This window comes from Hyla sarda, chromosome 2 (genome assembly GCF_029499605.1).
Source record: "Hyla sarda isolate aHylSar1 chromosome 2, aHylSar1.hap1, whole genome shotgun sequence".
Lineage (NCBI taxonomy): Eukaryota > Metazoa > Chordata > Amphibia > Anura > Hylidae > Hyla > Hyla sarda.
In genome coordinates, this window is record NC_079190.1 from 251653715 (window position 1) to 251797893 (window position 144179).

Consider the following 144179-nt stretch of genomic DNA (forward strand, 5'->3'; position numbering starts at 1 on the left):
GATAGGGATCAGGGATTGCAATTATTTGCCAGGAAAGAAGAATCACAACTAAGCGCCGGTCATAAGCTCGGGTTCATTAAGTCCCTGCCCTTTGTACACACCGCATGTCTCTAGTAACGATTGGATGGTTTAGTGAGGTCCTCGGATCGGCCCCGGCGGGGTAGGAGAAGGCCCTAGAAGAGCGCTGAGAATTTAAAGATCATTGTTGAAATTAGCATTAAGCATGTATTAGCTACTGCTAAACTTCCAAAAATTTAAGGCCCAAGGCCTGAGGCATCAGGGAGGCAATTATTTCCTGAAAGACACATAATGAGTCAGGAGCAGTCATTCGCAGTACCCAAGAGAGTTTCATAACCAACCCCTTACATTTAAAAGTCAATGTTGAAATTTGCATTAAGCATGTATTTAGCTACTGCTAAACATCCAAAAATTGAAGGGCTGAGGCATCAGGGAGGCAAGTAGTTTCCGAAAGACACAGAATGAGTCAGGAGCAGTCATTCGCAGTACCCAAGAGGGTTTCATAACCATCCCCTTACATTTAAAAGTCAATGTTGAAATTTGCATTAGGCATGTATTTAGCTACTGCTAAACATCCATAAATTAAAGGCCTAAGGCCAGAAGCATCAGTGAGGCAAGTAGTTCCTGAAAGACACAGAATGAGCCAGGAGCAGGCAATCGCAGTACCCAAGAGGGTTTCCTAACCAACCCCTTACATTTAACCCCTTAAGGACCGGAGGTTTTTCCGTTTTTGCATTTTCGTTTTTTGCTCCTTGCCTTTAAAAAATCATAACTCTTTCAAATTTACACCTAAAAATCCATATGATGGCTTATTTTTTGCGCCACCAATTCTACTTTGTAATGACGTCAGTCATTTTGCCCAAAAATCTATGGTGAAGCGGGAAAAAAAATCATTGTGCGACAAAATTTTAAAAAAAACGCTGTTTTGTAACTTTTGGGGGCTTCCGTTTCTACGTAGTACATTTTTCGGTAAAAATGACACCTGATATGTATTCTGTAGGTCCATACAATTAAAATGATACCCTACTTATATAGGTTTGATTTTGTCGGACTTCTGGAAAAAATCATAACTACATGCAGGAAAATTAATACGTTTAAAATTGTCATCTTCTGACCCCTATAACTTTTTTATTTTTCCGTGTATGGGGCGGTATGAGGGCTCATTTTTTGTGCCGTGATCTGAAGTTTTTAACGGTACCATTTTTGCATTGATAGGACTTATTGATCGCTTTTTATTCATTTTTTCATGATATAAAAAGTGACCAAAAATGCACTATTTTGGACTTTGGAATTTTTTTGCGCGCACGCCATTGACCGTGCGGTTTAATTAACGATATATTTTTATAATTCGGACATTTCCGCACGCGGCGATACCATTTATGTTTATTTTTATTTTTATTTACACTGTGTTTTTTCTTTTATGGGAAAAGGGGGGTGATTCAAACTTTTAATAGGGAAGGGGTTAAATGATGTTTATTCACTTTTTTTTTGCACTTTTTTTTTGCAGTGTTATAGGTCCCATAGGGACCTATAACACTGCACACACTGATCTTTTACATTGATCACTGGTTTCTCATAAGAAACCAGTGATCGATGATTCTGCCGCATGACTGCTCATGCCTGGATCTCAGGCACTGAGCTGTCATTCGGCGATCGGACAGCGAGGAGGCAGGTAGGGGCCCTCCCGCTGTCCTGTCAGCTGTTCGGGATGCCGCGATTTCACCGCGGCTATCCCGAACAGCCCACTGAGCTAGCCGGCATGCTTTCGGTTTCACTTTAGACGCGGCGTTCAACTTTGAACGCCGCGTCTAAAGGGTTAATAGCGCGCGGCACAGCGATCAATGCCGCGCGCTATTAGCCACGGGTCCCGGCCGTTGTTAGAGGCCGGGCCCGACCCGCTATGACGCGGGGCCACGCCGTGGCCCCGCGTTATAGATCGGGAGTGGACACATGACGTTCCAGTACGTCATGTGTCCTTAAGGGGTTAAAGATGAATGTTGAAATTTGCATTAAGCATGTATTTAGCTACTGCTAAACATCCAAAAATTAAAGGCCCAAGGCTGGAAGCATCAGTGAGGCAAGTAGTTCCTGAAAGACACAGGATGAGCCAGGAGCAGGCAATCGCAGTACCAAAGAGGGTTCCATAATCCTAATTGATAACCCAAGAGGGTTTCATTACCAACCATAATTGGGAAATGTTGGTGTAGCAGCTTGGTCAATCTACTCTGAGGCATCTGGCATTGGTGGCTGGAAATCCTGGCTGATCCATCCCTGTTTCATTTTGACAAACGTCAGTCTCTCCACATTTTTGGTGGACAGACGAGTTCGCCTACGGGTGACTATGGCCCCGGCCGCACTAAACACCTGATCTGATGGCACACTACTGGCCGGGCAGGACAGCTTTTCCAGGGCAAACTCTGCTAGTTGTTGCCATAAATCAAGTTTGGCTACCCAGAAGTCCAGCGGATCTTCAATGGTTGTTGGCATGGCCATGTCAAGGTATGCCACCACCTGCTGGTTCAGGTCCTGCTCCGTGTCTACCTGCTGCTGATGAGTTGCTTCACTATGCGGGTGAAGAAAGCTACTCATCAGCGACTGTAGACTCAGGCTGCTGCTGATTGAGCTGTTACTGCACCTCCCACCCCTCCCCTCCCCAGCAGCCATGGCAGAAGAAGGTGAGCGCAGAGGGCCCCCCGAGTCAGACCTGCGAATGGATGGACCATGTGGCCGATTGGCATCAGCCAACTGACTACATAGAATGTCTCTGTAGTAGGTCAGTTTGTCCTCCCTCTCAGTTGGTGTAAAAAAGGCCCCCATTTTGGGACGGTAGCGAGGGTCTAATAAGGTGGAGATCCAGAAGTCATCCCGCTGACGAATTTTGACAATTCGGGGGTCACTACGCAAGCAACTGAGCATGCATGGTGCCATTTGCGCCAATGACTCGGAGGGACTACCTGCCTCCATCTCCACTGCATACTGCCACGGTGTGTCTGGGTCCTCTGTCTCAACTTCCTCATAACCCTCCAGCTCCTCTGGCTGCTCCTGCTCCTCATCTCCTGTCCGAAAACTAGAAACACTGGCAATCTCATCCAACCTGAACTGTGCTCCGCTCTGCCCCTCAACATCCTCCTCCTCCATTTCAACCCACACAGGGCTCATGTAGCCTTGAGATGTAGGCGCAACGTCTCCATTGCCGTGACCAGCCATGGTTTCAATCATTTGTTGTAGGAAATGTAGCAGTGGAATTATGTCGTTCATGGTGCAATCCAGGCAACTCACAAAAAATGTGGCTTCCTCAAAGGGCCTCAGCAAACGGCAGGTGTCACGTATGAGCTGCCACTGGTGCACATTGAAGTTACACAAGGGAGTACTCCTATCTGCTTGGATCATCAAGAAATCGGTGATGGCTTTTCTTTGTTCGTATAGTCTGTCCAACATATGGAGGGTGGAATTCCAACATGTGGCAACGTCACAAATAAGACTATGTTGTGGGATACCGTTCTGACGCTGCAGCTCAAGGAAGGTGTGCTTGGCGGTGTACGAGTGCTTGACAACCAGATTCAACACGAGTGCCATGCAGGGCGCATGTTTCACACTTCCTTGTCGCAGCGGACATGATGTTCATCCCGTTGTCTGTCACCATGGTTCCCATTTCCAGATTTCGTGGAGTAAGCCATACTCGGATTTCTTTACGAATTAACTTTAGCAGTTCCTCCCCTGTGTGACTCCGTTCGCCAAGGCAAACCATGTGAAGAACAGCTTGACACCGTCGTGCCCTACACACATAGTACGATGACACGGTGGAGCACGAGGACACGGTGGAGCATTAGGAGGCAGCATCGCACACTGGCGGCATCGCACACTGTAACAGGACCAACTGTTGTTACAGTTGTCCCTGCCCGTAGTTTCAGCTCCACACGTCGGCACTGCTGTGCACTTTTGAACACATTGACAAGCTCAAGGACTGGCCCACCTTCTCTTGTACAAACTTATGCAGGGCTGGTACTGCCTTCCTCACAAAGAAATGACGGCTTGGGACTCTCCACCTCGGCTCGGCACAAGCCATCAATTCTCTGAAAGGTGCAGAGTCCACCACTTGAAAACAACACCAGCAACTTGGAAAGGAGCACATTCAACTACTGCGCCGTTGGATGAGTGGGCGCATACTGTTGTCTCTTGGACATGGCTTTGCCGATGGATTGTTGGCGGAATGGCTGACTAAAAGTGGGAGAAGCAGGAGCGACAGAAGGAGGGTTTGACACACATCTCCCTTCGGCTGAGGTGGTGGAGCCTTGGCTGAATGAAGGAGGGAGCGGATGGCCACTGGGTGATGCGGCAGGCTGGACAACTACATCGGAGCCATGGTTCTCCCAGGCCGCTTTATGGTGGCGAAGCATGTGTTGACGCAGGGCCATGGTGCTGACATTGGGACCCTGGCCACGCTTTACCTTCTGCCGACAGATCATGCATGTGGCTACGTGAACCTCCTCCGGATGCCTTATGAAAAACTTCCACGCCAAGTAGCTGATTTTCCCACTCGCAGTCCGCACTAATTGACTGCTACTGGTGCCGTCTGCAGGAACCCCTGTTCCACTACCTCCCGGAAAGGTAGGCTGCCGCGAAGCAGGTAGTCTCCCCCGGGCACTTTGGATCCTGAATTTCCACTACTGCCACCACGCTGACTGCCAACCGTGCTACCGCCTTGCTGCCTCAAGGGCAACCTGCAACTCTCTTCTCCTGATGATGAAGCCCCTTCTGCACCCGGCTCCCAATTGCGATCGGCTTCATCATCATCAACAGTTGTGTGCACGTCACTGATGTCCTCCTCAGGTTCCCCAACAGTGTCTGCTTCAGGACCCTGAACACTTGCAACACCGCCTCCCATCACTCTCCGCATCACTACTTGGCCACCTAGTGGAGCAAGCGGCGCATGTCTCCTCCCCTTATTGGCTGTCCAGTAGCTGCTGACTGTCCTCTATTGGATCGTCCTCAGTAAATAGTGGAGCTGAACCCACAGCATAAGATACTTCTTTAGGAGAGGGAACAGCATAGGACAAAGGCAATGGGAGGACATGCACTGCTCCCGGGCCATGCCAACTGAGGGTTGTGTCTGAGGAACCCACCGACTGTTGACTGAGCGTGTCAGATGTCACTTGTGATGATGTGGATGAGCGTGCTAACCAATCGACGACAGCAGATGGGTTGCTGGTGGAGACACGACCGCTGGCTGATAACGGGAGCTCAGGCCTCTCGCTGTGACTCCTGCAGTGACTCGCCCCAAGTCTGCTGCCAACTCTGCCTGAAGTATTTAGGCCTCTGCCACTACTCTGTGCACGTCCTGGCACTTCTCTGCCTGACATACTTAGTGCATTTATGAGGGTATTAGAATACGCTACACTACTCTTTAAACAGTATTTGTCTAGAACAGCAGCAAGTGATTACTTACTGCTGTCCTTGAACAGTATGTAGGCCCTTGACAGGTTAACAAGTACTAGATGGTACAATACTTGGATGTACCTATGCGGTATGCACTGATGAGGGCAGTAATATGCCTAAGTATTAGCAAAAAAAACCTCTGTATTTTTGTAAAACACCAGCCGGTGGATACTATTGTTCGGACTTTGACGGTTTGGAGCACCTTGACAGATTAACAGGTACTAAATGGTACAATACTTGGATGTACATATGCGGTATGCACTGATGAGGGCAGTAATATGCCTAACTATTAGCAGAAAAAACTCTGTATTTTTGTAATACACCAGTCGGTGGATACTATTGTTTGGACTTTGACGGTTTGGAGCACCTTAACAGATTAACAGGTACTAAATGGTACAATGCTTGGATGTAACTATGAGGTATGCACTGACGAGGGCCTATTAGCAGAAAAAACTCAGTATTTTTGTAAAACACCAGCTGGTGGATACTATTATTTGGACGTTGACAGTTTGGAGCACCTTGAGAGCTACTAAATGGTACAATACTTGGATGTACGTATGCGGTATGCACTGATGAGGGAAGTAATATGCCTAACTATTAGCAGAAAAAACTCAGTATTTTTGTAAAACACCAGCCGGTGGATACTATTGTTTGGACTTTGACGGTTTGGAGCACCTTGACAGCTACTAAATGGTACAATACTTGGATGTACGTATGCTGTATGCACTGATGAGGGAAGTAATATGCCTAACTATTAGCAGAAAAAACTCAGTATTTTTGTAATACACCAGCCGGTGGATACTATTGTTTGGACTTTGACAGTATGGAGCACCTTGACAGCTTAACAGGTACTAAATGGTACAATACTTGGATGTACGTATGCGGTATGCACTGATAAGGGCAGTAATTTGCCTATTAGCAGAAAAAACTCTGTATTTTTGTAAAACACCAGCCGGTGGATACTATTGTTTGGACTTTGACGGTATGGAGCACCTTGACAGCTTAACAGGTACTAAATGGTACAATACTTGGATGTACCTATGCGGTGTGCACTGATGAGGGCAGTAATATGCCTAACTATTAGCAGAAAAAACTCTGTATTTTTGTAATACACCAGTCGGTGGATACTATTGTTTGGACTTTGACGGTATGGAGCACCTTGACAGCTTAACAGGTACTAAATGGTACAATACTTGGATGTACCTATGCGGTACGCACTGATGAGGGCAGTTATATATGCGTAACTATAGGCAGAAAAAACTGTTTAAAAAAAACAAAAAAACAGCCGGTGAATAGTATTGTTTGGACTTGCACAGTATGTAGCCAGCCCCTTGACAGATTAACAGGTACAAAATGGTGCAAATGCACTACAGTCCACTGAACAATCACATATTTCTGAACAGCAGCATGACCCAACAGTGCAGCACCACAAAAAAAAATCCAGGAATTAAACCCTAAATTGCACTCTGTCACACAATTCTGAGCAGCAGAAGATTTGTGGAGCAAATAAAAATAAACTCAATTGGGCTGAACAATGAGGAGATAAGATGCTTCAGAAAGTTCAGGCAGCTTGGAGATCTGTATGAGGCAGCTGACAGCTATCTGCCCCTCTCTGCTGCAATGCTCAATAACATGAATAGGAGGTTTAGCTATCAATGATCCTTCTCAGTGTAACAGCACAGCACTCTGCACTCCTGCCTTTCCCTAATGCTGATGTGACTAGCAGTTGCAGTGTAACGCTGTGGTATGAGCTATTCACACACACACAGTCCCGTCCTCTCTATCTGAGTGCATAGAGGAAATGAAGAGAGGCAAGATGGCCGCCGATTATATAGGGGCTGTGACATCACAGGGGTCAGTGAACACATGTGATTCAGGGTCAGCCCGCCTACCTTCATTCCCGCCGCTGTTTCCTGCCCTCCCATAATCCCCTGCCCCATGTACTGACATGTGGATCTGCCATCTTAGGCCCCAAATAGCCTGGAACTCTGTAAAATGGAGTATAATGAAGCGATTCGCGCTATAGAATCGCGGCGATATTTGTATTCGTTGCAAATCGAATTTTTCATGAAATTCGGAACGAATTCGGGTTTGTCAAGTTCGATTCGCTCATCTCTATTTAGTCCATATGATAGAGTATAATATACCTAACTCTCTAGATCCTTTTATTAGTCCTGGAATTATATTATTCATGTAATGTTTGATTTAATTAATGGTACCAATAAATATTTCCTTTATGTTTAGGGTAATTAGGTCATACTTCAGCTTTCAATTCATCAGTATTTGGTTGCTATGCAACCTTTTTTTTAAGAACGTTATATACTGTTATCCTGATGCAGCCCTTCTGATGTGCCTTTTATGGTCCTAATGACCTTTTTGAGTTGCTATATTAATTTAACCTGATATAGCTCTTCTAATGTGCTTTTTATGGTCCCAATACTATTATTTTTCTATATAGTGCGCTTACGACAATTATTGGTCCCTTATTGTTTTCTACTTTGATTCTGGACCTCTTTTTTCTTTTTCTAGAATTTTATTATGTGTCTATGTGAGATATGTATCTTATATTATCTTCTCATACATGTTTTATTCCTTCTCATAGATATTTTCATCAATGTTTTCATCAATCCAGTTTCTCACTCCCATCCTTCAGGTGCATCATTTCTCTTTTCTTCTTCATGTGAAAGGTACTTCAGATAAGGTGAGTACAACCTGATTTTGTTCTTTTGAAATCAGGGCCGGACTGGGGATAAAAACCAGCCCTGAAAATTATTGCATACAAGCCCCACAACACATTGTGCCAGCCATCGGCCACCGTGTGCACAGGCGTATTACTTTACATGGATATATATATATTAGGGATGCACCGATATATTGGCGGCCGTGGGGGCACTCGTGGGGGGTGCAGGGGGGGCCGGCCGCACCGGGCGCAACATCTGGGGGGGGGGGGGGGGGCGCGCTCTCCGGGATAGGAATACTTCTTTTTATGTGCCCGGGCCGGCTCCCGTGTGTGGCTGCAGGCGGGGGCTGACCAGAGCATATAAAAACTAATACTGTATACTAAAAACCAGGGGGCCTCCAGCTGTTGTGAAACTACAACTCCCAGCATGCCCGGACCTGCAAAGTCTGTCCGGGCATGCTGGGAGATGTAGTTTCACAACAGCTGGAGGCCCCCTGGTTTTTAGTATACAGTATTAGGTTTTACATGCTCTGGTTGGCCCCCGCCTGCAGCCACACACGGGAGTCGGCCCAGGCACATAAAAAGAAGTATTCCTATCCCGGACATCCCTGTGTCCCGAAAAATCTTTTCGGGACATAAGGATGTCCGCCTGTCACTCACCATTCCCCGGCGTCCTTCTGCGATCCTCCTTCAGTCCCTCGCTTCTCCGCCTCCGCCTCCGTCACTGACGTCCCGTGCGTACAACCATAGAGATGCAGGAGGACTGCGGGATCGTCGCAGGAGAACGCGCACTGGCCGGGGCCTGTAAGTGACCGCGTCATCTTCTTCAGTGTTCCGATCACCGCTCCTCCGGTCCCGGCACCTACTGCTATGGTCCATAGGCCATAGCAGTAGATGTGACCCCGGGCCGGAGGAGCGGTGACCAGAACACTGTGGGGGCAGCAGTACAGACATACAGCCTCCAGCCATACACTGTATATGGCTGGAAGCTGTATGTCTGTGGGGTGGGGGGAAGCTGCCTACTATTGTGGGGGAACTGCTGACCTAATGTGGGGGGGAGCTGCCTACAAATGTGGGGGGAGCTGCCTAATATTGTGGGGGGGAGCTGCCTAATATTGTTGGGGGGGAGCTGCCTACAAATGTGGGGGGAGCTGCCTAATATTGTTGGGGTGGAGCTGCCTAATATTGTTGGGGGGAGCTGCCTAATATTGTTGGGGGGGGAGCTGCCTAATATTGTTGGGGGGAGCTGCCTAATATTGTTGGGGTAGAGCTGCCTAATATTGTTGGGGGGAGCTGCCTGATATTGTGAGGGGGAGCTGCCTAATATTGTGGGGGGGAGCTGCCTAATATTGTTGGGGGGAGCTGCCTAATATTGTTGGGGGGGGAGCTGCCTAATATTGTTGGGGGGAGCTGCCTACTATTGTGGGGGAGCTGCCTAATATTGTGTGGGAACTGCCTACTATTGTTGGGGGGAGCTGCCTACTATTGTGGGGGAAATGCTGACCTAATGTGGGGAACCTGCCTACTATTGCGGGGGAGCTGCCTACTATTGTGGGGGAGCTGCCTACTAATGTGGGGTACTCCCGACCTAATGTGGGGGAGCTGGCAATCTAATGTGAGGGAATCTAATCTAATCTAATGAGCGGAGCGCTGCATTTTACCAGAAGACGGGGAGAAGTCATTTTTGGTATCGGTTTCGGCCGGACATTTTTTTTTTATTTCGGTTTCGTTTCGGTTCTGAAATTTCCATTTCGGTGCACCTCTAAGATATATATATATATATATATATATATATACATGTACACATATATGTCACAGTATAGTATAGTATAGTATAGTTCCCCAAATTAGGTGCAGTATAGTTCTCCACATTAGGTGCAGTATATAGTCCCCCACATTAAATGCAGTACATAGTCCCCCACATTAGGTGAAGTATAGCTCCCCCACATTAGGTGCAGTATAGCTCCCTAACATTAGGTGCAGTATAGCTCCCAAACATTACGTGCAGTATAATTCCCCCCACATTAGCTGCAGTATAGTCCCCCCATTAGGTGCAGTATAGCTCCCCCACATTACGGGCAGAATAGTTCCCCCCACATTTGGTGCAGTATTGCTCCCCCACATTAGGTGCAGTATAGCTCCCCCACATTACGTGCAGTATAGTCCCCCCCTCCACATTAGGTGCAGTAGAGTTCCCCCCACATTAGGTGAAGTATAGCTCCCCCACATTATGTGCAGTATAGTTCCCCCCACATTAGGTGTAGTATAGTTCCCCCCACATTAGGTGCAGTATAGCTCCCCCACATTAGGTGCACTACAGTTCCCCCACATTAGGTGCAGTACAGTTCCCCCACATTAGGTGCAGTATAGTTCCCCACATTAGGTGCAGCATAGCTCCCCCACATTAGATGCAGTATAGTTCTCCACATTAGGTGCAGTATATAGTCCCCCACATTATGTGCGGTATAGTTCTCCACATTAGGTACAGTATATAATCCCCCACATTAGGTGCAGTATATAGTCCCCCACATTAGGTGCAGAATAGCTTCCCCACATTAGGTGCAGTATTGCTCCCCCACATTAGATGCAGTATAGCTCCCCACATTAGGTGCAGTATAGCTCCCCCACATTACGTGCAGTATAGTTCCCCCCACATTAGCTGCAGTATAGTCCCCCCATTAGGTGCAGTATAGCTCCCCCACATTACGTGCAGAATAGTTTCCCCCACATTTGGTGCAGTATAGTTCCCCCCACATTTGGTGCAGTATTGCTCCCCCACATTAGGTGCAGTATAGCTCCCCCACATTACGTGCAGTATAGTTAGCCCCCCCCACATTAGGTGCAGTAGAGTTCCCCCCACATTAGGTGAAGTATAGCTCCCCCCATTAGGTGCAGTACAGTTCCCCCCACATTAGGTGTAGTATGGTTCCCCCCACATTAGGTGCAGTATAGCTCCCCCACATTAGGTGCACTACAGTTCCCCCACATTAGGTGCAGTATAGTTCCCCCACATTAGGTGCAGTATAGTTCCCCACATTAGGTGCAGCATAGCTCCCCCACATTAGATGCAGTATAGTTCCCCACATTAGGTGCAGTATAGTTCTCCACATTAGGTGCAGTATATAGTCCCCCACATTAGGTGCAGTATATAGTCCCCCACATTAGGTGCAGAATAGCTCCCCCACATTAGGTGCAGTATAGCTCCCCCACATTAGGTGCAGTATAGCTCCCCCACATTAGGGGCAGTATAGCTCCCCCACATTACATGCAGTATAGTTCCCCCCACATTAGGTGCAGTATAGTTCCCCCCACATTAGGTGCAGTATAGCTTCCCCACATTAGGTGCAGTTTAGTTCCCCACAATAGGTACAGTATAGCTCCCCCACATTAGGTGCAGTATAGCTCCCCCACATTAGGTGCAGTATAGCTCCCCCACATTAGGTGCTGTATAGTTCCCCACATTAGGTGCAGTATAGCTCCCCCACATTAGATGCAGTATAGTTCCCCACATTAGGTGCAGTATAGTTCCCACTATAGGTTCAGTATAGCTCCCCCACATTAGGTGCAGTACAGTTCCCCCACATTAGGTGCAGTGTAGTTCCCCACATTAGGTGCAGTATAGTTCTCCATATTAGGTGCAGTATATAGTCCCCCACATTATGTGCGGTATAGTTCTCCACATTAGGTGCAGTATATAATCCCCCACATTAGTTGCAGTATATAGTCTCCCACATTAGGTGCAGATTAGCACCCCACATTAGGTGCAGTATTGCTCCCCCACATTAGATGCAGTATAGCTCCCCACATTAGGTGCAGTATAGCTCCCTCACATTACGTGCAGTATAGTTCCCCCCACATTAGCTGCAGTATAGTCCCCACCATTAGGTGCAGTATAGCTCCCCCACATTACGTGCAGAATAGTTCCCCCCACATTTGGTGCAGTATAGTTCCCCCCACATTTGGTGCAGTATTGCTCCCCCACATTAGGTGCAGTATAGCTCCCCCACATTACGTGCAGTATAGTCCCCCCCCCTACATTAGGTGCAGTAGAGTTCCCCCCACATTAGCTGCAGTATAGCTCCCCCACATTATATGCAGTATAGTTCCTCCCACATTAGGTGTAGTATAGTATAGTTCCCCCCACATTAGGTGCAGTATAGCTCCCCCACATTAGGTGCACTACAGATCCCCCACATTAGGTGCAGTACAGTTCCCCCACATTAGGTGCAGTATAGTTCCCCACATTAGGTGCAGCATAGCTCCCCCACATTAGATGCAGTATAGTTCCCCACAATAGGTGCAGTATAGCTCCCCCACATTAGGTGCAGTATATAGTCCCCCACATTAGGTGCAGAATAGCTCCCCCACATTAGGTGCAGTATAGCTCCCCCACATTAGGTGCAGTATAGCTCCCCACATTAGGGGCAGTATAGCTACCCCACATTACATGCAGTATAGTTCCCCCCACATTACGTGCAGTATAGTTCCCCCCACATTAGGTGCAGTATAGCTTCCCCACATTAGGTGCCGTATAGTTCCCCACAATAGGTGCAGTATAGCTCCTCCACATTAGGTGCAGTATAGCTCCCCCACATTAGGTGCAGTATAGCTCCCCCACATTAGGTGCAGTATAGCTCCCCCACATTATGTGCAGTATTGTTTCCCACATTAGGTGCAGCATAGTTCCCCACATTAAGTGCAGTATAGTTCCCCCACATTAGATGCAGTATAGTTCCCCACATTAGGTGCAGTATAGTTCCCACTATAGGTTCAGTATAGCTCCCCCACATTAGGTGCAGTATAGCTCCCCCACATTAGGTGCAGTACAATTCCCCCCCCATTAGGTGCAGTATAGTTGCCCACATTAGGTGCAGTATAGTTCTCCATTTTAGGTGCAGTATATAGTCCCCCACATTATATGCGATATAGTTCTCCACATTAGGTGCAGCATATAATCCCCCACATTAGGTGCAGTATATAGTCCCCCACATTACATGCAGAATAGTTCCCCCCACATTTGGTGCAGTATAGTTCCCCCCACATTTGGTGCAGTATTGCTCCCCCACATTACGTGCAGTATAGTTCCCCCCCCCACATTAGGTGCAGTAGAGTTCCCCCCACATTACGTGCAGTATATCTCCCCCACATTATATGCAGTATAGTTCCCCCCCACATTAGGTGTAGTATAGTTCCCCCCACATTAGGTGCAGTATAGCTCCCCCACATTAGGTGCACTACAGTTCCCCCACATTAGGTGCAGTACAGTTCCCCACATTAGGTGCAGTATAGTTCCCCACATTAGGTGCAGCATAGCTCCCCCAAACTAGATGCAGTATAGTTCCCCACAATAGGTGCAGTATAGCCCCCCCCCCCACATTAGGTGCAGTATGTAGTCCTCCACATTAGGTGAAGAATAGCTCCCCCACATTAGGTGCAGTATAGCTCCCCCACATTAGGTGCAGTATAGCTCCCCCACATTAGTGGCAGTATAGCTCCCCCACATTACATGCAGTATAGTTCCCCCCACATTAGGTGCAGTATAGTTCCCCCCACATTAGGTGCAGTATAGCTTCCCCACATTAGGTGCAGTATAGTTCCCCACAATAGGTGCAGTATAGCTCCCCCACATTAGGAGCAGTATAGCTCCCCCACATTAGGTGCAGTATAGTTCCTCCCACATTAGGTGCAGTACAGTTCTCCACATTAGGTGCAATATAGATCCCCCACATTAAGTGCAGTATAGATTCCCCCACATTAGGTTCAGTATAGTTCCCCCACATTAGGTGCAGTATAGTTCCCCCACATTAGGTGCAGTGCAGTTCCCCCACATTAGGTGCAGTACATAGTCCCCCCACATTAGGTGCAGTACATAGTCCCCCACATTAGGTGCAGTACAGTTCCCCCACATTAGGTGCAGTACATAGTCCCCCACATTAGGTGCAGTACATAGTCCCCCACATTAGGTGCAGTACATACTACTCCACATTAGGTACAGTATATAGTCCCCCACATTAGGTGCAGTATAGTTTCCCCCACATTAGGTGCAGTATAGTTCTCCACATTAGGTGCAGTATAGTTCCTCCCACATTAGGTGCAGTATAGTTCTCCACATTAGGTGCAGTATAGATCCCCCACATTAGGTGCAGTATAGATTCCCCCACATTAGGTTCAGTATAGTTCCCCCACATTAGGTGCAGTATAGTTCCCCCACATTAGGTGCAGTACATAGTCCCCCCACATTAGGTGCAGTACATAGTCCCCCACATTAGGTGCAGTACATACTACCCCACATTAGGTGCAGTACATAGTCCCCCCACATTAGGTGCAGTATTTAGTCCCCCATATTAGGTACAGTATATAGTCCCCCACATTAGGTGCAGTACAGTTCCCCCACATTAGGTGCAGTACAGCTCCCCCACATTAGGTGCAGTTTGTTCCCCCCACAGACATACAGCCTTCAGCCATATACAGTGTATGGCTGGAGGCTGTATGCCTGTTTACTGCCCCACTTCAGTATTCCGTCCACCGCTCCAGGGTCGCGATCTACTGCTATGGCCCATAGCCTATGATCGTGACCCCGGAGCTGAGGTCGGAATACTGAAGATGACGTGCCGCTGCCCGCTGGTCACGTACCTACCATGCTCGTGCATCCTCCTCACTGCTCCGCTCTGCTCTGTTGCTATGGGCGCACGCACGGGACGTCAGTGATGTCCCTGCGTGCGCTACTTCCCGGCGGCCCCTGCTTTTTTCAAGTTAATGCGGGGCCGGCGGCCGCACAGAGGTAATCGGGGCATCCTTGTGTCCCGAAAAGATTTTTCTGGACATGGGGATGTCCCTAATGAGCGCTCCATGAGCGCCAATGATCCAGCCGTGGCGGCCGCTGAAGGGGAAAAAGAATGCGCAGCCACATCTCAAAGTGGCCCCAGGGCCGTGGCCCACCAGGAATTTTCCCGGTATCCTGGTAGGCCAGTCCGGGCCCGTTTGTAATGGTGTGTTTTTACTGTCATTCTGTCTCCATATCCTGTGTTTACTTTAGTTTTTCTGAATATCTTCTGTCTCAAGTTAAGGAGGCAGAGTAGGAAATTCCTTCATTTAAGCCTATAGCATATCTATTATTCAACTTAAATATTCATTTAGCCTCTTCTTTTAGTAATAATTTGTCAATATTGCCCTTTCTCGGGTCTAACTCCAATTAAAATAACCCCCAGAATATTATGGTGTCAGTATTACCTCTATGGGCCATATTTACATTTTACATGTCTAGCCAATGGCGTATCTGCTTTTGTTCGTATTGTGCTTAAATGTTTCCCAATCCTCTTCCGCAGTTGTTGGGTCGTTTTCCCCACATACAGCTTAGGGCAGGGGCATTGTGCTATATAGATGACATTATGGCTACTACAGTTATTAAACTGTCTAATCTTGTACTTCCGCTTATCTGGGGGATTTTCAAACACTTTTGTCTTTGGCATCACATTACATACAGAGCAATGCCCACATGGGTATGACCCCTCCGTTGGTTTAGGGAGCCACGTTCCGGCTCTTTCCTCCTTCAAATCAGGGTCTACTCTTAAGATATTCCAGTGAGATCTCAAAATTCTCATCACTTGCGATGTATATGCATCATACGTTCCAATGCATCCGAATACTTTAGGTTCTTCTGGTTTAGTAGCTTTATCTGCTAATAATACATCCCTTTCACTCTGCCGAGCCCTGTTGTAAGCTTTCTTCATCCATTTCTTTAGATACCCTCTGTTGGTAAAATGATCCAGCAAATTCTGACTCTCTGCCAGAAAGTTTGTTTCCTCCAAGCTGTTTCTTCTAGCTCTTAAATATTGGCCTGTTGGTATACTGCGTTTTAAGGGGACTGGATGCCAACCACCGGAGGGGTCATACCCATGTGGGCATTGCTCTGTATGTAAAGTGATGCCCAAGAAAAAAGTCTTTAAAAATCCCCCAGATAAGCGGAAGTACACGATTAGACAGTTTATTAACTGCAGTAGCCGTAATGCCCCTGCCCTAAGCTGTATGTGGGGAAAATGACCCAACAACTGCGGAAGAGGATTGAGAAACATTTAAGCACAATACGAACAAAAGCAGATACGCCATTGGCTAGACATGTAAATATGGCCCATAGAGGTAATACAGACACCATAACATTCTGGGGGTTATGTCAATTGAAGTTAGGCCCGAGAAAGGGCAATATTGACAAATTATTACTAAAAGAAGAGTCTAAATGGATAATTAGGTTGAATAGTAGATATCCTATAAGCTTAAATGAAGGATTTTCCTACTCTGCCATCTTAACTTGAGACAGGAGATATTAAGAAAAACTGTAAAGTAAACACAGGATATGGAGATATGGAATGACAGTAAAAACACGACATTACAAAAGAACTAAATCCAGTCGTACTCACCTTATCTGAAGTACCTTTCACATGAAGAAAAGAGGGATGATGCGCCTGAAGGATGGGAGTGAGAAACTGGATTGATGAAAACATTGATGAAAATATCTATGAGAAGGAATAAAACATGTATGAGAAGATAATATAAGATACATATCTCACATAGACACATAATAAAAATCTAGAAAAAGAAAAAAGAGGTCCAGAATCAAAGTATAACACAATGAGGGAACTATAATGGTCATATGCGCACTATATAGAAAAATAATAGTATTGGGACCATAAAAAGCACATTAGAAGAGCTATATCAGGTTAAATTAATATAGCAACTCAAAAAGGTCATTAGGACCATAAATGGCACTGTTACGCCGAGCGCTCCGGTCCCCGCTCCTCCCCGGAGCGCTCGCAGCGTTCTCTCATTCGCAGCGCCCCGGTCAGACCTGCTGACCGGGTGCGCTGCGATATTACTCCCAGCCGGGATGCGATTCGCGATGCGGGACGCGCCCGCTCGCGATGCGCATCTCGGCTCCCGTACCTGACCCGTTCCCCGTCTGTGTTGTCCCGGCGCGCGCGCCGGGTCTCTGCCATTTAAAGGGCCGCTGCGCCACTGATTGGCGCAGCAGGCCTAATCAGTATTCTCACCTGTGCACTCCCTATTTATACCTCACTTCCCCTGCACTCCCTCGCCGGATCTTGTTGCCATTGTGCCAGTGAAAGCGTTCCCTTGTGTGTTCCTAGCCTGTGTTCCAGACCTCCTGCCGTTGCCCCTGACTACGATCCTTGCTGCCTGCCCTGACCTTCTGCTACGTCCGACTTTGCTCTTGTCTACTCCCTTGTACCGCGCCTATCTTCAGCAGTCAGAGAGGTTGAGCCGTTGCTGGTGGATACGACCTGGTTGCTACCGCCGCTGCAAGACCATCCCGCTTTGCGGCGGGCTCTGGTGAATACCAGTAGCAACTTAGAACCGGTCCACCAGCACGGTCCACGCCTATCCCTCTCTGGCACAGAGGATCCACCTCCTGCCAGCCGAATCGTGACAGTAGATCCGGCCATGGATCCCGCTGAAGTCCCACTGCCAGTTGTCGCCGACCTCACCACGGTGGTCGCCCAGCAGTCGCAACAGATAGCGCAACAAGGTCACCAGCTGTCTCAACTGACCGTGATGCTACAGCAGCTATTACCACAGCTCCAGCAACAATCTCCTCCGCCAGCTCCTGCACCTCCTCCGCAGCGAGTGGCCGCTTCCGGCTTACGATTATCCTTGCCGGATAAATTTGATGGGGACTCTAAGTTTTGCCGTGGCTTTCTTTCGCAATGTTCCCTGCACTTGGAGATGATGTCGGACCAGTTTCCAACTGAAAGGTCTAAGGTGGCTTTCGTAGTCAGCCTTCTGTCTGGGAAAGCTCTGTCATGGGCCACACCGCTCTGGGACCGCAATGACCCTGTCACTGCCTCTGTACACTCCTTCTTCACGGAGATCCGAAGTGTCTTTGAGGAACCTGCCCGAGCCTCTTCTGCTGAGACTGCCCTGCTGAACCTGGTCCAGGGTAATTCTTCTGTTGGCGAGTACGCCATCCAATTCCGTACTCTTGCCTCCGAATTATCCTGGAATAATGAGGCCCTCTGCGCGACCTTTAAAAAAGGCCTATCCAGCAACATTAAAGATGTGCTGGCCGCACGAGAAATTCCTGCTAACCTGCATGAACTTATTCATCTTGACACCCGCATTGACATGCGTTTTTCCGAAAGGCGTCAGGAGCTCCGCCAGGACATGGACTTTGTTCGCACGAGGCGGTTTCTCTCCCCGGCTCCTCTCTCCTCTGGTCCTCTGCAATCCGTTCCTGTGCCTCCCGCTGTGGAGGCTATGCAAGTTGACCGGTCTCGCTTGACACCTCAAGAGAGGACACGACGCCGCATGGAGAACCTATGCCTGTACTGTGCCGGTACCGAACACTTCTTGAAAGATTGTCCTATCCGTCCTCCCCGCCTGGAAAGACGTATGCTGACTCCGCACAAAGATGAGACAGTTCTTGATGTCTACTCTGCTTCTCCACGCCTTACTGTGCCTGTGCGGATATCTTCCTCTACCTTCTCCTTCTCTGCTACGGCCTTCTTGGATTCCGGATCTGCAGGAAATTTTATTTTGGCCTCTCTCATCAACAGGTTCAACATCCCGGTGACCAGTCTCGCCAGACCCTCTACATCAATTCTGTTAACAATGAAAGATTGGACTGTACCGTGCGTTACCGCACGGAACCTATCCTAATGTGCATCGGACCTCATCACGAAAAAATTGAATTTTTGGTCCTCTCCAACTGCACTTCTGAAATTCTTCTTGGATTACCGTGGCTTCAACGCCATTCCCCAACCCTTGATTGGTCCACAGGAGAAATCAAGAATTGGGGTACTTCTTGTCACAAGGACTGTCTTAAATCGGTGCCCAGTACTCCTTGCCGTGACCCTGTGGTTCCCCCTGTATCCGGTCTTCCTAAGGCTTTTGCAAAAAGCAAGCTGAGACTTTGCCTCCTCACAGGCCTTATGACTGTCCTATTGACCTCCTCCCGGGTACTACCCCACCCCGGGGCAGAATCTATCCTCTGTCTGCTCCAGAGACTCTTGCCATGTCGGAGTACATCCAGGAGAATTTAAAAAAGGGGTTTATCCGCAAGTCCTCCTCTCCTGCCGGAGCTGGATTTTTTTTTGTGTCCAAAAAAGATGGCTCCCTACGTCCTTGTATTGATTACCGCGGACTTAATAAAATCACGGTAAAAAAACGCTACCCCTTACCTCTTATCTCGGAACTCTTTGATCGCTTACAAGGTACCCACATCTTTACCAAACTGGACTTAAGAGGTGCTTATAATCTCATCCGCATCAGGGAGGGGGACGAATGGAAGACCGCATTTAACACAAGAGATGGACACTTTGAGTATCTGGTCATGCCCTTTGGCCTATGCAACGCCCCTGCCGTCTTCCAAGACTTTGTTAATGAAATTTTTCGTGATCTCCTATATTCCTGTGTTGTGGTTTATCTGGACGATATTCTGATTTTTTCTGCCAACTTAGAAGAACACCGCCAGCATGTCCGCATGGTTCTTCAGAGACTTCGTGACAATCAACTTTATGCCAAAATGGAGAAATGTCTCTTTGAATGTCAATCTCTTCCTTTCCTAGGATACTTGGTCTCTGGCCAGGGACTACAAATGGACCCAGATAAACTCTCTGCCGTCTTAGATTGGCCACGCCCCTCCGGACTCCGTGCTATCCAACGTTTTTTTGGGGTTCGCCAATTATTACAGACAGTTTATTCCACACTTTTCCACTATTGTGGCTCCTATCGTGGCTTTAACCAAGAAAAATGCTAATCCCAAGTCCTGGTCCCCCCAAGCGGAAGACGCATTTAAACATCTCAAGTCTGCCTTTTCTTCCGCTCCCGTGCTCTCCAGACCTGACCCATCTAAACCCTTCCTATTGGAGGTAGATGCCTCCTCAGTGGGAGCTGGAGCTGTCCTTCTACAAAAAAATTCTTCCGGGCATGCTGTGACTTGTGGTTTTTTTTCTAGGACCTTCTCCTCGGCGGAGAGAAACTATTCCATCGGGGATCGAGAACTACTGGCCATTAAATTGGCGCTTGAGGAATGGAGGCACCTGCTGGAGGGATCAAAATTTCCAGTTATCATATACACTGATCACAAGAATCTCTCCTACCTCCAGTCTGCCCAACGACTGAACCCTCGCCAGGCTAGGTGGTCGTTGTTCTTTGCCCGTTTTAACTTTGAAATCCATTTTCGCCCTGCTGACAAGAACATTAGGGCCGATGCCCTCTCTCGTTTTTCTGATGCCTCTGAAGTAGAGGTCTCTCCGCAACACATCATTCCTCCGGACTGTCTGATCTCCACTTCTCCAGCTTCCATCAGGCAAACTCCTCCAGGGAATACCTTCGTTTCTCCACGCCAGCGTCTCGGGATTCTCAAATGGGGACACTCCTCCCACCTCGCAGGCCATGTGGGCATCAAAAAATCCTTGCAACTCATCTCTCGATTTTATTGGTGGCCGACTCTGGAGACTGATGTTATTGATTTCGTGCGGGCCTGTACTGTCTGTGCCCGGGATAAGACTCCTCGCCAGAAGCCTGCTGGTCTCCTTCATCCTCTGCCTGTTCCTGAACAGCCTTGGTCACAGATTGGTATGGACTTTATTACGGACTTGCCCTCATCCCGTGGCAACACAGTTGTTTGGGTGGTCGTTGATCGATTTTCCAAGATGGCACATTTTATTCCTCTTCCTGGTCTTTTATTCCTCTTCCTTCAGCGCCTCAGTTGGCAAAGCAATTTTTTGTTCACATTTTTCGCCTTCACGGTTTGCCCACGCATATCGTCTCAGATAGAGGCGTCCAATTCGTGTCTAAATTCTGGAGAGCCCTCTGTAAACAGCTCAAGATCAAATTAAACTTCTCTTCTTCTTATCATCCCCAATCCAATGGGCAAGTAGAAAGAGTTAATCAGGTCCTGGGTGACTATTTACGGCATTTTGTTTCCTCCCGCCAGGATGACTGGGCAGATCTTCTACCATGGGCCGAATTCTCATACAACTTCAGAGTCTCCGAATCTTCTGCTAAATCCCCATTTTTCGTGGTGTACGGCCGTCACCCTCTTCCTCCCCTCCCTACTCCCTTGCCCTCTGGTTTGCCCGCTGTGGATGAAGTGACTCGTGATCTTTCCACCATATGGAAAGAGACCCAAAATTCTCTTTTACAGGCTTCATCCCGGATGAAAAGATTTGCTGATAAAAAAAAGAAGAACTCCCCCCATTTTTGCTCCCGGAGACAAGGTATGGCTCTCCGCTAAATATGTCCGCTTTCGTGTCCCCAGTTACAAACTGGGACCACGCTATCTTGGTCCTTTCAAAATCAAGTGCCAGATCAACCCTGTCTCTTACAAACTCCTTCTTCCTGCTTCTCTCCGTATTCCCAATGCCTTCCATGTCTCTCTCCTTAAACCACTCATCCTTAACCGCTTCTCTCCCAAAGTTGTTTCTCCCACTCCAGTTTCCGGATCTTCTGACGTCTTTTCTGTCAAGGAGATTCTAGCATCCAAGACGGTCAGAGGTAAAAGATTCTTCTTGGTCGACTGGGAGAATTGCGGCCCTGAGGAGAGATCCTGGGAACCTGAGGACAACATCCTGGGCAAAAGTCTTATCCTCAGGTTCTCAGGCTCCAAAAAGAGGGGGAGACCCAAGGGGGGGGGGTACTGTTACGCCGAGCGCTCCGGGTCCCCGCTCCTCCCCGGAGCGCTCGCAGCGTTCTCTCATTCGCAGCGCCCCGGTCAGACCTGCTGACCGGGTGCGCTGCGATATTACTCCCAGCCGGGATGCGATTCGCGATGCGGGACGCGCCCGCTCGCGATGCGCATCTCGGCTCCCGTACCTGACCAGTTCCCCGTCTGTGTAGTCCCGGCGCGCGCGGCCCCGCTCCTTAGGGCGCGCGCGCGCCGGGTCTCTGCCATTTAAAGGGCCGCTGCGCCACTGATTGGCGCAGCAGGCCTAATCAGTATTCTCACCTGTGCACTCCCTATTTATACCTCACTTCCCCTGCACTCCCTCACCGGATCTTGTTGCCATTGTGCCAGTGAAACCGTTCCCTTGTGTGTTCCTAGCCTGTGTTCCAGACCTCCTGCTGTTGCCCCTGACTACGATCCTTGCTGCCTGCCCTGACCTTCTGCTACGTCCGACTTTGCTCTTGTCTACTCCCTTGTACCGCGCCTATCTTCAGCAGTCAGAGAGGTTGAGCCGTTGCTGGTGGATACGACCTGGTTGCTACCGCCGCTGCAAGACGATCCCGCTTTGCGGCGGGCTCTGGTGAATACCAGTAGCAACTTAGAACCGGTCCACCAGCACGGTCCACGCCTATCCCTCTCTGGCACAGAGGATCCACCTCCTGCCAGCCGAATCGTGACAGGCACTTCAGAAGAGCTGCATCAGGATAACAGTACATAACGTTCAAAAAAAAAGTTTGCAAAGCAACCAAATACTGATGAATTGAAAGCTAAAGTATGACCTAATTACCCTAAACATAAAGGAAATATATATTGGTACCATTAATTAAATTAAACATTACATGAATAATATCATTCCACAAAGGACTAATAAAAGGACCTAGAGAGTTAGGTATATTATACTCTATCATATGGACTAAACTATATGAACAATATACGAATAATAGTACTCCATAAGGAATTAATAAAAGGACTAATAGAAGCATATAGATGTGAAGTTACATAATATTATATTGATCTTGCTCAATCCAGAACAAATTATCTATCCTTACAGCTATCCCAGAAATGCAGGAATAATAATTCCCAATCTAGAAAGGAATCCTACGATAATGTAGTGAAAAAGCATAGAGAAGAAACTAACCTAAGGTTAGAAATCCCGAGCATGTGCAAATACGGAGGATATCGGTGAGAGTTAAAGTCTGCACGCATGCGCGAATACATAGAATAGCGCAAGAATGCGCGATGAAACACGGGCCGGGATACAGGTCACATGGAACAGACGTGTGGTCATGTAATCGGCTTACCACATGATCACAACAATGGAACACGTGACAAGTAACGTGGCATTCAGTGATTGGTGTTGTAGACCGGAAGGGATGTGACGAAAGCAACAGAAGTGACAATAACAATCTATAAATAGACAAGTGTGGGAAATTTTTGCCATTAGCCTACTGCCCTTGACAAAGCCAGTTCTCTGGCGAAACGTTGGGGAGGCTGTTGAATATTTTAGACAGGGACTCTCTATAAGGAATGTAATACAAATAAAAGGATGAGCCTATATTGGACTTTATAAGAGCTCCTGACACAAGGGGTGGTTAGTAGAGGGGGCATAAAGCCAGATAGAGGGGAGGGTGTATGAGACCCCCAATTGGGATGGGAGGTCGAGATCTGAGGTCAAGATAGGAGGTCGAGATAGGAGGACGGGATATGAGGACGGGATAGGAGGTCGAGATAGGAGGTCGAGATAGGAAGTTGATATAGGAGGTGAAGATAGGAGGATGGGATAAGAGGACAGGATAGGAGGTCAGGATAGGAGGACGGGATAGGAGATCAGGATAGGAGGTCGGGATAGGAGGTCGAGATAGGAGGACGAGATAGGAGGACGGGATATGAGGTTGGGATGTAAGGACGGGATAGGAGGTCAAAATAGGAGAACAGGAAAGGAGGACGGGATAGGAGGTCAGGATAGAAGGTCGGGATAGGAGGTCGAGATAGGAGGATGGGATAGGAGGTCGGGATAGGAGGTCGAGAAGATAGGAGATATGGATAGAGGGATGGGATAGGAGGAAGGGATTCCTAGGTCGGGATAGGAGGACGGGATAGGAGGTCGAGATAGGAGGATGGGATATGAGGAAGGGATATGAGGACAGAATAGGAAGTTGAGATAGGACGGGATATGAGGAAGGGATAGGAGGACGGGATAGGAGGTCAGGCTAGGACATCAGGATATGGGGTTGGGATATGACAACAATATATGAGGACGGAATATGAAGTCAAAAGCTTCCTCCTTTGTTGAATTTCCTCCCCAACAAGGATTAGGAAGGAAAAACCGGGTGCGGTGATCAAAGTTGAAAGAATTTGGGTTGTTTGGATGCCCGTAGACTTTACCCAGAGTGGCCTCATTACTATAGGATCCTAAAAAATAGATCTATGTTACCCCAAATTTAAAGAGAGCAAAGCCGCAGGCAAAAGCAATTAAAAAATATAGCCAAAAATGCTACTCTTGGTCATTTATTTATTGAGCAAAATGATCCATTATCACATATCTGTGAGTGTGAAGACTATGTGAACCTTTACTTTCATCTGCTATGACCTTGCTTGTGCAGCAATAACTGCATCTAAACATCTTCGGTAATTATTGATAAGTCCTGTACATTGGCTTGTGGGGATTTTCAAAGCAGCCTCAATTCCCTTATATTGGTGGGCTTTCACCCATCATCTGCTTACTTCAGGTCCTTCCACAACATTTCTGTTGGACTAAGGTCCAGACTTTGACTTGGCAATCTAACTTTACTTTTCTATAACCATTCTTTGATAGAAGATGATATATATTTAGGACTAGGAATGAGTGAATTGAATCTGACGAATCTGAATACGTTCCGAATTTCAGGAAAAATTTGATTCGCAACAAATGCGAATATGGCGGTGAATATGAAATCGCTTCATTAAACTCCATTTAGTGCAGTCCTGGCTCCAGGGCATCTAAAATGACAATTCCACATGTGAGGACATGAGGCAAGTAATCCTGGGAAGGCGGGAACAAGGGTAGGCGGGATGACCCTGAATCACATGCATCATGCAGCCTATTACCAGCCAGTCACCCCTGTGATGTCACAACCCTATATAATCGGCAGCCACATTGCGGCCAGTCACTTCATCCTTTCATTGCAGAGATATCGATAGGGACATACAAAGCTGTGTGTTGGGCAGAAAAGCTTTTTTCCAGCAGCGATTCACCTCCTAGTCTCATCAGCGTTCTGTTGCTCAGACGGACAGAGAGTAGTGTGTTGCACAGAACAGCAGCGATTCACCTCAAGCTCAAATCCTGCCTAAAAACACTGATAGGAAAGGGAGTGAGATTGAGAGAGAAAGTGCATTTATGGGTGTAGTACACAGCGACTGTGTTCTGCAGCACTGGTGTGTACTGCTGGTGTTGTACACAAATACTTTTTTTAAGCGTACTGGAGCGCATTGTACTCCCCTCATAAGTGCATACCCCATACGTACATATAAGTGGTGTACTATTTTGTTCCTGTTAAAGTCTTAAGGGCCTAGATACTGTGAAATGCCAGCCAAAAGAACACACCTGCTGGTGTTGTAGACAAATACTGTTTTAAGCTTACTGAGCGCATTGTCATCAGAGTTCCCCTCACTCAGGTTTATGGAACAGACTAGAAATTTCTACAACTTACACTGCCCCCCTTTTAAATCTACCCTTTTGATAGCACTTTTGTGGTGAGCCACGGGGTGTGAGGTGAGGTGTAAGGGGCAGATAGTGTTTCCCAGGGGTAGATGGTATTAACCCCTTTGTGTTTGTGATGCCAGGGCATGGTTTGCCTATGTAACCACCCGAAGGTAGTACCGCTAGTCCTAGGTTAGGCAGTGGCAATAAAGAGTCCAAGGCCAGGTTAAGGGTAACTGTAGCTTTTACTGTGGTTAGACAGGTGGTACAGTCTATACAGTTCAGGCAGTATCCCGGAGAAGTGGCCAGTGACACAGAGAGACCTCACAGGCTTGCTTGGACTTGCTGTAGGTAGACTGACTATAATGCAGGCCACGGTGACTAGACAGTAGATTTGACTTTACTCACTTGATGACTGACAATAAGATGACTTTAGCTTACTTGCAATTGACAGGTGGCTTCAGTTTTAAAGGCTTGAGGCACCTGTGAGTCACAGGCATGCAGGCCAGGCAGTAGTGAAGTCTGTGTGCAGTGCCAGGACGGGTGATGCTGCAGTTCCAATTCTCCTGTATCTCCTGTGGAGCCTCTCTGGACTCTGGATTCTCCCTGGTCCCTCAGCAGAATGGTGTGGATGAAGGGAAGGAGCAGGGGCAGAGCTGACAAAGGACTACTCAGCTTCAGGTAGTACACCCCCACCCTTCTTTCACTCCTCTCTGTCACCCCTCTTAACCTATCTGTCACCCCTCAACACCCCTCTGTCACCCCTGTATGCCCCACTACACCCCTCTCTCCCATGTACACCCCTCTGTCACTGTGTGGGGTAATGCAGGAGGCATTTGAGTGAGGCTGGAAACATTGGGGGAGATTTATCAAAACCTGTACAAAGGAAAAGTTGCCCAGTTGCCCATAGCAACCAATCAGATTTCTTGTTTCATTTTGCAAAGGCCTTGTTAAAAATGAAAGAAGCGAGCTCCTATGGGCAGCTAGACAACTTTTCTCTGCACATATTTTGATAAATCACCCGCCTTGTGTGTTGTGGGAAAGCTGGAGTCGTTTGTAGGGAAAAGGGGAGGATAATGCTGAAAAAGTGCAGAGCCTAATACTAATTTGTTTGTGTTGCAGGTTCCATGATGTCCTGGGCCAGATGGAGCAAAACCAGCTAGCTACAGCTGGCTGGAATGTGCATGTAACAATGTTTAGCACTTATCTGATCGCCTTGTAGTTTGTAGACTTTGTTTAAAGACATTTTATAATTTATGAATAGGGACTTGTACATTTTTTTTTATAAAATGTAATACATTTAAATAAATAATTTTGATCCATAAAAGCCAGGTAAGAAGTCAGGAATGGAATTTCACTAACCCAGTACACACCCTATGCGTATTACAGCAAGGTAAAGTGTTCTACACCCCTATTGAGGCTCTCTGTAGTCCGAAAATAGCCGTTTTTAAGAGCCATTTGCCGCAGATAAATTCAGATCAAACCAATTTTTTCTGAAAATTCGGCCAAATCTAATTTTTCTAAAATTCGCTCATCTCTATTTAGGACCATTGTCTTGCTGCATGACTCATATCTGACATTTTGCTGGTATAATTTAGAATTCATTGTTCCCTCAATGATGACAAGCTGTCCTGGCCAAGGCCCAAACCATGACTCTACCACCACCATGTTTCACAGATTTTATTATGGAGTTTTATGTTTTTTTTTTTTCTTTCTTTAACCCGTACAGGACCTAGGGCATATCGATACGCCTTCTGTACCTGGGTCTTAAGGGAATTTCGGTCCCCGCCGCGCGCCGGGCTGGGACCAGGCCAGGGTGACTGCTGATATCGATCAGCAGGAACCCCGTGCAAATTCCCAGGGGGGTCATCAGACCCCCCCATGTCGGCAATCAGCGCGAATCGCAAGTGAATTCACACTTGCGATTTGCGCCGATTCTGGGTCATACGGATCTATGGTGACCCGGAATATAAGGGGGATCGCGGTTGTCTAAGACACCCACGATCCCCCCTCTAGCAATAGGAGTGAGGTGGCAGAGGTGCCACCCCTCCTATCTCTGCTATTGGTGGTCTAGACGCAACCACCAATAGCAGATCAGGGGCGGGGGGGTTTACTTTAGTTTCCCCGTTCTGCCCACCCACAATAGGCGGGGTAGAACGGGGAAACGACGGGGACCGAACGCCAAAGATCCACTTACCCGTCGGGGGAAGCTGCGGGACGGGATCGGCGGCGGTGATCGGCGCAGGCGGCGATGTCGTGCAGCAGAAAAGGACGGCTACCTGGATCCAATGGAAGCCGGTAAGTTGCCTAGCAACATCTAGAGGGCTACAGACTGAGACTGTGGCCCTCCAGATGTTGCAAAACTACAACTCCCAGCATGCCCAGACAGCTGCTGGGCATGGTGGGAGATGCAGTTTTGCAACAGCTGGAGGTCTACAGTTTAGAGACCACTGCACAGTGATCTCTATACTGTAGCACTCTAGATCTTGCAAAACTACAATTCCTAGCATGCCCACATAGCTGTTTGCTGTCGGTGCATGCCGGGATTTGTAGTTTTGCAACATCTGGAGGTCCACAGTTTGGAGATCACAGTGCAGTGGTCTCTATCTGTAGCCCTCCAGATGTTGCAAAACTGCAAATCCCAGCATGCCGAAACAGCTGTCTCGGCATGCTGGGAGTTGTAGTTGCGATCCCTCCAGCTGTTGCATAACTAGATCTCCCAGCATGCCCTTCGGCGATCAGTACATGCTGGGAGTAGTAGTTTTGCAACAGCTATAGGCACACTGGTTGGAACATACTGAGTTAGGTAACAGAACCTAACTGAAGGTTTTCCAACCAGTGTGCCTCCAGCTGTTGCAAAACTACAACTCCCAGCATGCACGGTCTGTCAGTACATGCTGGGAGTTGTAGTTTTGAAACAGCTGGAGGTTCCCCCCCCCCCCCCCATGTGAACCTACAGGTTACATTCACACAGACATGTTTACAGTAAGTTTCCTGCTTCAAGTATGAGCTGTGGCAAATTTTTCGCCGCAGCGCAAATTTCTAGCGCCAAGCTCACTGTAAACCTGCGCCCGTGTGAATGTACCCTAAAAACACTACACTACACTAACACATAATAAAGGGTAAAACACTACATAAACACCCCCTTACACTGTCCCCCCAATAAAAATGAAAAATGTATTGTACGGCAGTGTTTCCAAAACAGAGCCTCCAGCTGTTGCAAAACAAGAACTCTCAGCATTTCCGCACAGCCACTGACTGTCCATGCATGCTGGGAGTTTAGCAACAGCTGGAGACACCCTGTTTGGGAATCACTGGCGTAGAATACCCCTATGTTCACCCCTATGCAATCCCTAATTTAGTCCTCAAATGCGCATGGCGCTCTCTCACTTCAGAGCCCTGTCGTATTTCAAGGAAACAGTTTAGGGCCAGATATGGGGTATCTCCGTAATCGGGAGAAATTGCGTTACAAATTTGGGGGGCTTTTTCTTCTTTTACCCCTTATGAAAAGGAAAAGTTGGGGGCTACACCAGCCTGTCAGTGTAAAAATGTTTTACATTTTACACTAACATGCTGGTGTTGTCCTTTACTTTTTATTTTCACAAGTGTTAAAAGGAAAAAAAGACCCACAAAATTTGTAACGCAATTTCTCCTGAGTACGGAAATACCCCATATGTGGGTGCAAAATGCTCTGCGGGTGCAAAACAAGGCTCAAGAGTGAGAGCGCACTATGTTCATTTGAGGCCTAAATTGGTGATTTGCACAGGGGTGGCTGATTTTACAGCGGTTCTGACATAAACGCAAAAAAATAAATACCCACATGTGAACCCATTTTGGAAACTACACCCCTCACGGAAAGTAACAAGGGGTATAGTGAACCACAGGTGTTTGACGAATTTTCATTAAAGTTGGATGGAAAAATGAAAAAAATAAATTTCACAAAAATGCTGGTGTTACCCAAAATTTTTCATTTTCACAAGCAAACATAGGAAAAAAGCCCCCCAAAATTTGTAGCCCTATTTTTTCTGAGTAAGAACATACCCCATATGTGGATGTAAAGTGCTCGGCGGGCGAACTACAATGCTCAGAAGAGAAGGAGCACCATTGCGATTTTGAAGATAAAATTTGTCCGGAATTGAAGGCTACATGTGTTTACAAAGCCCCCATAGAGCCAGAACGATGGACCCCCCCCCACATATGACCCAATTTTGGAAACTACACCCCTCACGTAATGTAATAAGGGGTACAGTGAGCATTTACGCCCCACAGGTGTCTGACAGATTTTTGGAACAGTGGTCCGTGAAAATGAAAAATGTAATTTTTCATTTGCACAGCCCACTGTTCCAAAGATGTCAAACGCCAGTGAGGTGTAAATACTCACTGCACCCCTTATTAAATTCTGTGAGGGGTGTAGTTTCCAAAATTGGGTCATATGTGGGGGGGGGGGTCCATTGTTCCGGCTCTATGGGGGCTTTGTAAACACACGTAGCCTTCAATTCCGGACAAATTTTATCTTCAAAATCCCAATGGTGCTCCTTCTCTTTTTCATTTACACATCCAAATTTAGCAAAAAGTCGTCAAACACCTGTGAGGTTTTAAGGCTCACTGTACCCCTTTGTGTGTTCCTTGAGGGGTGTAGTTTCTAAAATAGTATTCCACGCAAAGCGCAAATTTCTAGCGCCAAGCTCACTGTAAACCTGCGCCCGTGTGAATGTACCCTAAAAACACTACACTACACTAACACATAATAAAGGGTAAAACACTACATAAACACCCCCTTACACTGTCCCCCCAATAAAAATGAAAAATGTATTGTACGGCAGTGTTTCCAAAACAGAGCCTCCAGCTGTTGCAAAACAAGAACTCTCAGCATTTCCGCACAGCCACTGACTGTCCATGCATGCTGGGAGTTTAGCAACAGCTGGAGACACCCTGTTTGGGAATCACTGGCGTAGAATACCCCTATGTTCACCCCTATGCAATCCCTAATTTAGTCCTCAAATGCGCATGGCGCTCTCTCACTTCAGAGCCCTGTCGTATTTCAAGGAAACAGTTTAGGGCCAGATATGGGGTATCTCCGTAATCGGGAGAAATTGCGTTACAAATTTGGGGGGCTTTTTCTTCTTTTACCCCTTATGAAAAGGAAAAGTTGGGGGCTACACCAGCCTGTCAGTGTAAAAATGTTTTACATTTTACACTAACATGCTGGTGTTGTCCTTTACTTTTTATTTTCACAAGTGTTAAAAGGAAAAAAAGACCCACAAAATTTGTAACGCAATTTCTCCTGAGTACGGAAATACCCCATATGTGGGTGCAAAATGCTCTGCGGGTGCAAAACAAGGCTCAAGAGTGAGAGCGCACTATGTTCATTTGAGGCCTAAATTGGTGATTTGCACAGGGGTGGCTGATTTTACAGCGGTTCTGACATAAACGCAAAAAAATAAATACCCACATGTGAACCCATTTTGGAAACTACACCCCTCACGGAAAGTAACAAGGGGTATAGTGAACCACAGGTGTTTGACGAATTTTCATTAAAGTTGGATGGAAAAATGAAAAAAATAAATTTCACAAAAATGCTGGTGTTACCCAAAATTTTTCATTTTCACAAGCAAACATAGGAAAAAAGCCCCCCAAAATTTGTAGCCCTATTTTTTCTGAGTAAGAACATACCCCATATGTGGATGTAAAGTGCTCGGCGGGCGAACTACAATGCTCAGAAGAGAAGGAGCACCATTGCGATTTTGAAGATAAAATTTGTCCGGAATTGAAGGCTACATGTGTTTACAAAGCCCCCATAGAGCCAGAACGATGGACCCCCCCCCACATATGACCCAATTTTGGAAACTACACCCCTCACGTAATGTAATAAGGGGTACAGTGAGCATTTACGCCCCACAGGTGTCTGACAGATTTTTGGAACAGTGGTCCGTGAAAATGAAAAATGTAATTTTTCATTTGCACAGCCCACTGTTCCAAAGATGTCAAACGCCAGTGAGGTGTAAATACTCACTGCACCCCTTATTAAATTCTGTGAGGGGTGTAGTTTCCAAAATTGGGTCATATGTGGGGGGGGGGGGTCCATTGTTCCGGCTCTATGGGGGCTTTGTAAACACACGTAGCCTTCAATTCCGGACAAATTTTATCTTCAAAATCCCAATGGTGCTCCTTCTCTTTTTCATTTACACATCCAAATTTAGCAAAAAGTCGTCAAACACCTGTGAGGTTTTAAGGCTCACTGTACCCCTTTGTGTGTTCCTTGAGGGGTGTAGTTTCTAAAATAGTATTCCACGTGTTTTTTTTTTTTGCTGTTCTGGCACCATAGGGGCTTCCTAAATGCAACATGCCCTCCAAAAACCTTTTCAGCAAAATTAGCTTTTCAAAAGCCAAATGTGACTCCTTCTCTTCTGAGCATTTCAGTGCGCCAGCAGAGCACTTGATGTCTACACTTGGGGTATTTCCATACTCAGAAGAGATGGGGTTAGAAATTTTGGGGGGCATTTTGTCCTATTATCCCTTGTAAAAATTTAAAATTTTGGGGAAAACTAGCATTTTAGTGGAAAAAAATAAATAATTTACACATCCAACTTTAACAAAAAGTCGTCAAACACCTGTGGGGTGTTAAGGCTCTCTGGACCCCTTGTTACGTGCCTTGAGGGGTGTAGTTTCCAAAATAGTATGCCATGTGGTCTTTTTTTTGCTGTTCCGGCACCATGGGGGCTTCCTAAATGCGGCATGCCCCACAAAAACCATTTCAGAAAAACTCACTCTCCAAAATCCCATTGTCGCTCCTTCCCTTCTGAGCCCTCTACTGCGCCCGCCGTACACTTGACATACACATATGAGGTATTTCCTTACTCAAGAGAAATTGGGCTACACATTTTAGGAAGATTTCTCTCCTTTTACTCCTTGTAAAAATTCAAAAACTGGGTCTACAAGAACATGCCAGTGTAAAAAATGAAGATTTTGAATTTTCTTTTTCAATTTGCTGCTATTCCTGTGAAACACCTAAAGGGTTAACAAACCTTTTGAATGTCATTTTGAATACTTTGGGGGGTGCAGTTTTTATAAGGGGGTCATTTGTGGGGCATTTCTAATATTAAAGCCCTTCAAATCCACTTCAAAACAGAACTGGTCCCTGAAAAATTTGAATTTTGAAAATTTTGTGAAAAATTGGAAAATTGCTGCTGAACTTTGAAGCCCTCTGATGTCTTCCAAAAGTAAAAAAATGTCAACGTTATAATGCAATCATAAAGTAGACATGTTGTACATGTGAATCAATATATAATTTATTTGGAATATTAATTTACCTTATAAGCAGAGAGCTTCTAAGTTAAAAAAAATGCAAAATTCAAATTTTTTTCATCAAATTTGGGAATTTTTCACCAAGAAACGATGCAAGTATCGACAAAGTAAAAGCATTCCAGAGTTATTAATGCTTAAAGCGACAGTGGTCAGATGTGAAAAAAATGGCCGGGTCCTATAGTGAAAATTGACTGGGTCCTTAAGGGGTTAATCATAACGCTTCTTTGATGAACCATAAAGCTCTGTTTTTGTCTCATTCATCCACAAAAGATGGTTATGGCTGGTCCATGTGATCAATTAGGTGGCAATGGTATTTTTGGGAAGCAGATGCCTTGCAGGACTGCCATGCACATCATTGTGGTTCAGTTTCTTCCTGATGGTGGACTCATTAGCATTACTGGGAATCTGTCAGCTGTATTTGCTGCTATGATATGCAGACACTGTTTGATAGCTTTTAGGGCACAAACCCAAACTGTACTGATAGCGGTTGTCAAACTCATAAATTTGCCTTTTTATTTCTCAGCCAAGTGTGAAGGGGGGGGGGGGGGGCAACTACTCAAGTGCTAAAGCCTGGCATGTCTCCTCTCAATACCACCTCTCAGCCATTGACATATATAAAAAAAAGGGGGACAAATAGTACATATCAACACGATGAATACAGTGACATCTATCATGGCATCTTAATTTGTCCCCCAGGAGACATATTTATTTACCCTTGTTTTCCATGACACATTGGTCAAAACTACCCAGTCCCACAAATTTCAGTTCCTTGGAGAATAAGTTCCTCCACAGTTTATTACCAATATAAATATATGTGGGAACAAAAGCCAGGATGGGGCCCCCCTCTCCAAAGGCCCCATAGAATCTGCATAGTCTGCCACTATGTAATATATGCCCTTGTTCCCAGACTCTCCTTGACTGGTTTCCATGTCTCCATACATCAATCAAGGAGGTTCTAGGAGTTGATTAGGAAGTTAGGAAGTGTACCATGGCACTTGAGCAGCTTGTCATCACCTCCTTGACATTTGGCTAAGACATAAACAGGCAATTTTATTTGACAACCTCCATCAGCTTCAGGAAAGGTACAGTTTGCTTTTATACGCTAACAGCTATTGTTACGCCGAGCGCTCCGGGTCCCTGCTCCTCCCCGGAGCGCTTGCGGCGTTCCTCTCTCTGCAGCACCCCGGTAAGACCCGCTGACCGGGAGCGCTGCACTGACGGCGGGGATGCGATTCCCATAGCGGGATGCGCCCGCTTGCGAATCGCATCCCAAGTCACTCACCTGTCCCGGTCCCCGGCTGTCACGTCCTGGCGCGCGCGGCTCGGCTCCTTAGGGCGCGCACGCGCCAGCTCTCTAAGATTTAAAGGGCCAGTGCACCAATGATTGCTGCCTGGCCCAATCAGTCTAATTAGCTTCCACCTGCTCCCTGTGTATATTACCTCACTTCCCCTTCACTTCCTTGCCAGATCTTGTTGCCATTGTGCCAGTGAAAGCGTTCCTTATGTATCCCTAGCCAGTGTTCCAGACCTCTTGCCGTTGCCCCTGACTACGATCCTTGCTGCCTGCCCTGACCTTCTGCTACGTCCGACCTTGCTCTTGTCTAATCCCTTGTACCGCGCCTATCTCAGCAGTCAGAGAGGTTGAGCCATTGCCGGTGGATACGACCTGGTTGCTACCGCCGCTGCAAGACCATCCCGCTTTGCGGCGGGCTCTGGTGAAAACCAGTAGCAACTTAGAACCGGTCCACCGACACGGTCCACGCCAATCCCTCTCTGACACAGAGGATCCACCTCCAGCCTGCCGAATCCTGACAGCTATCCAACAGTGTCTGCAGCTTTTTGCAGCTTGCAGCACAGTTGACAGATTTCCTTTAAAATCATAATTGTAAGAAAAGGTCTTTAGCTTCTTAGAGATTGCGTTGGGTTTCATTGTTGTGATCTCATGGATGGATCTCATCTCTGTGCGTGATCTTTGTTGGTCAACCACTCCTAGGGAAGGTGATAATGGTCTTGGAATTCCTCCACTTGTAGGGTACATTCAGACGAGCGGATTTGCAGCGTATTTTACGCTGCAGATCCGCCGCTGAAGGACCTCTATATGCTGGCTTTACGTGTGCTCGGAGTGGCAATACGGCATTACATGCAGACACACTGAAACGATGTGCGAGTCACCGCGCATGCGCGGTGTACTCGCACACGTCGCAGCCGCTTCCCCTACTCAATGTGCTGCCGCGATTTGCGAGTATACTGCGCATGCGTGCGGCGACTCGCACATCACAGTGTGTCTGCTCGTAGTGGCGTATTGGCACTCCGAGCAGGCACATGTAAAACCAGCATATAGGAGGTCCTTCAGCGGCAGATCTGCAGCGAAATGCGCTGCGAAAACCTGCTCGTCTGAACGTACCCGCATTTGATCTATCTTACTGCGGATTGGTGTAGTCCAAACTATTTAGAGATGGTTTTGCAACCTCTTCCAGCCTGATAAACACCAACAACTCTTCTTCTGAGGTCCTCAGAAATCTCCCTTAAAAAAAAAAAAAAAAACAGGTCACCCACTCACACATGATTGTCATCCCATTGATGTAAAAAACCTGACTGCTTTTGTCACTCACCAATATGTGATATTGGATAATTTCCCTCCCTAAATGAATAAAAAAATATTCTTGACAAATACTTTTGTCCCATTTATTTGAATTGGTTCTCTTTAACAGAAGTAGTTTTAGGGTACATTCCCACACGGCGTATTTGCTGCGTATTTGCTGCTGCGTATTTTATTTTCTCTGTTGAAGTCAATGGGTAGGAAAATACGCAGCACCAAATACGCAGCAAAATACGCCGTGTGGGAACGTGCCCTCAAAGAGTAACTCTCAGATGGATGAAACCCAGCTACCTGAATATACAGATGATTAGTGTGGTTGATCCCTTACCCCAGTCCGTTCAGCCATTCCAAAATATAGTACAATCTTGCATTATGAAAATTACATCTTATTTTCACTGTAGGCTATCTGCACCTCTGACACCTGTGTGCAGTTCACACTGCTCCGCGGCTCATTATTCATCTCCTTGATTAGTGGGCTGGTGTGAATGGGACCCAGGAGATGAAGTCAGAGGTGCAGATAGTCTTCAGAACCACCTCCAGTGCAGTTAAGAAATCATTTGCATGTTACAAGATTATGTTATATCTTTGGAACGGCTAAACTTATTTATTTTTTTTATTTTTTTTAAACATGTAGAGCTTTGTATTTGGATTACATTTTCTTTTTAATCGTGAATAAAGCTGAAATTATTAACAGTCTTTTCATGAGAGCAAGATATTCTTTCCAACTGACTTCTCCTGAGGAAATCCATTTACACAATATTTGTGACATGACTGGTCTGCTTAGAGTTCCATGTGCATGGGTAACATACATTACTTCCCATACATTATCATAATGGTGGACTTCACCTTAACAATTTTTCCCCTATCTACAGCAGTATATGTAGGCTTGGGGTTGTTAGAGTACAGCTATGAGAAAAGTACCACGATAAGCTGTACACACATTTTTTCATATTTTCTTACATTAAGGAAATTAAAATGTCCAGTACTTCTATCCATCCATTTATTATCTTGCAAGTGTTAAACAGACAGAAATATAAGGAAAAACAATATTCTGTATGTGCCGATTTCAGTTGTGCCTGCATGACATGTAATTTTGATCTTGATTTTCTCCTTAGGATACATTTTCTGGTCGGTATTAGCTTTTCTTTTCATGTCTATTGTGTATCAGTTCCTAAAACGGATCCCTGTTTGGAGCAGTGGTCTTCATTGTAAAGAAAAGATTATATACATGTATGGTACATTGATTCAAAACATCCATCAATTCAAATACTCTTTTCACAACAGGAATGAGATAGAGGCCAGTTAGAGGCCAATGATTTCTACAGAGATTTGTTCTGTCTGTGCCATCGATTTTGGTTTATTCTAGGTTGGACATGGTAAAATGATTTCCTCTTTATCATTTGCACTCTGGTTAAGAAACAGAGTCAAACGGATACAAGTGGACTATGAGCAGTGGACTTACCTGGGTTCTTGCCATGCTGGGCAATGCCCCCTGCGCTTTTGAGACTCATTTGCATAATTACAAAAAGGCTTATACGGAGAGACTGGAAATTATTCTGGACATAAAAATAGGTATAACATTTTGATGACTGGCCCTATCTAGCCATAGGCTGATTTACACCCCTGTTTTCTGCTGACAGGTCCACTTTAAATTATTATAGAATGTGTGCTCTGGTGTCAGGGTATATAAAACCAATGCCTTCTATTTGGCTGTAAATCATTGACAGTGTGTTGCTACCTAGCACAAAGATGCCATAATGTGCCTTGCTCACTAGGCATAATAATAAACAGGGGCTTAGCATACGCATATTAGGCTTAAACATTTTATGATAGCCTTAAAATGATTGAGTAAGCTATTAAAATGTCATTATTTCTACATAGTTACCATGATTTACCTGATACTTATGATATGAAAAGTAGCCAACAGGCAATAGGGTATTGAACTTCTTAAAATAGTCTTTTTACAGTGTAAGGAAATGTTCGTGCACAGAAAAAAAAAACTGTCACAAAAAATGTCTGTTATATATCCAGATTGCACTAAATTAAATGGGCACTGTCAGATACAAAAACTTTTGATATGTTGTAAAGCATGCAAACCCAATAGGTTTTGCAATCGCTTTCATTAGAAAATGTTAAGTATTTCATACTGAAAAAGCCAGTCAAAGAACTGCCCCCCCCCCCCCCCCCGCCTGCTTGGACACATACTAGTCATGCTATGTCCATGCATCAATACCTATGTCATGGACACACTTCCTTGATTGACAGCTGTGAATGCAGGGCTCACAGCTGGAGGAAAAATCCTCCCACTGTCAGCTTGTGTCCCGCTACTTTCAGTGAGGACAAGCTGGGAGTTGTAGTTTTGCTAATGCCAGGGGAGATGTGAGCAGACCGCATACTGAGGGAGGGGGTGGAGACCTGCACAGTGAGGGCACGCCCCCTCCTTTTGAGAGGAATTCAAACTAGTGAGCTAAATTAAAAGTGTAATAAAAAAATTTAATATAGGTGCTATACACATAAAAATTTACATGGTCAGGATTAGGTACTGAGTGATATATAAAAAAAAATTGTTGGATCTGACGGGTACGCTTTAAATATGGTGGTATTTGTTTCTGTGTGTGAACATACTAAGACAATAGCTTCCTTTTTCATAGCCAATGACTTCAAATAACTTATTGTCTACAGCAAATATAACCTTTTGAAATAAAATAAGAAATTAAGGTTTATTTTTTTAAAGTTCCAATACTGTGAAACCTTATTAAACCTTAAGAATTTATCATAAATGTGGAACTGAAAATCTGAAATGAAAAAATCTGGTATAGGTAAGCTGTGGTCTTTTGGAGACGTTTCACTGTTTCTTACAGTTTTGGGATACAGTGCGTGTGTATCTTTGACACTCCCATAGAGAATGCTGGGGATAGGGGATGTCCTTTTAAACATGTCCTTTTAAAGGGGTTGCTCCACCATAACATATCATAATAAATTAACAATATTTGCTATTAAAAGGGTGTTTAAAAACAATCCAGTGAAGAGTTATGACATTAACTTATATAGTATAGTGCCATCTGGTGCTCAAAGCGTATAGAAGTGCTGGTGGACACACATGCGTGCCCTGTATCCCCACAGCCTGTTCTCTGCATAGTTATGCTCTGTTTACTAAAGAGCAGCCAATAAACATGACTTTCTACCCTGTTTCTCTCTCTAAAATACTACCCTGTAGGCCATATACATTAACTTGTGCAAGTAGGTATTCCTAAGACCTGACTCAAGATGTTATCATAGCTTTGACAAGGGGATGAGTCTTGTTTCTACAAAGCCCACTCTCAGGGACCCTTCTTTATTCCTCCCATTATCTACTGGTCCCAGTCCACTGGTCTAAGGACTGACCCAAAAAAGCCATAGTCCAGGCCCTGCTATCTAGGTCACAGTTCAGGTCTTAGCATTCAGGCCACTTTATAGGCCTGGAAGACAGCCAAAGCTAACCCCTATCTACCAACCCGCCAGAGCATAAGAATCTGCCTTACCCCCTCATATATGACCTAAAAGTGTCTCCCCTGGATTTGGGCAACATTGCTTGCAACCCAGGCTGTCTCCACAGCTAAACATTGCTAGGCCGAGAACACTAGTACCAGTCACAGTACCAGTTGTAAATGTGTGTTAAAAATGTGCGAACATTTGAGTTGCTGCTCACATTGGATTTTAAATTGTCTTTATTGAAACCCCACAAGAGCTGAAATGCACTTTACTACATTGGATGGGAGCTATTTGATGGAATAGGATCTTTGCACATGGGGTTGTTTTGGTGACATTGTTGATTTATGCTACAGTATCAGCTGTCATGTGCTTTGCTACAAGTGTCCCTTGGTTAGTAAAGTGTCTTAAAAAACATTCTACCTCAGTGACTAAACATCTTTTTTACTCACTGTAGTGGTGGAGGGCTATAGTGTCACACACCTGATCTTCCACCAGCAGTAGGCTTTTTCATTGCCCATGTCAGTGCCTGTCCCATCAAACCGGGATGAAAAAAACAAAAATTATCCCCTGCTGTTAAAGTTCCAATGCTGACCAGTTCCCACTGCTCCAAACTTCCTGGGGACATCTCAACACAAAGAAACGTCTGATCATCTATTCACTGTCCTGCAGTGGGGATATGCTGGCTGAGTGGGCATATCCAATGTGGGGGCTGGGCACTGCCACAATGGCAGCCTGTTATACTGGAAATAAAGAGGCAGAGCTCTTCATAGTGTAGTATAGCCAGTACAATCCAAGCAAAAAAAATCACAACTCACCTGATTTGGTTGTGTGTTAGAAATAATTACTAGTAGAGCATTTGGTTAGAATCGTGGTGCTGCCTTCCTGGTATCGGTGTGGGGATACCTCAGCTGAAGTAACAGCAGTGGAAATAGACAGAAATGGAAAGCCAGGCTGCAGCGCAGCCTGGCTTTCCATTTCTATCTATTTCCACAATGGCAGCCTTACTTTTTCAACCTATACTTGCCAATATTTTTTTCAATGTTACCTTTATACCAGCAGCTACACTCACCTATCTTTGTTCCTCTGGTACCACTGAGCACTTGCTTCCTCATTCAGACTAATGGAAGCTCAATGATCAATCAGTCTGAGGAGGAAGGCACTTGTTGGTCATTGTTACCATTTTATACCTTCTTTCATATGTGGAAAGCATACTCATATTGTTATGTACAATGTCAAATAGCACAATGCCAGTAAATACAGCTGAAGCATACATAGAAGTATTCTGCATATTAGATATTTCTTGACCCTTCTAAGCCACATTTGGAATGGACCTCACTTGAATCCCTCAGCGGTGCAGATTATTTTCCACTGTACTGATCGCTTTTGCTATAACTCGTCAATTGGCTCAGCATCTCCCGGTAAGTATGCCACTAGGGGACCCAGAGTGATTTCAGCATGTCTCGATTTTAACCAGTAAAATATGTATTTTTGCATACTAAACCGTTTAGCTCAGTGAATTTTCAGCTGCTTTTCACATTTTGTATCCTCTAGTTAATATTATTTTTCTCTCCTCACATACGACAGCAATAAAAGGGTAAATGTATCCGCATTGTTTAAACCCTTTTTTTGTTAGTTTCTGCTTTTGTTCACATGCTATTAGCTCCTACTGCTTTGTGTCTGACATTCAGCCTCTTCTTACCTTGAGGACCTCCTTGTGTCTTTTCCAACACAACAAAAATTCTGGCTGGCGTTATTGGAAAGCATGCCTGGATCTCTCAGGGGGTGTCTATTCAAACTGTGGAGTATCTGAGATCTGATGAAAAATTCTGTTTTATATATCCCCAATAATACTTCTGGCGATGATCAGCAACTAAGCAATCTAGCCATCATATTCTTTCTGATCCCTCACAGCTGGGTCTCTTATGGGGTAGACACAATTGCTGCTGGTAAATTACTAAGCTATTTTAGGTCAGTTTAGCTGATATATATTCCTTCCTGTTGCCGTGTATGATCTTTATTTGATTTCAAATGCAATAGAAAAGAAATGATTTAGAATATTCATCCCATCTGCTTACTATAACATTATACCCCTTCAATGTATCTATCAGCCCCTCTTCTGTATAAGTCCCTAACTGTATATAGTCAGAGTATGGAATATATGTATTTGCCATCCAGATATTTTTATACTTCTGGTCTCTGAAATGCTTTGTCCTGTTTTATTATCATCTCTCCTGACGTTCCACTCACATGAAAAAATAAAAGTTATTTTTGGCTCAGACCACGGCACTGCTAGGAAAGATTCATAACGGTAAGTTTATCCTCATGAGTTCAAGCAACCATCACAAAGATCAACCTCCGTTTACTTTTTAATCCATTGTCAAAGTCTGTAAGCTTTAAGTTCATGTTATTGTGAGCGGCCTGCCTGACCCAGTCTAGTGGTAAAATGCAGAAATTGTCTAGTGTGCTAGCCTGCATGACAAGGGATGAAGAAAAATAGCTACTGTATACTGTGGAACTGAACATCTGCAGGAAATACTGCGATACGACTGCACTGCATCATTGTAAAGAACTAGAAGGAAAAAAAGAGATAAAGGCTTTGATCTTGGATAGGAAATCGTAGTATAAACATAAAGGATTATTTCATTTTCTGACCCCCCCGTGCAGTTATTACCTGTTCACCTATTGCACTTTTGGTGCACAACATGAGATGCAGCTTTAAAACTTTAAAATGAATGTTTACCCATGATCACCAGTTGGCTTATATGTTGCTAGCGCTATCATTGTTCTGAAACAGTTCTGAATGTGTACAAAAATACTGTACAGTGAAATGATCCAGTTCTGGCTGCCTCGAGCCCCTAGAGGGAGTGTAATACATACTGAATATATGCTATATGTTTAAGATTCACTATAATACCTCAGAATTAGCAAATTTTATATGTATGTGTATACTTTATACACTATAAATATAGAAACAAGTCATAAAAACATGTTTTATAGAGACACGTTAATGACATAAAAGGGAAACAAAATATTCAAAATCATACACAATTGCCAGTGCCCCCAGCTCAACTCTATTTGGCTAAGTTTCCACTTGTTTTTTTTTTCTTGCAGTTTTTGGAAAACTGCCAGTGCAGTTTTTCAGCCCAAACCAGAAGTGTATTCAAAAGGAATAGGACATATAAAGGAAGGAATCATACTTCTTCTCCCTTATGGATCCACTTCTGGCTTTGGCTCAAAAACTGCAGGGGTAAAAAAGTGGAAACATAGCCTTACTCTATTGCCCCCAAGCTGCACCTGGAGCATTTATAGCCCAAAGTCCAATTAATGCAACTTGTCAGTAGTGTTGAGCGGCATAGGCCATATTCGAATTCGCGAATATTCGCGAATATATGGACGAATATTCGTCATATATTCGCGAATATTCGCATATTCGTTATATTCTCGTTTTATTTTCGCGTATGCGAAAATACGCGCATGCGAAAATTAACATATGTGACAATTCGCATATGCGAAAATTAGCATATGCTAATTTTCGCATATGCGAATTTTTGCACGGCAGTCTCACACAGTAGTATTACAGCCTTTTTTTACACCACACAAGCTGGAAGCAGAGAGGGGTGATCACTGTAATGTGTACTGTGAAGAAAAAAAAAAAAAAATAAAACGAATATTCGTAATTACGAATATATAGCGCTATATTCGCGAAATTCGCGAATTCGCGAATATGCGATATTCGCGAATAATATTCGAATTGCGAATATTCGCGAGCAACACTACTTGTCAGGTGGTGCATTTCTCCTCCATTGAATGTAGACATAGTGAGATGAATAATCCAAGAATAGAAAACAAGCAGCACTCACCGATTTTGCATAATGTTTATTAGGGGATATTGGATAAGGCGACAAATCTGTTTCATGCTGCCTGAGGTGCAACTAGGAAGCGGGCAGTGCAAAGTAGGTCAGTCGCCTTATCCAGTATCCTGTATGCCCTGTATGTCGTTTTAATATGGTTTCTGCAAAATCCGTGAGTATGACTCATTTATGCTATACTTGAATTAATCAAATATTCAAAATATCTTGACTGCTTCAGTATCAAGTATGAGTGTCACATGCAGAAATACACACACTTGCACACCTTGGCATGCTATTAATTAGGTTATTAATGGTTGTCTGAGGAATGTTCTGCTACGCTAAATGCACTTGGCATTCAAATAATCAAGATCTGTTCCTGGCAGCTCCCTGCTCAATTACCGACTAATGACATCCCAGATGTGCTTAATGGAAGACAAGTCCAAAAATGATGGGCCACAGTAGCACATTTGGGCCAATAATACTAGTGTAGAAGAAATTTTATCAACATACATGTTACCAGCATACAGCTACTGACCAAATCCTGTTCACGTTGACGAATATTACTATCATAATACTATATGAAATCAGTATACAAGGAGGAGTATTATCACCATACATATCACCATCATACTGTTACTGACCAAATTATGTATTGTGAGACCAATATTACCAATAGTACCAGTGTACAAGGTGGAATATTATCACCATACATATCATCATCATACTGTTACTGACCCAATTATGTATAATGAGACCAATAATACCAGTATAGAAGAAGGAATATCATCAGCATACATATTACTATCATACAGCTGCTGACTAAATCCTGGACATGTAGACCAATATTACTAATGACATCAGTATACAAGGAGGAATATTATTACCGTATATACTCGAGTATAAGCCGACCCGAGTATAAGCCGAGACCCCTAATTTCAACCCAAAATCCCAGGAAAAGTTATTGACTCGAGTATAAGCATAGGATGGGAAATTCATCATCCCCCGCTGTCATCATCCAGACCCGTCATTAACATCTTCATCATCATCACCGCCTGTCATCATCCAGACCCTCATCATCATCACCTGTCATCATCCCCTTGTCATCATCCCACACATCCCCCCTTCATCATCCCCTTGTCATCATCCCACACATCCCCCCTTCATCATCCCCTTGTCATCATCCCACACATCCCCCTTCATCATCCCCTTGTCATCATCCCCACCCCCCTTCATCATCCCCTTGTCATCATCCCACACCCCCCCTTCATCATCCCACCCCCCCTTCATCATCCTCTTGTCATCATCCCACACCCCCCCCTTCATCATCCTCTTCTCATCATCCGCCCTCAGTGGTCTTCAACCTGCGGACCTCCAGAGGTTTCAAAACTACAACTCCCCAGCAAGCCCGGGCAGCCGTCGGCTGTCCGGGCTTGCTGGGAGTTGTAGTTTTGAAACCTCCGGAGGTCCGCAGGTTGAAGACCACTGCGGCCTTCAACATCATCCAGCCCCCTCTCACCCCCTTTAGTTCTGAGTACTCACCTCCGCTCGGCGCTGGTCCGGTCCTGCAGGGCTGTCCGGAGAGGAGGTGGTCCGGTGGGATAGTGGTTCCGGGCTGCTATCTTCACCGGGGGCACCTCTTCTCCGCGCTTCCGGCCCGGAATAGAGGCGTTGCCTTGACAATGACTTAGAAGAGGCCTCCCCGGTGAAGATAGCAGCCCGGAACCACTATCCCACCGGACCACCTCCTCTCCGGACAGCCCTGCAGCACCGGACCAGCGCCGAGCGGAGGTGAGTACTGTACAGAACTAAAGGGGGGTGAGAGGGGGCTGGATGATGTCGAAGGCCGCAGTGGTCTTCAACCTGCGGACCTCCGGAGGTTTCAAAACTACAACTCCCAGCAAGCCCGGACAGCCGATGGCTGCCCGGGCTTGCTGGGAGTTGTAGTTTTGAAACCTCTGGAGGTCCGCAGGTTGAAGACCACTGCGGGTGGAGAGTTCACTCGAGTATAAGCCGAGGGGGGTGTTTTCAGCACGAAAAATCGTGCTGAAAAACTCGGCTTATACTCGAGTATATACGGTACCATACATATTATTACAATCATGCTATTACTGACCAAATCCTGTAATCCGAGACCAATATTACCAATATAACCGGTATACAGGAAAGACTATCCTGTACACGTAGACTAGTATAACCAGCAGACGAGTTGTTGTGGAGCAATGACACAGATTTGCCCTAAAAAATTATTTCTCCCTCCTGTGAAAACGTTTCTGCAGCTGAGGCAACACACAGCTCTCTTCCCCTCTCTGTAATACAATGCTGTTCAAAGTGGCTGAGGGGTTAATCACTGCAGTAATAATTTCTGTGCAAAAACACTGTGCTCTGTGTCCTACAGAAGGCTGAGGTGACTAAGAGGTGAAACGCTGCTGCAATAAGCTTTTCTGTGTAACACACACACACACATCGATGTCCATCCTTTCTCTCTGCAGTGTAATGAATGAAATGACTAGCTGAAATATGGCTGCCGAATATATAGGAGTAACTGGCTGCTGATAGGCTACATCCTGCATGTGTAGGCACAGGGGTAACTGGCTGCTGATAGGCTACATCCTGCATGTGATCATCCCACCTACCCTTGATCCCGCCTTCCCAGCATTCCTTGCCCCATGTACTGACATGTGGATCCGCCATTTTAGGTGCCCTGGACCGCAGTAAATGGAGTTTAATGAAGCGATTTGCGGCAATATTCGCATTCGTAGCTAATCAAATTTTTCATGAAATTTGTAGCGAATTCTGGTTTGTCAGCTTTGATTCGCTCATCTCTAATCATGGTATTGAATGGCATAATGTACAGAATCCGAACTCCTCTACTCTTCATTCTGGCTACAGAAACAGCTTGGCTTTAAATGATTTCTTCGTGAAACCAGTGGCGTGGTCATGTCTCCGAAGTGTCTCATGAGTAATTTTTCAACATGGCAACGCCAGGCTACATGTTGCTCATGATACTGTGAGTAGCCTCTGTGACCTAAATGTGCTACTCCATGCCATTTTTGACATTCTGGATAATTTCCTGATACACTGTGGTGGTGGGTACTGGGGTAATAATGGGGAAGGGGGAGGGTTAGCCATAACTGTTTTAAGGGTTATTGATAACCCCCCGGCTTATTGATGGATGTCATCTTTCAGACAGTTTCCGCTATTGTCCAGGTCAAAAGTTTTGTAGAAACTCAGTGACCCTTAAATTTTTGTTAAATACAATGCCAAAGTTTATGAGTAAAGGTCATACAGAGAGGAAAGAAAATTAAAACTTCTCTCTTCCATATTGTTTAATGCCACAGAACAGAAGATCCAGACTTCTCCCCTTCTCATCCCTACCAATGGCATCCCTCTCTTTTTTACAAACCTGTGGAGGTTTGTAGTGTGCATAGTGAAGAGGTATAGAACAAACCTATTCTCTAATTTGCAACCACAGGAACTGCCTTTGTGATGGGCAGTAAATAAATATACCCATAGTTGTACATACAAAGAATATAAAAACACTATAAGTGTCATGAATTACACAATATTCTATTTGCACATCAAATACCCATATGCAGGTAATTTTTCTGTTACTATAGTCAAACAAGAAACCAAGCCAGAACACTTGATCATTACACCCAGCACTGTTTCTCAGTAGATAATAAGAGCCAGAGATATATTTTCTGTAGCGTTTTACCACCTCTGGACAGGTATATTGATGAAGCTGCCATGCTGCTAACAGATGTGAATGCTAACATCCAAGAATGTAAAAAAACACATCAATCATATCTGGGTCACCGGAAAGCCACAGAGGTGAATGTAAAGGGAAAAAAAATGTCATCCAGGAGACTCATTTGCAATGTAAACACAGTAAAATATTTTCAGGGTGGATCTTAGGAGAACTGTGTTGCAGTCTTTGTTATTAATGTCACAAGTGCTTTTCTTTGCAGCAGTAATTATTTTCATTGTTGCTTCATCAAAGAAATGCAGACACATTAATTACAGCATTGAGACAGTTAATCATGTTAAATACAGGGTGTGCATGGTCAACGCAGCTGAAAGGCAACCACAAAGAAGAACATATTTACTCAGAAATTACCACTTTACACTCTATTTCCTACCCTTTTCCTTTGCATATGGACAAGCTCACTATTTCAAGGATATTTTGAAGTCAGGCGTTTTATTTCTCTCGTGGAGATAGCGGTCGAGGTCACTGACCAATGATTCAGATAGATCTTGATTACTGTCCTCGTCTTCACAGATTATCACCTCTGGCAAGGGAATCTATGGAAGATGAAAGGAGGGGGGGCAGCAGGAAAAAAGGGTTGACAGAATTCTCATCTGACTGATGAAATGGCCAAATAAGCTTTAAGTAAACACAAGGTCGTCGCTCTTTCCAGTGAACACTCCAGGTAATTTCAAGGTTCAGCAGAGGACAGCTGGGTCACTGGTAATTTCGCCTTATCAGCAGATAACACATGTGTAACAGTACATGGATATTATCCATTATTCACTCATGAGTCATGCAGCACACATTCCATAATCTATGTGCATGATGTCTTACAGCGCTTGGATAGACGTGTGCTGGGGTGAGCTATTATTCCTATTCTGCTGGGGGACAGCGAAAAAGGAATGACACTGATTTCCCGGCATAGAAGCTGCTGTAACCCAGCTCCTGCGAAATTACTCAAGTGCTACATTACAGGCCACAGCCCAAGGATACGGCTGTTGGTAAAAAAAATAAAACTCATAGGGGTAGAAGAAGGCATGAATCTTGTTCTGATAAATGGTTGATAATATCAGTTCCCAGAGGAAAGGAGCATGTGAGGGAATCTGAAAATCTTAACAAGCTTGAAGGACTGGTAGCAGAAGTCTGCAGAGGGTTCCGTCAGCTAATGAGTTCCCCATGTTCAGCTCCGGGAAACTGTCTGATGACAGCTGGCTTCAAACGGAGAAGGGGACTCGGTGCAGCTTTGCAGCAGGAGCATTACCAGATGACTTGTTGCCTGCTCATATCTAAGGAATGACAAGGCCCATGATAAAAGATGCTATTTGAATTTTACGGTTTACTAAAGAGACAAAAACTTCCAGACCGAGAATGTTTTTCTTTTTTTAAGCATAAGGCTCATATACCATTTTTTTTTACTCCAGTACCAGCCACACAATATGGTTTACAAAATCAAGAGCAAATATGGCTGCAATCAGCGATGCAGGTGATCAAGCAGCATGGCTGGGGTATGGCACACAAATTTTTGAGCCCTTATGGTAGGGAAGGTGATAGTGGACATGTGTGATCATTTTCACATTGTTCTGACTATTTATTTTATAGAAAACTATGTTTGCAGAATTACAACACAAATAGAGAAACACAGCCGCACATCTACCATTTGTATTTTGATCTATTTGCTTCTCAACATAATTTTAAAAAAACTAACAGATTGTTAGTATACATTTTGATCAAAAAGTACAAGACCACTCGCCATGTCAAGGCCACCTAGTCCGAGTGGGTCCCTAACCTAACACTGGCATAGTGCTGGGCGGCAACCACTGCTTCCGAGACACCATGCCCATAGGGGGAACAACCCAGTAGCCAGGCATCCCCCAATGCTGCCCGACCAAGCCCCTGGCTTTGGGCCGCACAATCCCACAGACAAAGCATCACAGAAACAATGACACACCAGTGTAAATACTTACCATGTGCTCCCTACCAGAGGGCTGGGAGAATGTAAGGAGGAAATCCTCATGCAGTCTCCTGCTAATATTATTCTCCTAGACCTCTGGCAGGGAGCACTTGGTAGGTATTTACATTGGTGTGGTTGCACTGCGGCGGTCATTGTTACTATGATGCTTTGTCTGTGGGGTGGTGTGGCCAGGGGCTTGGTCAGGCAGCCGTGGGACCGCCTGGCCACTGGATCGCTCCCCCTGTGAGCATGGTGTTGAGGTGGTGGTGTCCGCCACCCCGGCGCTACACCAATGTTATGTTAGAGATCCACTCTAAATAGGTGGCCTTGACATGGTGAGTGGGCTTGTAATTTTTGATCAAAATGTATACTAACATCCTGTTAGTGTTTGATTTTATGCTGAGAAGCAAGTAGATCAAAATTCAAATTGTGGATGTGCGGTTATGTTTCTGTTTCTCTATTTTTGTTTTATAATTGTAGTGTGTCCCCTCTTACATAGCCAGCACTCTGCTCCACCCATTCGGCCCAGGTGTTATTAATTAGCAGGAGACTGCATAAGGGTTTCCTCCTAGTATTCTCCCAGCCCTCTGGCAGGGAGCACTTGGTAGGTATTCACATTGGTGTGGTTTCACGGCGGCGGTCATTGTTACTGTGATGCTTTGTCTGTGGGGTGGTGTGGCCAGGGGCTTAGTCGAGCAGCAGTGGGGCTGCCTGGCCACTGGGTCGCTCCCCCTGTCGACATGGTGTATTGGTGGTGGTGGCCGCCACCCAGAGCTACGCCAGTGTTGGGTTAGGGACCCACTCTAAATAGGTGGCCTCGTTAGTGTTTGATTTTATGCTGAGGAGTAAGTAGATCAAAACACAAATTGTAGATGTGCGGCTATGTTCCTGTTTCTCTATTTAAGTTTCGAAGAAAGAGAGGGACTCCAGCTCAGCTCAGGAAGATACGGCTTTATTCACATCAACGAGGCAACAGGTAACAGGGAGGAAGTGACGCGTTTGGGCCAGGTGCTGGCCTTAGTCGTACAATAATTAGAAGTTCTTGGAACCCTTTTATATGGCCCTTTTATATGGCCGAAACGCGTCACTTCCTCCCTGTTACCTGTTGCCTCGTTGATGTGAATAAAGCCGTATCTTCCTGAGCTGAGCTGGAGTCCCTCTCTTTCTTAGTGATTTATCCGGGTGAGGTCCACACCCACTCCGTGCCCAGCATCCAGACCAGGGATTGAGCCGGGATATCTGCTTTCTGTTTGCTTTTGAATTCTGGACTTTGTTTCTTCCCGTGCTCTCCTATCTCCTATACGCACTGCTGATTGTTACGCAATATGGCGACCGGTGGCAGCCTTAAACCGGTGGAGGAGCGTCTGAACAGGTCGGCTAAGATGCAAGACATCTTTAATGCTACAACACCAGAGGCACAAGGTACAGTGGATTTAAGAATTCTTATGAATGAATTGCATGATGCATTGATCTCTGAAGCAAGAGTTTGGTGGGACTTAGCAACCCTCAAAAATTACACAAAACAAAAGATGGTTCCGAGAGGCCTCCGGTTACATAAATTCCCTACAACAATTTATTGTGAATCCTTTAAACAAGAGTGGGAAGCCCTCATGACCGACTCCTCGTTGAAATTTATGGCACTTATCATGTCATACGAGGAAAAAACCTTGGAGATATTAATAAAAAAAATCCAAGATCTACAAATACAAGCCTCCTCGTTTGAAAACCATACAGATTTTATAGCCTTAGATACTTCAATAGTTGATAATTTGGCTAAACTGGAGTCTATTATTACAGAAACAAAGCAGATTAAATTTCAAAGAGACCTCCAGGACTATAAATCTGGAACTGTGTACAAATTGCCAGCTCATGCTGGAATTGCACGCACACCTAAGTCCATTCTTAAATCTAACAGAAATAAGCAACAATACCGCAGAAATAAGAAAGACATGAAAGTGAGTTTTACTTTACAGGATACCGACTCAGTTATGTCCACCTCAGAAGCCCAGGATCGGTCCCTCAACTCGGGGATGAGTAAACCAAGTGCTGCGTCCTCGCCCCTCCCCAATCGGGAGGATACTGTTCACACTAGATCTTCAACAAAAAACGAAGGGCAGGGCGCAAACATTAATCAACCTACAAGCGCCCGAAAATATGGAAAGAGGAGGTAGAGACTTTACCGATTTTCAATTTATCAGCTAAGATCATTACTCAAGATCAATTACACCTCCTGTCTAAGGGCATGTCTTTTTCTCCCAAATGCAATTTTGACTTTTTTCGGACTCTTATGGACTTAAATAAATTCGTCCGTAATATTACTGCAAAAAAACATTTTTTTACTTCTGTGGAGTCTGAGTTAGATGTTGATGTAAATGAGTCTAATGCTAATATTACAGTAAATGAGACACTTGATTTGCATGAACATGCTAAATCTGATTCTTATTGGCAGGATGAAACCCATCTTAGGAATATCAACATGACGTTTAACGATTTATTGGTCGTATCTGATCTGCAGGATTTACAGGGTCACATGGAGCTAGATACCACGCCTACATTTAAATTGTAGAATCCCCATTTTTATCCAGTTGCATCTCGAACTCCATCTTTGGACATGTTCCAAGATGTAGTTGAACGTGAGTTTGCAGAGTTATCACATTCTGTGAAAGATATGCAATATAAAGATAATCTTGATTTAAAACAACGCAAAGCTCTGTTACAACTGGAGAAGTGGGAGGATCTGACAATTCGTCAGGCGGATAAAGGAGGGGTGTCATTCTCCTTGACAGTGGCCTGTATTGTGATCTTAATACCACCATATTATCAGATGTTTCCACATACAGGCCCCTGCCGTGTAATCCAACACCCTCCTTCAAAAAAACCTTGTGTGAATTGGTTCAGTTAGGGGTCAAGAGTGGAGTTTTTTTGCAGAAGGTTGCAGATTATTTAATTCCTGAACATCCTATAGTGGCCATATTTCACTCTTTGCCCAAAATTCATAAAAACTGTTTCCCACCTCAGATGAGACCGATTGTAGCGGGCATAGGGTCTCTCAATGAGAACCTATGTACCTGGACTGGCAATATGTTGCAGCCCTACATTTCCCACATGCCTGGTTACATTAAGGACACACAATATGTCCTAACAGCATTTGATGGTTTTGTGTGGCAAGAGTGTCACATGTGGATCACCGCAGACGTTACTGCATTATATTCTATCATACCCCATAATTTGGCAGTCATAGCTTTGCGGTGGTTCCTTTCCAGTTTTACATCTTATTCCAGTGGTCTGCGGGAGTATCTTGTCATGGTAGTTGATTTTCTTCTTTCTCATAATTATTTCATGTTTAATAACCGATACTACCTGCAGACCACTGGAACTTCGATGGGGGCGAAATTCTCTCCCTCTCTCGACAACATTTACATGTGTTGGTGGGAGAGGGAGAATCTTTTCGCTCCCCACAATCCCTATGCCAAGTGCATCTCATGGTATGGTCGCTACATTGACGACCTCTTGTTTATCTGGGGGTCGGATGTGGCGGCCATTCAGGGATTTACAAAATTCCTCAATAATAACTCCTTGGGTTTGGTCTTTACAGTCCACCATCACATAACTGAGATTGCCTTTTTGGATCTACAGTTGGTGGGTGATATTCAGTCACGTTCTATATACACCAAAACATATAGAAAAGATACTGCTGTAAACTCCATCCTTCACGCAGACTCGTGTCATCCTCCCCATGTGGTTAACAATATACCCATGGGGGAGATGACACGAGCCAGAAGGAACTGTACTAAAGTGGAACACTTCGAATATGAGGCACATAACATTCAAAATCGTTTACTACAGAGAGGGTATCCTAGGTGGAACATAGACAGAGTATATAACTCAGCCCTAAATAAAAATAGAAAAGATATGATTCTTTCCAGTGGCAAAAAATCTCCCAAATCTGAATATACAATGGGTCAAAAAGTAATTTTTTCTACATCCTATAGTATGCAATATAAATCTATTTGTAAAATTATTAGTAAATACATGCCAATCATACTTGCGGATCCGACGGTTGTACCCGCTTTAGTGGGAGGTTACGGTTGTGTGGCTCGTAGAGCACCCACTCTGGGTCAAAGATTGTCCCCCAGTCTATTTTCAGAAAAACCGCAGTCCAACCCAATATGGTTGGAATATAAAGGCACTTACAAGTGCGGCCACAGAAAATGCAGATGCTGTGAAGTGATATCGTCTTCCTCCACCTTTATGTCCTGCACCAATCAAGACTGTTTTCAAATAAAACAATATATCAATTGTAATACGAAATACGTCGTTTATTTATTCACTTGTGAGTCTTGTATGGTGCAGTACATAGGGTGCACTACGAACACACTGAAAACACGAATTAGAAAACATCTTTCGGACATTCCGCATTTTAATAGTAGGAATGTCTCTATGATTTCAAAACACATTGCAGAATGTCATGCTGGAAACTGGTCGAATGTCAAAGTACAAGGAATCGAAAGAGTGTTCTGTCCAAAAAGAGGAGGAGACCATAGAAAAAAACTTATGGATAGGGAAATATATTGGATTCTAAAATTAGACACAAGGGTCCCCAATGGTCTTAATAAAAGGTTGGATGTAATTTTACATTATTAATATAGTACAGTATCAATATTTACGGTCTGAATTTAATCTTACATACCATATATTCTTAGTGATATTGTAATGTTTTTTTCAAAAATTTGCGGTTACACTTGTTGTTGTTGTTTCTGTGTTTGTTTTGCGTGTTTTTTCATATATAACCGCTCTTGCTCATTTCAATTTATGAGAGAATAATTCTATGTATTGCATTAATTGTTGCTATATTTAATCATATTTTCTGCAATTCTTTCTATATGTCCATGTGCACGGTGGTATATTTATTTATCTTTTTCTTATTACAAATAATATATATTTTCCATACCACTGTTCACATGGACATTGAAAAACGCATTTATCTTTTTATTCTTATTTTCTATACTTCCGTGAGCTATTACATGTATTGCTAAGTTTTTTCATGCGTACTTACTATCTTGCTCACAAGTATATTAACAATATTTCTATTTATTGTGTACTTTTTCATATTTTTTTTTAAATAATATAATAAATGTTTTTCCTTTAATTATTTGTTTATACTACGATATGAACATGTACACTCTTTTATATTTCTGCGTCTATTCTTATGTGAATGGCTCCGATCGTGAATGAGAGTTTGCCGGTGATTATAATTCCCCGAGCACCTGCCTTCACTCTCGGAACCATATAAAAGGGTTCCAAGAACTTCTAATTATTGTACGACTAAGCCCAGCACCTGGCCGAAATGTGTCACTTCCTCCCTGTTACCTGTTGCCTCGTTGATGTGAATAAAGCCGTATCTTCCTGAGCTGAGCTGGAGTCCCTCTCTTTCTTCGTGATTTATCCGGGTGAGGTCCACACCCACTCCGTGCCCAGCATCCAGACCAGGGATTGAGCCGGGATATCTGCTTTCTGTTCTATTTAAGTTTGCAGAATATTGTGCATTCCAATATGGTGGACAAACAATGTGATCACCTGTGGTACAGAAAGTGATCACAAACTTGTGTGCTAATTTATGTACTGTTCTGACCAGTTATTTTACAGAAAACTATGCAAGCAGAATATTGCACAATCCAATATGGCTGACAATTCTGGTAATCAATTGTGGTACAGAAAGGGAGTACTCTACCATTGTGCAAAGAAACATAACTTTTAGATTAACAGTGTGCATTTTACACACATTTAAAATATTTGCGTATTATTAATACTATCTCAGTTTTATTGGTGTGCGGTGGCCATATTGAATATGCAAATGAACCAGCTTTAACAAACTTGGTACAGGAGGTAACCATGAACATGTCAAAGTATGCATTAGTCTAACAAACCTATTCAGAGAAGAAGATGTTTGTAGAATATTAAGCAATCCAATATACCAGCTAAACCATGTGATACATAGACTTGTAATTAACAAGTCATAATTGTGATCACAGTGTAACCAAATATAACAATTTTTTAATCTGTATCTTTAGTAATTGCAGAAATGCAGAGGTTTCAATATTGTGCAAAAACATGCCACACAAACCAATATGGTTGCCTGAGCATGTGACCTATGAATTTTATGTTACAAAGGATCATGCATAGTACAGGGTACGTTTGGGTAAAATTTGATGAGTTTTGAACATTGAGACAATTACAGGCATATAAAAAAAAAACAACATAGAAATAATAGGAATAATTGTTGATATTTACACCATTCAATTTGGCTGCCAAACCATATGATTGACTGACATCACAAGAATTTTAGAAATTTAAAATGAAGATTTTGGATAGCTAGTGCTACCATAACAACATTTTCAGTCCCAGACCCAGGCCCAGCAGCGGTATCAGTAGACCATATATTGCCTGAATGTTACGCCGAGCACTCCGGGTCCCTGCTCCTCCCCGGAGCGCTCGCGGCGTTCCTCTCTCTGCAGCGCCCCGGTCAGACCCGCTGACCGGGAGCGCTGCACTGACACTGCCGGCGGGGATGCGATTCGCATAGCGGGACGCGCCCACTCGCAAATCGCATCCCAAGTCCCCCACCTGTCCTGGCACGCGCGGCTCCGCTCCTTAGGGCGCGCGCGCGCCAGCTCTCTGGTATTTAAAGGGCCAGTGCACCAGTGATTGGTGCCTGGCCCAATCAGTCTAATTAGCCTCCACCTGCTCCCTGTCTATTTAACCTCACTTCCTCTGCACCTCCTTGCCGGATCTTGTTGCCTTGAGCCAGAGAAAGCGTTTAGTGTTGTCCAAAGCCTGTGTTCCAGACCTTCTGCTATTGATATTGACTACGAACCTTGCCGCCTGCCCCGACCTTCTGCTACGTCTGACCTTGCCTCTGCCTAGTCCTGTCCCACGCCTTCTCAGCAGTCAGCGAGGTTGAGCCGTTGCCGGTGGATACAACCTGGTTGCTACCGCCACAGCAAGACCATCCCGCTTTGTGGCGGGCTCTGGTGGAAACCAGTAGCAACCTAGAACCGGTCCACCGACACGGTCCACGCCAATCCCTCGCTGACACAGAGGATCCACATCCAGCTAGCCGAATCATAACACTGAATGACACAGCCTGGAGTTGGCTAAGCATAAGGAGACCCCAAGGCTTCACAATCCCCAAGAAAAAACTCAAGAATTTTTGAAATTTAAAATGAAGATTTTGGATAGCTAGTGCTACCTACCATAACAACATTTTTATTTCCAGACCCAGGAAATAATATATTTTTATAATTCAGACAATTCTGCACGCGTCGATACCACATATGTTTATTTTTATTTTTATTTACACTGTTTTTTTTTTAGCTATAGCTATAGGGACCTATAACACTGCACACACTGATCTTTTACTTTGATCAGTGGTTTCTCATAAGAAATGGATGATTCTGCCGCTTGACTTTTCATGCCTGGATCTCAGGCACTGAGCAGTCATTCGGCGATTACACAGTGAGGAGGCAGGTATGGATCCTTTAGCTTCTTGTAAGCTGTTCGGGATGCCGCGATTTCACCGTGGCGATCCCGAACAGCTACCTGAGCTAACCGGCATGGTTTCACTTTCATTTTAGATGATGCGTTCAACTTTGAACACCGCGTCTAAAGGGTTAATAGTGTGCGGCACCACGATCAATGCCGCACGCTATTAGCCACGGGTCCCGGTTGTTGTTAGAGGCCGGGCCCGACCCGCTATGACGCGGGGCCACGCTGTGGCCCCCCGTTATAGAACGGGATCAGACTCAGGATGTACAGGTACACCCTGGGTCCTTAACAGGTTAAGCATGTATTTAGCTACTGCTAAACATCCAAAATCCAAGGCCCGAAACATCAGTGAAGCAAGTAGTTCCTGAAAGACACAGGATCAGTCAGGAGCAGGCATTCGCAGTACCCAAGAGGGTTTCATAATCTTAATTGATAACCCAAGAGGGTTCATTAACCATGATTGTGAAGTGTTGGTGTAGAAGATGGTCAATCTACTCTGAGGCAACTGGCATTGGTGGGTGGAAATCCTGTCTCATCAATGCCTGATTCATCTTCACAAAGGTCAGTCTCTCCACATTTTTTGTGGACAGACGAGTTCGCCAAGGGGTGACTATGGCCCTGGCCGCACTAAACACCCTCTCTGATGGCAAACTACTGACCGGGCAGGACAGCTTTTCCAGTAGTGTTGAGCGGCATAGGCCATATTCAAATTCGCGATATTTCGTGAATATATGGACCAATATTCGTCATGTATAGTGTTGCTCGCGAATATTCGCAATGTGAATTTTATTCGCGAATATAGCACTACATATTCATAATTACGACAAATGTTTTTTTTTTTCTTTTTTTTTTTTCACAGTACACATCACAGTGATCATCCCTCTCTGCTTCCAGCTTGTGTGGTGTAAAGAAGGCTCTAATGCTACTGTGTGAGACTGGCGTACGAATTTTCGCATATTCCCCTTTTTTTTAATGCAAACTAGCATTTGCAAATTTTCGCATATGCGAAAATATAATGCGAATATTACACATATGCGAATTTAGCGAATATATGACGAATATTCGTCCATATATTCGCGAAATATCGTGAATTCGAATAGGGCCTATGCTGCTCAACACTAGTCATATATTCGCTAAATTTGCATATTCGTAATATTCACGTTAAATTTTCGCATATGTGAAAATTAGCATAAACGGAAATTCGCATGTGCGAAAATTAACATATGCAAAAATTTGCATATGCGAAAATTTGTGCGCGTCTCACACAATAGTATTAGAGCCTTCTTTACACCACACAAGCTAGAAGCAGAAAGGGATGATCACTGTGATGTGTACTGTGAAAAAAAACAAAAAAAACGAATATTTGTAATTATGAATATATAGTGCTATATTCGCGAATTCGCGAATATGCCATATTCGCGAATAAAATTCGCAAATATGCCATATTCGCGAATAAAATTTGCATTGCGAATATTTGAGAGCAACACTATTTTCTAGGGCAAACTCTGCTAGTTGCGGTCATAAATCAAGTTTGGCTGCCCAGAAGTCCAGCGGATTTTCAAGGTTTGTTGGCATGGCCATGTCAAGGTATCCCACCACCTGGTTCAGGTCGTGCTCCATGTCTACCTGCTGCTGATGAGTTGCTTCAGTATGCGGGTGAAGAAAGCTACTCATCAGCGACTGTAGACTTAGGCTGTTGATAATGGAGCTGGTACTGCTCCTGCCACCCCTCTTCTCCCCTCCCCAGCAGCCATGGCAGTGGAAGGTGAGCGCAGAGGGCCCCCCAAGACTTGTGAGAGGATGGACCATGTCGCCGATAGGCATCGGCCAACTGACTACGTAGGATCTCTCTGTAGTAGGTCGGTTTGTCCTCCCTCTCAGTGGGTGTAAAAAAGGCCCCCATTCTGTGATGGTAGCGAGGGTCCAATAAGGTGGAGAGCCAGAAGTCATCCCGCTGACGAATTATGACAATTCAGGGGTCACTACGCAAGCAACTGAGCATGCATCCTGCCATTTGCACCAGTGACTCGGAGGAACTCCTTGCCTCCATCTCCACTGCATACTGCCACGGTGTGTCTGGATCCTCTGTCTTGCCTTCCTCATAATAACCCTCTAGCTCCTCTAGCTGATCATGCTCCTCATCTCCTGTCCGATGACTAGAAACACCGCCCATTTCAACAAACTTAAACTGTGCTCCACTCTGCCCCTCATCCTCCTCCTCCAGTTCAGCCCCCACAGGGCTCATGTAGCCTTGAGATGTAGGCTCAACGTCTCCATTGCCGTGACCAGCCATCGTTTCAATCATTTGTTGTAAGAAATGTAGGAGTGGAATTACGTTGTTCATCCTGTAATCCAGGCGATTTACAAATAATGTGGCTTCCTCAAAGGGCCTCAGCAAATGGCAGGTGTCACATATGAGCTGCCACTGGTTCACATTGAAATTACACAGGGGAGCACCCCTATCTGCTTGGATCAAGAAATTGGTGATGGTTTTTCTTTGTTCGTGTAGTCTGTCCAACTTATGTAGGGTGGAATTCCAAAGTGTGGCAACGTCACAAATCAGACTATGTTGTGAGATACTGTTCTGACACTGCAGCTCAAGGAGGGTGTGCTTTGCGGTGTACGAGTGGCTGAAGTGCATGCACAGTTTCCTTCCCATTGTTAGGATGTTTTGCAAATGGGGTGAAGACTTGAGGAAATGCTTGACAACCAGATTCAACACGTGTGCCATGCAGGGCGCATGTTTCACCCTTCCTTGTCCCAGCTCGGACACAATGTTTTTCCCGTTGTCGGTCACCATGGTTCCCATTTCCGGTTTTCGTCGATTAATGAACGAATGAACAAATTCATTTTAGCTACCTCCCCTGTGTGACTCCGTTCGCCAGGGCAAACCATGTGAAGAACAGCGGGACACCGCCGTGCCCTACACACATGGTACGATGAAGGGCCACTGAGATTTGTATGTGCAGTGGAGGCCGAGGACATGGTGGAGGATGAAGAGGCGGAGTTGCACACTGTCACAGCTCAAGGACTGGCACACCTTCTCTTGTACAAAAATATGCAGGGCTGGTACGGCCTTCTTCGCAAAGAAATGATGGCTTGGGACTCTCCACCTCGGCCATCAATTCTCTGAAAGGTGCAGAGTCCACCGCTTGAAAAGGGAGGGACTGCAGCACCAGCAACTTGGAATGGAGGACATTCAGCTTCTGCACCATTGGATGAGTGGACGGATACTGTTGTCTCTTGGACATGGCTCCGCCTATGGATTGTTGGCGGAATGGCTGACTGCAAGTAAGAGGAGCAGAAGCATCTGGAGCGACAGGAGGGTATGACACACAGTTCCCTTCGCCTGAGGTGGTAGACCCTTTTTCTGGCTGAAAGAGGGAGTGGCGTGCCACTAGGTGATGCGGCAGGCTGGACCACCACATCTGAGCCACGGTTGTCCCAAGCCACTTTATGGTGGCACATCATATGTTGACGCAGGGCCGTGGTGCCAACATTGCTACCCTGTCCACGCTTCACCTTCTGCCGACATATCTTGCATGTGGCTGTGTTAAATTCCTTCGGATGCTTGATGAAAAACTGCCAGACTGCCGAGTATCTGATTTTACCACCAACAGTGCGCAATAATTGACTGCTACTGCTGTCTCCAGGAACCCTTTTTCCACTACCTCCTGGCAAAATAGGCTGCCGCGAAGCAGGTGGCCTACCCCGGGCACGTTTGGCTCCTGAATTTCCACTTCTGCCACTATGCTGACTGTCATTCATGCTACCACCTTGCTGGCTCATCTGCTGCCTCACGGGCAACCTGCAACCCTCTTCTGCTGATGATGATGAAGCCCCCTCTGCACCCGGCTCCCAAGTGCAAACGGCTTCATCATCGAGTTCTGTCTGCACGTCACTGATGTCCTCCTCAGGTTCCTCAACAGTGTATGATTCAGGACCCTGAATGCTGGAAACACCACCTCCCACGTCACCCTCCTCATCAATAATTGCCCACCTAGCGTAGGAAGCGGAAGATGTCTCCTTCACTTCTTGGCTGGGCAGTGGCTGCTGACTGTCGTCTAATACATCTTCCTCACTGAATAGTGGAGCTGAACCCACTGCGTAAGATACTTCTTTAGGGAAGCGAACAGTATAGGACCGAGGCAATTTGGGGACAGGGCCTGCTCCCGGCCATGCCAACTGAGGGTTGTGTCTGAGAAACCCACCGACTGTTGACTGGGGTATCAGATATTACTTGTGATGAAGTGGATGACCGCATCAACCAATCAACAACGACGACAGATGGGTTGTCGGTAGAGACACGACCGGTAGCTGATACCGGGAGCTCAGGCCTCTCGCTGTGACTCCTGCTGCCACTTGCCCCTAGTCTGCTGCGACCTCTGACCGATAAATGTAGGCCTCTGCCACTCCTCTGAGAATGTCCTGGCCCTTCTCTGCCTGACATACTTAGTGCGTATTGTAGGGGAGTAAAATATGCTTCACTACACCCCTTTCACTGTATGTGGGCTTGTTGCAGATTAACAGGTTCAAAAAAGTACACTACTTAGATGTAGCTATGAGGTATGCACATATGACAGAAAAAAAGTCTCTATAGTACACTTTGAAAACATATTTTTGTAACACACCAGCCGGTGGTTACTATTCCCTGGCCTTTCACTGTATGTAGGTTTGTTTCAGATTAACAGGTACAAAAAAGCACACTACTTATTTGTAGGTATGTGGTATGCACATATGACAGAAAAAAAAGGCTCTATAGTACACTTGGAAAACGTATTTTCGTAATACACCAGCCGGTGATTACTATTCCCTGCCCTTTCACTGTATGTAGGTTTGTTTCAGATTAACAGGTACAAAAAAGCACACTTCTTATTTGTAGGTATGTAGCTGATTCTGTAAAATATGTGTAGCTCACTTAGGATAAAAGAAATAATGTGCTTGAGGTTAAAGGTGTTGCCTTCACCCAAAAGGCCTAATGTAATATGTAGAAATTATAAATAAAAAATATTTATGTGAACCAGTCCTCAAAAGCACAGGGGAGAGAAAAAGGAAAAGACTAGTGGAGATGGGATCCAAGAAATGGTCTTTATTATATAAAAAGGATATATATGACCAATCGCCTAGCAGGGCCCTTGCTAAAGGCGAATGGAATATACTGGGTAAAAAATAGATATAATAAAAAATACAGAATATAGTAGGATTAAAATGAAATAAATATGATGGGTAAGTAGCACCAAAGAAAATTAATTAATTAAATATCTGCTGCATATATCAGGAGAAAACGTTCTCAGTCCATATAATTCATAGGGATATTTCAATGAAAAATCCACAAGAAATGTCCAGAATGAAAAGTCACAATTAGTTTGGGTGTGTCCGGAGTAACGGTATATGGTAGTGAGTGTAGCGACAATAGCTACAATAGGAAATTCATGGACAGGTAATGCAGACAATGTGGCAAACACTGTCAGCGATGAAGATGTCAAGTCTCGGTGCACAGCACCACTCACCCTCCTTTGGAGTCCTCAGGTCCGGGCTGGCACAGCTGAGTCCGGCACTCTGGATATCAATGCCCGCCTGGGTGGTATGCTGGGTGAATGGCTGAATCTCCGGGGGTCCGAGTGTCCTGGGCTGGCACGGGAGGCGTCCGGCCTTGGGGAGGATGATGTCCAGGAGTAACTCTGCCAACCGGGGCTGTGAGAGGATGCAGGTAACAGGTGGTGCGGATTGCACGTATGAATAAGGTGCTAACAGCACGCGTGCAGCAGTGGTCCCGGAATCGCGGGCATCCAGCTGTTGCAATTGGAATATGGCAGATATAGTCTATTTGAAGTGATATACACTTATGGATAAGGTGCAGATAATGGGCTAGATGCGTTTCAAGGCCGCGGGCCTTTTCTTCAGTAGCTATAGGTGACATCTTAGGTCTCCTTTAGCCTGGAACGCTGTAAAATGCAGTTTAATAAAGCGATTTGTGCGATAGGATCGCAGCGATATTCGCATTAGTTGCAAATTGAATATTTCATGAAATTCGCAACAGATTCGGGTTCATCAGCTTTGATTCGCTCATCTCTAAATGCTATCTCAATGTTATTGGTTTGCGGTGGCCATATTGAATATGCAAATGAACCAGCTTTATCAACTTTTTGCAATCCAAAATACATCAGTAGCTTTAGCAGGTGCAAAGAAGCAGATGTTTGAATTTTGAACAACAATATAACATAAAACTAAGATGGCTGCCTGGTCATTTGACCTAAGAACTTTATGTAGAAAAAAATTGAGCACAAAATAGCACTCTACCATTGTGCCATGTTTCATAAGATTTTGGTCAACAATAAACATATTATAGGCATTTAACCCCTTAAGGACCAAGGACGTACTGGTACGTCCTTGGTCCTGCTCCCCTGATATAACGCGGGGTTACACGGTAACCCTGCATCATATCACGGCGGGCCCGGCGTCATAGTAAAGCCGGGACCCGCCGCCAATAGCGCGCAGGCTAAAACCGAAAGTGAAAGCTGCCGGTTAACTCAGTGGGCTGTTCAGGATAGCCGCGGCGAAATCGTGGCATCCCGAACAGCTTACAGGACAGCGGGAGGGCCCCTACCTGCCTCCTCGCTGTCCGATCGCCGAATGACTGCTCAGTGCCTGAGATCCAGGCATGAGCAGTCATGCGGCAGAATCGTCGATCACTGGTTTCCTATGAGAAACCAGTGATCAATGATGAAGATCAGTGTGTGCAGTGTTAATTTAATTTAAATATATCATTAATTAAACCGCTCGGTCAATGGCGTGTGCGCAAAAAAATTCCAAAGTCCAAAATAGTGCATTTTTGGTCACTTTTTATATGATTTAAAAATGAATAAGTCCTATCAATGCAAAAATGGTACCGAGAAAATCTTCAGATCACGGCGCAAAAAATGAGCCCTCATACCGCCGCATACACGGAAAAATAAAAAAGTTATAGGGGTCAGATGATGACAATTTTAAACGTATTAATTTTCCTGCATGTAGTTATGATTTTTTCCAGAAGTACGACAAAATCAAACCTATATAATTAGGGTATCATTTTAATTGTATGGATCTACAGAATAAAGATAAGGTGTCATTTTTACTGAAAAATGTACTACGTAGAAACGGAAGCCCCCAAAAGTTACAAAATGGCATTTTTTTTTCAATTTTGTCGCACAATGATTTTTTTTTCCGTTTCACCGTAGATTTTTGGGAAAAATGACTGATGTTATTACAAAGTAGAATTGGTAACGCAAAAAATAAGCCATCATATGGATTTTTAGGTGCAAAATTGAAAGAGTTATGATTTTTTAAAGGCAAGGAGCAAAAAACGAAAATGCAAAAACGGAAAAAACCCCAGTCCTTAAGGGGTTAAACACAAGGGCTTAATGCCTTGCAGTGATTGGCTAGCAGCGGCCATATTGATAATGCAAATTAACCAGCTTTAACATCCTTGGTACAGGAGGTAACCATGAACATGTCTGCCAAATTATCAGTAATTCTTACAAACTGTTTCAGAGAAGATGTTTGTAGAATATTGCGCAATCCAATATGGTGGCTAAACCATGTGATCAATAGACTTGTAATGAACAAGTCATAATCGTGATCACAATGTAACCAAATATAACAATTTTGAAATCTGTATTTTTAGCAATTGAAGAATAGCAGAAGTTTCAATATTATGCAAAAAAGTGCCACCCAAACCAATATGGCTGCCTGACCATGTGACCTATGTTACAAAAGATTATGCATAGTCTCTACCTTTGGGTAAAATTTCATGAATTTTGAAGTAACATTAAGGCAATTACATTCATGTTACAAAAAGCCCATATAAATAATATGAATAATTGTTGATATTTACATTATTCATTATGGCCACCAAACCATATGATTGAATCACATCAAATAAAATGTCTAGGTTTAGGTCACAGTGTAACCATACATGGCTATTTGTAAATCTGTATCTGTAATGATTTAAGAAAGACATGTCTTTGCATATAGCACTAAATATTGTTATCTAAAACAAAATGGCTGACAAGTCTCATGAGTTTTGGAGTAACAGTGCAGCAGATATAAGCATTTTAAATGTGTGGCCGAATAATAATAATAATAAATAATAATCTGAGAAAAAACAACAGGAGTCCAGTGTAACTTTGTTGCTTGGCCACCTAATAATCTGTAAACAGAGTTGGCAGTGGTCATGTGCAGGAAGAAATAGAGGTTATGAAATGGGGAGTGACATAATGAGACTAATTTACATTGTTAATCATGATGACAATGCCATGTAACATTACAGATTTCAATCGCTATAACAAATCTATACCTTCTGACATTTTTTTGCATTGATCATTTTCATGATAATATTACTTTTATAGGAAAATTGATTCGCTGGTTATTTGTAGGGCAGTGATGAAGCTCTTCCTTGAATGTATTGGACATAAGATGAAAATTCCCAGACCCGCCTAATGTAACTGGTTTGAAAATAAAGTGGCAACTGGGATAAGATTAGATATTTGTTTTCTTCTGTTTCATCAGACTATTCAGCACTATTAATGACAGTCTGCAACATTCTTTTTGCCATCCAAAAATACAGGAAATATGATAAATATCAATGACACTTTCATATCAATGACACTTTCATGTAAAAAGAGATACTTATCTACAGGCTGTGTGTTATATTTCAGTCCATTAACATTCTCTTTAACCCCTTAAGGACTGAGCCCTTTTTCACCTTAAGGATTTTTTGCAATTCTGACCACTGTCACTTTAAACATTAATAACTCTGGAATGCTTTTAGTTATCAATCTGATTCCGAGATGGTTTTTTCGTGACATATTCTACTTTAACATAGTGGTAAAATTTTGTGGTAACTTGCATCCTTTCTTGGTGAAAAATCCCAAAATTTTATGAAAAATGTGAAAATTTTGCATTTTCTAACTTTGAAGCTCTCTGCTTGTAAGGAAAATGGATATTCAAAATATTTTTTTTTTTATTCACATATGCAATATGTCTAATTTATGTTTGCATCATAAAATTGATGTGTTTTTACTTTTGGAAGACACCAGAGGACTTCAAAGTTGAGCAGCAATTTTCCAATTTTTCACAAAATTTTGAAACTCGCTTTTTTTCAGGGACCAGTTCAGGTTTGAAGTGGATTTGAAGGGTCTTCATATTAGAAATACCCCATAAAAGACCCCATTATAAAAACTGCAACCCCCAAAGTATTCAAAATGACATTCAGTCAGTGTTTTAACCCTTTAGGTGTTTCACAGGAATAGCAGCAAAGTGAAGGAGAAAATTCACAATCTTCATTTTTTACACTCGCATGTTTTTGTAGACCCAATTTTTGAATTTTTGCAAGGCTTAAAAAGGAGAAAAATTTTACTTGTATTTGAAACCCAATTTTTCTCGAGTAAGCACATACCTCATATGTCTATGTTAATTGTTCGGCGGGCACAGTAGAGGGCTCAGAAGGGAAGGAGCGACAAATGGTTTTTGGGGGGCATGTCACATTTAGGAAGCCGCTTTGGTGCCAGAACAGCAAAAAAAAACACATGGCATACCATTTTGGAAACTAGACCCCTCGGGGAACATAACAAGGGGTAAAGTAAACCTTAATACCCCACAGGTGATTCACGACTTTTGCATATGTAAAAAAAAAAAAAAAAAATTTCCCTAAAATGCTTGGTTTCCCAAAAGTTTTACATTTTTAAAAAGGGTAATAGCAGAAAACACCCCCCAAAATTTGAAGCAGAATTTCTCCTGATTCAGAAAACACCCCATATGGGGGTGAAAAGGGCTCTGCTGGCGCACTACAGGTCTCAGAAGAGAAGGAGTCACATTTGGCTTTTTTGACGGAAATTTTGCTCTGGGGGCATGCCGCATTTAGGAAGCCCCTATGGTGCCAGGACAGCAAAAAACCCCACATGGCATACCATTTTGGAAACTAGACCCCTTGGGGAACGTAACAAGGGGTAAAGTGAACCTTAATACCCCACAGGGGTTTCACAACTTTTGCATATGTAAAAAAAAAAATGTTCCTAAAATGCTTGGTTTCCCCAAAAATTTACATTTTTACAAAGGGTTAAAGCAGAAAATACCCCCCAAAATTTGAAGCCCAATTTCTCCCGATTCAGAAAATGCCCCATATGGGGGTGAAAAGTGCTCTGCTGGCACACTACAGGTCTCAGAAGAGAAGGAGTCACATTTAGGAAGCCCCTATGGTGCCAGGACAGCAAAAAAAAAAAACACATGGCATCACATTTTGGAAACTAGACCCCTCAGGGAACGTAACAAGGGGTTAAGTGAACCTTAATACCCCACAGGTGTTTCACGACTTTTGCATATGTAAAAAAAAAAAATTTTTTTTTTAACCTAAAATGCCTCTTTTCCCAAAAAATTTACATTTTTTAAAAGGGTAAAAACAGAAAATACCCCCCAAAATTTGTAACACAATTTCTCCCGAGTACGGCGATACCCCATATGTGACCCTAAACTGTTGCCTTGAAATACGACAGGCTCCAAAGTGAGAGCGCCATGCGCATTTGAGGCCTAAATTAGGGACTTGCATAGGGGTGGACATAGGGGTATTCTACGCCAGTGATTCCCAAACAGGGTGCCTCCAGCTGTTGTAAAACTCCCAGCATGCCTAGACAGTCAGTGGCTATCTGGCAATATTGGGAGTTGTTGTTTTGCAACAGCTGGAGGCTCCGTTTTGGAAACAGTGGCGTACCAGACATTTTTCATTTTTATTGGGGAGGGGGGCTGTGTAGGGGTATGTGTATATGTAGTGTTTTTTACTTTTTATTTTATTGTGTGTTAGTGTAGTGTAGTGTTTTTAGGGTACAGTCACACGGGCGGGGGTTCACAGTAGTTTCTCACTGGCAGTTTGAGCTGCGGCAGAAAATTTGCCGCAGCTCAAACTTGCAGCCGGATACTTACTGTAATCCTCCGCCCATGTGAGTGTACCCTGTACGTTCACATTGGGGGGGGGGAACATCCAGCTGTTGCAAAACTACAACTCCCAGCATGTACGGTCTATCAGTGCATGCTGGGAGTTGTAGTTTTGCAACCGCTGGAGGCTCCGTTTTGGAAACAGTGGCGTACCAGACGTTTTTCATTTTTATTGGGGAGGGGAGGGGGGTTGTATAGAGGTATGTGTATATGTAGTGTTTTTTACTTTTTATTGTGTGTTAGTGTAGTGTTTTTAGGGTACAGTCACACGGGCGGGGGTTCACAGTAGTTTCTCGCTGGCAGTTTGAGCTTCGGCAGAAAATTTGCCGCAGCTCAAACTTGCAGCCGGATACTTACTGTAATCCTTCGCCCATGTGAGTGTACCCTGTACGTTCACATTGGGGGGGGGGGGAAGAAACATCCAGCTGTTGCAAAACTACAACTCCCAGCATGTACGGTCTATCAGTGCATGCTGGGAGTTGTAGTTTTGCAACAGCTGGAGGCACACTGGTTGTGAAACACCGAGTTTGGTAACAAGCTCAGTGTTTTGCAACCAGTGTGCCTTCAGCTGTTGCAAAAGCTACAACCCCCAGCATGTACGGACAGCGGAAGGGCATGCTGGGTCTTGTAGTTATGCAACAGCTGGAGGCATACTACTTTGGCTGGGGATGCTGGGGACTGTAGTTATGCAACAGCTGGAGACACACTGGTTTGCTACATAACTCAGTGTGCCTTCAGCTGTTGCAAAACTACAACTCCCAGCAGTCACCGGCAGCCAAAGGGCATGCTGGGAGTTGTAGTTATGCAACCAGCAGATGCACTACTACAACTCCCAGCATGCACTTTAGCTGTTTGTGCAAGCTGGGAGTTGTAGTTACACAACAGCTGAAGGTACACTTTTCCATAGAAAAAATGTGCCTCCAGCTGTTGCAAAACTACAAGTCCCAGCATGCCCATAAGGGCATGCTGGGAGTTGTGGTGGTCTGCCTCCTGCTGTTGCATAACTACAGCTCCCAGCATGCCCTTTTTGCATGCTGGGAGCTGTTGCTAAGCAACAGCAGGAGGCTGTCACTCACCTCCAACGATCCTCGCCGCACAGGTCAGTCCCTCGTCGTCGCCGCCGCGGCCGTCGCTCCTGGGGCCCCGATCCCAACATTGACGCCAGGGATCGGGGTCCCCAGCACCCGGGGTGCACGTCCCGCACCCGCTCACGTCCTCCGGAAGAGGGGCGGAGCGGGTTGCGGGAGTGACACCCGCAGCAGGCGCCCTGATTGGTCGGCCTGTAATTCCGGGTCACCGGGTCACTGGAGACCCGATTGACCCGGAATCTGCCGCAGATTGCTGGACTGAATTGTCCGGCGATCTGCGGCCATCGCCGACATGGGGGGGGCATAATGACCCCCTTGGGCGTTATGCCCCGATGCCTGCTGAACGATTTCAGCAGGCATTGGGCACCGGCTCCCCTCCAGCTAGCGGCGGGGGGCCGGGATTTGACAGGACGTACTCAAACGTCCTGAGTCCTTAAGGACTCGGAAAAGGGGCCGTTTGAGTACGTCCTGCGTCCTTACGGGATTAAAGGGGTACTCCACCCCTAGACATCTTATCCCCTATCCAAAGGATAGGCGATAAGATGTCTGATGGCGGGGGTCCCGCCGCTGGGGACCTCCACATTCTACCATGCGGCACCCACCTGTAACGGCATCCGGAACCGCTGGAGGCCCTCAGGCTAATATCATCCCGACCGCAAGAACAGAAGATCGTGATGTCACGACTCTGCCCTCGTGTGACGTCACACCCGCCCCTTTAAAATTTTAAGGGAAGAAGTGGAACACAGTTTATATGGGTAAGCACTGAGACACCTTCTTACATAATCTTGATTTATGCACTTTAGTGGTCCAATACCTTCATAGTTACTTTAAGTGCAGGAGGTGTATGGCTCTGCATTGGTAACCCCCTCTGATCTGTCTTCTATGTTCATCCAACATCTTGAGTGTTCTTACTGAGTTTGTCTGTATCCCTGTTCCATGGTTGCTCTTATTGATGTGGCTTATACATGCTATTATATTATTTTGTATACCAATGTTTAAGTCTACATTTCCCTGCTGTTTATCCAGCTATGTGCACTGTGCTCCTTTCATATTGTCTTAACATTTGTTTTTAAATGGATTATCAATAAAGTTTTGTACATTTCTGTGTACTTGCTGTTGCTGATCAATTTTTCTTGGTGGTGGTTATCCTTATGGTCTCTCAGCAACATATCCCTACTTAGTTTTTCATTTGGTGATATAGGGGGGTATTTATCATTTGTTTTACTCCGGTTTTTTGGCGGTTCTTTGGTGCATATGTCTTGCATTTTTGCGACTTTGCTTGCCACAATCGTGGTTCATAAAAAATCATGTTGAACTGCAATGTAGCGCGGCATAGCTACTTTGGCTGCAGTGGACGCAAATTTATTATCTGCGACAATGCTGGTTTGGTGCAACATGATTAACTTTTCCCGCAACTTAGTCGCATCTGGCCGCCATGAAATTACATGTCCAGAAAATCGGCTAAATCTTCCCTCTCCACATAACCCTTAGTTATCTTAAACTGGCAACCCGTAAACCTCTCTAGGTACCCCATTAAGCAAGAGTCAATGACAAAGGTTAGCATTTTCGCATGACTTTAGGGAAATGTGTAACATATATATATATATATATGTATATATAAGGACCTTAGGGAAGAACAGTTAAAAGCCCAATTAGTGAGTGACATGTTTAACATCACCAAATTACATGTTTCAAACCAACAAGCTTCATTAACAAACTAATACCTACTGAAACTCACGATTAAAAGCAGCAGAGAAAGTAGTTTTGAAGCGCGGGGGTTCTGGCGGCCGTTCCTGACTGGAAAATGCGGTCTAATGTGGTTTTCGGAACTTGCGCCAAAGTTATTAACGGACGTGCGCCAATTGATAAATTTGGCGCACGTCCGTGAAAAACAACGCGAAAAAAAGAAGGGTAAAAAATGACAAGGCACAGCAACTATTGATAAATACCCCCCATAGTTACTATTGTGTTAATAGCCTGCATTGCGGGCAGTTTATGAAGGGGATTGAGACGTAACATGGAGGCGTAGCTCAGATGTGACATAGCTCTATATTGGCATATGTATGTCTACTTATGAGTGTTGTTTACAATAGAGATTGGATATAATATAGGGCATAGTAGCTGTGAGTGTTCTACAGTGCAATATGCATTTGTTTACATATTTGTTTCTCGAATGCGTCTGGTATTTATCTTTGTATCACCACTTCTGACCATCATATTGCTGTCATTTTAATATTATATTCAATAAAGCAGAAGTTTTGTGGTTTGTAGTAAACTCTTTTTTTTTGGTGTATACAATCGTTATGACAGAGTTTTCCACATGTAGTTACATGTGACCAGGGGTGTACCTAGAGCAGGGATGGACCCTGTGTTTGCCCCCATACCCCCCAACCCAAGAAAGTAAGAAAACACGCACAAACTTTTTCCAATGTTTTTAATGATATTTATTGCACAAATGCAGGAGTTTTTGAAGAAGGGGGCTAGGACAGGGATTTTGTATAAAGGGCCTGGTGAAAAACTTCTAGAAAACTCCTGCCGTGCCCCTGTCTACAAATCCCTTGTCTTCCCCCTTCTAGAAAACCCTTGCCCTTTCTTTCCCTTTATACAAAACCCCTGCACCCCTATTCCATAAAACTCAGCTCCGGCACCCCTACACATAAAAACCCTGCACCCACCCTACACATTATATCCATACCCCCTCCCCTTCATATAAAAACCCTGCACTGACATCACATAAAGTTCATGCACCCCTACACATAAAAACCAGCACACCCCCTTATTAAAAAAAAAATAACACCTGAACACTCTCATTAATTGGAATCCCCTGCACCCCCCTTAATAAAATAAACCCCTTAACATCCCCTTAATAAATTAAAACCATGTACACCCCCTTAATAAAATAAAAACCAGCACACCCCCTTAACCTCCCTAGCGGTACGATTCCGTCTGGAAATTTGTACCAAAAGCGGTACAATTTTTTGCATTGAAATTCCACATCTCCCCCCATCACATTCCCCCTCCCTTGTCACATTTCCCCCCCCCCATATCACATTCCCCCCCTGTCACATTCCCCCCCCATATCACATTCCCCCCCCTTGTTGCATTCTCCCCCCCCTGTCACATTCATCCCCCTGTCACATTCTCCCCCCTTGTTACACTCTCCCCCCCCCTGTCACATTCATCCCCCCCTGTCACATTCCTCCCCTTGTTACACTCTCCCCCCCCCCCTGTCACATTCATCCCCCCCTGTCACATTCCCCCCTTGTTACATTCTCCCCCCCCTGTCACATTCATCCCCCCCTGTCACATTCCCCCCTTGTTACACTCTCCCCCCCCCCTGTCACATTCATCCCCCCCTGTCACATTCCCCCCTTGTTACATTCTCCCCCCCCCTTGTTACCTTCTCCTCCCTCCATGTTACATTCCACTCCCCCCCTGTCACATCCCCCCTTTGTCGCATTCCTCCCCCCTGTCACATCCCCCCCCCCCTTGTCACATTCTCCCCTCTGTCACATTCCCCCCTATGTCACATTCCCCCCCCCTTGTCACATTCCCCCCCCCCCTTGTTTCATTCTCCCCTGTGTCACATTCCCCCCTTGTCACCTTGTCACCTTCTTGTCCTGCAGCAAATACACTAGGTTTGCCAGGCAGATTTCAAACCTAGTGTATTTGCTGCAGAACAAGCCCTTTCCCCTTCAGCCAATCACAGGCTTTACACCACTGCGGCCTGTGATTGGCTGAAAAGGGAAAGGTCCTGTAAGATGAATAGAGCAGTGACCAGAGCGCACGGAGGGGAACGACATCTTCAGGGACCGGGACTAGGTGAGCAAAAGGTTTTTTTATTTTCTTCCTTCTTACTTTTACACTTAGTTCAGGGTTTTCTACCAGGGGGCCTCCAGCTGTTGTGAAACTACTGCTCCCAGCATGCCCGGACAGCCTTTGGCTGTCCGGGCATGCTGAGAGTTGTAGTTTTGCAACATCTGGAGGCCCCCTGGTTGAGAAACACTGACTTTTAGTATATGTCTTTACCTGCTCTGGCCGGCCCCCGCCACGGGGGCCGACCAGAGCAGATAATCACATATTTTCCCGGGGGCTGCATCACTACATCGCAAAAAGCAAAAATCGCGATTTGATTGCTTTTGCGATATACTGTGCAGCCCGCACAGCAACTCTGCAATTCTACCCCGAGCGTGACTCGGGGTTACCGCTTCTAGCAGCGAAAATTAACCCCGAGTCACGCTCGGGAATACCGCTAGGCTGGTTAATAAAATAAAACCCTTATTTATTTAATTTAATTACTTAATCCCCCCCCCTTAATTACACCCCCTCCCTTCACTTAGATTTATTTACTTACATTTTGATGATGCCTCCATCCAACCGCTGGTGACGGATCCTTCCGCTGCTTTTAAAAAAAACGTGAAGGCGGCGTCAGCGTCGTGACGTCACGTTGCACGCCACCGCAACACTCCTCCCCCTGCTGTTCTGACTCCACAGATGCAGGCGCCGGGCGGAAAAGGGTTGCGGTGCAGCAGTGAATGGGGGCAGGGGCGGAATGACAACACTCTGGGCCCCCGGACCAAAAAAAGGCAGGGGCCCCTGCTAGGCTCTGCAGCTCGTCAATCTTCTGCCACGCCCCTATTACACTCAAATCCCACACACAATAAACTAAAATTTATATATGTAAGAAACACTTTAACATAGGTAAATTTCCATGACCAATAAGGAGTAAATATATACCACCACACAATAACTGGATAATACCGCCATACTGTACTGAATAAAACCACTATACACAGACCAGTATACTATAAAGTATCTATATACAATATAAGTGACTACAGTTACATTTGGGACTCACAATCACGTATTTTCTGATCAGCGGCGTCCTCTTTCCTTTTCTTCTCTGTCCGGATAAGACCACCATGTGGATCTCTTAACATCTGCAGGGAAAACACATCAGACTCTGCATTTTTCCAGTGCCCTCCCCTCCTCTTCACAATTTTTTCATCCATAGGCCCACAAACTGTAATAATGCTCTCCTTGGTGTCCTGCATAGTAAAAGGGCAGGTAGGTAGGTAGCCAGATAAATAGGTAACTAGGTAGGTAGATCGGGAAGCCAGATATCTAGGTAGGTGACAAGCCAGGTAGGTAGAGGGCTAGCTAGGTAGTTAGGCAGCCATGTATGAAGGCCAGGTATGTACATAATTAGGTAGCTGGGTATGTAGGTACCAAATAAAGCATCCCACAGCACTCCAATCAGGTAAAGATTGTTTTCTCATTGTGGCAAGCAAAGTTTCAACTGTCTGCACAGTCTTTATCAAGTAAATCCACTAGTAAATCCCCCTCATATCCTGCTTGCTCTCCACTGGTCGGGGGCCCGGGCGATCGCTGCCAGCACTTTTTTTTTCCTTCTACTATCTGTGGCCCTGCAGGTCTGAGGAGGCCAGGGGCTGCTGGGAGCTCCTACTGACGTGACCCTGGCGCAGAAGCAAGGCAGCCTCAGCCAACCCGATCTCCAGCAATCACCTCCTGGGGGTAAGGAAAGGCTTTGGGTTGGGGATGTGTTTGATATATGTATGTGTATGATTTTGTATGATGTGTGTATATGTATTATGTGCGCATGATAGCTTTATGTGTATGTATGATGTGTGTATATGTATTATGTGTGCATGATAGATTTATGTGTAAGTATGATGTGTGTATGAGGTTTGTTACAGTGTGTCACCCCAGTAGTAAGGTGATTACATGTGGAGGAGGTTTGTTACAGTGTGTCACCCCAGTAGTAAGGAGATTACATGTGGAGGAGATTTGTTACATTGTGTCAGCCCAGTAGTAAGGAGATTACATGTGGAGGAGGTTTGTTATAGTGTGTCACCCCAGTAGTAAGGAGATTACATGTGGAGGAGGTTTGTTACAGTGTGTCACCCCAGTAGTAAGGAGATTACATGTGGAGGAGGTTTGTTACAGTGTGTCACCCCAGTAGTAAGGAGATTACATGTGGAGGAGGTTTGTTACAGTGTGTCACCCCAGTAGTAAGGAGATTACATGAGGAGAAGGTTTGTTACAGTGTGTCACCCAAGTAGAATGCTAATTACATGTGAAGGGGCTTGTTACAGTGTGTCACCCCAGTAGTAAGGTGGGGTGTGTCAAAGGGCAGAGTGAAGGGGTGGCAAAATTAGCTTTTGACTAGGGTTGCAAAAATGGGGGGGGGGAGGCGGGGCAAAAAAACGTCCCTGGCAGTATTGGTAGTGTAAGTATCAGTGGCAGATTGGGAGGGGGGGGGCGGCGGCGACGGGGCAATTGCCCCCCCCCCCCCCCACAGATTAATTTCCCCCATCACTATTAAGGACATCCCTATGTCCCGAAAGATCTTTTCGGGACACAAGGTTACCCCCATTAACTCTCTGCGGCCCTGCATTAACTTTAAAAATGCAGGGGCTGCCGGGATATAGCGAACGGCGGACGTCACTGACATCCTGTGCGTACGCCCTTAGGAATGGAGGCGCGTAGCATCGAGCAGGAGGATGCCCGCTGGCCAGCATGGTAAGTTACCAGTGGCATGTCATCTTTAGTGCTCCGACCACTGCTCCTTCAGTCCAGGGACCTACTACTATGGCCTATAAGCCAGGAGGAGCGGTGGTCGGAGCACTGAAGCAAGGCAATACATAGACATATAGCCTTCAGCCATACACTGTATATGGTTGTAGGCTGTATGTCTGTGGGGGAACATACTGGCAGCCTAATGTGGGGGAACATACTGGCAGCCTAATGTGGGGGAACATACTGCCAACCTAATGTGGGGGAACATACTGCCAACCTAATGTGGGGGGAACTATACTGCAAGCCTAATGTGGGGGAACTATTCTGCCAACCTAATGTGGGAGACTATACTGCCAACCTAAGTTGGGGGGAACTATACTGTCAACCTAATGTGGGGGAACATACTGCCAGCCTAATGTGGGGGAACTATACTGCCAAACTAATGTGGGGGAACTATACTGCCAAACTAATGTGGGGGAACTATACTGCCAAACTAATGTGGGGAGGAACTATACTGCCAACCTAATGTGGGGGGAACTGTGCTGCCAACTTATCATGGGGGGGGAACTATGCTGCGTACGTAAAGGGGTAGTCCACTGCCCCAGTGTTCGGAACATTTTCAGCAGGCCAGGGGCGGGTGAGGCTGGGGAAGGGGGGTGGCAACAGCTGGAGGCACAAAATGGGTCGGGTCACTGGTTGATCCACAGGTGTTTCCAGCATGGAAATTCCATTTTCTGTGTCTGCACAGAATGCATGGCTGTCTATGAGACTTTGCATTCCTGTGCAGTCCTAGTGGCGGCATATTATGTCGGTTTCCTGCAGTTTGCGGAATATCTGCACGGAGATTCTCCATGTGGACATTCTATCTGTGAACTTAGCCTTATAGTATATGTGGGTGCTATTACTGATAGGCAGCATTGAGATCACTGTTTATCTGTGTGCGGTGACTATTACTGTATAAAGAACAAGGTATTAGGTTAGGGCTACATGGCAAAAATGGGTTGCACAGTCAAAGATCGCCATGTTGTTCTCCTTGAATCGTGCTGAATCTCAGCTATTGTAAGTAAATGTGGTCACACGTAGAGAAATCCAGCGCAAATCAGTTCTTGCTCTTTAGGTGGTTTATTAACCCCTTAACGACGCAGGACGCATCATATCGCGTGGGTCCCGGCGCTAATCAACGGCCGGGACCCGCGGCTAATACCACACATCGCCGATCGCGGCGATGTGCGGTATTAACCCTTTAGAAGTGAAGGTATTAACCCTTTAGAAGGTATTAACCCTTTCTAAAGTGAAACTGAAAGTATCCCGGCTGCTCAGTCGGGCTGTTCGGGACCGCCGCGGTGAAATCGCGGCGTCCTGAACAGCTAATCGGACACCGGGAGGGCTCTTACCTGCCTCCTCGGTGTCCGATCGACGAATGACTGCTCCGTGCCTGAGATCCAGGCAGGAGCAGTCAAGCGCCGATAATGCTGATCACAGGCGTGTTAATACACGCCTGTGATCAGGATGAGAGATCAGTGTGTGCAGTGTTATAGGTCCCTATGGGACCTATAACACTGCAAAAAAAAAGTTAAAAAAAAGTGTTAATAAAGGTCATTTAACCCCTTCCCTAATAAAAGTTTGAATCACCCCCCTTTTCCCATAAAAAAAATAAAACAGTGTAAAAAAAATATATATATAAACATATGTGTAATCGCCGCGTGATTAAATGTCGGAACTATAAAAATATATCATTAATTAAGCCGTACGGTCAATGGCGTACGCGCAAAAAAATTCCAAAGTCCAAAAAAGCGTATTTTGGTAACTTTTTATAACATTAAAAAATGAATAAAAAGTGATCAAAAAGTCAGATCAAAACAAAAATCATACCAATAAAAACTTCAGATCACGGCGCAAAAAATGAGTCCTCATACCGCCCCGTACGTGGAAAAATAAAAAAGTTATAGGGGTCAGAAGATGACATTTTTAAACGTATAAATTTTCCTGCATGTAGTTATGATTTTTTCCAGAAGTGCGACAAAATTAAACCTATATAAGTAGGGTATCATTTTAACCGTATGGACCTACAGAATAAAGATAAGGCGTAATTTGTACCGAAATATGCACTGCGTAGAAACGGAAGCCCCCAAAAGTTACAAAATGGCGCTTTTTTTTCGATTTTGTCGCACAATGATTTTTTTTCCCGTTTCGCCGTGCATTTTTGGGTAAAATGACTAATATCACTGCAAAGTAGAATTGGCGACGCTAAAAATAAGCCATAATATGGATTTTTAGGTGGAAAATTGAAAGGGTTATGATTTTTAAAAGGTAAGGAAGAAAAAACGAAAGTGCAAAAACGGAAAAATCCTGAGTCCTTAAGGGGTTAAACCCTTAAAGCAGCATCATAAAATGTATGGCTTTCTGTGACCCTGTGGTTTCCTGTGACCATACATTTTATGATGCCGTTTTGTGCTGGATTTCTCTACATCTGTCCTGACAAGTTGCTGTTGCTCCACAGCTGTCCGTGCACTTCGCACTTGCAAAGGGGGGAGCTGATCTGCACTAAATGGGGTCACATTGCGACCCCAAATTACCACAGCCACAAATTCATCCTGGATGGAATTATTAAATTTCTCATGTTGTAGTCACAGCCATTTGTGGTTTGCAGCGCAGTCTCATTTACTCGCATTGGCCGATATGCAGCACAATTCAGGGGCGCATCATAGTGATCTTTGGTCACGCAATCTGGGGGCCCCATTTTTCATTTTTGCCCAGGGCCACACTTAGTCTAAAACCGGCCCTGCCCATAGGCATAGGCAGAGTTACCCCCCTCCCCTTTTTCCCATAGGTATAGGAAGAGTTCCCCCCTCCCCTCCCCCTTTCCCCATAAGGTTAGGCAGAGTTGCTCATCCCCCTTTTCCCCATAGGTATAGGCAGAGTTACCCCTCCACCCCTCTTCCCCATAGGTATAGGCAGAGTTAAAATATAAAATAAAATTATGCTCACCTGTTGCCCCACACAGTGATCTCCTCAGCAGCAGGGGCCCGCATCTTCTCCCCTCCACAGTACAGGCGCCAATGAGCGATGTCATCGGTGTCTGTACTGCGTGCTGCGTGGGGGCGGAGGTCACATCTCCTCTGTGTAGCTGCAGCATGTAAACATGACAGCATGTAGCCAGCATGTAAACATGACAGTGATGCACATGGGGATAAAGGGATGGTTCTTAGTTGCACGCCTCTGCAGCATACTTACAAATGCTTTGCGGCACACTTGCAACACACTCGTTAAACACTGATCTATGTAAAGAAAAAGCAGAAACTACCATCTTTTTTTGAGTAAGGGAAATGACCACATTCAATTTAAATTCAGGTCTTTTCATAGCTTGGCAGTACTCTGTGGACTATAAACTGATTCAGGACCAAGGGCAGTAGCATTTATTCAATAGGAACGCAGTGCCCTGGCTTGACTAAACCTTGAATAACTTTCTGGTAACAAAACTGTTCTTTATGTAGCTGATGTTATGTGTCAAATTCTGATTAATTTGCCGCTGAGGTTTCCACCATTGCTTTTTCTCATTGTTTACATTACAAAATAATGGCTTAAGCTATGTAAAAGTATCATTGTATGAACTTCTACATAAAAGTACTACTATGACATTTCCAGGTCCATAATAATAACCCTTATTTATTGAGTGCCAACACACTCAGCAGCACTTTACAATTGGGCAAGTAGAATGAACAAATATAATGACAGGTATTTAAAAATCAAGGACCAAACAATGTAAGCAAAGTGAATATTGGTTCTCTGTTTAAATGCAATGATTTTTTTTTTGTCTTGTATTACATAATAATATAGCAGAGAATCAACAAAAATAAAACAAATGAATATTTGGCAGTGTAAATGATGTGGTGAGCTGCCGAAACTATGGCTAATTACTAAAAATGAATTGTGACAATATTCCTCTGATGATACTTGCAGCTTGAAATCATTAAAACCCATACAAATCCAGTGGCAGAGAAAGGAACAAACTAATATGCCATTTACTGCCCAGGCATTGGCATTGTACACAATGGGGGAGATTTATCAAAACCTGTTCAGAGGAAAAGTTGCCCAATTGCCCAAAGCAACCAATCAGATCGCTTCTTTCATTTTTTCAGAGGCCTTTTAAAAAATGAAAGAAGCGATCTGATTGGTTGCTATGGGCAACTCAGCAACTTTTCCTCTGGACAGGTTTTGATAAATCTCCCCCAATGTGTTCTTTTGATTGAGTTGTAAAACAAGTGCCATATTTTCCTAAGCCAGTTAATTCCCATGGTGCTGACCAAATAATTATGAGACAGAACATAATAAGAGTATACAGGGGGGCAAAAAAGTATTTAGTCAGCCACCAATTGTGCAGGTTCTCCCACTGAAAAAGATGGCCTGTAACTTTCATCATAGGTATACCTCAACTATGAGAGACATAGGCCCAGATTTATTAAAGAATGTCTACAATAGAGCTATTTTCCCACATTTATTTGGGTGCTGGGTTTGATTAGCGTTCATCTTATTTATCAAGAAGGTACAGCAGGATGATGAATTTTGCGCAGCTTTGCTATGGTGGGAAAAGCTCTACCACATACACTTTTTCTAGATGCTTGTGAAGGAGGAAAGCAGACACTTTCCCAGGTCCTGAATTTGGAAGGTTAGGTGTTTTTACCTAATTTTACAGAGCTGCCGGGACATTTTTACTTGCATTTTAGACGCTACAATCAAATTTGATTGCAGTGTCTAAGGGGTTAAAACTGTGCATCACCGTGATCGGCCGCAGATAGGCACCAGGATCACTCAGCTATGACCCGTGCTCAGCTCCTGAGCGCATGTCATAGAAGGGGAGTGGGTCGCTGTCGTTCACAAGAGGTTAAAGGTTGAATTGCGGACGGTAAAAGGGATTCTCATGCCTACAGGTAAAATGGTACCTTTGCGCACAAAATAGCAAAATAGCTAATTATAAATACGTGACTACTGCATGGTCAAACAGAAAAAGTTCTATGGGTAGGCAAAGAGAGTGAAACAGTTTACATCAAAAGATGCATAAAAGTCACTAAATATGCTGCTTGAACCTGAACTGTGCCAAAACATAGACCAAAAAATGCTCTAAAAGCAATGATAAATCTCCCCCATAAAGAGAAAAAGAATCCATAAAATCATATTGTCTGATTTTTAAATAATTTATTTGCAAATTATGGTGGGAAATAAGTATTTGGTCAATAAGAAAATGTCATCTCAATACTTTGTTATGTACCCTTTGTTGGCAATGACAGAGGTCAAACATTTTCTGTAAGTCTTCACAAGGTTTTCACATACTGTTGCTGGTATTTCGGCCCATTACTCCATGGAGATCTCCTCTAGAGCAGTGATGTTTTGGGGCTGTCACTGGGCAACACAGACTTTCAACTCCCTCCAAAGGTTTTCTATGAGGTTGAGATCTGGAAACTGACTAGGACACTCCGGGACCTTGAAATGCTTCTTACAAAGCCACTCATTCGTTGCTCGGGCGGTGTGTTTGGGATCATTGTCATGCTGAAAGACCCAGCCATGTTTCGCCTTCAATACCCTTGCTGATGGAAGGAGTGGTGGCCGCATCTTGAACGTGATGTTTCTGATTTTGTCCATTCCTGTGACACTTATGCCTGTGACAAAACTCATCGGCAAAAAACAGCTGGATTCTTGCATCCTTTGCCCATTCCGGAGACTCCGTGGTCCCACATCACTATGGATTTTTATTACCGATCTGCCTCCTTTCCGTAATAACACAGTCATTTGGGTTGTGGTCAAACAGTTTTCCAAAATGGCACATTTCATCCCTCTTCCTGGTCACCCATCTGCTCCATAGCTGGAAAAATACTTCTTGCTTCATATCTTTCATCGACATGGTCTTCTAGAGCATATCGTTTTGGATCGCGGAGTTCAGTTTGTTTTAAAATTCTGGCGAGCTCTCTGTACCCGTCTTGACATCAATCTGGACTTCTCCTCTGCCTACCACCCTCAATCCAATGGTGGAGAGGGTTAATCAAATTATGGAGATTTATTTTTGTCATTTTGTTTCAGCTCGCCAGGACGATTGGGTCGATATTCTCCCTTGGGTAGAATTCTCAAATAATCATAAGGATTCCGAGTCTATGAGGTCTTCTCCCTTTTTTTGTTGTTTATGGACTCCATCTCCGTTCTCCTCTTCTTCTTCCAGTCTCTTCCGGTGATGTTGCTTGTTCAGAGCTTCTCTTCCATTTGGCAACAAACTCGATAGTCTTTTTCTCAAGCTTCTTCTCGCATGAAGGCACAAGCTGATAGGAGTAGAAGATCTCCTCTGTCCTTCTCTCCTGGTGACAAGGTTTGGCTTTCCTCCAAATATATTCGGTTCAAGATACCCTTCTACAAGCTTGGTCCTCGCTATCTTGGTTGCAAAAAATTAATTCTGTCTCTTACAAACTCCTTTTACCTGCTACTTTAATATTCCTAATTAATTCCATGTTTCTCTCCTCAATCCTCTTGTCAAAAACCGGTTTTCACAAAAGCATCTTGTCCCCACACCAGTCTCCGACTCTTCTGATGTCTTAAAGGTCAAAGCGGTTCTTGCCACCAAGACAGTGAGAGGTAAACAATTCTTCTTATTTGACTGGGAAGATTATGGTCCTGAGGAGAGATCTTGGAAGCCAGTGGAGAATATCCTGGACCGTGACCTTCTCAGGAAATTTCTGAACCGCAAAAGGAGGGGAGATCAAGGGGGGGGGTAATGTTACAGTTTGCGCTCCGGCCACCCGTGCTGGCTGTGAGCACATTTCCCTGCCCTCTCTTGCTGCCGACGGGGCTGGGGATGTGCCCGCATGCGAATCCCAGCCAGCAAGCACCTCGGTCTTCTGCCACTTCCTCTCCTGCCTTTCAGCTCCAAGGGCGCGTGCATGCCAGATCTCTAAGATTTAAAGGGCCAGTGCTCCCTTAATTATGCGCAACACCTGTGTCTCCTCTATAAGTTCCTGCTCCTACATCCCTGCCGGATCTTTGTTGCCTTGTGCCTTTGAGAAAGCATTACTGTGTTTTTCCTTGCCTTGTTACTGAGCCCCTGCTATGTTCCTGACCTTGCTCCTGTGCCACCTGCCTACTGACCCCCTGCTTTGTTCCGGACTACACACCTGTGCTGCCTGCTCTGACCTACTGCTCTCCTGACTATGAGTTCCTGTTCTCCATCTGTACCTCAAATCTCTTCAGCCACCTGTGTGGTCGAGTCATGCTAGGGGTAGCGACCTGAGTGCCACCTGCCGCAGCAAATCCATCCTGCTTTGCGGCGTGCTCTGGTGAAAACCAGCGGCACATTAGACTCTGCTCCCTGGTACAGCCCGCTTCATCTGCCACACAGGTCCAGCGGATCTACTACCTCCAGCGTTCCTGTCTACTGAACTGTGAGTGTTAATATATATATATATATATATATATATATATATATTTATATATATAGATATATTATATTTTTATTAAAAGTATTCCTATTGTACCAAACTGCTAAAATTATATACATTTGGTATCCTGTAATTGTATTGACCCAGAGAATAAAATTATAATGATATTTTTGTCACATGGTGAACGGCTTACATTTTAAATGCAAATAAATGCAATATAGGTGTCACGATTCGGCAGGCTGGAGGTGGATCCTCTGTGTCAGAGAGGGATTGGCGTGGACCGTGTCGGTGGACCGGTTCTAAGTTGCTACTGGTTTTCACCAGAGCCCGCCGCAAAGCGGGATGGTCTTGCAGCGGCGGTAGCAACCAGGTCGTATCCACCGGCAACGGTTCAACCTCTCTGACTGCTGAGATAGGCATGGTACAAGGGATAAGGCAAGAGCAAGGTCGGATGTAGCAGAAGGTCAGGGCAGGCAGCAAGGATCGTAGTCAGGGGCAACGGCAGGAGGTCTGGAACACAGGCAGGAACACTCAAGGAAAGGCTTTCTCTGGCACAAGGGCAACAAGATCCGGCAAGGGAGTGCAGGGGAAGTGAGGTATAAGTAGGGAGTGCACAGGTGGAAACTCAGGAAGATTGGGCCAGGCACCATCATTGGTGCACTGGCCCTTTAAATTGCTGAGACCCGGCGCGCGCGCGCCCTAAGGAGCGGGGCCGCGCGCACAGGGAAAACACAGACGGGGAACGGGTCAGGTACGGGACTTGGGATGCGATTCGCGAGCGGGCGCGTCCCGCTATGCGAATCGCATCCCCGCCGGCAATGACAGTGCAGCGCTCCCGGTCAGCGGGTCTGACCGGGGCGCTGCAGAGAGAGGGACGCCGCGAGCGCTCCGGGGAGGAGCAGGGACCCGGAGCGCTCGGCGTAACAATAGGCAAGTTTAATTTTTTTCTTTGTCCCCCACCCAAAAAAGATCAAATTTAGTAATAAAGCTATATGAACTCCAAAAGGCTGTCATTAAAAAGTGCAACTTAACAAAAAAATGTGTGTAAAAAAATGTAAAAAACAAAAACAAAAAAAACTTACAAAGTTATAATTCTTGAATGAATGCAATGATGAAAAAACAGCTGTTTGGTCAATAAGGCCCAAATTGTCTTGGTCTCCAACAGGTTAAAAGGAGCAACATCAATTAGTCGGATAACAAACGTAGCTCCTTTAACCCCTTAAGGACGCAGGATGTAAATGTACGTCCCGGTGCGGTGGTACTTAACGCACCAGGACGTACATTTACGTCCTGTGCATAACCGCGGGCATCGGAGCGATGCCCGTGTCATGCGCGGCTGATCCTGGCTGCTGATCGCAGCCAGGGACCCGCTGGCAATGGCCGACGCCCGCGATCTCGCGGGCGTCCGCCATTAACCCCTCAGGTGCCGGGATCAATACAGATCCCGGCATCTGCGGCAGTGCGCGATTTCAATGAACGATCGGATCGCTGCTGCGGGAATCCGATCATTCAGAACGCCGTACGGAGGTCCCCTCACCTTCCTCCTTCCGGCTCCCGGCGTCTCCTGCTCTGGTCTGAGATCGAGCAGACCAGAGCAGAAGATGACTGATAACACTGATCTGTTCTATGTCCTATACATAGAACAGATCAGTATTAACAATCATGGTATTGCTATGAATAGTCCCCTATGGGGACTATGCAAGTGTAAAGAAAATGTAAAAGTAAAAGTGAAAAAAAGTGAAAAATCCCCTCCCCCAATAAAAAAGTAAAACGTCAGTTTTTTCCTATTTCACCCCCAAAAAGCGTAAAAAATAAATTTAATAGACATATTTGGTATCATCGCGTGCGTAAATGTCCGAACTATTAAAATAAAATGTTAATGATCCCGTACGGTGAACGGCGTGAACGTAAAAAAAAAAAAAAGTCCAAAATTGCTACTTTTTTAATACATTTTATTTAAAAAAATTATTAAAAAATGTATTAAAAGTTTTTTATATGCAAATGTGGTATCAAAAAAATGTACAGATCATGGTGCAAAAAATGAGCCCTCATACCGCCGCTTATACGGAAAAATAAAAAGTTAGAGGTCATCAAAATAAAGGGATTATAAACGTACTAATTTGGTTAAAAAGTTTGTGATTTTTTTAAGCGCAACAATAATATAAAAGTATGTAATAATGGGTATCATTTTAATCGTATTGACCCTCAGAATAAAGAACACATGTCATTTTTACCGTAAATTGTACGGCGTGAAAACGAAACCTTCCAAAATTAGCAAAATTGTGTTTTTCTTTTTAATTTCCCCACAAAAAATAGTGTTTTTTGGTTGCGCCATACATTTTATGATATAATGAGTTATGTAATTACAAAGAACAACTGGTCGTGCAAAAAACAAGCCCTCGTACTAGTCTTTGGATGAAAATATAAAAGAGTTATGAATTTTAGAAGGCGAGGAGGAAAAAATGAAAACGTAAAAATGTAATTGTCTGAGTCCTTAACGCCAAAATGGGCTGAGTCCTTAAGGGGTTAAAGGGGTGCTCCAGTGGAAAACGTTTTTTTTTTTTAATCGACTGGTGGCAGAAAGTTAAACAGATTTGTAAATTGCTTCTATTTAAAAATCTTAATCCTTCCAGTACTTATTAGCTTCTGAATACTACAGAGGAAATTATTTTCTTTTTTAACACAGTGCTCTCTGCTGAATCGCGAACACAGTGCTCTCTGCTGACATCATGACCACAGTGCTCTCTGCTGACATCTCTGTCCATTTTAGGAACTGTCCAGAGCAGCATATGTTTGCTATGGGGATTTTCTCCTACTCTGGACAGTTCTTTAAATGGACAGAGATGTCAGCAGAGAGCACTGTGCTCATGATGTCAGCAGAGAGCTCTGTGTTCCAAAAAAAAAAGAATTTCCTCTGTAGTATTCAGCAGCTAATAAGTACTGGAAGGAGTAAGATTTTTTTAATAGAAGTAATTTACAAATCTGTTTAACTTTCTGGCACCAGTTGATTTTAAAAAATAAAAGTTTTCCACCGGCGTACCCCTTTAACCTGAAAAGATCTAACCTGCTAAATCTCTATGGGAACTTATTGTGTCAAATAGTCAGCATCCACTAAAATGTGTATTATAACCCAATAAAAGACACATAATTAGTAGGGTCCGTAGAACATTATATTGGTAGTTATCATAAGGAGAACTTCATTTACTCTTATCGGTAATACAATGTTCTTCAAATATGTCAACCTTCCAGATGGCTAAAAAAGTATTGTTGATGATGATCATTTCCTGCCTCCATTTTTCATCCTGAACAGTAACATATCGAGCAGGACCAGTAGATTGAAATCTGCTTGATAAACAACTTCATGTGAAAGACCTGGCTCCTTGATGGAGAACTGTAAACCTTGGAGAGTTGATGGAGGATCTGCTTTGAGTTCTGGTGTCATCTTAGTTTTTGACCTTGGCGGAGTATTTACTGTGTCCCTGTGCACAAGGGATAATAATTGTCAAGTATGTTCATTGCATTTATTCAGCAAGAGACATACTACTCCATGTCCACTAACAGCTAGAAAAACTATTAAATGAAGCATGCTGGGAGCTCGGTTTATGCTGTGCAGCTTAGGTGAAGCGTAATTCGCTAAATCATAACTTTCCTTTTCAGATCGGGAAAAGTTTGTTACATTTCACGCCAAGTTAGGTATTTCCTCTTTTCATTATCAATGATACCTGGAAAATAACAAGTCTATTTAGGTAAAGATAGTCTCTAGACATAGGTTTTAATATTTAAAAGTAGAACATCTGTGCAAACTGGGGAGTGGAATTGAATCATTTAATGTAGTGAAAAGCTTTCTCAGGAGGAGCCTCCTCTCAGCAGTTTTTATAGTTTGCAATTATAGTAAATTCAGTTTGGTATAAAATGGAAAAATATAATACAGTAATATATTTATTTAGCATACGTCTTTGGTTGCATCAGTTAATGTTCTCTATTGAAAGCGAGTGGAATAGCAAGAATTAGCAAGGTTTTCTGAAGTCTCATACAACAGTTAATAGACTTTGGGGGATATTTATCAAAGTTGTCTATGTCCCTCATCAATATAGCCCAAACTACAGAGTGTTAGGCTGGTCTATTGTGCACCTAATTTATCAAAAGGCGCACGGCTCTTTATAAATTCTGTGCACAGACTTTGGGATCTATGCTTTACACTGTATTTAAACCTGCTCTAACATGGTCTGACTTTTCGGCGTACTTTCAGCCGATGCGACTTGTCACAGAAAAGTCACTTTTGATAAATTCAGCACCAATTCATTTTCCAATGCATTTCGGTCTAAAATAGACCAGAATGCATCATTTTCTAAAAATCCTCTAAAGCAAAAGTCCCAGAAAAGTCGCACATATTTAGACTGCGACTTTTTGTGCGACAAATTTAGACAGGAAAAACCAGTCTAAATCATTTGATAAATATCCCCCTTTGTGTTTATGATGTACCAACATGACTATATGCACAAGATGTTTCTAGGTCAATTACTAGGCCTCTATTGAGGTACACAATATGGCTCCATACTATGTAGTCCTAGTCCCTTTGTGTAATTTCAGTAAAATATTTTACTAATGCATTTGAAACAAATCATTTCTCAACAATAAACACCTATCTCAAAGCACCAGACTCAAATTCTTATTCAACGTTGCAAATAGTTTATTTAAAAACCAGACATTTAAAAACATAATAAAAAAGAGAGCAGCAGCAACCAATGAGAAAACATACAAGTGCCTTGGTGAAATCTGAGGGAAGAATTACTGCTGTTTAATAAGGGTCCAGCAGGAAGACCTAAACAATATAGGGGGAGATTTATCAATACCCGTCCAGAGGAAAAGTTGCCCTGTTGCCCATAGCAACCAATCAGCTCGCATCTTTCATTTTTAACAAGGCCTCTGCAAAATGAAAGAAGCGATCTGATTGGTTGCTATGGGCAACTGGGCAACTTTTCCTCTGCACATGTTTTGATAAATCTCCCCCATAGTGTTTAATCTCCCAAAGCCAAATAAAGAAAAAGTACCTAATCAGAATCAGTGACTGAGGTGGGGAGAGAATTTCTAAAACTTAACCTTCAATGTGTACTCAAATAAAATCTTGTGAGAACACCTCCAGTGTTAAACATATCCATGTTTCAACAATTAAATGTGGGAACAGTCAGGTGGACATTTTGCCATTTGCTATTGCAAATAACAGATATCAGACAGATAATCCTACTGATAGCTAAAGAACAAATGTATGGACCAGACTAAATCAACCCGGGGACTGTATTCACATCCCCTTTAAATATGTCCACTCACACTTATCTAGTAATTACAAGTAGAGGTTACACATCAGTGAGCAACCAAGCGGAAAAATCCACTGGCATTACGATGCAGATGTCATACATAGAAACAAGTACCCAATGTGTTTCTGCCGCAATTGAGCGGCATCTTCAGGGGTAATTCACACACTGTATAATAGATAAATATGTTGTAGATGTTTGCTCAAATCTTACAAGAGATTTGTGCAACCACAGCAAAATATGCAACAGAAAGAAAAATGTTTTTATATTTAGGAAAGAAGATCTGCGGCATGTCTGGGGTAGCAGCCATTGATATCAGGACAGCATTATATCAAACCCCTGTTATTGGTGACATCTCGCCTTTCCACTCCAGGAACCTGTAGAAAGAAATATATGCACAATATATGTATCCATATTGTATTCCTGGAAAAAAGAGAAATTGCGGTCCCCATAGCTTTGGTAACCTACTCACAGTAATCCATTGGAGGAATAGGGCAACCTGCAAAAATACATAATAAAGAAATATGTAATCCCCATCTCCATTTATTTAATTCCCTGTAGGGAGAAAGAGGGGCTCGAGGGTACCGTTCGGCGGTATACTCAAAGTTGACAGTGACTAACCTGCAGTGTCAGGGAGCCGTGACCACTGGCTTCACTGCTCTGACAAAACATGTCTCTGGCGTCTGACGTTATATCCGCCGGCCGCCGTGCTGCGTCAGAAGGGCCGCACCCCCGTCTGATGTTAGTATAGGGTTGGGCTATAATGTTCAGATGCAGCACAATCCATCAGCTGGGTGGATAAACAAAGGGGCGTGATTATTGGCACTGATGCAAAGTATAGCATCACAGAGCCTCTTAGAGTCTGTCAGACTGATAGCTGACTAGTCTCCAGTAGTCTCTAGCTGATCATAATTATGTATAGAGAGTTTTATTCTTAACCATGGGTGTAAAATAGTTATTGAGAATGTAATAGCGCAGTCAGGGATCGGGTAACGTGAACCTATATTTTTTAAAAAGAGAAACACTCCGCCGCTGTTCAGCCCCAACCGGTCACTGACTGCGTAATTCACCAAGTATCCACAGAATTTAGACATCGTTATAGGTAGATGGAGTTATAGTTTTTATATTCATTAATGCTCGGGGCATGAGGGAAGGGTCAAGCAATATAAAGTATTTTTTTTTGGTAATTGATCATTTTACTTTTAAAGATAGATTTAACATAGGGGGAAGGGGAAGCGAGGCCCAAACTCTCAATGTCATATTCTATAAACAGCTTTATGATGTATAAAATCTGCATGGTGTATGAAAAGAACGGACGGAAGAATGCAGGGATATTGTATCGAGGAATTGGCATGGTATAATAAATAAATGGGTTCCCCCAAACCCTAATACTGGCCCCCATCTCTATGTCCTAAGGGTTTTTTGGTAAGTCCCTAACAGGGAAGGAGAAATTAAACGGGGCCTAGTGAGCCTGATATACCCTAATGTCACTCATAACCCTCAACCTAGGCAGGATGGTCAACCCTAAAAAGGGCGGTCCCACTCTCAAACATCCTATTACCCTAAAAGCCCTATGCTAGTGATGGTGACACTAACTTGAGGGGTCAGCTACTACCCCCACTACCTATCTAACCGTCATCAGTTATGGATAATAGAGATGGGGGCCAGTGGTAACTGGGAAAAGAGTGGGGGGGAGAGGAAATAAAAGGGGGAATTTGATTATAAGAAGCATGCTAATGTCAGCTGTTCGTTCAGTCCAGAGGGAGCAACCGTATTCAATTTATATATCCAGCAGCTCTCCCTCTGGAGTAATAGACGGTCCACATCTCCTCCTCTTATTGATGGAATGATGCACTCAATCCCCATGAATGGTAGCTTACTGTAATTTCCTGCATCCCACACTCACAAGTTGCGATTTATATAACTTATCTTGTATTGCAATTCATCAACTGGTGGGGATTGTGATTGAACATTTTTAAAAGAATTTAAAAACTGGCCACTGCTAACTACGTTTGCCACATTCAAATGAATAAGGTAGGGCACAGGTCCGGAGGGAATACAGCAGCGGCTGGTTATTAAATCATCCCGCCTTGTCCGGCTGCCATATCCCCAAAATGTGGTGTAAATGCACCCTTAGATAGAGTTTCACTGATCCATATCCTTTAACCACTGTCACTAAATGTTTAAAAATAGCCATATTACACCTGATGTTCCAACTAGATTTACTCAAGGCATACAGTCAAAATCTACAATAATAAAACATGACATTTTCGGAAGGGCTATTCTAATTTGAATGAGATTGTTAAGGGGTTAAGAGAAATTGCTCAACTTTGCTTGTTTGTTTTCTGACTATTTATCTGGTTGTGTAATTGGCTCTTATGTCTATATTGCATATTCTAAACACAGTCAAGGTAGTACATTAGAGCAGTTTAGCAGTAAAGCACTGAATTTGCTTGATAAGCAGAGCATTGACTTACAACATCTAGCTTGCTGGTAATCAATACCTGGAATCTCTTCCAAATGTATGCAAAGCTTTCCACCTCCTAAGAGATAATGTTGGACTACTTTTATATGTACCATAATGTTTAACAAGAATGTGGGCACCTGGAGCATATACAGTACAATAATTTACAGTCTGTGAAATAAATATGAGCAATGATTTTATCATACTGTACTGCTAGATTCGCAAATAGAAAAATTAGCAAATATTAGTCAAATATTTACATCGCTACTGTATGGATCTAAAAAAAATACTGAACATGTGTTTTTACTAAGGGGTGACTCTTAGGTGTCACTATTTCAGAAGACTTAAAGGTAGGCAGACAATGTCATAGAACAGCAGGAAATGCTAGAAGAATGCTTGAGTGTATAGGGAGAGGTATTAGCAGTAGAGAGGGAAGTGTTCATGGGTGTACAGGGAGAGGTTATAGCAGTAGAAAGAGGAAAGTGATCATGGCACTTTACAGAGCACTGGTGAGACCTCACTTGGAGTATAGTGTGTGCAGTTCTGGAGACAAAATCTCCTGAAGGATACAGATACTCTAGAGAGAGTTCAGAGAAGAGCTACTTAACTAGTACATGGGTTGCAGAATGAAATCTTACCAGGAAAGATTAAAGCATCTTAACATGTATAGCTTGAAAGAAAGACGAGACAGAATGGATATAATAGAAACTATGTAAGGGGATAAAAAATATGTAAGGTGAATCAGCAACAGTGAAGGAAGAGAGTATAATAAACCCCTTAAGGACTGAGCCCTTTTTCACCTTAAGGACTGAGCCCTTTTTTGCAATTCTGACCAACGTCACTTTACGCATTAATAACTCTGGGATGCTTTTACCGATTATTCTGATTCCGAGAAGGTTTTTTCATGACATATTCTACTTTAACACAGTGGTAAATTTTCATGGTTACTTGTATCCTTTCTTGGTGAAAAATCCCCAAAAATCATAAAAATTTAGAAAATTTTGCATTTTTCTAACTTTGAAACTCTCTGCTTGTAAGGAAAATTAACATTCCAAATAAATTATATATTGATTCACATATACAATATGTCTACTTTATATTCGCATCATAAAGTTGACGTGTTTTTACTTTTGGAAGACATCAGAGGGCTTCAAAGTTCAGCAGCAATTTTAAAATTGTTAACAAAATTTTCAAAATCTGAATTTTTCAGGGACTAGCTGAGTTTTGAAGTGGATTTGAGGGGTCTTCGTATTAGAAATACCCCATAAATGACCCAATTATAAAAACTGCACCCCCCCCCACAAAAGTATTCAAAATTACATTCAGAAAGTGTGTTAACTTTAGGTGTTTCACAAGAATAGCAGCAAGGTTAAGGAGAAAATTCAAAATCTTCATTTTTTACACTCACATGTTCTTGTGGACCCAGTTTTTGAAATTTTACTAGGGGTAAAAGGAGAAAAAGCCCCCAAAATTTGTAACCCAATTTCTCTAGGGCAAGGAAATACCTCATATGTGTATGTCAAGTGCTCTGTGGATGTACTACGAGGCTCAGAAGGGAAGGAGCGACAATGGGATTTTGGAGACTGAGCTTTTCTGAAATGGTTTTCGGGAGGCATGTCACATTTAGGAAGCCCCTATTGTCACGATGCCGGCTGGCAGGTAGTGGACCCTCTGTGCCAGAGAGGGATGGCGTGGACCGTGCTAGTGGACCGGTTCTAAGCCACTACTGGTTTTCACCAGAGCCCGCCGCAAAGCGGGATGGTCTTGCTGCGGCGGTAGTGACCAGGTCGTATCCACTAGCAACGGCTCACCTCTCTGGCTGCTGAAGATAGGCGCGGTACAAGGGAGTAGGCAGAAGCAAGGTCGGACGTAGCAGAAGGTCGGGGCAGGCAGCAAGGATCGTAGTCAGGGGCAACGGCAGAAGGTCTGGAAACACTGGCAAAGGACACACAAGGAACGCTTTCACTGGCACTAAGGCAACAAGATCCGGCAAGGGAGTGCAAGGGAAGTGAGGTAATATAGGGAAGTGCACAGGTGATAATCCTAATTGGAACCACTGCGCCAATCAGCGGCGCAGTGGCCCTTTAAATCGCAGAGACCCGGCGCGCGCGCGCCCTAGGGAGCGGGGCCGCGCGCGCCGGGATAGAACAGACGGGGAGCGAGTCAGGTAGGGGAGCCGGGGTGCGCATCGCGAGCGGGCGCTACCCGCATCGCGAATCGCATCCCGGCTGGCAGCAGGATCGCAGCGCCCCGGGTCAGAGGACGTGACCGGAGCGCTGCAGCGGAGGGGGAGAAGCGAGCGCTCCGGGGAGGAGCGGGAACCCGGAGCGCTCGGCGTAACAGTACCCCCCCCCTTGGGTCTCCCCCTCTTCTTGGAGCCTGAGAACCTGAGGAGCAGACTTTTGTCAAGGATGTTGTCCTCAGGTTCCCAGGATCTCTCTTCAGGACCACAACCCTCCCAGTCTACTAAAAAAAAATTTTTTCCTCTGACCTTTTTGGCAGCCAAAATCTCCTTGACCGAGAAGACGTCCGAGGAGCCGGAAACAGGAGTGGGAGGAACAGATTTGGGAGAAAAACGGTTGAGGATGAGTGGTTTGAGAAGAGAGACGTGAAAGGCATTAGGGATACGAAGAGAAGGAGGAAGAAGAAGTTTATAAGAGACAGGATTAATTTGACACAAAATTTTGAAAGGACCAAGATAGCGTGGTCCCAACTTGTAGCTAGGGACACGGAAGCGGACATATTTAGCGGAGAGCCATACCTTGTCTCCAGGGGAAAAAACGGGGGGAGCTCTTCTTTTCTTATCCGCGAATCTCTTCATGCGTGAAGAAGCCTGTAAGAGAGAATTTTGGGTCTCTCTCCATATAATGGAAAGGTCACGAGAAATTTCATCCACAGCGGGCAGACCAGAGGGCAAGGGGGTAGGGAGGGGGGGAAGAGGGTGACGGCCGTACACCACGAAAAATGGGGATTTGGAGGAAGATTCAGAGACCCTGAAGTTATACGAGAATTCGGCCCATGGAAGGAGATCTGCCCAGTCATCCTGTCGGGAGGAAACAAAATGTCGCAAATAATCACCCAGGATCTGGTTAATTCTTTCTACTTGTCCATTGGACTGGGGATGATATGCAGAGGAAAAATTTAATTTAATCTTAAGTTGTTTACAGAGAGCTCTCCAGAATTTAGACACGAATTGGACCCCTCTATCCGAGACAATCTGCGTAGGCAACCCGTGAAGACGAAAAATGTGTACAAAAAATTGTTTAGCCAACTGAGGCGCAGAAGGAAGACCAGGAAGAGGGATGAAATGTGCCATTTTGGAGAATCGATCAACGACCACCCAAATAACGGTGTTGCCACGGGAAGGGGGTAAATCAGTAATAAAATCCATACCAATCAGAGACCAAGGCTGTTCGGGGACAGGCAGAGGATGAAGAAGACCAGCGGGCTTCTGGCGGGGAGTCTTATCCCGGGCACAGATAGTGCAGGCTCGCACAAAGTCCCCAACATCCGTCTCCAGAGTCGGCCACCAATAGAAGCGGGAGATGAGTTGCACAGATTTCTTGATGCCCGCATGACCTGCGAGATGGGAGGAGTGACCCCATTTGAGGATTCCGAGGCGTTGGCGTGGAGAAACAAAGGTCTTTCCTGAAGGAGTCTGCCTGATGGAGGCAGGAGAAGTGGAGATCAGGCAGTCAGGTGGAATGATGTGTTGCGGAGGGAGATCAACTTCTGAGGCATCCGAGGAACGAGAGAGAGCATCGGCCCTAATGTTCTTATCGGCAGGACGAAAGTGAATCTCAAAATTAAATCGGGCAAAGAACAGAGACCACCGGGCCTGGCGAGGATTCAGCCGTTGGGCCGACTGGAGGTAGGAGAGGTTCTTGTGGTCGGTGTAGATGATAACAGGAAATCTTGATCCCTCCAGCAGATGCCTCCATTCCTCAAGTGCTAATTTAATGGCTAGAAGCTCTCGATCCCCGATGGAGTAGTTCCTCTCCGCTGGAGAGAAGGTCCTAGAGAAAAAACCACAAGTGACAGCATGCCCGGAAGAATTTTTTTGTAGAAGAACAGCTCCAGCTCCTACTGAGGAGGCATCAACCTCCAATAGGAAGGGTTTGGAAGGGTCAGGTCTGGAGAGCACGGGAGCCGAAGAAAAGGCAGACTTGAGTCGTTTAAAGGAGTCTTCTGCTTGAGGAGGCCAGGACTTGGGATCAGCATTTTTTTTGGTTAAAGCCACGATAGGAGCCACAATGGTAGAAAAATGTGGAATAAATTGCCTGTAATAATTGGCGAACCCCAAAAAGCGTTGGATAGCACGGAGTCCGGAGGGGCGTGGCCAATTTAAGACGGCAGAGAGTTTGTCTGGATCCATCTGTAGTCCCTGGCCAGAGACCAAATATCCTAGAAAAGGAAGAGATTGGCATTCGAACAGACATTTCTCAATTTTGGCATAGAGTTGGTTGTCACGAAGTCTCTGAAGAACCATACGGACATGCTGGCGGTGTTCTTCTAGATTGGCAGAAAAAATTAGGATATCGTCCAGATATACCACAACACAGGAGTATAACAGATCACGAAAAATTTCATTGACAAAGTCTTGGAAGACGGCAGGGGCATTGCACAGTCCAAAGGGCATGACCAGATATTCAAAGTGTCCATCTCTGGTGTTAAATGCCGTTTTCCACTCGTCCCCCTCTCTGATGCGGATGAGGTTATAGGCGCCTCTTAAGTCCAATTTAGTGAAGATGTGGGCACCTTGGAGGCGATCAAAGAGTTCAGAGATGAGGGGTAAGGGGTAGCGGTTCTTAACCGTGATTTTATTAAGACCGCGGTAGTCAATGCAAGGACGTAGGGAGCCATCTTTTTTGGACACGAAGAAAAATCCGGCTCCGGCAGGAGAGGAAGATTTACGGATAAAGCCCTTTTTTAGATTCTCCTGGACGTATTCGGACATGGCAAGAGTCTCTGGGGCAGAGAGAGGATAAATTCTGCCCCGGGGTGGAGTAGTACCCGGGAGGAGGTCGATAGGGCAATCATAAGGCCTGTGAGGAGGTAGAGTCTCAGCTTGCTTTTTGCAGAAAACATCCGCGAAGTCCATATAGGCCTTAGGGAGACCGGTTACTGGAGGAACCACAGAATTACGGCAAGGGTTACTGGGAACCGGTTTTAGACAGTTCTTGGAACAAGAGGACCCCCAACTCTTGATCTCCCCAGTGGACCAATCCAGGGTTGGGGAATGAAGTTGAAGCCAGGGTAGTCCAAGGAGAATCTCCGAGGTGCAATTGGGGAGGACCAAAAGTTCAATCCTCTCATGATGAGATCCGATGCTCATAAGAAGGGGCTCCGTACGGAAACGTATGGTACAGTCCAATCTTTCATTATTTACACAATTGATGTAGAGGGGTCTGGCGAGACTGGTCACTGGGATGTTGAACTTGTTGACGAGAGAGGCCAAAATAAAATTTCCTGCAGATCCAGAGTCCAAGAAGGCCACTGTAGAGAAGGAGAAGGCAGAGGCAGACATCCGCACAGGCACAGTAAGACGTGGAGAAGCAGAGTAGACATCAAGGACTGTCTCACCTTTGTGCGGAGTCAGCGTACGTCTTTCCAGGCGAGGAGGACGGATAGGACAATCCCTCAGGAAGTGTTCGGTACTAGCACAGTACAGGCAGAGGTTCTCCATACGGCGTCGTGTCCTCTCTTGAGGTGTCAGGCGAGACCGGTCGACCTGCATAGCCTCCACGGCGGGGGGCACAGGAACAGATTGCAGGGGACCAGAGGAGAGAGGAGCCGAGGAGACGAAACGCCTCGTGCGAACAGAGTCCATATCTTGGCGGAGTTCCTGACGCCTTTCAGAAAAACGCATGTCAATGCGAGTGGCTAGGTGAATAAGTTCATGTAGATTAGCAGGAATTTCTCGTGCGGCCAGAACATCTTTAATGTTGCTGGATAGGCCTTTTTTGAAGGTCGCGCAGAGGGCCTCATTATTCCAGGACAGTTCTGAAGCAAGTGTACGGAATTGTACGGCATACTCGCCAACGGAAGAATTACCCTGGACCAGGTTCAACAGGGCAGTCTCAGCAGAAGAGGCTCGGGCAGGTTCCTCAAAGACACTTCGGATTTCCGAGAAGAAGGAGTGTACAGAGGCAGTGACGGGGTCATTGCGGTCCCAGAGCGGTGTGGCCCATGACAGGGCTTTTCCGGACAGAAGACTGACTACGAAAGCCACCTTAGACCTTTCAGTGGGAAACAGGTCCGACATCATCTCCAGATGCAGGGAACATTGGGAAAGAAAGCCACGGCAAAACTTAGAGTCCCCATCAAATTTATCCGGCAAGGATAAACGTATCCCAGGAGCGGCCACTCGCTGCGGAGGAGGTGCAGGAGCTGGCGGAGGAGATGACTGCTGAAGCTGTGGTAGCAACTGTTGTAGCATAACGGTCAGTTGAGACAGCTGTTGGCCTTGTTGCGCAATCTGTTGTGACTGCTGGGCGACCACCGTGGTGAGGTCAGCGACAACTGGCAGAGGAACTTCAGCGGGATCCATGGCCGGATCTACTGTCACGATGCCGGCTGGCAGGTAGTGGACCCTCTGTGCCAGAGAGGGATGGCGTGGACCGTGCTAGTGGACCGGTTCTAAGCCACTACTGGTTTTCACCAGAGCCCGCCGCAAAGCGGGATGGTCTTGCTGCGGCGGTAGTGACCAGGTCGTATCCACTAGCAACGGCTCACCTCTCTGGCTGCTGAAGATAGGCGCGGTACAAGGGAGTAGGCAGAAGCAAGGTCGGACGTAGCAGAAGGTCGGGGCAGGCAGCAAGGATCGTAGTCAGGGGCAACGGCAGAAGGTCTGGAAACACTGGCAAAGGACACACAAGGAACGCTTTCACTGGCACTAAGGCAACAAGATCCGGCAAGGGAGTGCAAGGGAAGTGAGGTAATATAGGGAAGTGCACAGGTGATAATCCTAATTGGAACCACTGCGCCAATCAGCGGCGCAGTGGCCCTTTAAATCGCAGAGACCCGGCGCGCGCGCGCCCTAGGGAGCGGGGCCGCGCGCGCCGGGATAGAACAGACGGGGAGCGAGTCAGGTAGGGGAGCCGGGGTGCGCATCGCGAGCGGGCGCTACCCGCATCGCGAATCGCATCCCGGCTGGCAGCAGGATCGCAGCGCCCCGGGTCAGAGGACGTGACCGGAGCGCTGCAGCGGAGGGGGAGAAGCGAGCGCTCCGGGGAGGAGCGGGAACCCGGAGCGCTCGGCGTAACACCTATGGTGCCAGAAAAGCCCAAAAAAAAACATGGCATACTATTTTGGAACGTTACAAGGGGTCCAGTGAGCCTTAACACCCCACAAGTGTTTGATGACTTTTTGTTAAAGTCGAATGTGTAAATTATTATTTTTTCACTAAAATGCTGGTTTTCCCCAAAATTTTACATTTTTACAAGGGGTTATAGGAGAAAATGCCCCCAAAATTTGTAACCCCATCACTTCTGAGTATGGAAATACCCCATGTGTGGACTTCAAGTGCACTGCGAGCGCACTGCAATGCTCAGAAGAGAAGAAGTCACATTTGGCTTTTGGAAAGCAAATTTTGCTGAAATTATTTTTGGGGGTCATGTCGGATTTAGGAAGCCCCTATGGTGCCAGAACAGCAAAAAAAAAAAAAAAACATGGGACATACTATTTTGGAAACTACACCCCTCAAGGAACTTAACAAGGGGTACAGTGAGCCTTAACACCCCACAGGTGCTTGACACGCTAAAGTTGCAAGTGAAAATGAAAAATTGTATTTTTGTCACTAAAATGCTGGTGTTACCCCAAATTTTTCATTTTCAAAAGGGGTAATTGGAGAAAAATCCTCCCACAATTTGTAACCCCATTTCTTCTGAGAATTGAAATACTCCATATGTGGATGTAAAGTGCTCTGTGGGCGAACTACAATGCACAGAAGAGAAGGAGCACCATTGAGCTTTTGGTGAGAGAATTTGGTTGGAATAGAAGTGGGAGGCCATGTGCATTTACAAAGCCCCCCGTGGTGCCAGAACAGTGGACCCCCCACATGTGACCCAATTTTGGAAACTACACCCCTTACATAATTTAATAAGGGGCGCAGTGAACATTTATACCCCACTGGCATTTGACAGATCTTTGGAACAGTGGGCTGTGCAAATGAAAAATAAAATTCTTCATTTTCACGGACCACTGTTCCAAAAATCTGTCAGACACGTGTGGTGTGTAAATGCTCAATGTACCCCTTATTACATCGCGTGAGGGGTATAGTTTCAAAAAATGGGGTCACATATGGAGGGGGGGGGTTCTGGCACTATGGGGGCTTTGTAAACACACATGGCCTTCAATTTCAGACACATTCTCTCTCCAAAAGCCCAATGGCGCTCCTTCTCTTCTGAGCATTGTAGTTCGCCCGCAGAGCATTTTACATCCATATATGGGGTATGTTCTTATACAGAAGAAATGGGCCTACAAATTTTGTGGGGCTTTTTTCTTATTCTCCCTAGTGAAAATAAAAATGTAGGGTAACACCAGCATTTTTGTGAAAACATTTTTCTTTTTCATTTTCACATCCAAATTTAACGAAAATTTGTCAAACACTTGTGGGGTGTTAAGGCTCAATATACTCCTTGTTACATTCCATGAGGAGTTAAGTTTCCAAAATGTGGTCATATCTGGGTATTTATTGTTTTGTCAGAACCTCTGTAAAATAATCCACCCCTGTGTAAATCACAAATTTAGACCTCAAATGTACATGGCACGCTCTCACTCCTAAGCATTGTTGTGCGCCCGCAGAGCACTTTATGCCCACATATGGGGTAGTTCTGTTGTCAGAACAAATTGTGTTACAAATTTTGGGGGTCTTTTTTTCCTTTTACAGCTTGTGAAAATTTAAGGTATGGGGCAACACCGACATGTTAGTGTAAAAAAAATTTTTTTTTACACTAACATGCTGGTGTAGACCCCAACTTTACCTTTTCATAAGGGGTAAAAGTAAAAAAAAGCCCATCAAAATTTGTAACACCATTTCTCCCGAGTACGGAGATACCCCATATGTGGCCCTAAACAGTTTCCTTGAAATACGACAGGGCTCCAAAGCAAGAGAGCGCCATGCGCTTTTGAGGCCTAAATTGGGGATTTGAATCCACCACAAAAATACCCTACAGCAGTGTTTCCCAAATGAGGTGTCTGCAGTTGTTGTAAAACTGCCACCATGCCTAAACAGTCAGTGACTGTCTGGCAATACTCAGAGTTGTTGTTTTGGAAACAGTGCTGTACAAGACGTTTTTTTTTATTGGGGGGATGTGGACTGTGTAGGGGTATGTGTATATGTAGTGTTTTACTTTTTATTTTGTGTAGGTGTAGTGTAGTGTTTTCAAGGTAAATTCACACGGGCAGGGGTTTACAGTGAGTTTCTCGCTGGGAGTTTGAGCTGCTGTGGAAAATTTGCCTCATCTCTAACTTGCAGCAGAAATCTCACTGTAAACCCGCCTGTGTGAATGTACCCTGTACATTCACATGGGGGGAGGACCTTCAGCTGTTGCAAAACTACAACTCCCAGGATGCACTGACAGACCATACATGCTGGGAGTTGTATTTTTGCAACAGCTGGAGGCACAACGGTTGCAAAACACTGAGTTAGGTAACAAACTCGGTTTCACAACCAATGTGTCTCCAGCTGTTGCAAAACTGCAACAATCAGCATGGCTTGACAGTCGAAGGGCATGCTGGGAGTTGTAGTTTATCAACAGCTGGAGTTCCAACTACAACTCCCAGCATGCCCGTTGGTTGTCTGTGCATGTTGAGAGTTGTAGTTATGCAACAGATGGATCCACACTTTTTCATAGAAAAAATTTGCCTCCAGCTGTTGCATAATTACAACCCCCAGCATGCACAGACTACCAAAGGGCATGCTGGGAGTTGTAGTTGGAACTCCAGCTGTTGCTAAACTACAACTCCCAGCATGCCCTTTGGCTTTGCATGTTGAGAGTTGTTGCTAAGCTGTTGCTAAAAACAGGCCTCACCTCCTGCTGTATCCTACCGCCAGGACCACTGCTGCCACCTATCCTGCTGCTCCTGTCGCCGCCACCGCACCAGAGGGGACCCCACCGGATCAGGGAGAGGTAGGAGACCCTCGCTGGCCCCGATCGCCGCCATGATCGCCGTCCCGATCACCGCCCAGCAGGGTAATCCGACCACAAGTGATGGTTAGCTGAAGTGAAGTTAGCTTGGACTATACCAGGCGGGACCCCGGAGGGTTAGGTCTCTGACCGTGTTGGCGTTCGGTGTTCCTGAGGTCTAGTCTAGTCTAGCTGTCTCTCCATGATCCGTCACTTCCGGTTGACCAGTTCCCCTCTCGGGTCAGGTAAGTGCTGTGGTTACATTTTACTTTCAGTTCATTGGCAGCATCAGAGGGGGCCCCTCAGAGTTACCTGCGTTCAGTAAGCAGCTCAGAGTCGTGTGCCGGGACGCCCGCCGGCATATCATTATTACGCTCATAGCTCCTTACTTACTCACGTGGTCCAGAGCTCGGCAGCTCTATTCAGTCGCACGATAGGCAGCTCGCTTACGGAGGCATTGTTGTCAGCATCACCAGGGTAACAGGGTCACGTGCACACGTGCAGTGTGATTGCGGAGCAATGGGGTTAGTGTTGTCCCGACGCGCTGCTCTGTAGTGACACTGTGTCACTGGGGTGACATTTGTTAACCCATTCCTCCGGATCCTTAGGTTTCTGGTGTTTTATGCTAGTTATGGGTTAGCAGGGTAATTGCTTTATGGCATAATTTATGATAGCTCCCCGTACTTGTAGCCTCCTGCTGTTTTGATGTCACAGCGACTTGTGGATATTTGCTTGGGTAGGGGGTTGTCGCTGGTGGCAGCCTGGGGTCCACCATCTGGTATTTGGTTTAGCTATTTTTAATTTTCTATCATTAAGACTCATGGCGGTAGCACTTACTCACGGCAATCTTAGCTTTCTTTCCTCTTTTTGCACAGGATTTGGTACTTGCACGGCTCATTCCTACTGGGTAGGCGTTACTTTCCACTGCTGATGTAATGCTGTGTTTTCAATTTTCTTGTATTTCATTATATTGCGATTTCATTGTTTTATTTCATACTTTTATTACAGATTTCATACTTTTATTACAGAGTCGTTCGCATTGTCGTTTCTGTTTAATTTTGCAACTGTTCCGTTGGCACAGCATTCGTTGCAGGGCTATTGTGTATGTATCTTATCTTATTTAAAAAAAAATAGGAAACATTTTCTTTTCATGGTAGTACGGCTTCATCGTAAGTTTGTGAGGTATTCATTCGTTATTTCATACTTTGTCTCACATACAGGACTACCTCCATTTGTATTTCCAACACATTTATCAGCTTTCATTTCCAGGTACCGTTCTGATTTGTATCACTCGTACACATTTTAATAGGCACTATATATTAGTCTTTTTTTTTTTTTCCAGTTGTTAGCAGGTTGGTAATTGGTACCTTCTTTATATTTTTATTTTAGTGGGTGCTACGGCAGTATTTTCTTTGTAAGTATAAGGGCTTATATTAGGCTGCTTCTTATCTTCTTTTTCCTCTCCGGTCTTGGGGTAGTTGACAAGGCTATCATTAGTCTCTCTGTTTTCTTCCGTTCTGTCAAGAGGTGGACTGCCGGGTCAGTCGTCGACGCCTCACGTTTATTGGTAGTGTGGTTCATGGGGGTAAGTTTTGGGAAAAGGGGGGGGGCGGCAGTAGAGGTGGGTTGCCCTTGTCAATCCTCGCGCCTCATAGTCTGACTTAGGTAGTTCACTTGTCCTGTCTTTATGCACCTTCTAGAGGCAGATTGCTTGTCAATCCATGCACCTTACATTTTGTCTTCCTTATGTCTATATTTTAGGGGGTATTAATAGGCCTCTTATCTGATGGGAATTTGTTATTGCTGTAAGGGAATGTCTCTGTTTTCTGAAAGCATGGAAGGGGCCGCTGTTCCCCTCTCTTCTTCTCAAGGGAGTGTCCAGTCGCTCAGGACCGGGACAGTGCCCAAGATTACTGCAGAACTGCATTGTTGGGGCATTCCCTTCCCTGCAATGGCCAGAAAAGCAGAGGTGCTAGTGATCAGGCAGATTGAGAATCAGTTTCTCTAGTTCAGATTCATACCATACTGAATACATTGTCTACATCCATGCAGTAAATGCAAGGCAGGCTGGTACCTTTGGAAGCTCGGGCCAGCCCAGTCACTCCGGCAGGTGGTTCAGAGTCTGGGGCCTCCACCGAGGTTGCTAATCCTTCTGGGTCAGCCATTATCCTTAACCCTGTTACTAGTACGGTTCCCACGGTATCTGCGGTTTCCCTGTTGCCTGAGGTTACGGCTTCTGTGGCCACCATTGCTCCTGAGACTCCTTCTCCAGGTACGTCCTCTCCTGCTGTGAGCCTTATTCTTGCGCACTTCATCCCTGAAGCCATCAGGAAAGAAATTCTTAATTCAAAGGATGTCAATTTGGCATCCCTATCGGTGGCCTCACAAGACATTTTGGACAATAAAAGTTTCACTTGTGGGGAAGTGTCCATTACAGTTAAAGCAAGGGATCCTAGGCTCAGCAGGAAATTGAACATCGTTGAATTTGTGTTAGCCTTTGGCCTTTTTAGGGACGTTGTTTGCACAGCTCATCCTAATAGAAGAATTGAACTTGATCAGTACCTTCATAAATTAGTAGATCTGGGGTACAAGTACGGGGGGATACTCATTCTATGATTACCATCGTTTTTTTCTGGCTAAAGCAGCTGCCACCCTTTCTCAATTCCAACAAGGTACGAATTGGGCCGTGTTGGATACTGAGCTATTTTGTAGGCACTTTGCTGGACTTAGGGCACCACTTTGCAGTGTTTGTCAGTCATCGACTCACTCCACAAACTGGTGTTCAAGCTCAGTGAATGGCACCCCGGCCACAAAGTGGAACGGTGGCCAAGGCACAGCCAGGCCCTTCGGTGGATAAGTTGGGCAGACCGGTCCACTATCTGGCCAATGCTCAGATTTGCAAAAACTTCAACCTCTCAATATGCAGCTTCAGCCAGTGCAGGTTGTTGCACATTTTTCACATTTGCCACAGAGTTCACCCGAAGAGTCAGTATCCTAAAAGGTCAGGTCTGGAAGCATGACTAGGCGGGGTTAATGCTGAGGTTCTCAGGTCTTATTTGAGTGGCCATCCTTCTCCGGACTTTGTGCAGTTTTCGTATGAAGGATTTTTTTAAGGTTTTAACACATGGCTGGTATACTTGCCACATAATACATTTGAGTGCAGGAATCTTCAGTCCGCAGCTAGCAATCCTGAGGTGGCAACCGAGTTGTTGAGAAAGGAGGTCTCTAAGGGGTTCATGATTGGCCCTTTTTTGGGGGCCCCCCTTCAACCAGTGGAGGGTCAGTCCAATTGGGGTGGCATGTGGTAAATTCTCAAATAAATATTGGTTAATTTACGACTCATCCGCACCTCATTCTTCCACCGTACCTAGTCTCAGCTCACTCATTCTGTCAGAAGAAGTTACCCTGAAATACACTTCTGTTGACATTGCCATTCAACAGATCCTGCACTTAGGCCCCGGGACATGGCTATTAGTGTTGGGCGCAAATATTCGCAATGCGAATATTTATTGTGAATATCGCACATTCGCAAATTTGCGAATTTTGCGAATTTTGCGAATATAGCACTATATATTCACAATTACAAATATTCACATTTTTTTTTCACAGTGATCATCCCTCCCTGCTCCCAGCTTGTGGTGTAAACAAGGCTCCAATACTAGTTATGGTGTCAGACTGGCGGGCGCCCGAAAATTTGCATATGCGAATATTCGCATATGTGAATTTCCGCATATGCAAATTTTCATGCATATTGATCCCTCCCTTCTTTTAGCTCTTTTATCACGTGATATTGCACATATGCATGCAAATTTGATGGCGCATAGTAAAAAAGTCCACGAATATTGCGAATATGCGAATTTTGTGAATATATGATGAATATTCGTCCATAAATTCATGAAATATCGCTAATTCAAATATGGCCTATGCCGCTCAACACTAATGGATATATAAAGCTGACATCTCTGATGCTTTTAAATTACTGCCGATTTGCCCAGACCTGTGGCAATGGCACGGGATCAAGTGGTGTTGACAATACTACTTTGTGACCCATCTGACTTTCGGGTCAAAAAGAAGTCCTTGGTTGTTTGATGTAAGGGCAGGTCTAAATCGTTAAGTATCATGTATTTTCTCAGGAGACTTACCCATACAGCTCTGTTACATAAATTCAATGTAGAGTGTGTTCATGTTCAGGGGAAAAAGAATGTTGCAGCTGACGCACTCTCAAGTTTCAATCTCCAGGTTTTCCGTCAAGCCATGCCGGAAGCAGACAGAATAGCCACACTAACATCCCCATTCAACACATTGATGTTGGATTAAGCAGCTTTTATACTGGAGCTTTAAGTCTGATCAATCATTCTCCTGCTAGTACTACCGACAGATCATACAAAGTTGCATGGAACGCCTTCCTCAAATTTCAACACAAACTCCCTGCCCCTTTGACATACAATATATCCTAGCTTTCATTTTCTTTTGCCATTCATCCCTCAAGTTATCTCACAACTCCATCCGGTTATATTTAACAGGCATACAACATCATCGTTCCCTCAGCTACCCTAATCTCCCTTCCATTCTTAGTGCTCATCCGGTAAAAGCAGCCCTCAAGGGGATTCAAAAAACAGAGAAACCCAGGTCCCCATCCAGAGTTCCGTTATCGGCAGCAATTTTTCAGCAATTCAGTCTCATACCAGATAATTACCCGTTTGGTGTTTCTGCTAGCATAGTCATCAAAGCAGCAATCTATCTGGGTTACTATGGATTTCTTAGGCCGGGTGAGTTCACTAAGACCAACTATAATTCCAACACACTTAGACACTTACTTACTTTAGTTAGACACTTACTTCCTACTGAGTCTGGGTTCAAGTTATTACTTGACTCAACAAACTAACTCAACAAACTCAACAAACTAAACAGACGCAAGTCAACTTTTATCCTACTAATAATCCTTGGTGCTCGGTGAAAGTCCTTCATCAGTTGCTGGAATTGCTACAGGGAAAATCTCTGTATTCCCTGTAACTTCCTTTCCCAGTATCCCCTCTGACTTCTAGGGACTTTATTAGCCACTACAGGATTCTGGCTCGTAATACAGGTATAGATCCAGCCACCATCTATGGGCACTTGTTTAGGATAGGGGCAGCATCTTCTGCCTCCAGACACGGTATTCCCTCACATGTTATCAATAAATTGGGCCACTGGAGTTCCCTGTGTTACCACCTGTATACTCCTGACCGTCAGGTAGAAATGGCTAAAGCTTTTAGTTTAATGGCTAATGTATAATTCATGTATTGTTCTAATAAAAAATAAAAAAATTACTTTCCTATGAGTCTGGTGTTTTGCCCCCTTCTTACCACAGGTTACCCTGTATGGCCGGCCGGGCACACATCAGGCTTATTAGAGGTAGTTTAAGTTGTTATACGTGGATTTTGGTACGCTTAAGTAATCCGACCACAAGTGATGGTTAGTGTCACGATGCCGGCTGGCAGGAGGTGGATCCTCTGTGCCAGAGAGGGATTGGCGAGGACCGCGCTAGTGGACCGGTTCTAAGCCACTACAGGTTTTCACCAGAGCCCGCCGCAAAGCGGGATGGTCTTGCTGCGGCGGTAGTGACCAGGTCGTATCCACTAGCAACGGCTCACCTCTCTGACTGCTGAAGATAGGCGAGGTACAAGGGAGTAGGCAGAAGCAAGGTCGGACGTAGCAGAAGGTCGAGGCAGGCAGCAAGGATCGTAGTCAGGGGCAACGGCAGGAGGTCAGGAACACGGGCTAGGAACAGACAAGGGAACGCTTTCACTAGGCACTAAGGCAACAAGATCCGGCCAGGGAGTGCAGGGGAAGTGAGGTAATATAGGGAAGTACACAGGTGATCACACTAATTGGTAATTGGGAAGATTGGGCCAGGCACCAACATTGGTGCACTGGCCCTTTAAATTGCAGAGACCCGGCGCGCGCGCGCCCTAGGGAGCGGGGCCGCGCGCGCCGGGACAGGACCGACGGAGAGCGAGTCAGGTACGGGGACCGGGGTGCGCATCGCGAGCGGGCGTCCGTACGTCTTTCCAGACGGGGAGGACGGATAGGACAATCCTTCAGGAAGTGTTCGGTACCGGCATAGTACAGGCAAAGATTCTCCATGCGGCGTCGTGTCCTCTCTTGAGGTGTCAAGCGAGACCGGTCAACTTGCATAGCCTCCGTGGCGGGAAGCACAGGAACGGATTGCAGAGGACCAGAGGAGAGAGGAGCCGGGGAGAAAAAACGCTTCGTGCGAACAAAGTCCATATCCAGGCGGAGCTCCAGACGCCATCCGGAAGAACGCATGTCAATGCGAGTGGCAAGATGAATGAGTTCATGTAGGTCAGCAGGAGTCTCTCGTGCGGCCAGAACATCTTTAATGTTGCTGGATAGGCCTTTTTTAAAGGTCGCGCAGAGAACCTCACTATTCCAGGACAACTCGTAAGCAAGAGCACGGAACTGAATGGCGTGCTCGCCAACGGAAGAAACACCCTGTTCCAGGTTCAGCAGGGCAATCTCGGCAGAAGAAGCTCGGGCAGGCTCCTCGAAGACACCACGGACCTCAGCGAAGAAGGACTGGACTGTGGCTGTGGCAGAATCATTGCGGTCCCCATCAAACTTGTCCGGCAGGGACAAGCAGGGGTTAAGAACGGCCGGTTGCTGCGGAGGAGTTGCAGGAGCCGGCGGAGGAGATGGTTGTTGCAGCTGTAGCTGTGACTGAAGTTGCTGTATCTGCGGCAGCAGCTGCTGTGACTGAAGTTGCTGTATCTGCGGCAGCAGCTGCTGTAACTGTGACTGAAGACGCTGTGTCTCGGAGATCAAGTATGCCAGCTGTTGAACTCGTTGGGCGATCTTTACGCCAAATTTGTCCGGCAGGGACAAGCAGGGGTTAGGAATGGCCGGTTGCTGCGGAGGAGTTGCAGGAGCCGGCGGAGGAGATGGTAGTTGCAGCTGTAGCTGTTGCTGTATCTGCGGCTGCAGCTGCTGTATCTGTGACTGAATACGCAGTGCCTCGGAGGTCAAGTATGCCAGCTGTTGATCTCGTTGGGCGATCTTTAGGGCTAGCTGGGCGACCAGTGTAGGATCTTCAGCGGGATCCATGGCCGGATCTACTGTCACGATGCCGGCTGGCAGGAGGTGGATCCTCTGTGCCAGAGAGGGATTGGCGAGGACCGCGCTAGTGGACCGGTTCTAAGCCACTACAGGTTTTCACCAGAGCCCGCCGCAAAGCGGGATGGTCTTGCTGCGGCGGTAGTGACCAGGTCGTATCCACTAGCAACGGCTCACCTCTCTGACTGCTGAAGATAGGCGAGGTACAAGGGAGTAGGCAGAAGCAAGGTCGGACGTAGCAGAAGGTCGAGGCAGGCAGCAAGGATCGTAGTCAGGGGCAACGGCAGGAGGTCAGGAACACGGGCTAGGAACAGACAAGGGAACGCTTTCACTAGGCACTAAGGCAACAAGATCCGGCCAGGGAGTGCAGGGGAAGTGAGGTAATATAGGGAAGTACACAGGTGATCACACTAATTGGTAATTGGGAAGATTGGGCCAGGCACCAACATTGGTGCACTGGCCCTTTAAATTGCAGAGACCCGGCGCGCGCGCGCCCTAGGGAGCGGGGCCGCGCGCGCCGGGACAGGACCGACGGAGAGCGAGTCAGGTACGGGGACCGGGGTGCGCATCGCGAGCGGGCGCCACCCGCATCGCGAATCGCATCCCGGCTGGAGGCGGGACCGCAGCGCACCCGGTCAGTGGATCTGACCGGGGCGCTGCAGCAACGAGGATGAGGCGAGCGCTCCGGGGAGGAACGGGGACCCGGAGCGCTCGGCGTAACAGTTAGCTGAAGTAGTTAACCAAATTTGTGGGAGGAGTCTGGGACTATATGAGGTGGGACCCCGGAGGGTTAGGTCTCTGACCGTGTCTGCGTTCCCCACCCACTTCTCCCTTATTTCAGCATTAATTCTATCTTACTCCGTTTGGGTAGCACCCTTCTTACCACAGTTTACCCCATATGGCTGGCTAGGCACACATCAGGCTTATTGGAGGTAGTTTAAATTGTTATAGGTGGATTTCGGTACGCTTAAATAATCCAAACACAGATAAACAATAATGAACTCCAGATCTTAAAAAAAAAAAAAAAAAAGGATGAAAGTCATATGGGCAGGGATAAATGACAAACATCAGGGTCAGCCACAGGGAGGGAGAGGTGGCAACGAGTCTGAATGGTCCGACTGTTACCAAAAGACACAGGGAGAAACAGGAAGAAATAATGTGGAAAAAGGAGAAAAAGAAGAAAAAGAGAAGGACCTAAGAGAAAAAGCAGAAGACTCGAACCACCACGGAACCCCCACTGCGCCCGGATGCAATACAATACTTATATATGTGAGTAAAGGGAGCGTCAGTAAGTCCAATGTTGGGGAAGGGAAGAAAGTGGGGAAAGAGACCAGTCAACCAAACCATGTGTCAGTTAGCAGGGTATAGGCTCTCATAGTCCGGGGATGACACAAAGGCCATCCAGGGGGGCCAAGTCATGCTATATCTCACCAATTGTCGGGATGACTCTGCTAACAATTCTTCCATCCTATGCAACCGGGGAGCTTACAGCAACCATGATGAAATGGAGGGGGGGGGGGGGGGAGTCGATTTCCAAAGCCTCGGTATAACAGTTCTAGCCACTAGAAGTAAGGATGAGATGAGACGAGAGGACCCGTTCAGAAGAGATGGGGGTAGTATGGAAAGTAGGAGCAATTCAGGGGTGTTATGTAAATGCACTGCCATGATACGCCTGATAATATCGAGGACACGTGACCAAAATGCTGACAGGGAAGGACAAGTGAGCCATGTATGTAGCATAGTACCTCTGGCAGAGCCACACCGCCAGCCAGTATCAATCAGACATCTTATCCCCTTTCCTTTGGATAGAGGATAAGATGTCTAGTGGCGGAGTACCCCTTTAAGGCCCATATGTCTGTTGAAGTGTTGACATTGATTTACTAACATTTTAACATACAGCCATCTAGACTGATTTGTATCATAAGTCTCTGGTTTCATGTGAATGATTAATATTTGTAAAGCGAAGTACCAGGCTTTCTCTCAGACTTGTCTTCTGTTCGTGTGTATCACCTGTATTTATACATTTTTTAATACAACAATTTTTTCTCCAAAACACCAATTTTAGGAAAATCAAGCTTTCTCTACTTTTTGAAGGTCTTGTTCAAGGTCAGTGTATTCTTATTCTTATTTATTTTTCATCTCCCCCCCCCCTCTAGAAACTGTCTTACATATTTCCCAGTACAACATAATAATTCTGAATTGTTATTCAAAGTTAAAATACTTGACTTGTCCACGTTGAATAGTTTGTCAGGCTCAATATTATTTAATCACTTTTGATAGCAAGACAAAGGTACTCTATAAAAGACTTAATACTTTTATGGCATGTAAATGACATGTAAATCAGACATGTCAAAGTGGTAATCTGACAGCTACCAGTACCCATATTTAGCGAAGATATGGCTGTGCATGCAAATTAAATATCCATTGCAATGAATGAATGCTTTTCACAATGTGCAATAACGTCTCCACTGAAAAGTAATGTAGTATGTCCAGTCTTAATATATGAGAAGTCCCACCTTCTACATTGCCACTAATAAAAATCGCATGGCTTATCTTATTAACATGTTAAAAAGGACACAACGAAGAAGCATACAGTAGGACTTTGATCTCCCCTTATTGCACAGATATCAGTATAGATATATGAATATTTATTATAAATATTATACCAAAATACAGTTTAGGTTAACTTGACTTTGGTGTCTTTAAAGGAAAACTGTCAGCTTCCTCCCCCCGCACAAACCAACGGTACTGGCTGGTAGTGCGGGGGACGCTGATCAGTTTGATCCTTACCTTGCCCGGATCCTTCTATTTTTAGTATATGCAACTAAGGCGCTAACTGGCACTCTGACATCAGTGCCACTGGCCGCAGTGCCGCCCAATATTCCTCCCCTCCCTCCTCCTCTCCCTCTTCTCCCTGCTCTGTAATGAAGAGAGAGGGGAGGAATATTGATGAGCTGGGCGGCGCTGTGGCCAGCAGCACTAACAGAGTGCCAGTTAGCCCGGCCGGTGCCAGTTAGCCCCTTATTTGCATATACCGAAAATAGAAGATTATGGTCGAATGGTGCGGCGGATCCGGGCATGGTAAGGATCAAATGGATCAACGTCCCCGCACTATCAGTCAGTACCGCTGGTTAGTGCGGGGGGAGAAAGCTGAGAGTTTTGCTTTAAGAATGATTCAGGCAGTTGTTGTCACCGGACCAATAACATGCATGATTTGTCTTTCTGGCTGGTCTTTAATGTCTTTTTAATAGTTTTAGTACTAAAAAAGTGGACATTGTAATCATACATAGAAATGAAAAAGATTTTACAACAGGTAGAAGACCTATATCTGTATTCTGCGCACAGGGTATAGCAGAGCTTGTACCTGATAATAATTGAAGTAAACAACAATGCTTTAATATGCAAATAAAGTCTTATAATTAGTGTTGAGCGGCATAGGCCATATTCGAATTCGCGAATATTCGCGAATATATAGACGAATATTCGTTATATATTCGCGAATATTCGCATATTTGTAATATTCTCGTTTTATTTTCGCATATGCGAAAAGTCGTGCATGCGAAAATATCTCGACCTCCTATCTCGACCTCCTATCCCATCCTCCTATCCCGACCTCCTATCCCGACCTCCTTTCCCGTCCTCATATCTCGACCTCCTATCTCGACCTCCTATCCCATCCTCCTATCCCGTCCTCCTATCCAGACCTCCTATCCGTCCTCCTATCCCGACCTCCTATCCCGTCCTCCTATCCCGACCTCCTATCCCGTCCTCCTATCCCGACCTCCTATCCCAACCTCCTATCCTGTCCTCCTATCCCGACCTCCTATCCTGTCCTCCTATCCCTACCTCCTATCCTGTCCTCCTATCCCGACCTCCTATCCTGTCCTCCTATCACATCCTCCTATCCCGACCTCCTTTCCCGTCCTCATATCTTGACCTCCTATCTCGACCTCCTATCCCATCCTCCTATCCCGTCCTCCTATCCAGACCTCCTATCCGTCCTCCTATCCAGACCTCCTATCCCGTCCTCCTATCCCGTCCTCCTATCCCGTCCTCCTATCCCGACCTCCTATCCCAACCTCCTATCCTGTCCTCCTATCCCGACCTCCTATTCTGTCCTCCTATCCCTTCCTCCTATCCCGACCTCCTATCCCGACCTCCTAACTCAACCTCCTACCCAACCTCCTATCCCGACCTCCTATCCCGACCTCCTACCCGACCTCCTATCCCAACCTCCTATCCCGACCTCATATACCGTCCTATCCCGACCTCCTATCCCGACCTCCTATCCCGACCTCCTATCCTGACCTCCTATCCCGACCTCATATACCGTCCTATCCCGACCTCCTATCCCGACCTCCTATCCTGACCTCCTATCCCAACCTCCTATCTCAACCTCCTATCCCGTCCTCCTATCCCGACCTCCTTTCCCGTCCTCCTTTCCCGTCCTCATATCTTGACCTCCTATCTCGACCTCCTATCCCATCCTCCTATCCCGACCTCCTATCTAAACCTCCTATCCCGTTCTCCTATACCGACCTCCTATCCCAACCTCCTATCCTGTCCTCCTATCCCGACCTCCTAAACTGTCCTCCTATCCCGTCCTCCTATCCCGACCTCCTATCCGGACCTCCTAACTCGACCTCCTACCCGACCTCCTATCCCGACCTCCTATCCCGACCTCATATACCGTCCTATCCTGACCTCCTATCCCGACCTCCTACCCGACCTCCTATCCCAACTTCCTATCTCAACCTCCTATCCCGTCCTCCTATCCCGACCTCCTATCCCGACCTCCTATCCCGACCTCCTATCCCAACCTCCTTTCCCGTCCTCCTTTCCCGTCCTCATATCTCGACCTCCTAACTCGACCTCCTACCCGACCTCCTATTCTGACCTCCTATCCCGACCTCCTACCCGACCTCCTATCCCAACCTCCTATCCCGACCTCATATACCGTCCTATCCTGACCTCCTATCCCGACCTCCTATCCCGACCTCCTATCCCAACCTCCTATCTCAACCTCCTATCCCGTCCTCCTATCCCGACCTCCTATCCCATCCTCCTATCCCGACCTCCTATCCAGACCTCCTATCCCGTCCTCCTATCCCGACCTCCTATACCGTCCTCCTATCCCGACCTCCTATCCCGTCCTCCTATCCCGACCTCCTATCCCGTCCTCCTATCCCGACCTCCTATCCTCTCCTCCTATCCCGACTTCCTATCCTGTCCTCCTATCCCGTCCTCCTATCCCGACCTCCTACCCGACCTCCTATCTCGTCCTCCTATCCCGACCTCATATCCCGTCCTATCCCGACCTCCTATCCCTTCCTCCTACCGACCTCCTATCCCGACCTCCTATCTCGACCTCCTATCCCGACCTCCCATCCTGTCCTCATATCCCGACCCGTAATATGTGTACCAAGCATTGAAATAGCTCCAGCCGTACGGAAATTATATGGGAAAATACATTTCCCATTGATTTGCATGGGACTTTAAACAAAAACCCCGACCCTCACAAATGGGGGTAGTTAAGGGTTAAATTAACTATCCTATATTTTAAGTGGACATATAAGTAACATGTGACCAAGTATTATCGAAATATCTCCAGACGTTTGGAAGTTATGCAGTAACATATATTTCCCATTGACTTGCATGGGACTTTAAACATAAGCCCCGCTCCTGGCAAATAGGGGTGAGTAAGGGTTAAATCACCTATTCTGTGTTTGTTGTTGACATATAAGTAACATGTGTGCCAAGTTTCATGTTAATATCTTTAGCCGTTTGAAAGTTTTTGTGGAACATACACACATACATACATACATACACACACACGTTGAGTTTTATATATATATAGATTGCTGTCCCCAGTGTGCAAAATAAGTGTTTTCCCTCCAGTGTCCTTATGCGCACCCCCGCCCATCCTTATCTCTGAGAGCTCACCGCCAGGACCAGAGCTCATCATGTCCATATCATTTTCCTTACCCCCCACTGCCTGATGCTCCTCATCTTCTTGGAGCAGGTCAGCAGTGGGGATATGCCGTTCGCTGGTTCTCGACATGTCCCCGGATAAGGATGATGACAGTGCGCTCTGGTCCCAGCGGTGAGCTCTCACAGATAAGGGCGGCGGGGGGTGGGGGGGTCCTAAACGGGGGGCATAAGGACACTGGGGGGGGGGGGATAAACTTATTTTGCACATTTTGCATAATTTATTATACATATGCACGGGGGCATAAATTTGGGGTTAACCGGCTGAGCAAAATGGAACACCAATCAAGGCAGCCCCGGCAAACAAACAACATACATATTTATAAGGAGGGCATGTGAAAGAACGCCCACTCTGAGGCGGGCAAAGAAAAAAAAAACAGCTACATGTTGTCCACAGCATGAAGAGAACATGGCTACCAGCATGGACGACAGTCATGGATACATTGAAAAACTACAGCACATCCGGCCCAATATACAGGTAATAAAAACACAAACATCCTGCAGAAAAAAAAAACACTACACAATAACAAAAGGAACATACATTACTAACAAAATTAGCCACCAGAGTACCCCTTTAATGATTTGGAGAAGATCTGACCCTTTACAAAACATGACCAATTACTAAGTCGTGTTTTGCGTAAATTTAACAAGGTAGCATATTACATACACCCATAATTACTGTCACACCTGTCACCACATTATAAAGTTCCTGCACCTCCCCCACTTCCCTGCCAGATCTTCAGTGCCTCTAGCCTGAGAATAAGCGACCCTTATAGCCTGTTAGCCTTACCCGTGTATCCAGACTTTCCGCTACGTTTTTAGACTCTGCACCTTTGCCGCCTGCTTTGACCTTCTGCTATGTTTGACTACGCTACTGCCTTATCCTTCGGTACCTCACCTAGCCCAGCTACCTGTGTGGTCGAGCCATGTCGGGGTAGTGACCTGGGTGTTGCCTGCCTCAGCAAGCCCATCCTGCCTTGCGGCGAGCTCTGGTGAAGACCAGCGGCACCTTAGACTCCGCTCCCCGATACAGTCCGAGTCATCAGCCACACAGGTTAGAGGATCCACATTCTGCTCCATTACAGAAGGTCTGGAAGCATTAACTCTCACATTACCAGAAAGAAGTAAACACAGAAACTATTCAGACAGAAACAGCATGTCTGAACAGGCCCCAAAGAAGAAAATTCCAAAACACAGAAAAACGGACATTACAGGCATATTTAGATCTGTCTTTTGCATCAGTATTTGTAAAACAAAACCAAGTGGAACTTGAGCAGATAAAAACTTCAATAAAATGTTGTTTACCACAAAATATTCTTCAATTGCACAAGCTCTGAAACAACAACCCTTTGACTTCTCCAAGATAAAATGGAGATCAAATTACTATATGATCCAAGAGGAATCACGCATATATCCTGAAAAACCTTTGATCAGAGTTTGATACCCTGGCAGACTTAGATATCTCCCCCTTCTCAACTGCCTCCTCACCAATAGTGATTTTTTAAATAGTACTGAATGTTGTCCTCCCCTTCTCCTCCATTGTGCCTTGTTAGGCTGGGTTCACATCACGTTTTCAGCCATACGGAACCACATACGGCTGGGGGGAGCTAAAACCGGGTGCTCCCGTATCCCTGCTGTATGCCGCCCCTATGTAATTCATTTCGATGAACCGACCGGAGTGAAACGCTGACTCCGGTCGGCTAATTTTTGCCCCGTATGCGGTTTTCCCACTGGACCAAAAACCGTGGTCGACCACGGTTTTAGGTTCGGCGGAAAAACGCATACGGGGCAAAAATTAGCCGATCGGAGTCCCGTATGGCTGAAAACGTGATGTGAACTCAGCCTTACTAGGTTGCACTTTATTTTGTATTTTGACTGTTCAAACTTCTGCCAACTCAATGTCTAGGACTCCTTCGGGTGACCTAGTTAGCCTTCTTCTGTGATTGTTTTGTAACTAGGTATACCATTGAAAAATGTAAACAAAAATGAATGTTAAATGATAAATAAAAAACAATTATACGCTTTAGTGGATAGCACTGTGAAGATTCTTAGTTAAAGAAATCTCTGACTGGTGACAAAGGAGCAAGCCATCCACAACATCACAGTTTCTTCATTCTGGAAATCATTCAGAATTAATGCTCCCTGCTAATGTCATCATTCATCATGTTTCTTCTGTATATAACAAGTTATAACTGGTTAACTGTAATTCAATAATTTGTTATTTGTTTCTCTGTAGTATACTTATGTATAGTATACATATCTGTTTTTTGTTTTTGTTTTTTATATATACTATTTCCGGTTTCTTGCTTAGTATTGTGTTGTTCATGCATGCTCTATTAAAAAAAATTATATGCTTTTTATATATTATAATTTGGCTATTGAGATTGGCAATTGTAGTAGAGAGAATATGTTATATGATCTAACAAATGTGATACAGTATCGTGATCAGAAAGTATCAAAAGATTTTTCCTTTTCTTTGACTTGTACATTTGGATATGCATGATGCAAAATTACCACTGCATGATATGTCAATTAGGTTGAGTGGACTGAATTTGATCTGTGTAATGCCATGGTCATTGAAGAAAACATGTTATTATTACTATTGACTATTTTTATTATAAGCCTAACTCAGCGTGGATCCTCAATCAATCTGGATTTGTCTTGGTTCAATTTAATCACATTTACTACATGGTGATCATTTTTCTTATTGAAATTTCAATATTCCGAATAACACACAACCTCAACATGGTAATTTCCCTTGTATGCAGGTCTTGCCAACAAACAGCATTTCTGTTTTTTTTTTTTACTTGATCTATCGATTGCTTTACAACACTCCCTATAAATGGATGGTAAGTGTTAATTTTTAATTACATTACACTTAATTACAGATTAGGATTAGTACGCCTTCGTACATAAAGCAATTTTCTGCTTACGTTTCCAAGACTTTCTGTAAGGTTCCCTCCTGCCAGCATTTTCTTTGGCTCTCCCCGCCTCCAGCCTTGAATACATTTAATGCAGTCTACGAATACTCAGCTCAGCATAATAATTTTTAGGCTTTTAGAATTCTTGTACCTATCCATACATGCAGGAAAGAGAGCTGTATATACATCTATAACATTTATTATAACATATAAGAATATACTATTAATCAGGGACACGTGAAGCAGAAACATAAGTTTTCTCTAAAGCTCATAACATAATTTCCAAGCACACCTGTTTCTCCTGCTTGCCAATACATGGGTTTACTCACATTGAACAGTTTTTGTCACTTTGCCTAACACAGCTCTGAGCTGTTATTTCTAAGAATGCAAAAGATTTAGAAATCAATCTGCAGCTTAGTAGAAATACAAAGAAGAGAAAAAAATTGCAACAAATATGAACCTATATTCTCAAAAAATTCTTCATTCATTCTTTAAACTGGCACCCTTCTTCTACAATAGAAGAGATTTTAGTAGTAAAACAATAAAAAGAAAAGGGCATGAGAAAGCGCCAACTCGGCGCGAAACACTGTCGCCCCGGCATCCTCTAACCTCCCTGTTTTGGAAAAAGTACCACCTGTCTGTGCCATCCTGAAGCTGACCGCGTCACTGCGACTGTATTCCCGCAAGTCCGGCTACAGCTTGGAGGAGGTGAGTGCTCCGTTTCATTTCTTACTAATTAATATTCAAAACAATAAAAATAACCTGACACCATAAGGTTCCATAATAACAACAAATGTTTTATGATGGGTATATGCCCAAAATGCATTCCTCTAAAAACTTCAAACCGTAAGAAAAGCTTAAAAATTTTTGTCTAAAAATCTACTCCGTTTTCCTTTGCCGCCACCAGCCTGTTTTATGCTGACCAGTTTTTTAAATTGTCCTTCAGGATTTTTCAATTTCTGCTTCTTACAGTTGAATTGGTTTGTTCCTATTGCTAAAACAGGATATATTTAATTAGTATAGGATTATAAAATTATTAAAACGCAAAGCTCATAGTATGGGTCTCTATAGTAAATCTAGCAACCTGAAAATGGACAAAGTACATGTGGCTTAGCAAAACCTTGCCCATAGTAAATCTTCCACTTTATTTCAACTTTTCCTTCTTATTTCATATAGAGACATGTTGCAAAGTTTATGTATAGTTAATATTCATTTAAAGCTGGCACTAGTTTTTAGTGAAATTTTGTCTTTTGTTCACATCAAACATGTTTTCTGATACCGTGGACAAGTAACTTTGTCTGTCTAGGGCATATGCCTAAGTGTTCCCAGCCTTGCCATTATGTTCTTTTATCTGTCATTCCCCCATAGAGGTGTCATTCGGGCAGCCCCTTTCTAATGGTAGATGCAGCGTATAAACATTAATAGAGCAACATGTCCAATAATGACTTTGCGGCCATGTTCACATGGCAGAATGTCAGTGTGGAACTCTACATGAATATTCTGCATGGACATTACACAACAGCAGATTCCAATTAATTTCAATAAGATTCTGCTGCACTTTTCCTACATCTGAAACACCTGGCCTGGATTCAGATTCCGACATCCGCAGAGAGAATAGACTTATCTCATCTTTCTGTGGATACTGCAAAGAAGTGCATTTCCGAGCATTCCTAGCGCCTGCTGGTTAGTCAGTTGTACGGAATGCCTGCAATGACTTGGCTTAGAATAGCTGTTTACAGTACTCTCCATTTGTACAATCTTTTTCACAGTGAAATGATTTATGTCCACATTTTAGGTAATTTTTTTTTTTAATCTCTTTCCAGACACATAGACATTTGTAATTTTCTTCAGATATTTCATTTGAGCTAGACATAGTGATGCCACTATGAGGTTCCCATACTGCTTTCTTATAACATTTTTGCTGTAAATTTCTATGAATTGATGTACCCTCATACAGGGGTGGACTGACCGGCCGTTCCGATCGGACGTTGTCTGAGGGCCCGGCCGGGTACAGGCTCTGCTGCCACTCCTGAGGATCCAGGAGACTTGTCCTGGATTTCCAGTGGACAGTGCTGCCTTCTCCTGTATGTGCGATACATGCACATACAGGAGAAGGCGTCCCCTCTGTGTGAGTCGTATCTGTGATCTACACAGATCACAGCGCAGTGCAGCGCAGTGAAGGCGCTGATGACGTCACTCATCGGTGCATGTACTATGGAGGATGGAAGAGGCGTCCATGCTGTGCTCCGGAGGAGAACATCGCTGCGTGGGACATCAGGTGAGCATCATTTTTTTCTTGTCAACCTGGGAAGGGGGCGGGGAAAAAACTCTGCTGCCTACACCTACTGGGGGGGACACTAACTCTATTGCCTGCACCTACTGGGGAAGAACTCTGCTGCCTGCACCTATGCACCTACAGGGGGGGGGGGTTCTAGCTCTGCTTCCTACACCTACTGGGGGGGGGTAACTTTAACTCTGCTGCCTGCACCTACTGGGTGAGGAACTCTAACTCTGCTGCCTGCACCTACTGGGGGGGAGGGGATAACATTCTGCTGCCTTCCCCTACTGGTAGAGGAGGAGCGGGAAAAACTCTGCTGCCTGCACCTACTGGGGGGGGGAGGACTCTAACTCTGCTGTCTACACCTACTGTGGGGGGGGGCTCTAACTCTGCTTCCTCCACCTACTGAGGGGGTGGGGGGGGGAACTCTGCTGCTTGCGCCTATGGTAGGGGGGCTCTAACTCTGCTTCCTACACCTACTGGGGGGACTCTAACTCTGCTGCCTACACCTACTGGGGGGACTCTAACTCTTCTGCCTGCAACTACTGGTGGGAAACTCTAACTCTGCTGTCTACACCTACTGGGAGGGGACTCTAACTCTGCTGCCTGCACCTACTGGGGAAGAGGGGGACTCTAACTCTGCTGCCTAAACCTACTAGGGAGGGACTCTAACTCTGCTGCCTGCACCTACTGAGGGGGAGAGGGAAAATCTCTTCTGCCTACACCTACTGGGGGGGGGGGGGGGCTCTATCACTGCCTCCTGCAACTACTGGTGGGAAACTATAACTCTACTGTCTACACCTACTGGGAAGGGACTCTAACTCTGCTGCCTGCACCTACTGGGGAAGAGGGGGGCTCTAACTCTGCTGCCTAAACCTACTAGGGGGGACTCTAACTCTGCTGCCTGCACCTACTGGGGGTAGGGAAAATCTCTGCTGCCTGCACCTACTGGGGTAGGAGGAAAAATGTTTGCTGCCTACACCTACTGGGGGAGGGGGAAAACTCTGCTGCCTGCACCTACTGGGGGGGGGGGGGACTCTAGCTCAGCTGCCTGCACCTACTAGGGGGGGACTCTAACTCTGCTGCCTATATCTACTGGGGGGGGGACTCCGCTGCCTGTACCTACTGGGGGTGACTCTAACTCTGCTGTCTGCACTTACTGGAGGAGGGGAGACTTTAACTCTGCTGCCTGCACCTACTGAGGGGTGAACTTTAACACTGCTGCCTGCACCCACCGGGGGGGGGGGGGGTCTAACTTTGCTTCCTGCACCTACTGGGGAGGAGAACTCTAACTCTGCTGCCTACACCTACTGGGGGTACTCTAACTGTGCTGTCTACTCCTCCTGGGGGGAGGGACTCTAACTCTGCTGCCTACACCTACTGAGGGGGGACTCTAACTCTGCTGTCTACACCTACTGGGAAGGACTTGTACTGTGCTGCCTACACCTGCAGATGGTAAGAGATCGACATGGCGGTCTGATCCGGATGGAGAAGAAAAGGAAATCGGATGCCGCTGATCAGTAAATACATAGTTGTGAGTCCCTTGCTATTACTGTAATCACTTATATGGTGTACAGATCCTGTGTACAGCTGATATCTACCGCCATATGGTCCTGTATATAATGACATATTGTATACAGATCTCTCTACAGCTGGTATTTACCGCCATATGGTCCTGTATATAATCACTTCTATTGTATACAGATCCTGTATAGTATACTGGTCTGTGTATAGTGGTTTTATTTAGTACAGTATGGCGGCATTATCCAGTTATTGTGTGGTGGTACAGATTTACTCCTTGTATACTGGTAATATTGGTCATGGACATTTATTTTACCTACCTTAAAGTGTTTCTTATATATAAAATTTTGTTTATTTTGTGTGTAGGGGTGGTGGAGGGATTTGGGTAGAATAGAGGCAGAAGTGTGACAAGCAACAGAGCATCGCAGGGGGCCCTTGCTTTTTTTTGGTCCGGGGGCCCTGAGTGTTGTCAGTCTGCCCCTGCCCTAATATGCATTTTAGCATCAACATTCCAGCTTTAACGCCTCTTGTGGTTTTTCTAGATCTGAAACTATAGTGTTCTACTGCAATCACTAGATTCTAGAGAAGGATCGTTGATACAGGGATTTATTCTTATTGGCAGATTTTTTTTACTTCCTCTGAATTAACATTATAAAGGCATTAGGCCGAACACTACAGAGTTATAGACTAAACTGACTGGACATATGTCTTTTATTTCAGCCTTACAAACTATGTAGCTATGTGATTTTATAAAGACTAGTTTTGGATGGTCATAATACAGTTGTATCTTATCACAACCTAGACCTAGCCGAAATAAACTTAGATTATAACCTGTAATCTTATTATTCTCCAGAAATATATCCATGTTCACCATGACCACCTCCTAGAAACCGTCTTTCCTCTAGTCGTAGACCATGTTATAGATACAGTCCTGGGTATAAATAGGTTATGGGAGAGATCTCTGTACTGCCCCCTGATATATTTATACATAGTTATTAGGACACCCCTCGAACAACCTTAGTTTTGACAATCTTTTTGTGTACCCCAATCATTGCATTTATTACTATGGTTGCTCATTTTTGAGCTTTACTTTCTTGTAAACTGGTGCCCCAAACTGTACACACTGGCCCTGATTTACTAAGAGTGGAGTGTAGCTTTCTTTGTGGGTTTTAATTAAGTCAAATTTTTTCCACAGTATTTACTACATTTTGCAATTTTCCCTACATTTTGCTTTTTTTACACATACTGTTGTTAGGGCTCTGCCCCCCCCCACCCCCCCCCCCGCTGCCGGCAGTGCCGCGGTATGCATTGTGGGACACGCCTGCATGCGAACACAGGACTACCGCTTACCTTCTGCCCCATCTCCTTCTGGTCACGTTGCAAGGCTCGCTCACTTGTGAACCCCGCTCTGTTCCTCTTCTCCTGCTCATCTCTGCTGGCATGGCCGTCACCGTCTCCCAGTGTCCGCGCGCGCGCCAGCTGTTCTTAATTAATAGGGCCAATGCACCAATAATTGGTGCATGTTCCAAACCTACCCTATATAGTTCTGGCACTTCCTCCTGTTTCCTGACAGATCTTTGGGCCCTAGTTGCCAAGATAAGGCGTTTATATTGTGTCTTGCCTTGCCGTGTATCTGATCCCTTGCTACGTTTACTGACCTTGCTCCTGTGCCACCTGCCTTCTGACCTCCTGCTATGTGACATGACCTTGCTCCTTGGGGTTTGCCAATTACTAACGTAAATTCACTGCCCACTTTTCTTCCTTGGTGGCCCCAATTGTAGCCCTCACCAAAAAGAACTGCAACCCCAAGAACTGGTCCCCTGAGGCTGAGGAGACCTTCGCTTCAGTGCCTGTTCTCACAAGACCTGATCCTGATAAGCTGTTCTTGTTTGGTTGACGCACCTTCCGTAGGAGCTGGCGCAGTATTAACTCAGAAAATCCCCAAGGGCAAGAATATGACCTGTGGTTTTTTCTCCAAGACATTTTCACTAGTGGAGAGGAATTACTCTATTGTCAATCGGGAACCCCTCGCTTTAAAACTTGCATTAGAGGAATGTTGTCATCTTTTGGAGGGTTCCTTACATCCAGTCAGCATCTTTACGGATCCCAGCAACCTACTGTATCTTCAGTCTGCTCGACGTTTGAATCCTCGCCAGGCAAGATGGTCGCTCTTCTTCACCAGGTTCAATTTTCTAATTCATTTTCATCCTGCTGACAAGAACATTAGATCCGATGCATTCTCCAGGTCCTCAAATGGGGTTCGTCAGGATTCCACTCCTCTTCATATTATTCCACCTGAGTGTTTGGTTCCTGTGGCACCTGCAGTCCTCCAGCAAACTCCATCCGGACCTCTATTGAGACGCAGGGTGCTGAGCTGGGGTCAATCTTCCTTGTAGCTGGCCATTCCGGTGTGCGGAAGTCTTTTCAATTAAACTCTCAGCATTATTGGTGGCCCCACCTCAAATGAGATGTCACAGACTTTGTCAGTTCCTGTGCTACCTGTGCTCAAGACAAGACACCTTGGCAGAGACTTACTGTCCTTCTACAGCCACTTCCTATTCCAGACACTCCTTGGTCGCAAATTGCTATGGATTTTATCACCGATCTTCCCGCTTCCTATAACAATATGGTCATCTGGGTGGTGGTAGATCGGTTTTCCTAGATGGCTCATTTTATTCCATTGTTTGGGTTACCTTCTGCTCCACAACTGGCCAAGCACTTCCTTCAGCATATCTCCCTTCCCACATCTTCTCGGACCACGGGGTGCAATTTATTTAGAAGTTCTGGCGAGCATTATGCTCTCGTCTGAAAATTTTATTGGATTTCTCATCTTCCTATCACCTGCAATCCTATGGGCAAGTTGAGAGAGTAAATCAAGTTTTGGGAGAATTTCTTTGTCACTTTGTTTCGACCCAACAGGACAACTGGGTCAATCTTTTACCCTGGTTTGAATTCTCTTACAATCATAGAGACTCTGAGGCCACAAAGTCTTCTCCATTTTATGTTGTCTACAATCTTCACCCTCAACCTCCTCTTCCAGTCCCCTCTGGCGTACCAGCCGTTGATGAACTAGTTTGGGATTTTACGTCCATTTGGCAACAGACTCGGCAATATCTGCTTCAAGCCTCCTCCCGTATGAAATCTCAGGTAGATAAGAAAAGAAGATCTCCATCTTTCTCTCCCGTTGATAAGGTCTGGTTATCCTCCAAATACATCCATTTCAAGGCTCCCAGTTACAAGTTGGGTCCTCACTTCCTGGGACCATTTGAGGTTTTACGAAAGATTCATCCGGTCTCCTATAAACTTTGTCTGCCTTCTTCCCTTTGCATTCTTCCCTGTCTCACTACTCCAATGTTTCCATTCCTGTTTCTGGTTCTTCTGACATCTACAAGGTCAAAGAAATTTTTGCCATGAAAACGGTAAGAGGGTAAACGTTATTTGTTGGTGGACTGGAGAGGTTTCTGTCTGGAGGAGAGATCTTGGAAGCCAGAGGAGAATATTTTGGACCGTGACTTACTTAAGAACTTTTAAGACCCAAAAATAGGGGGTGACCCAAGGGGGGATACTGTTAGGGCTGTTAGGGACGCGCCCGCATACGAACCCCAGACTGCTGCTTATTTTCTGTCCCATCTCCTTCTGGTCACATTGCTGGGCTCGCTCGCTTGCGAACCCCGCTCTGTTCCTCTCCTCCATCCCTTCTCTGCCAGCGCGCGTCCCCGTCTCCTAGGACGTTCTGGCTTTTCTACATTTAAAGGGCCAGTGAACCGATAATTAGTGCATGTTCCAAACCTAGAAAACGGTCCAGCACAGGTTTGCAGGTAAAAAACAGCTTCTTCTTTTATTGGGTCAGTTCCGACAAGACAAATAAGCCGACGCGTTTCGGGCCTACACTCGGTCCTTAGTCATGGCATACATATTCAGTAAAAAGGAGATACATATATATAAAACGTTATGGTCACATGACCATTCATCAATTAGATGTAGGACAAACTGGAAAACATGGCATGGATCTCAGAAAGCATCTGTATAATGCAAAAAACATGGACAAGAAGCGGCAAACAAAGAAGTCATAATTTCAAAAGATAGATACAATAAAACCAAAATCCTATAATGGAGACCAAAAGTTATAATATTAATAGTAATAAGCATCACTACTAGAGTTCATACCCTCCTTTTTACACATGCTGTCCTGATGAATGGTCATGTGACCATAACGTTTTATATATGTATCTCCTTTTTACTGAATATGTATGCCATGACTAAGGACCGAGTGTAGGTCCGAAACGCGTCGGCTTATTTGTCTTGTCGGAACTGACCCAATAAAAGAAGAAGCTGTTTTTTACCTGCAAACCTGTGCTGGACCGTTTTCTTACTTTGTGCATACATCTGGTCAGGGACGCTGCTGATCAGGCCCGCGCACAGGTGCAGGGAGGAGGAGGTGAGCTGTCGTTCTGATTCATTCAGCATTTGCACAGCGTTGGACGTGCTCCCTCTACCAACGAGCAGCAGCACAAAGCTCAAGTGGGATCTCCTTTTCCAAAATGGAGACAAGACATGTGGAGGCTGAAGTGGGTGTTAGCAATACCTTACCCAAAGAGGACTTGGATCGTGCCGCAAAAGCGAGTGAGGTCTTTGGCACCGAGCATGCAAGTACTGCCACCCCTGCCTCCCAGGACTTTATCGATATGATGAGGAGCCTGGAAAATGTTAAAATCAAAGAAATGAAGTTATGGTGGGACTATAAGGCACTCTCCACCTATCTGGACAAAAATATGGTGCCTCGTGGACTCCGCTTGAAAAAAAGACCTACCAGAGTCTTCTCCTCCGCTTTCCAGAATAAATGGGATTTGGCCTTGCTGGACTGTTCCAAAAAAATAATTGGATATATAGTGGAGGAGGAAGAAATGGAATTAAGTAGTCTTCAAGCCGAGATACAACAACTCCAGACAAGTTTGGAGCCATACCGGGACTCTGAGGACTATGAAAAAATGAATGAAAAAATTAATGAAAAGATCAAGACCCTGGAAAATAATATTATGGATACTAAAAAAGAAAAATTTAAAAGGGACTTGACAGATTACAAAGAGGATTCTGTTCTTTCCTGGACCAATCCTAGAAACCCGGTAACTCCTTCCACCCCACGCTCGATCTTGCGCTCCAGTGCCGAAAGCCGCAGCGATAAAAATAAAAATAAAAATCGCAATCGAAAGCGCAGGAATGCAAAGCGGCAAAGGCAAGTAAGCTTTTCTGAGGTGGAAACATCCCGAGATGCCTCATCGGATACAGAGGAAACTGCGGGTAGCCTGATAGCGGGGATAAAAAACCCGGGAGCCCCAAAGGACGCATCAGGAGAGCGGAACGAAAGCACAAGATATCCGCTGCGATCCCTAACACCTCGCAAGTAAGCCTGTCTGTCATTAACTTGTCTAGTTATATTGTTACCGATACACAAATTGCGGTTTTAAGTCGAGGTCTGAACTATGCCCCATCATGTGATTTCAGACTTTTCCATACAATACTGGACATTAACCGGTGGGCTCGCAAGGTCACGCTTAAAAGACATTTTGCTCTATGTGAGAAAAGTTACGAACTGTCGGTGCCACCAATACAAGTTCCCAATCGTAACTCACCTAGGAATTTGCCCCAACAGCATGAAATATGTTTAGATTTCTCTGATCAATGTAATACAATTTCTTTGCATGCACTTGAAATTGAGTCTCAGCCTGTTTGTGAAGGGGGTCTTGGTTTTACGGTATCCAATCCTGGTTTCTATCCGGTTGCTTCCAGACCGGGTGCGCTAGATAGATACCAGGAATTGGTAGAAAGGGATTTAGTGCAATTGAGCCATAATTTGAAAAAAAACGACCCACATTCTAACATATCTGAAGCTGAACGTAAAGCCTTGACAGCGCTACGGGATAACCCTGATTTGATAATTAGAAATGCGGATAAGGGGGTATCCGTGGTGCTGCTCAATGCTGGGTTATATAGGAAATTAAATGAAACTATTCTGAAAGACGAGACTACCTATGTCAAGCTTGATGGAGACCCTACAGGTATATGTCAACGTGAACTGAGCAGGTTGCTGGATATAGGGGTCAATATGGGTGTGCTCAACCAAAAAATCAGGGATTTTCTCTGTGTGGGTGAGTCTGTAACCCCAGTCTTCCACTCTCTCCCCAAGGTACATAAGGGGGAGTTTCCTCCCCCTATGCGTCCGATCGTGGCAGGGATCGGAGCCTTGGGGGAGAGACTGGGAGACTGGGTGGACAGCCACCTGCAACCCTTGGTGGGGGCAACCCCTACCTATTTAAGGGATACTAAACATGTATTGGAGATCATGCAACATATGGGGTGGCAGGAGGGATACGGTTGGGCCACATGTGATGTGGTCTCGCTGTATCCCTCCATTCCAAACCAAGAAGGTTTAAAAGCACTTACCAGACACCTAGAAGTATAAAGCAATTACTCCACGGACCTGAAGCGATTTATTATAATGGCTACAGAATTTCTCTTGAGCAATAATTTTTTTATGTTCAACGAACAGTTTTTCCTTCAGGTCCGTGGAGCTCCAATGGGTGCGAAATACTCCCCGTCATATGCTAATATATATATGACATATTGGGAGGAAATGTATATTTTTGCCCCCAGCAATCCCTTCCATTCAGACATCAAATGGATAGGTCGATATATCGACGATCTGATTCTGATATGGAAGGGGGGTCCTAACAGGTTTGAAGATTTCATCCAGTATATTAATCAGAATGAACTAAATTTGAAGTTCACTACAGCTATTTCCTATGTTAAAATTCCCTTCTTGGATGTGGTCCTAGAGGGAAAAGGTGAAAAGGTGATAGTCTCCCCATATCGTAAAGAGGTGGCTGGGAATACCATCCTACAGGCAAGTTCTTGTCACCCTCGCCATGTGGTACGTAATATTCCGTATGGCGAATGGGTACGCCTGAGGCGGAATTGTACTGACCAGTCCACTTTTGATGAGGAATCTAACATTTTACATCAGAGGCTAAAAGAGAGAGGGTATGATGAGGGAACTTTACAGGAGGCCCACAGAAAAGCGAAAAATCGAGATAGAGGGAATTTAATTAAAACAAATAATAGGAGACAGTTTTCAGATGACCCCCAGAGAAACAAACAATACTTGCCTAGATTTTTTACAGCCTACAGTAAACAATTCTATAAAATAAAGAACATTATGAAAAGATACCTGCCCATACTGGAACAGGACCCGGTCCTTCATAATTTTGAGGTATGTTCCCTACAGGCTGTGGCGAAGCGAGGGCCATCTTTAGGCTCACAATTGTCCCCCAGCCTGTTTGTGGACCCCGAAAAAAACAAAAATAAAATCAAACCTACTTGGTTGAATTTTCCAGGAAGTTGGAAATGTGGACATAAAAAATGCATCACATGTGGCCATATGGAGGTAACCAATACTTTTGTTTCATGTAGCACTAATAGAAATTATAAAATTAAAACTTATATCAATTGTAATACTACCCATGTAGTCTATATGGCCACATGCGCTGCATGTAATATACAGTACATAGGCTGTACCGTGAACGCCCTGAAGTGCCGGATTAGGAGACACATTTCAGATGCGAAAGGGACTGGTTTCAATGTGTCTTCTTTGTCCAGGCACTTCAGGGACTTCCACGGAGGGAACACAGATTCTCTGAAAATTATGGGCATAGAAAAAGTATTTAGGCACACCAGAGGAGGTGATCACCGGAGGACCCTGCTAAATAGGGAGTCTTTCTGGATTTTCCAGTTGGATACCCGTCAACCGCAGGGCATGAATCTGAGGCAGGATTTGATCCTATCATGCTGAGGTGGCAATAGGTGGCAAAAAATATGCCACATATGGCTCTCTTGCAGATAGGTTTTTCCTCCTTTTTCCTCCTCTGTTTGTTTATTTAATAAATAAATTTTTTCCAACCTGCTATAAATTAGTGGAGTATTTTCATGTCTCCGTACGGGCTGAAATATTTGGCTTTGAAAACCAGAATAATGTTCCATAATCTTTTCTATATACGAGCCATAAGCCCGTGCAGATCAGGACAGCATGTGTAAAAAGGAGGGTATGAACTCTAGTAGTGATGCTTATTACTATTAATATTATTACTTTTGGTCTCCATTATAGGATTTTGGTTTTATTGTATCTATCTTTTGAAATTATGACTTCCTTGTTTGCCGCTTCTTGTCCATGTTTTTTGCATTATACAGATGCTTTCTGAGATCCATGCCATGTTTTCCAGTTTGTCCTACATCTAATTGATGAATGGTCATGTGGCCATAATGTTTTATATATATGTATCTCCTTTTTACTGAATATGTATGCCATGACTAAGGACCGAGTGTAGGTCCGAAACGCGTCGGCTTATTTGTCTTGTCGGAACTGACCCAATAAAAGAAGAAGCTGTTTTTTACCTGCAAACCTGTGCTGGACCGTTTTCTTACTTTGTGCATACATCTGGTCAGGGACGCTGCTGATCAGGCCCGCGCACAGGTGCAGGGAGGAGGAGGTGAGCTGTCGTTCTGATTCATTCATGTTCCAAACCTACCCTATTTAGTTACTGTCACGATTCGGCTTACGGGTTGTGGATCCGCTGTGTCAGCGAGGGATTGGCGTGGACCGTGCTAGTGGACCGGTTCTAAGAGGCTACTGGTTTTCACCAGAGCCCGCCGCAAAGCGGGATGGTCTTGCTGCGGCAGTAGCAACCAGGTCGTATCCACTAGCAACGGCTCAACCTCACTGACTGCTGAGAAGGCGTGGGACAGAAGGACAAGGCAGAGGCAAGGTCAGACATAGCAGAAGGTCGGGGGCAGGCGGCAAGGTTCGTAGTCAGGATGGATAGCAGAAGTTCAGGTACACAGGCTTTGGACACACTAAACGCTTTCACTGGCACAAGGCAACAAGATCCGGCAGGGGAGTGCAGGGGCAGTGATCAGATATAGTCTGGGAGCAGGTGGGAGCCAATTAAGCTAATTGGGCCAGGCACCAATCATTGGTGCACTGGCCCTTTAAGTCTCAGAGAGCTGGCGCGCGCGCGCCCTAGAGAGCGGAGCCGCGCGCGCCAGCACATGACAGCAGGGGACCGGGACGGGTAAGTGACCTGGGATGCGATTCGCGAGCGGGCGCGTCCCGCTGTGCGAATCGCATCCCCGACTGCCAAGACAGTGCAGCGCTCCCGGTCAGCGGGACTGACCGGGGCGCTGCAGGGAAAAGGACGCCGTGAGTGCTCCGGGGAGGAGCGGGGACCCGGAGCGCTAGGCGTAACAGTACCCCCCCCCTTAGGTCTCCCCTTTTTTTTGTCCGGTAACTGCCTCCCCTGGGATGAGGACACCGGGAAAGAATGGGGGGCTTCCTCAACGGGAGGCAGTACAGCAGGAGTTGGAATGGGGAGGGAGGGCAGAGGGTGAAGTTTGGCACGGGGCAGGGAGACACAAGGACGGGAGCCATGAGGGGACACAGAGGCTTGCCTGATGGGACTGGGAGGGGGGGAGAGGCACTTCCTGTGGCAGGCAGAGTCCCAGTTCTTGATCTCCCCGGTGGTCCAATCAAGGGTGGGGGAATGAAGCCGGAGCCATGGCAGACCGAGGAGGACCTCAGAGGTACAGTTGGGGAGAATGAAGAACTCAATCCTTTCGTGGTGGGGTCCGATAGACATCAGGAGGGGTTCTGTGTGGTAATGCACGGTGCAATCCAATCTGGCTCCGTTGACCGCGGAAATGTAGAGCGGCTTGACGAGACGGGTCACCGGGATGCTGAATTTATTCACAAAGGACTCCAATATAAAATTTCCAGAGGCACCAGAGTCCAAGCAGGCCACGGCTGAGAGGGAGGAGTTGGCTGAAGAAGAGATCCGCACGGGCACCGTGAGACGTGGAGAAGCAGACTTAGAGCCAAGAGACGCCACACCCACGTGAGCTGGGTGCGTGCGTGCGTTTCCCAGGCGTGGAGGACGGATAGGGCAATCCACCAAGAAATGCTCGGTACTGGCACAGTACAGACAGAGATTTTCTTCTCTACGGCGATTCCTTTCTTCCTGGGTCAGACGAGACCGATCCACTTGCATGGCCTCCTCGGCGGGAGGCCCAGGCGTAGACTGCAAAGGATGCTGTGGGAGAGGTGCCCAGAGATCTAAGTCTTTTTCCTGGCGGAGCTCTTGGTGTCGCTCAGAAAAACGCATGTCAATGCGGGTAGCCAAATGGATGAGTTCTTGGAGGTTGGCAGGAATCTCTCGTGCGGCCAGCACATCCTTGATGCGACTGGGTAGGCCTTTTTTAAAGGTCGCGCAGAGAGCCTCGTTATTCCATGATAACTCGGAAGCAAGAGTACGAAATTGGATGGCGTACTCGCCCACTGAAGAATTACCCTGGACCAGGTTCAGCAGGGCAGTCTCGGCAGAAGAAGCTCGGGCTGGCTCCTCGAAGACACTCCGGAGTTCAGCGCAGAAGGCCTGGACTGTGGCTGTGGCAGGATCATTGCGGTCCCAGAGCGGTGTGGCCCAAGACAAGGCCTTTCCTGAAAGAAGGCTTACTACAAACGCTACCTTAGACCGTTCTGTAGGAAACAAGTCCGACAACATCTCCATATGCAGGGAACACTGAGACAAAAATCCACGGCAGAGTTTAGAGTCCCCAACAAATTTGTCCGGCAGGGACAAGCGGAGGCTAGGAGCGGCCACTCGCTGCGGAGGAGGTGCAGGAGCTGGCGGAGGAGATGGTTGCTGCTGTAGCAGAGGCAGAAGTTGCTGTAACGTGGCGGTCAACTGCGACAGCTGCTGTCCTTGTTGGGCAATCTGCTGCGATTGCTGAGCGACCACCGTGGGAAGATCAGCGAGACTTGGCAGCGGCACCTCAGCGGGATCCATGGCCGGATCTACTGTCACGATTCGGCTTACGGGTTGTGGATCCGCTGTGTCAGCGAGGGATTGGCGTGGACCGTGCTAGTGGACCGGTTCTAAGAGGCTACTGGTTTTCACCAGAGCCCGCCGCAAAGCGGGATGGTCTTGCTGCGGCAGTAGCAACCAGGTCGTATCCACTAGCAACGGCTCAACCTCACTGACTGCTGAGAAGGCGTGGGACAGAAGGACAAGGCAGAGGCAAGGTCAGACGTAGCAGAAGGTCGGGGGCAGGCGGCAAGGTTCGTAGTCAGGATGGATAGCAGAAGTTCAGGTACACAGGCTTTGGACACACTAAACGCTTTCACTGGCACAAGGCAACAAGATCCGGCAGGGGAGTGCAGGGGCAGTGATCAGATATAGTCTGGGAGCAGGTGGGAGCCAATTAAGCTAATTGGGCCAGGCACCAATCATTGGTGCACTGGCCCTTTAAGTCTCAGAGAGCTGGCGCGCGCGCGCCCTAGAGAGCGGAGCCGCGCGCGCCAGCACATGACAGCAGGGGACCGGGACGGGTAAGTTACCTGGGATGCGATTCACGAGCGGGCGCGTCCCGCTGTGCGAATCGCATCCCCGACGGCCAAGACAGTGCAGCGCTCCCGGTCAGCGGGACTGACCGGGGCGCTGCAGGGAAAAGGACGCCGTGAGCGCTCCGGGGAGGAGCGGGGACCCGGAGCGCTAGGCGTAACAGTTACAGCACTTCCTCCTGTTTCTTGCCGGATCTTTGTGCCCTAGTTGCCAAGAGAAAGCATTTATATTGTGTTTTGCCTTGCCATGTATCTGATCCCATGCTACGCTTACTGATCTTGCTCCTATGCCCCCTGCTCTGACCTCCTGCCAGTCCTGACTACATCTGTGCCTCATTCCTCCTGTGCCTCGCTATACCTCGGCTACCTGTGGGGATGAGTGCCGCCTGCCACAGCAAGTCCATCCCGCTTAGCTCAGCAGGCTCTGGTGAAAACCAGCGGCACCTTAAACTCTGCTCCCTGGTACGTCCCAAGCCATCTTCCTCACAGTTCGGTGGATCCACCTACCTCAGCCATTACAGCTCTGATCTGTCGGGTTTTCCTCAGCTCAAATCCACAACATTTTAGTTTTTTATGAAAATGTTGAGGACACGCCCCTTTTTTGATTACCACACCAACTTTTCCCAATGGCCACTCCCCTTTTTTGGGTTTTCTCTATAAAATGGAGAGCTAGGTGTTTGTTCTGGTGCACATTCCAGCAGAGATAAAATTTTGGGTGCAGTTAGTGCAAAAGCATTAAAACACACACTAGATAGTTACGCTTATTTCTGGTGCAACCTTTTTGGGGCATATTATCCGCAAATAGGTGAAATATATACGCACTCTGCAGTTCCACATTTATTCTGGTTAAAGGTCATAGTTTGCAGTTAGTGTAAAAGCACTAAATAAAAGACTTCCGCACTGGATTGTTATGCTTATTTCTGGTGCAACCTTTTTGGGACGTATTATCCCCAAATAAGTGAAATATATACACAGTCAGCAGTTCCACATTTATTCTGGTTAAAGGTCATAGTTTGCAGTTAGTGTAAAAGCACTAAAACACTTACGCACTAGATGTTATGCTTATTTCTGTTGCAGCCTTTTTGGGGCTTATCATCCGCAAATAAGTTAAATATATACGCACTCAGCAGTTCTACCTTTTTCTGGTTAAAACTCATAGGGGCAGTTAGTGCAAAAGCATTAAAACACACACTAGATAGTTACGCTTATTTCTGGTGCAACCTTTTTGGGGCATATTATCCGCAAATAGGTGAAATATATACGCACTCTGCAGTTCCACATTTATTCTGGTTAAAGGTCATAGTTTGCAGTTAGTGTAAAAGCACTAAAACATTCACGCACTAGATAGTTACGCTCATCTCTGGTGCAATCTTTTTGGGGCTTATCATCCACAAATAAGTGAAATATTTACGCACTCAGCAGCTCTACCTTTTTTCTGGTTAAAGCTTATAGGGGCAGTTAGTGTGAAAGCACTAAATAAAAGACTTCCGAACTGGATTGTTATGCTTATTTCTGGTGCAACTTTTTTTGGGTGTATTATCCACAAATAAGTAAAATACATAGGCACTCAGCTGCTCGTCATCATATATTAGCTCTGGAATTACCTCAAGAATCCAAGGAAACATGTTGGAGTGATAAAAATAAACCATAACTGTTTAAATGACACATTCGCAATTTCCTACACAGTTTCACAGTACCAGTCGTGTTAACTTACATGTGCATGGCTTAATATTTTAGACAAGCATATGATACTGGCAGGATCTACCCAGTAGCACTCCCAGGTCAGGCCATCACCACTGAGAGGGAGGACAAACTGATACACTACTCTGTCATTGTGCCACTCTGCGGCCTACATAAGCTGCCGCCCCCTCAAGACTTTGTAATTGTGCCACCATATGGTCTCCTTATACTGCTGCCACATCCAGGCTCTATCATAGTGCCGCCCTATGGTCTCATCATGCTGCTGCCACCTCCAGGATCTGTCATTCTGCCGCCATGTGATTTCCTTGTTATATTGATTTTGTGGTAATCCGGTATTGTTTCTAAGTAAATGCTTCGGGCATCCAGGACACTCAATGATGAGCATCGGGGGGTGCTGAGAGGCAGGGACTGGAACAGGTAAAAGCTTGCCTCGCGGCAGACCACCAGCTTGATTTTAAGATACAAGTATTAGCTTTTTCACTGCAGCAACTTATACACTGCAGCAATTATACACTATTGGAGTTGGAATTACCACAGCTGCTGGCACCTGACTTGCCCTCCAATGGGTCCTCAAAAAAGGATTCAAAGTTTGCTCATTCCAATTAACAGGCTCTGTCATTGTGCCGCCATGTGATGATCTTGTTATATTGGTTTTGTAGTAAGACAGTATTTTTTCAATGTAAACGCTTCGGGCACCCGGGACACTCAATCATGAGCATCGGGGGGCACTGAGAGGCAGGGGCTGGAACAGGTGGTAACTCGCTTTGCCTACCAGCTCAATTTTAAGATACAAGTGTAAGCTTTTCCATAGTTTACACTGCAGCAATTATACACTATTGGAGGTGGAATTGCTGCTGGCACCAGACCTGCCCTCCAATGCTTCCTAAAAAAAAAAGGATTGTAAAAAACTAAATTAAATAAAAATTCAATTAAATAAAAATTTAATAAAAAAATCTCTTTAATCTCTTCAATTGTGATGCCGTATAGTCTCCTGACCCTGCTGCCACATCCAGACGCTCTGCGGCAGTGATTCTAATAGCGATGCCTGTAATCTGCATGTCGTACTGAATAACAGTATTATTTCACTAACCCAGCACACTCCCTATGCGTTTTATGGAAAGACAAAGTGTTCTACACTCCTATTGAGGCTCCCTGTAGCCCAGAAATAGCTGTTTTTAATAGTGATTCGCCGAGAATAAATTTGGATCAAACCAAATTTTTTCAGAAAATTTGTCGAATCAGACGAATAATATTTTTCTAAAATTCACACATCTGTAGTAGTGAGTATCAATAACTATTGCCACAATGAAGTTCAGTTGTGTTGTAAAGCATCATGTCTGGTATGGTTAGAATGGCCCTAATGGTCATTCTTATGCTATAGAATTAAAAGTAATGTGTTAGATTAAAAATGCTGAGGCAGGTATATCAGATATTGTCAGGTGTTGCATGCAAACACGCAAGGGCAGTATTTTGACATTGGTACTTATCGCACGTTTAAAGTGAGCCAGACAATGTTCAGATTTAGCAAATGTTGCTTTGTCACACACTGTTTGCTGTCATCTCTAAAGCAGTGTTTTGCGTTCTCTGGCTTGGAGCTTGGTGACACTGTGCACCAGAGATAATTAATTATCAGTTTTTATCATTTAATCAGTAGGTGCCGCATCTCATTACACAACGCTGGTGCGATGTTTTAGCTGATGGCATGCGTCATCTATTAAAATGACACTACATCTGCACCGGGAGAAATGGAGTGTTTATGCTATGTAATTCATGTTTTTCATGCTCTTTTACTGCTCTGCAGCTGCTAGGTTAAGAGATATGTGTTTTTTTATAAACTAATTGTCAAACTTTGCTTTGTACATTGGTTTTAATTCTCAAAAGCCTTTCACAGCACTGTTCAGAAATTGCTACTATCCATATTGGTCCTTGTCCTTAAAGTACTATTACTTAGAAGCTTTCACAGCTCTCTAAGAAGGCTTTAAAGGCACCCCGAGGTAACATGCACATGTCTATATTTGGACACAGAGCCATACTGTACACCATATTCCAGGCCATATATTTCGGTGTAAGGTGGCACAAATTGGTTCTTGTTTTCAAGGAGCCTTAAAAGCAGTTCTCCTATGGGAAAGGTAAAAATTTGGTATAATATTTTGCATGCATTGGTGCATGTCACTTTTTTTTAATGCTTACTTTGCATAAAAAATATCTTAACACCAGATGCCTGACCCTAATAAAATACATGGCGACCATATTCAGAATCTGTGTAAGAATTTAGATGGTACACACCCAGTGTAGCGGTCTATATCAGATGTCTAGTTGTCTAGAGCCTTTAATGATAAAAATCTCAGAAAATACAAGTTTTACCTTGAATTTTTTTTTTCAAGACGCAACAAGTATTTCAAGGTAAAATTTGGCATTTCCCCCAAATAACATTGAGTTTCTACACTGTGAAAACCCCTTATGTGTATTATCAAAATCAAAGAGCTACGCACTTCACAATAGTATTGCCAGTATAAACCATCTACCATTTCCAGATCACTGTGCAACGTGATCAACTGTCAAACTGTGATCAGATAACAGTAGTATTCTGTGTCCATATAATAGTATCAACCACATGGTGGTACAAGTCATGCTACTGATATGATTGGCAATAAAATAATCAGTATAAAAGGTATAATTTACGACATGTTTTTGCTAATATATATATATATATATATATATATATATATATATATATATATACGGTATATATATATATATATATATATATATATTTTTTTTTTTTACTATCAAACCTTGGTTTTACTCTTATTGGAGAGAATGACCACACACCCCTCTTTAGCCCTAAAAAATGTATTGGTTAAACCTGATAAATATTTGTCTTTTTTCAACCAAGCGATGTACTGTAGCTATTAGGGCTTAGGTCTTGTTCACACCATTATTTGTTCCTCTGAGATGCAGATATGTAAGGAAAATGTCAAAAAGGCATGCAGAAGTGTCCATGTTCCAACAAACATGGACCCCATTCATTTAAATGGCCTGAGTGTAGTCAGCTAGTGGCTACGTTCGGTTATTTCCCAAGCTTATACAAGTTTTGACTCGGATTTAGAAATGCTGCTTGCAACTCGGATACGTTGAGAAAATTACCCGAATGTAGACACTAGCTGACTACACTCAGGCCATTGAAATATATGGGACCCGTGCCTGTTCGAGCAGAGACATGTCATTTTGACATTTACCCAACGTATCCGTGTCTTTGAGGCACAAATCATGGTGTAAACCTAGCCTAACTGTTGCAGGGTAATTATTTGTTTAACACTTCTTTCTAACATACGGTATACTCAAACCTTGGAACTAAGGATTTTCATTTTTGCCTTACAGTGAGATGTTAATGAATACACCACCAGATAGGAGGTAAAACTAGTACAGGACAGTGGGGACTTCATTCTGCAAAATTAATGTATTTAATCAGAACAAAACTGTTAAATGAACATTCCATTAGAGGAAAACTGATATATGTAGTGCACAGCTCATGCAAAATTAATTCTGTAATCTAGTTTAGTGCCAAAGCATGATACCGAAGCAATTTAATTAGTATGATATGATAGCAGCATTATAAATGTACGTGTGTAGAATGTAACTTATGTGTTTATTTGCAGTTACTCTAGACAAATATATTCTATATATTTAAATATAGTTTAGGATGAGTGGTTGTTGGCATTGCCATTGTGAATTGCCCCATTTGTCACGATGCAATCCACATACCACTTCTATTTTTGGGCCTTTGCAGTCCATGTTTTGAGCAGAGCAAAACTGGTATATTTACTGTATGGAGGAATAGACCTGTGGTGTACACATATGCTTAGAAATGCTTCCACAATGACGTTTCTGATACTGAAAATATAAGGAATGGTTGGCCCTAGCTAAAGAAAGCACTTGGAACTATATGAACAGATATGCACCATTGGCACTGCATACTCTACCTACTTACGTACCGTATGCCACTGCATGTATTTTGGTCTCTCATACTACTCTACAGTATATAGACTCTTCACCGTATGAACTGGAGAGCCTTATTTATCTGGGTAGTGTGTATTATTTATTTGACAATAAATGCAACAGACGCTGCATTTCATCATCTGGGTCCTATATATGCTGTTTTACCTGGATATTTGGCCTCTGTATGGTGGCATTATTTGGGAGCTATATTATACACTATTATTCAAGCACTGCATTGCAGTTTTATTTAAGCCCTATAAGGCAGGATTATTTAGTACTGAGTGGCAATATGACATTGCCCTTTTATATGGACAGTGTATGATGTGATGTATGATTTAAAAATGTAAGGGTTGTATTTGTATATTATTTGATGGTATTATATGGGCTTGAGTATTGGTATTGAGCGCAGTATGCTGGTATCATGGTATGATGCATTATTTGAGTATTGTATGGCAGCTACAGTTTGTTCAGTATGGTGGCAACATTCAAAGATTATATCGAATTAAGCAGCACCTGACTCTGTCTCTGCTATCATTTAGTTGTTATTTAGGTGTAGTAAGGTGTTATAATTTAGGTTATAATTTGTATTATGTAAGCACATTATGACTGTATGCTCTAGACACTGCATGATATTCTACTTTGAACCCTGTATAGTGGTGATAATTAAGAACTTTTCACTGTGTTATCTGACACGATATGGCAGCACAATGCATTTATGGTACTAACGTCTAATAATAGACAAAGATCTAGCAAAACAAACATATGGCAACAGAAAGAATCTTTCTAAAATATCAAAAGCTAGGCATACAGAGAATAGAGTTATTGGCTAAACACTACATTACCACACTTCTTAACAAACATAAGCTTCTGACTGATTCTGACTGATGCTAACCCATCTTATCTTATCAGTGCTTGAAGTACTGTATAGCACAAAAGTTTTTGTTTGTTCATATGCTTTTTGAGGATTGACCACAGGTTCTCAATGAGATTGAGATCTGGGGAGTTTCCTGGCCACAGACTTTAATGTTTTGTTCACTTATCACTTTTGCAAGTGCCAGGGCCATCTCCTAAAGAGGATTCAGCTATGGACCATTTAAACAGCAGGGCAGAGCTTGCTCGGGAATGGCAGCAGACAGTCTGTGCATCTGCACTGACAGTGAGGCTAAAAAGCTCCTTCTCTTCAAGAAAAATATCAAGGACAGACTGACATTCTGCAAGAAGTAGTGGGGACTGCAGAGGACTAAGGTAAAGTTATTTTCTCTGAAAGATATCACATTAAGACTGTTTGGGACATCTGAAAGAATCATTGCCCAGGGATGAAAAGGTGAACACTACCATTAGTCCTGTGTCATGTAAACGCTAGAGCAACCTGAGACCATCCTGCACCCCATGTGTGGGGTTTCTCTTCAACCAAGGGAGTGGGCTTACTCACAATTGTAAGAACACTCCCATGAATAAATAATCTTATCTGAATATCAGAGCAACTTCTCCCAATGATCCAGGAGATTAGGATAGAGAGACCATGTCACAAGGCAAGAGTTATAAGCTGCTTGTTATGCGAAACATTAAAACTTTGGTTTCATGAACATGAAACTCCCTAGATATTAATCCCATTCAGAACCTGTGGTCAATCTTCAAAGAGTGGGTAGAAAAACAAAAACACAAGCCCTGATTAGACAACAATGGGTTACTATCCATCAGAATTGGGTCCAGGAGCATCCCAGAAGTGTCTGTGTGTAGTGTGCATATGTGGGTGGTAAATAAAGGGGTCAGGGGTCTGATTTCTTTTTTTTTTGACCGGGAGTAAAAATTTAGTTTAGGTGAATTAGTCTGTTCTGGGGTTTGAATCAATTTATGGGTCTTGTTTATAATATGAATTTACTTTAAAGTTGTATCTGGGGTTTAATGCCTCCCATGTTCCCAGCCTAACTTTCCTAGTTCTTACAAATACTTGAATGCATTCAAAAGTTTCTATCCAGTTCTAACGAGCAGGTTGTGGAAATAGGAGCTGGATCACAGAACAAGGGAGAAGTATGATCTCCACATAATTGGAGGATAGCAGGAGTTCTACAGTTAAAAAGGGCAGCAGGATACCACCAAAAACATCTAGATGACAAAATCCATAGAGATGAGTTGTGGTTGAAACCCAGGAGCAGATGTGGTGACAATTTACGCCAAATGCTGAAAAAATGAAAGACAATGACTCCAGGCCGAAAAGGAAAATGCTCACCTTATGCCTCATATATCAGAAAGTTTAGGTCCAGCCATGCTTAATATTATGAATTGTTTGGACAACAAAATAGTCACAAATAGATATAGAAAAATATACAATCACAAAGAATTTATATTTTTCTTTGCCTGCATTCATATGGAGGTTAGTGAATATATATATATATATATATTGTAACGCCCAGCGCTCCGGGCCCCGCTTCCCCTCCGGAGCGCTCGCAGCGTTACTCTCTTGCCTGCAGCGCCCCGATCAGACTCGCTGACCGTGAGCGCTGCTCTGTGTCCCTCGGCGGGGATGCGATCCCCGTGGCGGGACGTGCCCGCCCGCGGATCGCATCCCGTATCACTCACCAGCCCCGTCCTTCTGCTCAGTCCCGGTGTGCGCGGCCCCGCTCTCTAGGGCGCGCGCGTGCGGGGTCTCTCAGATTTAAAGGGCCAGTGCACCATTAATTGGTGCCTGGCCCAATTAGTTCCTAGCACTCCCTACACTATTTAAACCCACTTCCCCTTCCTGTTCTTGCCGGATCTTGTTGCCTTGTGCCCTGAGAAAGCGTTTATGTGTGTTCCATTGCCTGTGTATCCAGACCCTTGCCGTTGCCCCTGACTACGAACCGTTGCTGCCTGCTCAGACCTTCTGCTACGTCCGACCTTGCTCTTGAATTGTCCTTCTGTACAGCGCCTGTCTCAGCTGTCAGTGAGGTTGAGTCGCTATCGGGTGGAAAGACCTGGGGGTTACCAGCCGCTGCAAGTCCATCCCGCTTTGCGGCGGGCTCTGGTGAAAACCAGTAACCTCTTAGATTCCGTTCCCCTGGTACGGCCCACGTCATCACCTAACTGACACAGAGGATCCACCACCCTTGTCCTCCCCGCTTACCAGCCCGGATTCTGACATATATATATATATATATATATATATATATACCCAAAGGATAAGTTAGCCAGCATTATTGATTCCAAACTATGATATGGACCTGGTTTACAGGTGCAAGCTGCTGGGCTAAATATACAGCAACAGAAGAATACAGCAGCACACTGCTAGCACAAAGATATAGATAAAACATGAGTATATAGATACAACATGGAAAGCTATACAGCTATGGTGCAAGAAATGGAAATATAAAATTATGAAGTTATGAAATCGTGAGGTACTTAGCTTGCAATATGGCGGCCAAATAGCTTGGACCGTCCCACCACGGTAAGGTGACCTCATTGGGACGGACCCTACACTATGAATATGCCTCTGTGTGAACAGTTCAGCAGGCATTGCAGGATCTGAAACATCCAAGACACCTTATATACACCTGATAGAGGTGGGTGGGGTGCAAGAGCCAACATGGAGGTAGCCACTCCCCCGTATGTGTAATACAACCATAGGATAAGTTAGCCAGCACTATTGATTCCAAACTATTATATGGACCTGGCTTACAGGTGCAAGCTGCTGGGCTAAATATACAGCAACAGGAGACTACAGCAGCACACTGCTAGCACAAAGATATAAATAAAACATGAGTATATAGATACAACATGAAAAGCTATGCAGCTTTCGTGCAAGAAATGGAAATATAAAATTATGAAGTTATGAAATTGTGAGGCACTTAGCTTTATTTAGCCCAGCAGCTTGTACCTGTGAAATCATTTGTCCACGTGTATCCTATCTTTTAAACAACTACCAATATATAGTGGAACATGTTCAAGTAATTTTTTTCACCAAAATCGCCCAACATTTTTGAAAAATGTGTATGTAATTCTGAAATCCCTATTTTCAAAGCCAAATATTCAAAATTTAGTCCCTTTGGCGTAAAGCATTTGAGCTCTTACAAGATTCAGATCTACACATCTTCCCTGTATCATCTCCCCCTCTCTAGTATTGTAAAAGAATGAATTCCTGAAAATGAATAACCTTTTGGATTACTATTATGAACGTGTTTAAAATGTCAAAGACAACATGTATTTCTTACAACCACTGTTATTGTTGTGTACATATTTTTCTGTTATCAAGGATCTACACTCTGCTTATCCCATGGACACAGTATCACATAAATAATTTATTACCAACACCAAGTAAGTAATAATTCAATTGTATGTTAGTATTGCTTTGTATTTTTTTTATTAATTATGATAAATACATATTATAAATATAATATTACTTATTTATTACTTTCAATGTTAACCCCTTAAGGACATAGCGTTTTTCCGTTCTTGCACTTCAGTTTTTTCCTCCTTACCTTCTAAAAATTATAACCCTTTAGATTTTGCACCTAAAAATCCATATGATGGCTTATTTTTTATCAGTCATTTTACCCAAAAATTTACAATGAAAAAAAAAAAAAAAATCATTGTGTTACAAAATTGAAAATGCCTTTTTTGTAGCTTTGGGGGGCTTCCGCTTCTACGCAGTACATTTTTCAGTAAAAATGACACCTTATCTTTATTTTGTAGGTTCATGCAATTAAAATGATGCCCTACTTACATAGGTTTGATTTTGTCTTCTGGAAGAAATCATGACTACATGGACAAAAATGAATACATTTAAAATTGCCATCTTCTGACCCCTATAACTTTTTTATTTTACTGCATACAAGGTGGTACGAGGGCAAATTTTTTGCGTCATGATCTGAACCATGAATTGGTACCATTTTTGTTTTGATCTGACTTTTTGATCGCTTTTTTTAAATTTTTTTTTATGGAATAAAAAATGACCAAAAATACGCTATTTTGGAATTTGGTGCATACACCATTGACCATACGGATTAATTAACAAAATATTTTTATAATTTGGACATTAACACACGCGGCAATACCACATATATTTATTTTTATTTATACAGTTTTTTTTTAAATGGGAAAAGGGGGGGATTCAAACATGTATTAGGGAAGGGGTAAAATCATCTTTATTAACTTTTCTTTTTTTCCCTTTTTTTTTTTTTTGCAATGTTATAGCCCCCATAGGGGGCTATAACATGCTTTATACAGGTTGCAGGCACTGATCAATGCATTGCCATAGCATAACATTGATCAGTGTTATCGCCGCTTGACTGTTCCTACCTGAATCTCAGGCACGGAGCAGTCATTTGGAGATCGGACTCGGAGGAGGCAGGTAAGGGACCCTCCTCGTGCATCCTAGCTGATTGGGACACCGTGGTTTCAAAGTGGTGGTCCCGATCAGCCTTGCTGAGCTGCCGGGAAGCCTTCACTTTCACTTCAGAAAGTTGATCACCGCATGTAAAGAGTTAATGCCGGACATCTGCCTGAGCTGCGATGTCCGGCATTAGCCACGGGTCCTGGCTGCTGAGCTCGCTTCATAATCCTGCTGTGCCGCAGTGCCGTTTATAAACAGCGTTTTGTGGCAAGGGGTTAAAGGGGTACTGCGGTGGAATTATTATTTTTTAAATAACCGGTGCCAGAAAGTTAAACAGATTTATAAATCACTTCTATTTAAAAAATCTTAATCCTTCCAGTACTTATCAGCCGCTGTATATTACAGAGGAAGTTTGAATTTCCTTTCTGTCTGACCACAGTGCTCTCTGCTGCCACCTCTGTCCATTTTAGGAACTGTCCAGAACAGGAGAGGTTTGCTATGGGTTCTACTCTGGACAGTTCTACTCCTACTTTGGACAGTTCCTAAAATGGACAGAGGTGGCAGCAGAGAGCACTGTGGTCAGACAGAAAGGAAATTCCAAAAGAAAAGAACTTCCTCTGTATTATACAGCAGCTGGTAAATACTGGAAGGATTACGATTTTTAAATAGAGGTAATTTACAAATCTGTTTAACTTTCTGGCCCTACTTGATTTAAAAATAAAAAAATCAAGATGTTAAAGTTGGCTTAGCTGGTAGTGACAGAAACATACAAGATTGTCATCAGAAAAAGCCAACCTGGTCTATCCAGTCTGCATTATTTCCTTAATTTTATCTCAGAATAGATAGATGTTTTTTCTATTGATGTTGATAGATGTTGAAATTCACTCAATATTGTCCCTCGCTTAGGAAAATGAATGTAAAAGTATTAGAGGTAGTCGATATGGGTTGACTCTGGGTCCAAATATAAAAAATGTCCAACTATATAAAAAAAAAAAAAATTGCGGTATTCTATATATTTTAACCTACTTAAGGACCAAGCCCATTTTGACCTTAACCTCTTCAGGACACAGGGCGTATGGATACGCCCTGCATTCCAAGTCCTTAAGGACACAGGGCATATCCATACGCCCGTGGGAAATCCGGTCCCCACCGCTAGCCAGTTGGAGACCGGAGCCGGATGCCTGCTGAAATCGTTCAGCAGGCGTCGCGGCATATCGCCCAGGAGGGTCATTATGTCCCCCCATGTCGGCGATGGACAATTCAGCCCAGCGATCTGCGGCGGATTCCGGGTCAATCGGGTCTCCAGTGACCCGGCGACCCAGAATTACAGGCTGTTCGGGGCCGTCTTGGACGGCCCCGAACAGCCATAGCCTGCAGGGGTGAGGTGGCACTGGTTTACCGGCCGACCAATCAGGGCACCTGCTGCGGGTGTCACTCCCGCAACCCGCTCCGCCTCTCTTCTGAAGGATGTGATCGGGTGCGGGAAGAGGACCCCGGCAGCTGGGGACTCCGATCCCCTGCGTCCCTGTTGGGATCGGGGCCCCAGGAGCGGCGGCGGCGGCGATGAGGGACTGACCTGGGAAGTAGCAGTTGGAGCTGAGTGACAGCCTCCTGCTGTTGCTTAGCAACAGCTCCCAGCATGCCAAAAGGGCATCCTGGGAGCTGTAGTTATGCAACAGCAGGAGGAAGACCACCACAACTCCCAGCATTCCCTTATGGGCATTCTGGGACTTATAGTTTTGCAACAGCTGGAGGCACATTTTTTTCTATGGAAAAGTATACCTTCAGCTGTTGTATAACTACAACTCCAAGCTTGCACAAACAGCTAAAGTGCATGCTGGGAGTTGTAGTGGTGCATCTGCTGGTTGCATAACTACAACTCCCAGCATGCCCGTTGGCTGTCGGTGAATGCTGAGAGTTGTAGTTTTGAAACAGCTGAAGGCACACTGGTTGTGAAACTGAGTGAGTTTTTTTTACCTTACCTAACTCAGTGTTTCACGACCGGTGTGCCTCCAGCTGTTGCAAACTA